Source organism: Prionailurus viverrinus, chromosome X, assembly GCF_022837055.1.
Source record: "Prionailurus viverrinus isolate Anna chromosome X, UM_Priviv_1.0, whole genome shotgun sequence".
NCBI classification, from domain to species: Eukaryota; Metazoa; Chordata; class Mammalia; order Carnivora; family Felidae; genus Prionailurus; species Prionailurus viverrinus.
The window spans coordinates 41,683,122-41,805,017 of NC_062579.1; the positions used below are offsets into that span (position 1 = coordinate 41,683,122).

The 121,896-nt window shown below is 39.1% G+C and overlaps 2 protein-coding genes and 2 long non-coding RNA genes across 9 annotated transcripts; 3 read left to right on the forward strand and 1 right to left on the reverse strand.

Annotated features, from left to right (window-relative positions):
• Window positions 1-39,743: 39,743 nt before the first annotated feature.
• On the reverse strand, window positions 39,744-44,110 carry LOC125157516 (uncharacterized). Its single transcript, XR_007148995.1, has 3 exons — window positions 43,985-44,110; window positions 43,249-43,421; window positions 39,744-40,454 (listed from the first exon to the last, which is right to left on the reverse strand). It is a non-coding gene; the product is annotated as an uncharacterized LOC125157516 (long non-coding RNA).
• Window positions 44,111-55,160: 11,050 nt separating this feature from the next.
• On the forward strand, window positions 55,161-59,009 carry GSPT2 (G1 to S phase transition 2). 3 transcript variants are annotated; one of them, XM_047844783.1, is made up of 2 exons: window positions 55,161-55,272; window positions 55,379-57,695. In XM_047844783.1, exon 2 carries the CDS (start codon window positions 55,390-55,392, stop codon window positions 57,271-57,273), a length of 1,884 nt encoding a protein of 627 aa, XP_047700739.1. In that variant the 5' UTR covers window positions 55,161-55,272; window positions 55,379-55,389; the 3' UTR covers window positions 57,274-57,695. The 3 variants fall into 3 exon arrangements, 2 of the variants coding, with proteins under 2 accessions (XP_047700739.1, XP_047700740.1); XR_007149067.1 differs by adding an exon at window positions 58,999-59,009 and having other exon boundaries at window positions 55,198-57,635; XM_047844784.1 differs by having other exon boundaries at window positions 55,198-55,690; window positions 55,976-57,695.
• Window positions 59,010-62,112: 3,103 nt separating this feature from the next.
• Window positions 62,113-95,854, forward strand: LOC125157785 (uncharacterized). Its single transcript, XR_007149068.1, has 4 exons — window positions 62,113-62,741; window positions 91,112-91,149; window positions 91,714-91,886; window positions 94,681-95,854. It is a non-coding gene; the product is annotated as an uncharacterized LOC125157785 (long non-coding RNA).
• A 17,322-nt stretch (window positions 95,855-113,176) lies between these two features.
• Window positions 113,177-121,241, forward strand: LOC125157623 (endogenous retrovirus group S71 member 1 Env polyprotein-like). Of its 4 annotated transcripts, none has more exons than XM_047844534.1 (2): window positions 113,177-114,622; window positions 118,791-121,241. In XM_047844534.1, the coding sequence occupies exon 2, from the start codon at window positions 119,299-119,301 to the stop codon at window positions 120,673-120,675; it is 1,377 nt and encodes a 458-aa protein (XP_047700490.1). In that variant the 5' UTR covers window positions 113,177-114,622; window positions 118,791-119,298; the 3' UTR covers window positions 120,676-121,241. The 4 variants fall into 3 exon arrangements, with proteins under 4 accessions (XP_047700490.1, XP_047700492.1, XP_047700491.1 ...); XM_047844535.1 differs by having other exon boundaries at window positions 113,177-113,450; XM_047844533.1 differs by lacking the exon at window positions 113,177-114,622 and adding an exon at window positions 117,634-117,713.
• The last annotated feature ends 655 nt before the right edge of the window (window positions 121,242-121,896 follow it).

Below are 121,896 nucleotides of genomic sequence, written 5' to 3' on the forward strand. Positions count from 1 at the left end.
TAAAGAGTCCTCTGGAAGGGGTTACGTTGACTAATTTCTTTCTCTTTGAGATGAAGATCCACTTCCTGGAACGTTGCCCTGTCCTAAAACAATAGGTAAAATCCCATAGCTTGGCTACATAATGAAGGTCAAAAGCTTCTGTATTAGTGAGTAGTGGATAGGCAGGAAAGGGGTTACAGTCTCTTAATGTCCCTCATTCATAAAGGGAAAAGTCATAAGAAGAGGCAACACAGTGGGAAAAACATACTGCTCTGTCAGGAGGCTTACCATATAGTGTTCATTTTCCCAGCTATGTCATGAGGATATATTAGAGCTAAAAACAGAAAACGCACTTGGCTAACATAGTAACATCACTGTTAGGAAGACATCTAGAAATTAACTCATAAATAGTGGCTATGTAACAGGATGAGACTAAGTGCCTGAGATACAGAGCTGGGTTATGGAGACTCTACAGGAAAGACAGGCTACAGAAAATAGCTGAGGTTAAACTGAGGTACCAAGGCTGAATATGAGGAAAGCCAGAGGGAAAATTTGCTCACCTGGAGTCTGATTTTCAGAAACTCAGCAGTCTTCGCCATTACCAGTGCTCCTTTCAGAAGGAAACTGGCGAGTAGGAAATACTGAGGTAGATAAAAATAGGCCATGGATGAAACCAGCCCTTCTCTAAAGTTCCATGGGAAGGAAAGCCAGGATGGACTCTTCTCTGTGCCTATGCTGAAGAGATATCACCAACAATGTTTGGACTTAGGTTTTCTATACTCCTCCTGCATTGAGTAATAATTTCTGATAGACATAAGTCCCACACAATCCTGAAACTCCTCTTTGTATGTGGGATACAGGAGGGGGTGGAGGCAGCATTCTTCATTTGGAAAAGCACCAGCCATGTCTGCCCCTTTTATCTTTAAAACCTTTTCTCATCCAAGGGTAATTTGTCCTCCACTGTTATCAAACTCTAGAATCATTTGAAAACAATTCATTCAACATATTTTGAATACCTATATAAGGTCAGACCATGAATAAAGACAAAAGACTCAGTCCTGCCTTCAAAAAAAGTCACAATCTAGTACAGAGATCTCAACTCCTTATGTACATCAGAAATGCTATGCCCCAATTCTAGAGATTGGAATTCAACTAGTCTGGGGTAGGGATTAGACATCCTCATATTTTAAAACTTTCATAGGTAATTCTGATTTTCAACCAAGACTGAAAACTATTGGTCGTATGCAGTGAATCTCAAAGTATGGTTCTCAGAGCAGCAGCAGCATAATATGGAACTTGATTTAAAAATGCCAATTCTCACCCCCCCCCAATGTACTGAATCAGAAACAATGAAATGGAGCCCAGAAATATGTATTTTAACTAGCCATCCAAGTGATTCTGATGCATGTTTAGCTTTGTATAATATAGCATTGTTATATTGGCTTTTTACATTGTTATATTGGCTTTTTAAAAATTAGGAACCACAGTAAAAAGTACATTTTACATTACAGAGCAATAATATACACATTTGGAATTAAAAACTTCATAAAACTGGGGCGCCTAGGTGGCTCAGTCAGTTAAGCATCCAACTTCGGCTCAGGTCATGGTCTCATGGTTCATGGATTTGAGCCCCACATCAGGGTCTGTGCTGACAGCTCAGGACCTGGAGCCTGCTTTGGATTCTGTGTCTCCCTCTCTTTCTGCCTTCTCCTGCTCACACTCAGTCTCTCTCTGTCTCTAAAAAATAAATAAAAATGTTAAAATTTTTTTTAAACTTCGTAAAACAATACCTAACTTTACTGAAAGCAATGCACCAATACTTACTATCCTATTTCATTATATTTTAATTTTTGTAAATATTTACTGATGCTAGATCAACATCCTTCATGGTAAAGTAAGGACCACGGTGAACCCATCCTTCCACATGAACAAAGAAATTCCTGGAAAAATAGCTAAAGTCAACCAATAATTTTAGAACTCTGGAAATTAGCCAATCCCTCAGAACAAACAAAATCATTTATCCAAAAGAAATTATTGAACCTCAGTAAGACAGCAGGAACTATGGTGTTTTAACAAGGCTATTCCTATATCCTCTCCTTTTGCACCTCAGGAAAGTAACTAAACAAATAAACAGCAGAAAGATAAAAATATTTTTAAAAAAAACCTGGAAAGCAGGTAACACCAGAGTTGTTACCATAGTGTCCAGTCTACAAGAATAAATTATATGAAAAGTAAAGAAACAAAAAAAGTATACCATATACACAGGGGAAAACAACAGAAAATCTCCCTGAGGGGGACCAGATGTTGAACTTAGTAGACAAAGACTTTATTTTTTTATACACTGTGCAGTAGTTTCAATGAACTAGACAAAGACTTTAAATAATTTATTATTAATATGTTCAACGAACACATGGTTAAAAATTCAAAGAAAGTATGACAACCATGTTTCACCAAAATATTGAATAATAATAAAAAGATAAAAATAATGTAAGATCCACATATGAGTGAAAACATACACTGTCTTTCTCTGCCTGACTTATTTCACTTAGACCATGGGGGAGGGGAAGGGAAAAAAAAGTTACAGAGAGGGATAGAGCCAAACCATAAGAGACTCTTAAGGACTGAGAACAAATTGAGGGTTGATGGGTGGTGAAGGGGAGAGGAGAAAGTGGGTGATGGGCATGGAGTAGGGCACTTGTTGGGATGAGCACAGGGTGTTGTATGGAAACCAATTTGACAATAAATTATATTAAAAATAATAAATAAATAAATACAATTTAAAAGGCTCAAATATAAATGCTGGAGGTGAAAAGTACAATAAATTAAACAAAATTCACTGAAAGGCTCAATACCAGATTTAAGATGGCAGAAGAAAGAATCAGCAAACTTGAGGATAGATCAATTGTGAGCCATCAGGAAGAGAAAAAAAAAATTAAGAATAGTAAATAGACACTCAGGAATCTGTGGGACATCATCAGCTATACCAACACATACATAATGGGAGTCCAAGAAACAGAGGAGAAAGAAGAGGGAAGAAAGAATATTTAAAGAAATAATTGTCAAAAACTCCTGAAATTTGATGTAAAACATTAATTTGCACATCTACAAAGCTCAATCAAATCAAAATAGGATAAAGTCGAAGAGATGCAAAACTATCCATATCATTTTCAAACTGTAGAATGCCAAGAAAAGTTGCAAAAGAAAGAAAAATGACTCATCACATATGAAAGATCCTCAAGATTAACAGCTGTCTCCTCATCAAGAACCATGGAGGCATAAGACAGTGGGGTGACATATTTAAAGTAGTTAAACAAAGACTATCAACCAAGAATTCTATGTCCAGCAAAACTATCTTTCATAAATGAATGACAAATTAAGAAACTCCCAGGTAAACAAAAACTGGGAATTTGTTGCTAGCAGATGAGTCCTACAAAAAATACTAAAGGGAGCCCATCAGTCTCAAATTAAAAAAAAAACAACAACAAAAACACTAGACACTAACTCAAATTCACATTAAGAAGTAAAGGGTGCCAGTGAAGGTAATGGCATAGGTAAATGTACAAGACAGTATAAATGTATTTTTGTTTATAATATTTTTATTCTATGAATGTAAAACACAACTGCATACAGCAATAATTATAATACTTGTTGATGGGCCTATAATGCATGAAAATGTAATTTGTTTGAAATAAAAACCCAAAGGAGAGGGTAGGAAACAGAGATATATTGAAGAAAAGATTTTATATACTATTGAAATTAAATTAATATTAATCTGAATAACATTGTTTTAATATAACTTTTTTGTCAAATTGGCTTCCATACAACACCCAGTGCTCATCCCAACAAGTGCCCTCCTCAATACCCATCACCCACTTTCAGTCATAGAAAGACAGATACCATAAGTTTTCACTCATATGTGGATCTTGAGAAACTTAACAGAAGACCATGGGGGAGGGGAAGGGGAAAAAAGTTACAAACAGAGAAAGAGGGAGGCCAACCATAAGATGGGTGAATAACATTGCTTTAAATTAAGATGCTAATTGTAATCAACACTGAAAACACTAGTAAAATAATTCAAAATCATAGTAAAAGAACAAACAAGAGAATTAATATGGTACACTAGAAAATATCCATTTAATATAGAACAGGATAAATGGAGGAATAGAGAAATAAAAAAAGACATAAGACATACACAGAAGAATAGCACACATAAATCCCATTTAAAAGTAATAACAGTAAGTGTAAATGGAGCACAAAAAGCAATCATAATGCAGAGACTGGCAAAATGGATTAAAAAAACATGATCTAATTTATCCTGTCAAGAGATGCACTTTGATTCAAAGACACAAAATGTGTGAAAGTAAATGGACAGAAAATTATATACTATGCAAACAGTAAAAAAAAATAATAACACAGAATTGTAGTGGTTATATTAAAATCAGACAAAATAGATTTTAAGGAGGGGTGCCCAGGCGCGTCAGTCAGATGAGCGTCCAGCTTCAGCTCAGGTCATGATCTCATGGTTCATGAGTTCAAGCCACATGCTGGGCTCTGTGCTGACAGCTCAGAGCCTGGAGCCTGCTTTGGTTTCTGTGTGTGTGTGTGTGTGTGTGTGTGTGTCCCTATCCCGCTTGTGTGTTTTCTCTCTCTCTCTCTCTCTCTATCTCTCTCTCTCTCTCTCTCTCTTTTTCTTTTCTTTTTAAAATATTGGTTAAAAAATGGGGAGCGCCTGGGTAGCTCAGTCAGTTAAGCATCCAACTTCTGCTCAGGTCATGATCTCACAGTTGGTGAGTTCAAGCCACACATTGGGCTAGCTGCTGTCAGTGCAGAGACCAATTTGGATCCTCTGCCTCCTCTCTCTCTGCCCTTCCCTTGTTCTCTCTCTCTCTCTCTCTCTCTCTCTTTCTCCAAGAAATAATTTATAAAATAGAATTTCAGGAAAAATTGTTACTAGAGGCAATGATAAAAGATTCAATTCATTATAAAGAATTAACAAATAGAATGTACATATGTCTATAGAAAAATCCCCAAAATACATGAAGCAAAAACTGACATAAATAAAGACAGAGAATGGTGACAGTAATATTTCAGACTTTAATACCCCAGTTTCAATAATGGCTGGAACAACTAGGCAGATAATTAACACAGATATAGAAGACTTGAACAACACTATAAATCAAATTGACCTAAAAGATATCCATAGAGCTCTCTCCCCGGTATCTCACCGCTGCGTCAGTGCAGTTAGGCATCAGCAAATTAACGAGAGGAGAGAGAAGGCCCCTGCTCTTGGGCACCCGCAGGAACTTACTCCAGCTCCAGACACACCGTAAACACTTTCATCTAATGGAAGATAAGCTGTGAAATCGAATTTCTGAACCACAAGACACTTGTGTAAAAACTGCATTCCATGCCAGGCCTGAAATGTTCCAAAGCTCAGTTCGCTATCACCATCCCAGGTGGTGCAATTAATAAAGAGCTAGCGTGGGGCCACTGGCACAAACAAGGCAGCTCCTTAGAACCTGAACTTCCTATTTGTTCCATTCCTTGGGTAGATAACGCCTGTTAATTACTCTGGAGGTTACACCTACACCGGCCTAAATAACCCAGAAAACCGCCAGAGGATTAGCAGAATGGAGTCTACTGAGCCAAGCTCAGACGAGAGGCCCACAGAAGAGGGTAGGAAGAGGTGGTGCGTGCTCCACGGACTGGTGGGAGGGCGCCGGGGCGGAGGGGCGGCTCGCCGGCCAAGCAGAGCTCCCGAGTCTGGCTGGCAAAAGCAGAGGGGCCTGATGGACTGTGTTCCCACAGCAAGCGCGACTTAGCGTCTGGGAGGTCATAAGTTAACAGCTCTGCTCAGAAAGCGGGAAGGCTGGAGGACAAAGGGAGGGAGAGCTGCTGATCCCCTGGATGACAGAGCTCAGTTTGGTGGGGGATAAAGGCGCTCACCAGCGCCATCTGCCCCGCCCATCCCCCAGCCAAAATCACAAAGGGAACCAGTTCCTGCCAGGGAACTTGCTCGCTCCGCACAAACACCCAACTCTGTGCTTCTGCGGAGCCAAACCTCCAGCAGCGGATCTGACTCCCTCCCGCTGCCACAGGGCCCCTCCTGAAGTGGATCACCTAAGGAGAAGCGAGCTAAGCCTGCCCCTCCTGCCCCCGTGCACCTTGCCTACCCACTCCAGCTAATACACCAGATCCCCAGCATCACAAGCCTGGCAGTGTGCAAGTAGCCCAGACGGGCCACGCCACCCCACAGTGAATCCCGCCCCTAGGAGAGGGGAAGAGAAGGCACACACCAGTCTGACTGTGGCCCCAGCGGTGGGCTGGGGGCACACATCAGGTCAGAATGCGGCCCCGCCCACCAACTCCAGTTATACACCACAGCACAGGGGAAGTGCCCTGCAGGTCCTCACCACTCCAGGGACTATCCAAATGACCAAACGGAAGAATTCCTTTCAGAAGAATCTCCAGGAAATAACAACAGCTAACGAACTGATCAAAAAGGATTTAAATAATATAACAGAAAGTGAATTTAGAATAATAGTCATAAAATTAATCGCTGGGCTTGAAAACAGTATAGAGGACAGCAGAGAATCTCTTGCTACAGAGATCAAGGGACTAAGGAACAGTCACGAGGAGTTGAAAAATGCTTTAAACGAAATGCAAAACAAAATGGAAACGACGACAGCTCGGATTGAAGAGGCAGAGGAGGGGCGCCTGGGTGGCGCAGTCGGTTAAGCTTCCGACTTCAGCCAGGTCACGATCTCGCGGTCCGTGAGTTCGAGCCCCGCGCCAGGCTCTGGGCTGATAGCTCAGAGCCTGGAGCCTGTTTCTGATTCTGTGTCTCCCTCTCTCTGGCCCTCCCCCGTTCATGCTCTGTCTCTCTCTGTCTCAAATATAAATAAACGTTGAAGAGGCAGAGGAGAGAATAGGTGAACTAGAAGATAAAGTTATGGAAAAAGAGGAAGCTGAGAGAAAGAGAGATAAAATCCAGGAGTATGAGGGGAAAATTAGAGAACTAAGTGATACACTAAAAAGAAATAATATACGCATAATTGGTATACCAGAGGAGGAAGAGAGAGGGAAAGGTGCTGAAGGGATACTTGAAGAAATTATAGCTGAGAACTTCCCGGATCTGGGGAAGGAAAAAGGCATTGAAATCCAAGAGGCACAGAGAACTCCCTTCAGACGTAACTTGAATCGATCTTCTGCACGACATATCATAGTGAAACTGGCAAAATACAAGGATAAAGAGAAAATTCTGAAAGCAGCTAGGGATAAACACGCTCTAACATATAAAGGGAGACTGATAAGACTAGTGACAGATCTATCTACTGAAACTTGGCAGGCCAGAAAGAATTGGCACGAGATCTTCAGTGTGCTAAACAGAAAAAATATGCAGTCGAGAATCCTTTATCCAGCAAATCTGTCTTTTAGAATAGAAGGAGAGATAAAGGTCTTCCCAAACAAACAAAAACTGAAGGGATTTGTCACCAGTAAACCAGCCCTACAAGAGATCCTAAGGGGGACCCTGTGAGACAAAGTCCCAGAGACATCACTACAAGCATAAAACATACAGACATCACAATGACTCTAAACCCGTATCTTTCTATAATAACACTGAATGTAAATGGACTAAATGCACCAACAAAAGACATAGGGTATCAGAATGGATAAAAAAACAAGACCCATCTATTTTCTGTCTACAAGAGACTCATTTTAGACCTGAGGACACCTTTAGATTGAGAGTGAGGGGATGGAGAACTATTTATCATGCTACTGGAAGCCAAAAGAAACCTGGAGTAGCCATACTTATATAAGACAAACTAGACTTTAAATTAAAGGCTGTAACAAGAGATGAAGAAGGGCATTATATAATAATTACAGGGTCTATCCATCAGGAAGAGCTAACAATTATAAATGTCTATGCACAGAATACCGGAGCCCCCAAATATATAAAACAATTACTCATAAACATAAGCAACCTTATTGATAAGAATGTGGTAATTGCAGGGGACTTTAACAGCCACTTATAGAAATGGATAGATCATCTAGACACACGGACAATAAAGAAACAAGGGCCCTGAATGATACATTGGATCAGATGGACTTGACAGATCTATTTAGAACTCTGCATCCCAAAGCAACAGAATATACTTTCTTCTCGAGTGCACATGGAACATTCTCCAAGATAGATCATATACTGGGTCACAAAACAGCCCTTCATAAGTTTACAAGAATTGAAATTACACCATGCATACTTTCAGACCACAATGCTATGAAGCTTGAAATCAACCACAGAAAAAAGTCTGGAAAACCTCCAAAAGCATGGAGGTTAAAGAACACCCTACTAACGAATGAGTGGGTCAACCAGGCAATTAGAGAAGAAATTAAAAAATATATGGAAACAAACGAAAATGAAAATACAACAATCCAAACACTTTGGGACGCAGCGAAGGCAGTCCTGAGCGGAAAATACATTGCAATCCAGGCCTATCTCAAGAAACAAGAAAAATCCCAAATACAAAATCTAACAGCACACCTAAAGGAAATAGAAGCAGAACAGCAAAGGCAGCCTAAACCCAGCAGAAGAAGAGAAATAATAAAGATCAGAGCAGAAATAAACAATATAGAATCTAAAAAAAACTGTAGAGCAGATCAACGAAACCAAGAGTTGGTTTTTTGAAAAAATAAACAAAATTGACAAACCTCTAGCCAGGCTTCTCAAAAAGAAAAGGGAGATGACCCAAATAGATAAAATCATGAATGAAAATGGAATTATTACAACCAATCCCTCAGAGATACAAACAATTATCAGGTAATACTATGAAAAATTATATGCCAACAAATTGGACAACCTGGAAGAAATGGACAAATTCCTAAACACCTATACTCTTCCAAAACTCAATCAGGAGGAAATAGAAAGCTTGAACAGACCCATAACCAGCGAAGAAATTGAATCGGTTATCAAAATTCTCCCAACAAATAAGAGTCCAGGACCACATGGCTTCCCAGGGGAGTTCTAGCAGACGTTTAAAGCAGAGATAATACCTATCCTTCTCAAGCTATTCCAAGAAATAGAAGGGGAAGGAAAACTTCCAGACTCATTCTATGAAGCCAGTATTACTTTGATTTCTAAACCAGACAGAGACCCAGTAAAAAAAGAGAACGACAGGCCAATATCCCTGATGAATATGGATGCAAAAATTCTCAATAAAATACTAGCAGATCGAATTCAATGGCATATAAAAAGAATTATTCACCATGACCAAGTGGGATTCATTCCTGGGATGCAGGGCTGGTTTGACATTCGCAAATCAATCAACGTGATACATCACATTAACAAAAAAAAAAAAAAAAGAGAAGAACCATATGATCCTGTCAATCGATGTAGAAAAGGCCTTTGACAAAATCCAGCACCCTTTCTTAATAAAAACCCTTGAGAAAGCCGGGATAGAAGGAACATACTTAAAGATCATAAAAGCCATTTATGAAAAGCCCACAGCTAACATCATCCTCAACGGGGAAAAACTGAGAGCTTTTTCCCTGAGATCAGGAACACGACAGGGATGTCCACTCTCACCGCTATTGTTTAACATAGTGCTGGAAGTTCTAGCATCAGCAATCAGACAACAAAAGGAAATCAAAGGCATCAAAATTGGCAAAGATGAAGTAAAGCTTTCGCTTTTTGCAGATGACATGATATTGTACATGGAAAATCCGATAGACTCCACCAAAAGTCTGCTAGAACTGATACAGGAATTCAGCAAAGTTGCAGGATACAAAATCAATGTACAGAAATCAGTTGCATTCTTATACACTAACAATGAAGCAACAGAAAGACAAAAAAAGAAACTGATCCCATTCACAATTGCACCAAGAAGCATAAAATATCTAGGAATGAATCTAACCAAAGATGTAAAAGATCCGTATGCTGAAAACGATAGAAAGCTTATGAAGGTAATTGAAGAAGATTTAAAGAAATGGAAAGACATTTCCTGCTCATGGATTGGAAGAATAAATATTGTCAAAATGTCAATACTACCCAAAGCTATCTACACATTCAATGCAATCCCAATCAAAATTGCACCAGCATTCTTCTCGAAACTAGAACAAGCAATCCTAAAATTCATATGGAACCACAAAAGGCCCCGAATAGCCAAAGGAATTTTGAAGAAGAAGACCAAAGCAGGAGGCATCACAATCCCAGACTTTAGCCTCTACTACAAAGCTGTCATCATCAAGACAGCATGGTATTGGCACAAACACAGACACACAGACCAATGGAATAGAATAGAAACCCCAGAACTAGACCCACAAACGTATGGCCAACTCATCTTTGACAAAGCAGGAAAGAATATCCAGTGGAAAAAAGACAGTCTCTTTAGCAAATGGTGCTGGGAGAACTGGACAGCAACATGCAGAAGGTTGAAACTAGACCACTTTCTCACACCATTCACAAAAATAAACTCAAAATGGATAAAGGACCTGAATGGGAGACAGGAAACCATCAAAACCTTAGAGGAGAAAGCAGGAAAAGACCTCTCTGACCTCAGCCATAGCAATCTCTTACTCGACACATCCCCAAAGGCAAGGGAATTAAAAGCAAAAGTGAATTACTGGGACCTTATGAAGATAAAAAGCTTCTTCACAGCAAAGGAAACAACCAACAAAACTAAAAGGCAACCAACGGAATGGGAAAACATTTTTGCAAATGACATATCAGACAAAGGGCTAGTGTCCAAAATCTATAAAGAGCTCACCAAACTCCACACCCGAGAAACAAATAATCCAGTGAAGAAATGGGCAGAAAACATGAATAGACACTTCTCTAAAGAAGACATCCAGATGGCCAACAGGCACATGAAAAGATGTTCAGCGTCGCTCCTTATCAGGGAAATACAAATCAAAACCACACTCAGGTATCACCTCACGCCAGTCAGAGTGACCAAAATGAACAAATCAGGAGACTATAGATGCTGGAGAGGATGTGGAGAAACGGGACCCTCTTGCACTGTTGGTGGGAATGCAAATTGGTGCAGCCGCTCTGGAAAGCAGTGTGGAGGTTCCTCAGAAAATTAAAAATAGACCTACCCTATGACCCAGCAATAGCACTGCTAGGAATTTATCCAAGGGATATAGGAGTACTGATGCATAGGGACACTTGTACCCCAATGTTCATAGCAGCACTCTCAACAACAGCCAAATTATGGAAAGAGCCTAAATGTCCATCAACTGATGAATGGATAAAGAAAATGTGGTTTATATACACAATGGAATACTACGTGGCAATGAGAAAGAATGATATATGGCCTTTTGTAGCAACGTGGATGGAACTGGAGAGTGTGATGCTAAGTGAAATAAGCCATACAGAGAAAGACAGATACCATATGGTTTCACTCTTATGTGGATCCTGAGAAACTTAACAGGAACCCATGGGGGAGGGGAAGGAAAAAAAAAAGAGGTTAGAGTGGGAGAGAGCCAAAGCATAAGAGACTGTTAAAAACTGAGAACAAACTGAGGGTTGATGGGGGGTGGGAGGGAGGGGAGGGTGGGTGATGGGTATTGAGGAGGGAACCTTTTAGGATGAGCACTGGGTTTTGTATGGAAACCAATTTGACAATAAATTGCATGTATTAAGAAAAGAAAAGTAAAGAAAAGAAAAGAAAAGAAAAGAAAAGAAAAGAAAAGAAAAGAAAAGAAAAGATATCCATAGAATATTCCACTCAAAAATAATAAATAATTCTTTTCAAGTGCACACAGAATATTATCCAAGAAAAATAATATACTAGGTAATAAAAAATCTGTGTATTTAAAAAACGTAAATAATATAAATTATCTTCTCCAAACACAATGTAATAGAAGTAGAAAAAATAAGAAACAGGAATTTAGAGAAATCACAAATATGTGGAAACTAAACAATGCTAATCCCAATAAATAGTGCAAAGAAAAAAATAACAAGGGAAATTAGAAAATATTTTGAGGTGAATGAAAATGAAAATACAACAAAATATACGGGATGCAGCTAACGCAATGCTCAGATGGAAATTTATAACTGCAAATGCCTATATTAAAAAAGAACAAGGATCTTAAAGTTCTCCCTTAAGAAACTAGAAAAAGAAGGCAAGTTTACTCAAAGCAAGCCAAAGGAAGGCTAGGTTACTATACAACTAGAGTGAAAACAAATGAAATAGAAAAAGAAAACCAATAGAAAAAAACCAATGACGGCCAAAGTTAATTCCTTGAAAAGGTAAAGAAAATGACAAATAGATTGACCAAGAAACAAAAGATAGAAGACACAAATTACTAAGATCAAGAATGAAATAGGGACCATCAGTAAACCTTACAGAAATTATACATGAAATACCATGAACAATCGTCTGCCATCAAATTACATAACCTATACGAAAAAAGCATATTCTTAGAAACACTCAAACTATCAAAGCTAACTCAAAAAAGAAATACAAAATATGAATAAACCTATAAGTGAAGAGATTGGATTAGTAGTCAAAACACTTCTGACAAAAAACAAAAACAAAAACAAAAACAAAACAGGATCAGGTGGCTTCACAAAGTTCCACTAAATTGATTAAAGATGAATTAATATTAATCCTTTACAAACTTTTCCAAAAAATAGAACAAGAAGGAACACTTTGCAATTAATTCTATAAGGCCAGTATTTCTCTGATACCAAAACCAGGGAAAGATATGCCAAGGAAATAATATAGACTAATATTACTTATCAATATAGATATAAATAGTTCCAACTAAAATAGTAATAAACTTAATCTGGAAACATACAAAAAGGATCATACACCATGGCCAAGTGGGATGAATCCCAGGAATACAAGGATGCTTTAACTTCCAAAATTTAATTAATATAATATACTGTATTAATGTAATAAAGGACAAAAACATTATCATCTCAATAGTTAAAGGAAAAGCACTTCTAAAACCCAACACCGTTTCATCATAAAAATTTTCAACACACTTGAAATGGAAACAAATTTACTCAACTGATAAAGGCATCTATGAAAACCCCACAGCTATCATCATACTTAATTGTGAAAGGCTGAATACTCTCCCTCTTTTATCAGAAAAAAAGACAAGGATGTCTGCTTTTATCACTTCTATACAACATTGTATTGACAGTTTTTGCCATGGAAATCAAGCAAGAAAAAGAAAGGCTGGAATCCAGATTGGAAGGAAGAACTAAAGCTATCTCCATTTGCAGATAGCATGATGCAATACATTAAAAATTCAACGGTATCAACAAAAACACTGTTAGAACTAATAAATGAGTTCAGCATAATTTCAGGATTCAAAATCAATACAAAACTCAATTGTATTTCTATAGGCTGTCAATGAGGAATCCAAACATGAAACTGAGAAAATAATTCCATCTGTAATATTATCAAAAAAGTATAAAATACTTGGAAATAATTTTTTAAAATAGTGTAAAATTCAGAATTCACCCTCCTTGCTATTTATCCAAATGAGTTGAAAACATATCCACACAAAAACTGCACAGGGTTTATAGCAGCTTTCTTGATGACTGCCAAAACTTGAAAGCAACAAATATGTCCTTCAGTAGGTGAAGAGACAAACAAACTATGGTATGGATAATGGAGTACTATTCAGCACCAAAACTAAATGAGCTCTTCAAGCCATTAAAAAACACAGAGAAACCTTGGATGCATATTACTAAGTGAAAGAAGCCAACATGAAAAAGCTGTATCCTGTATAATTCAACTATCTGGCATTCTGGAAAATCAAAACTATGGAGACAGTAAAAGAGTGTAAAAATGCCAAGGGTTGGGGGGAGGGAGGGTGGATATATGTCATTATACATTTGGGAAAACCCATATAGTGTACAACACCAAGAATGAGCCCTAATGTAAAATAGAGACTATGAGTAATAACGATGTGTCAATGTATGTTCATTAGTTGCAAAAATTGCACCTTTCTTTTGTGGGAGGTTGATAATGGGGGAGGCTGTGCATATGTGGGGACAGAAAGGTAAATGGGAACAAACTGAACTTTCTGCTAAATTTTGCTCTGAACCTAAACTGCTCTACAAACTAGTCTACTTTTTAAAAGTAATGCAATACTTGTACACTAACAACTAGAGAATACTATCAAAAGAAATTAAAGATTTAAATAAGTTAAAAGATATTGCATGTTCATATGCCAGAATACTTAATATTGCTAAGATGGATGCCAATACTTTTCAAATTGACATACAGGTTAAATGCAATTCCTATAAAAACTTATCTGGCTTTTTTTAAATATGAAATTAATTGTCAAATTTGTTTCTAGACACCACCCAGTGCTCATCCCAAAAGGTGCCCTCCTCAATAACCATCACCCACCCCCCCTCCCACCCCCTATCAACCCTTAGTTTGTTCTCAGTTTTTGAGAGTCTCTTAGTTTTTAGCTCCCTCCCTCTCTAACCTTTTTTTTCCATCCCCTCCCCCGTTGTCTTCTGTTAAGTTTCTCAAGATCCACATAAGAGTGAAAATAAATGTTATCTGTATTTCCCTGTATGACTTATTTCACTTAGCATCACACTCTCCAGTTCCATACACGTTGCTCCAAAAGGTCATATTTCATTCTTTCTCATTACCACATAGTATTGTACTGTGTATATAAGCCACAGTTTCCTTATCCATTCATCAGTTGATGGACATTTAGGCTCTTTCCATAATTTGGCTATTGTTGAAAGTGCTGCTATAAACATTGGGGTACAAGTGCCCCTATGCATCAGTACTCCTGTATCCCTTGGATAAATTCCTAGTAGTGCTATTGCTGGGTCATAGGGTAGGTCTATTTTTAATTTTTTGAGGAACCTCCACACCACTTTCCAGAGCGGCTGCACCAGTTTACATTCCCACTAATAGTGCAAGAGGGTTCCCGTTTCTCCACATCCTCGCCAGCATCTATAGTCTCCTGATTTGTTCATTTTAGCCACTCTGACTGGCGTGAGGTGGTATCTGAGTGTGGATTTGATTTGTATTTCCCTAATGAGGAGCGACGTTGAGCATCTTTTCATGTGCCTGTTGGCCATCTGGATGTCTTCTTTACGGAAGTGTCTATTCATGTTTTCTGCCCATTTCTTCACTGGATTATTTGTTTCTCGGGTGTGGAGTTTGGTGTGCTCTTTATAGATTTTGGGGACTAGCCCTTTGTCTGATATGTCATTTGCAAATATCTTTTTCCATTCCGTTGGTTGCCTTTTAGTTTTGTTGATTGTTTCCTTTGCAGTGCAGAAGCTTTTAATCTTGATGAGGTCGCAACAGTTCACTTTTGCTTTTAATTCCCTTGCCTTTGGGGATATGTAAAGTAAGAAATTGCTGTGGCTGATCTCAGAGAGGTTTTTTCCTGCATTCTCCTCTAGAGTTTTCATGGTTTCCTGTCTTACATTCAGGTTCTTCATCGATTTTGAGATTATTTTTTGTGAATGGTGTAAGACAGTGCTCTAGTTTCATTCTTCTGCATGTTGATGTCCAGTTCTCTCAGCACCATTTGTTAAAGAGACTCTTTTTTCCACTGGATATTCTTTCCTGCTTTGTCAAAGATTAGTTGGCCATACTTTTGTGGGTGTAGTTCCGGGGTTTCTATTCTATTCCTTTGGTCTATGTGTCTGTTTATGTGCCAATACCATGCTGTCTTGAGGATTACAACTTTGTACTAGAGGCTAAAGTCTGGGATTGTGGTGCCTCCTGCTTTGGTCTTCTTCTTCAAAATTACTTTGGCTATTCAGGGTCTTTTGTGGTTCCATACAAATTTTAGAATTGCTTGTTCTAGCTTTGAGAAGAATGCTGGTGCAATTTTGATTGGGATTGCATTGAATGTGTATATAGCTTTGGGTAGTATTGACTTTTTTTTTTTTTTTTTTCCCTTTCCAAAAGATTAATTTTATTTATTTTTTATTTTTTTTTTCCAGCTCTTTTTTTTTTCTGAAATTTATTGACAAATTGGTTTCCATACAACACCCAGTGCTCATCCCAAAAGGTGCCCTCCTCAATACCCATCACCCACCCTCTCCTCCCTCCCACCCCCCATCAACCCTCAGTTTGTTCTCAGTTTTTAACAGTCTCTTATGCTTTGGCTCTCTCCCATTCTAACCTCTTTTTTTTTTTTTCCTTCCCCTCCCCCATGGGTTCCTGTGAAGTTTCTCAGGATCCACATAAGAGTGAAACCATATGGTATCTGTCTTTCTCTGTATGGCTTATTTCACTTAGCATCACACTCTCCAGTTCCACCCACGTTGCTACAAAAGGCCATATTTCATTTTTTCTCATTGCCACGTAATATTCCATTGTGTATATAAACCACAATTTCTTTATCCATTCATCAGTTGATGGACATTTAGGCTCTTTCCATAATTTGGCTATTGTTGAGAGTGCTGCTATAAACATTGGGGTACAAGTGGCCCTATGCATCAGTGCTCCTGTATCCCTTGGGTAAATTCCTAGCAGTGCTATTGCTGGGTCATAGGGTAGGTCTATTTTTAATTTTCTGAGGAACCTCCACACTGCTTTCCAGAGCGGCTGCACCAATTTGCATTCCCACCAACAGTGCAAGAGGGTTCCTGTTTCTCCACATCCTCTCCAGCATCTATAGTCTCCTGATTTGTTCATTTTGGCCACTCTGACTGGCGTGAGGTGATACCTGAGTGTGGTTTTGATTTGTATTTCCCTGATAAGGAGCGACGCCGAACATCTTTTCATGTGCCTGTTGGCCATCCGGATGTCTTCTTTAGAGAAGTGTCTACCCATGTTTTCTGCCCATTTCTTCACTGGGTTATTTGTTTTTTGGGTGTGGAGTTTGGTGAGCTCTTTATAGATTTTGGATACTAGCCCTTTGTCCGATATGTCACTTGCGAATATCTTTTCCCATTCCGTTGGTTGCCTTTTAGTTTTGTTGGTTGTTTCCTTTGCTGTGCAGAAGCTTTTTATCTTCATAAGGTCCCAGTAATTCACTTTTGCTTTTAATTCCCTTGCGTTTGGGGATGTGTCGAGTAAGAGATTGCTACGGCTGAGGTCAGAGAGGTCTTTTCCTGCTTTCTCCTCTAAGGTTTTGATGGTTTCCTGTCTCACATTTAGGTCCTTTATCCATTTTGAGTTTATTTTTGTGAATGGTGTGAGAAAGTGGTCTAGTTTCAACCTTCTGCATGTTGCTGTCCAGTTCTCCCAGCACCATTTGTTAAAGAGGCTGTCTTTTTTCCATTGGATGTTCTTTCCTGCTTTGTCAAAGATGAGTTGGCCATACGTTTGTGGGTCTAGTTCTGGGGTTTCTATTCTATTCCATTGGTCTATGTGTCTGTTTTGGTGCCAATACCATGCTGTCTTGATGATGACAGCTTTGTAGTAGAGGCTAAAGTCTGGGATTGTGATGCCTCCTGCTTTGGTCTTCTTCTTCAAAATTCCTTTGGCTATTCGGGGCCTTTTGTGGTTCCATATGAATTTTAGGATTGCTTGTTCTAGTTTCGAGAAGAATGCTGGTGCAATTTTGATTGGGATTGCATTGAATGTGTAGATAGCTTTGGGTAGTATTGACATTTTGACAATATTTATTCTTCCAATCCACGAGCATGGAATTTTTTTCCATTTCTTTGTATCTTCTTCAATTTCCTTCATAAGCTTTGTATACTTTTCAGCACACAGATCTTTTACATCTTTGGTTAGGTTTATTCCTAGGTATTTTATGCTTCTTGGTGCAATTGTGAATGGGATCAGTTTCTTTATTTGTCTTTCTGTTGCTTCATTGTTACTGTATAAGAATGCAACTGATTTCTGTACATTGATTTTGTATCCTGCGACTTTGCTGAATTCAGGTATCAGTTCTAGCAAATTTTTGGTGGAGTCTATTGGGTTTTCCATGTATAATATCATGTCATCTGCAAAAAGTGAAAGCTTGACTTTATCTTAGCCAATTTTGATGCCTTGGATTTCCTTTTGTTGTCTGATGGCTGATGCTAGCACTTCCAATACTATGTGAAACAACAGTGGTGAGAGTGGACATCCCTGTCGTGTTCCTGATCTCAGGGAGAATGTTGTCAGTTTTTTCCCATTGAGGATGATATTAGCTGTGGGCTTTTCATAAATGGCTTTGATGATGTTTAAGTATGTTCCTTCTATCCCGACTTTCCTGACGGTTTTTGTTAAGAAAGATGCTGAATTTTGTCAAATGCTTTTTCTGCATTGATTAATAGGATAATATGGTCCTTTTCTTTTATTTTATTAATGTCATGTATCACATTGATTGATTTGCGAATATTGAACCAGCCCTGCATGCAAGGAATGAGTCCCACTTGATCATGGTGAATAATTCTTTTTATATGTTGTTGAATTCGATTTGCTAGTATCTTATTGAGGATTTTTGCATCCATATTCATCAGGGATATTGGCCTGTAGTTCTCTTTTTTTGCTGGGTCTCTGTCTGCTTTATGAATCAAAGTAATACTGGCTTCATAGAATGAGTCTGGAAGTTTTCCTTCCCTTTCTATTTTTTGGAACAGCCTGAGAAGGATAGGTATTATCTCTGCTTTAAACGTCTGGTAGAACTGCCCTGGGAAGCCATGTGGTCCTGGACTCTTATTTGTTGGGAGATTTTTTATAACTGATCCAATTTCCTCGCTGGTTATGGGTCTGTTCAAGTTTTCTGCTTCTTTCTGTTTGAGTTTTGGAAGTGAGTGGGTGTTTAGGAATTTGTCCATTTCTCCAGGTTGTCCAGTTTTTGGCATGTAATTTTTCATAGTATGCCCTGAAAATTGCTTGTATTTCTGAGGGATTGGTTGTCATAATTCCATTTTCATTCATGATTTTATCTATTTGGGTCATCTCCCTTTTCTTTTTGAGAAGCCTGGCTAGAGGTTTAACAATTTTGTTTATTTTTTCAAAAAACCAACTCTTGGTTTCATTGATCTGCTCTACAGTTTTTTTAGATTCTATGTTGTTTATTTCTACTCTGATCTTTATTATTTCTCTTCTTCTGCTGGGTTTGGGGTGTCTTTGCGGCTCTGATTCTATTTCCTTTAGGTGTGCTGTTAGATTTTGTATTTGGGATTTTTCTTGTTTCTTGAGATAGGCCTGGATTGCAATGTATTTTCCTCTCAGGACTGCCTTCGCTGCATCCCAAAGAGTATGGATTGTTGAATTTTCATCTGCATTTGTTTCAATATATTTTTTAATTTATTCTCTAATTGTCTGGTTGACTCATTCATTCTTTAGTAGGGCGTTCTTTAACCCCCATGATTTTGGAGGTTTTCCAGACGTTTTCCTGTGGTTGATTTCAAGGTTCATAGCATTGCGGTCTGAAAGTGTGCATCGTATGATCTCAATTCTTGTATACTTATGAAGGGCTGTTTTGTGACCCAGTATGTGATCTATCTTGGAGAATGTTCCATGTGTACTTGAGAAGAAAGTATATTCTGTTGTTTTGGGATGCAGAGTTCTAAATATATATGTCAAGTCCATCTGATCCAATGTATCATTCAGGGCCCTTGTTTCTTTATTGATCCTGTGTCTAGATGATCTATCCATTGTTGTAAGTTGGGTATTAAAGTCCCCTGCAATACCACATTCTTATCGATAAGGTTGCTTATGTTTGTGATTACTTGTTTTATTGATTTGGGGGCTTCTGTGTTCGGTTCATAGACATAATTGTTAGCTCTCCTTAAGGATAGACCCTGTAATTATTATATAATGCCCTTCTTCATCTCTTGTTACAACGTTTAGTTGAAAGTCTAGTTTGTCTGATAAAAGTATGGCTGCTCCAGCTTTTGTTTGACTTCCAGTAGCATGATAGATAGTTCTCCATCCCCTTACTTTCAATCTGAAGTTGTCCTCAGGTCTAAAATGAGTCTCTTGTAGACAGCAAATAGATGGGTCTTGTTTTTTACCCATTCTGATACCCTATGTCTTTTAGTTGGAGCATTTAGTCCATTTACATTCAGTGTTATTATAGAAAGATACGGGGTAGAGTAATTGTGATGTCTATAGGTTTCAAGCTTGTAGTGATGTCTCTGGTACTTTGTCGTCCTTGTAACATTTCACTCACAGAATCCCCCTTAGTATCTCTTGTAGGGATGGTTTAGTTGTGATGAATTCATTCAGTTTTTGTTTGTTTGGGAAGACCTTTATCTCTCCCTCTATTCTGAATGACATACTTGCTGGATAAAGGATTCTCGGCTGCATATTTTTCTGTTCATCACATTGAAGATTTCCTGCGGTTCCTCTCTGGCCTGCCAAGTTTCAGTAGATAGATCTGTCACTAGTCTTATCAGTCTCCCTTTATATGTTACAGCGTGTTTATCCCTAGCTGCTTTCAGAATTTTCTCTTTATCCTTGTATTTTGCCAATTTCACTGTGATATGTCATGCCAAAGATCACTTCAAGTGACGTCTCAAGGGAGTTCTTTGTGCCTCTTGGATTTCAATGCCTTTTTCCTTCCCCAGATCAGGGAAGTTCTCAGCTATGATTTGTTCAAGTACACCTGCAGCCCCTTTCTCTCTCTTATGGAAATCTCTCTTCCTCTTATGGAATTTCTATTATACGGATATTGTTGCATTTGATTGCATCACTTAGGTCTCTAATTTTCCCCGCATACTCCAGGATTATTTTATCTCTCTTTTTCTCAGCTTCCTCTTTTTCCATAATTTAATCTTGTAATTCACCTATTCTCTCCTCTGCCTCTTCAATCTGAGTTTTGGTCGCTTCCATTTTATTTTGCACCTCATTTATAGCATTTTTTAGATCCTCATGACTATTTATTAGTCCCTTAATCTCTGTAGCAATAGATTCTCTGCTGTCCTGTATACTTTCTTCAAGCCCAGGGATTAATTTTATGACTATTATTCTAAATTCTTGTTCCGTTATATTGCTTAAATCGTTTTTGATCAACTTGTTAGCTGCCACTACTTCCTGGAGTTTCTTTTGAGGAGAATTCTTCCATTTTGTCATTTTGGATAGTCCCTGGGGTGTTGCAGAACTGCAGGCACTTCCCATGTGCTGTCTGGAATAACTTGTGTTGGTGGGCTGGGCCAGAGACAGACCTGATGTCTGTCCCTTGCCCACTGCTGGGGCCACAGTCAGACTGGTGTGTAACTTATCTTTCCCTCTCCCAGAGGTAGGACTCAATGTGAAGTGGTGTGGTCCCTGTCTGGGCTACTTGCACACTGCCAGGCTTATGGTGCTGCTTTGAAGGGATCTGGTGTATTAGCCAGGGTGGATCTGCAAGGTGCACAGGGGAGGGAGGGTCAGGCTTAGCTTGCTTTGCCATTAATGGTCCACTGTGGGAGGGGCCCTGCAGCACCAGGAGGGAGGCAGGCAGACCCGTTGGAGGGATGGATCCACAGAAGCACAGTGTTGGGTGTTTGCACAGTGTAAACAAGTTCGGTGACAGAAACTGGTTCCCTTTGGGTTTTCAACTGGGGGATGGGTGAGGGAGATGGCGCTGGCCAGCACCTTTGTTCCCCCCTGAGCTGAGCTATGTCCTCCAGGGCTCAACACCTCTCCCTCCCAGTGTCCTCTCACCCTCCGGCTCTCAGAGTAAAGCTGTTGACTTATAACATTCCAGATGTTAAGTCCTGCTGGCTGTCAGAACTCACGCAGTCCTGCCCATCCACTTTTGCAAGCCAGACTTGGGGATTTCGCCTTGCAGGGCAGGTTGCCCCTCCATCGCCTGGCTCCCTCCCTCCAGTCCATGTAGCACACTGCCTCTCCGCCCTTCCTACCCTCATTCCTGGGCCTCTTGTCTATGCTTGGCTCCAGATAGTCCTTTCTGCTAAGTCTTCTGGTGGTTTTCTGGGTTATTTAGGCAGGTGTATGTGGAATCTAAGTGATCAGCAGGATGCAGCATCCTCCTTCACTGCCATCTTCTCTGGCAATCTTTGGCCTTTTCTTATAATAAGAAATGGATCCTAAAATTCACACATGAAAAACTGATCCTAAATTCATATAAAAGTTCAAGAGACAAAGAAAAAACACAATAATCTTGAAAAAAGGATAAAGTTGAAAAATTCATTCACCCTATCTGATTTCAAAACTTACAACAAAGCTATAGTAATCAAGACAATGTTGCAGTGGTGTAAGGATTGATATATAGATCAATGGAATAGAATTTAGAGTCCAGAAATGAATCCTTACATTTATGGCTAATTAATTTTTTAAAAGGGTATGAAGAAAAATCAACAGGGAAAGAATAGTCTTTCAACAAAGATAAGGGACAACTTGATATCCATATACAAAAGAATAAATTAGGCTCAAACCTCATACCATATATAAAAATAAACTGTAAATTGATCAAACACTGAAATGTAAGAACTAAAAGTATAAAATTCTTAGGGTTAGTCTAAGCCTTCTTATATGACACTAAACACAAGCAAGAAAAGAAAAAAAAATAGATAAATTGGACTTTATCAAAATTAAAAAAAAAAGAAACCTTTGTGTTTCAAAGGTAAAAACCAAGAAAGTGAAAAGACAACTCACAGAAAATATTTGAAAGTCATATGTCCAACAAAAGATGTACCCATAATATGTAATATACTCTTATAACTCAATAATAAAAATACAAGTAACCTAATTTTTAATTGGGCAAATAATCTGAACAGACACTTTGCCAAATAAGTTATAAACATAGGCAGTGAACACATAAAAGATGAATATCTACTAGGAGAAATATAATAAAGGCAGGCAATAACCATTGTCAACAAGGATGTGGAAAAATTAGAACCCACAGATACTAATAGTGGGAATATACAATAGTGCAGCCTCTTTTGAAACAGTTTGGCAGCTTCTCAAAACTTGAAATATAAGAGTTTCCATATGACCAACAAGTCCACTCTTAGGTATCTACCAAAGAGAAATGAAAACATATGTCTAAACAAAAACTTATACACAAATATTCTTAGCATCATTATTTATAGTTGCCACTGGTTGTAAGGGACCCAAGTGTCCATCAGTTGATGAATAGATGGTTAAAATATGGCATATTGATTCAGTGGAGTACTGTTCAGCAATAAAAAGGAATAAAGTACTGATACATACCACAATATGGATGAACTTTGAAACATTATGCTGGGTGAAAGAAGCCAATCACAGAGGAGCACATGTTATATGATTCCATTTGCATGTGATGTTCAGAAAAGGAAATCTATGAAATCAGAAATTTGATTTGTGTTTGCCTTTTGAAGTGTTGAAAGATGGAAAGTGACTGCTGATGGGCATGGGGTTTCTTCTGAGTGTGATTATAACATTCTAAAATTACATTGTAGTGATAATTGTACAACTCTGTGAATACTACTAAAAACATTGAATTGTATATTTTAAACGAGTGAAATTTATGGTATGTGGAGTATGCGTCTATGAAGTTGGATTTTTTAAAGTATCATCTATTGTCCATTAATTTGGAGAGACTCTGGAAAACACAGGTAAACTGGTCTTTTGGGGGGAAATTAAACAAATATATCAATGGTACTAAGGTATGGCAAGAGGTGTGACCACTGTGAATCTTGGTTTCCTCACTTTAAAGTAAATTTAATTAATTATACCTATTTTACCATAATGCGGTGAAAATTAAATCAAATAATGAATATGAAACATCCCGCTTAGTGTTTGGCATTAATAGTCATTACAGAAAAGGTGAACCTCATATTACTTGTCAGAATGAGGCGGGTTTTCATTAAAAGGGTAATTTTTTTTTTAATGTACTGAAGCTACTATGTCAACTTTTTTGTTCTAAGAGAGAGCAATATTCAAGGTGTTTGTGACATGATACCATGGTAAGTGCAGCCATTTTGGAATTATAACCAGATTCAAGTCCTGTATCGTTCTTACTAGCTGTGTGACCAGTGAAAAGTGACTGAAATTCTTCATTTCATTGCCTCATCTCTACAAAACAGGGATAACAGTCCATTCCCTGGAGGATTGTTCTGAGACTAAGAGATTAGAAGGATAAAAATTGTCTGACTCTCTCCTACATTTTCACTTTCTCCCTTTTTAATGCCTCCTTTTCATCATTCTAAAAAATGTATTCAAGTATTTCCCATCCTAAATAACCTTCCCTTGCATCCCCCTCTAACTACCAAACTCTCCTCCTCCTTTCCTTTCAAAGAAAATAGGCTTCCCCTCCTCACTCTCCAATTTAATCCAGTCTCACTTCATTCCCTAGAGGTCTCCACCTGCCACAACTGACACACTGCTCAATAAGGTCACAAGGATGTCCTAATTAAAGGACTCATTTCTCAGTTTCATCTGACTTTCCCTCTCTGTAGCATCACACACACACCCTTCCTTTGTGTCTGTGATTATTTTTTTTTTTTACTGGTTACTTTCCTATGATTCTGAAATTTCTTTCTCAATCTCTTAGTACTCCCAAGATCCCACTCTTGGCCATCAGCTATTTCTTACATCCTTGATGAATTAATTCAAAATCTGATATCAATAGTTGAGGTGAATCCTAAATATATATTTCTGGTCTGGAGCTCATTCCTGACCACCAGACTAAAATGTCCAATTGCCACCTGCTCATCCTGTATATTTCTACAAGCACCTCAACTTAGATCTCATCTAAATGCACTCCCCTTACCTGCAGATATGTGCACATATCTGTATTCAATTCTTCATTTAAGGACACTTGCATTACTCAGTTGCCCAACACAGAAACTTTCCCATATCAAAGTTTTGATGAACCCAGGCCTGCAGTCAAGAAGCAAGCAGGCTTCTGGTTAAAAATCAAATGAAGAGACGCCAGTACCATGTACAATCACAGACATCAACCTCAACCAAGCCCTAGATAGTGTCCAATAAATTTACTGTATTTTTTTCCAATCAGCTCTCCCTCCAATTACCAATAATGGCAATTTCAAAGTTAAAATCTCCTCAGACACCTGTTTTCCTTTCCTCTCACTCTCAGAAGCTGACCGTACCTCTTATTTTATTGAGAAAATAAAAATCTTCAGGAGGGACTATCTCAGCTTCCTACTACCAAATCTAAAATCATACCTGCATCTATATCCATAATTGTTGCCTTCCCTCAAAGTCAGCATAACATGATATTCACTGCCCCACTCCCAACCTGGTCTTCCTTGGTCTTAGCAGATGGTATCATCATCTATCCAGTTGTACAGGCCAGCCCTGGGAGTCATCTTTGACATTCTGTCCAACATTAAGTCCTGCTGACTGTAGCTTCTATATAGCTCTTAAATCTCTCCACTTTTCTCCATTTCTACTACTACTACTCTAATACAAGTGACTAAGCATGCCATACCTGAACTACTACAATATTCTCCTTATTGACCTACTCACATCTCTTCCATCTCTTATTTATTGTGTAGACAGTATTTTCTGCAAAACTGATATCATACTCTAATTTAAAATTCTTGATCACTCTTAGACAAAAACACCCAAACCCAACCACACATGCCTTTCAATCTCTCAACGCAGCCAAGTTCCCTCCCCTTCACAAAGGTTTTTTGTTGTTGTCGTTATTTCTAGAATGTTGTGCCTAGAATAATTTTCATCTCTGCTGCATTTTTTCAACCAAAGCCTACTCTTCCTTCAAATCTTAGTGCAAATGACCTTCCTTGGGAGGTCTTCCTTGGCCCCTCAAACTGGGTTAGGTCACCCTGTTATAGCACTGGGTGGCTTTCTTTCATATCACATACTACAATTAATTTATACATATAAAACACTTAGGACACTGCATGACACACAACAAGCACTCAATAAATTTTGGTATTATTATCATTTAAACATATAATTATGTCTTTTTTCCAACTATTATTTCATTAATTTAATAAAATTAGAATTGTTCTAGGTGTTAGCGATAGAGCAGTGAACAAAAGAGACCCAAATGTTATTTTTTTGATTAATGTGTGTGTCCCCTCCTTGCTGTAAGGTTATGTGAAGGCACAGACGACACTGATGACTTACTTCCTTACGGGTCCTCAGAGCCTATCAGAGGTGTAGGTAAATGCAGACTGAAAGGGCACTGAAAATACATTTTAGAAGCCGCTTTTTAAAACATAAACCCCATCTGCACAGGTGTCCGTACTTCTGTCCACAGCTCAAACAAGCCAGATTTCAGTGAGAATCCCTCCTTTCTCTGTTATTCTCCTTTGATGTGAGTGAACCCTGTGAAGGAATCTTCTTGTTTCATAGAAGACAGTGTGATTACGTCCTTGAGCTTGGCGACTATGCTTCAGAAGTTAGGTAGAGCAGACAGACAGACAAAACCTCCAAGCGTCTGTCCCCCACCCCCACCCCACCATCCTGAATCTCCGGACAAATCGCCATCCTCCATCCCTGGTGTTACAAAAAAACGTAGGCTGGAGAGAATGGCAGGTCACTGCCGCCCAAACTCACCAGCGGGAGAGAAATGTCGGAGACACCACCGGAAGTGCTGCCCCTTCACCTCCACTTCAAAGAAGTTTCACTATCCCTCTAGCATGATGGGAGGTCTGGTTTTCTCCGTGTTGCTCTGGTTACCTCAGATCTCTTAGACAGCTAAAGTAGAGGAAAGACACGCAGAACTGAAGGAATGGGGGAGACACAGCTGGAATTCAAGGATATGGATTACTGCAGGGGTTTAGTGCATAGGCTTTGGTGTCACACTAGCTCCAGCATCTTGCCTTGCCGCTTAGATACAGTGTGGTTTTAGGTAAGTCACTTAACCTCTTCAAGCCTCTGTTTTTTCATTTGTAGAATGGAGATAATAATCCCTCTACAGATTGCTCTGAATATTAAATGTCATAATATATGCAAAGAATTTAGCACAATGCCTGGCACCAGTAAGAAAAAAAAAACTCATAATAAAGTGTTGAAAATTTAAACCTGGCAAATTCTCTCTTTTTAAAAAAAAGTCACCCTTCCTTTAATATATGAATACTCCAGAAATTGTGCTATCTGCCTCCCATCACAACCAGATGTTTGAAAGAAATGGCTCTGTTGCCATTATCCTACCTACTTCTTACCTCGTAGCTTACATCTGACTTTCACTCCATCACTCCCTGCAATATTTCTCACTATTTAATATAACCAACGACCTCTGGATTGCTAAAGGCAATGAAAAATTTCCAATCTTCAATCCCTTGACCATCCTTCCTCCCCTGACCCCACAGAACATGAGTTTATCTTAGAAACACTCTTTTCTTTTCACTTCACTGTCACTAATTTCCTGGTGTTCTTGCCTTTCTGGCCATTTATTTATCTCCTTGATGTAAGGCCATCCTCCTCTATCTAGGCATTAAATATTTGAGTTTCTTGGGGCTTGATTCCAAGGCCTCTTCTTATCACTCCATGCTCTCCCTAAAGAAGTGCCACTAAGACCTTAATCTTTAATCACCATCTGTAAGCTACCAAGGACATTTATTTCTCAGTCCATACTGTCAACAGAACTCCAGACTAAAATAACCAACTTTCTATCCAATATATCCAATCAAGTATCTCAAAAGCACCTGAAACTCCACATGACAAAAGACAAATGTATGCTCTTTCTCCTAAATTTCTTCCAGTGTTATCATCTTTTCCAATGGTATCACGGTCATTTATTTATATACACCAGAAATCAAGGCAACATCCTTATTACCTTTTTCACCCTGCCTTTCACATGCTACTCACTGTCAAGTACTATGATATTTGTTCCTAGATATTTATCAAAATTGTCTATGTCCTTCTATGTCCACTGGCACCATTTTTGTCCAAGGTCTCATCATGTCATATGTTGACTATTTAAATTGCTTCCTAACTGGCCACTATCCACATTGATTCTGGCTTCCTTCTAATCCATATTTTTTTCCAAATAATATTTATAAAACAAACATTATGGCATGCCACATGCATACCCCATTCACTCCACCTGGTTAAAACTCTCAGACATCTTCCCTTGCTCATAGAAGAAAAATCAAAGTCTTTAATATGGTATGCATGGTCCTATCTCTCACTAAGAGCCAGGACTAGGATGGGAAAAGATAAGCACCTAAAATTCAAAAATGTAAGGGAATGCCCAGACTCCGAGTAGTCCAAATACAGGGTCAGCACCAAGAAGTAAGTGCCTTTTTAAATTTTGCATAGCTCTTATCTCATCCTAGTCCCAGCCCTGCCATCTTTGCCTAACCACCATAGTCCTAATAATAACAATTAACATTTAGTGAATGCCACTTGTAATCAGTTTTTATGGTCCTATAGGCTTTACAGGTATTATGTCACTGAATTCTCACAAACAACCCTATAAGGCAGTTTTTAATCATGCCATGGTACACAGATAAGGCACAAAGAGGTTCAGGAATTTGACCTCTGTTACAAAGCTAGTAAGTGAGAGAGTTGAGGGCCAAATATAGGCCAAATCAGCCATTATACTTCTTTGCCTCCCCATCTCACAATACTCTTCTACTTGTACCTTGCAATCCAGTCACATAAACCCCTTTCCATTCCTTGAACCTACGGTATTTACTCTGACCACAGGGCCTTTTCAACATGCTATTCCTGCAGTCAGGACTGACTGGCCATTAATTAATATCCCATTCATCCTTCAGACTTGACTTTAGTGCCACTCAATTGTCCCCCACCCTCAAGTCTAGACTAAATTCCTATTATTTTGAACTCACAAGAGTGTGATTCTTATTATCAAACTGATTAAGTCATTTTAGAATTCTATAAAGATGGTCCCTGACTTATGATGGCCAACTTATGATTTTTCAACTTTATGACGATACAAAAGTGATAGGCATTCAGTAGAAACAGAATTTTCAATCTTGAATTTTGATCTTTTCCTGGACTAGAGACATGGTAATATTCTCTCTTGTGATGCTGGGCAGTGGCAGTGAGACACAGCTCCTAGTCAGCCATGTGTTCATGAGGGTAAACAACCAATACACTTACAACCATTCTGTACATATATAATCATCTTGTTGTTAACTTTCAGTATAGTGTTCAATACATTACATGAAATATTGAACACTTTATGATAAAACAGGCTTTGTGTTAGATGATTTTCCCCACCTATATACTAATGTAAGCATTCTGAGCACATTTAAGGTAGGCTATGCTAAGCTGTGATGATTGGTAAATTAGTGTATTAAATGCATTTTTGGCATACAATGTTTCAAATTGCAATGGGTTTATCAGGGCATAGCCACATTGTAAATTGTTTTTTTAATTTATTTTTTTTAATTTTTTAATTTTTTTAATTTTTTTTAAATTTACATTCAAATTAGCATATAGTGCAACAATAGTTTCAGAAGTAGATTATTTAGTGCCCCCTTACCCATTTAGCCCATCCCCCTTCCCACAACGCCTCCAGTAGGCCTCAGTTTGTTTTCCATATTTATGAGTCTCTTCTGTTTTGTCCCCCTCCCTGTTTTTATATGCAATGGATTATTACTCAGCAATCAAAAAGAATCAAATCTTGCCACTTGCAACTACGTGGATGGAACTGGAGGGTATTGTGCTAAGTGAAATTAGTCAGTCAGGGAAAGACAAAAATCATATGACTTCACTCATATGAGGACTTTAAGACACAAAACAGATGAACATAAGAGAAAGGAAACAAAAATAACCACATTGTAAATTAAGGAAGATATATATGCACTATTGTGGTGTTGAATTATTTTTTATTTTACCTGCTTCACTGGAAGCAAAAGGAGATCTAGGAAAATGTCTGGTTTTGATCATCCTGCTATACAGTCCTCAAAACTAACACAGTGCTTAACACCAGGTAACTGTTTCACACTTATTTGTGGAATTAATTAATTACAGAGGGATTAGTGAGGTTAAGGAGGTTAGGAGAGCAGTGTTCTAGGCAGAGAGAACAGTATTTGCAAAATCCCTGTGGCAAGAAAGAAATTGGAATGCTTTGTATATATAAACCACATCTTCTTTATCCATTCATCAGTTGATAGACGTTTGGGCTCTTTCCATAATTTGGCTATTGTTGAAAGCACTGCCATAAACATTGGGGTACATGTGCCCCTATGAATCAGCACTCTTGTATCCTTTGGGTAAATTCCTGGTAGTGCTATTGCTGGATTGTAGGGTAATTCTACTTTTGATTTTTTTGAGGAACCTCCACTCTGTTTTCCAGAGTGGCTGCACCAGTTTGCATTCCCACCAACAGTGCAAGACACTTTTAAATACAGAAAACAAACTGAGGTTTGATAGGGGAGTGTGGGGTAGAGGGGAAAATGGGTGATGGGAGGACACTTGTTGGGATGAGCACTGAGTGTTGTATGTAAGGGATGAATCATGGAAATCTACTCCCGAAGCCAAGAGCACACTGTGTACACTGCATGTTAGCTAACTTTACAATAAATTGTATTTAAAAAATAAAAAAAAATTAAACTTATAAATAAAAAAAATTGTCATGCTTGATAAATTTGAAGAACAACTGATATTATATATGTCAACGCCCTACAACCAAAGTTGGGCGGAGTAGGAGGAGTACCGCTGTTTAATCTGTTGTGGTTTATGTTTCTATTTGTTGTAATGTTTGCATGTGTTCATTAACTATTTTAATAAAGCATTTAATCATTTCAAATTTCAATACAATAACTCATTTTAATTGATAATGTAATATAAATTATAGTTTCATTAATAATTTAATAATTATATTCAACTTATAATGATTTATTACAGTGTGCCAGGTACTATGCTAAGCACTTTACATATAAAATCCCATTGAAATCTCACGAAGACACCTATGAGGGTTTTTTTTTCTTCACTCTCCATTCTATTGGCGAAGAAACTGAAACCCCAGAGAAGTTAGCCAATGGCTCACAGGTAAGACATGGTAGCAGGGCCGACTTTAAGGACCTGCAACCAGTATAGTTGGTCCCACGGGGCTCATGCTGGTAATGGGTGCCTGGGCTTGTGGGTTAATGTTGATTCTTGAAATTCTTAACCTTTTTTCTTTGAATTTATATTTTGTAAATGATGTCTCATGGGATGATGCAGTATGTGCTGGGGCCTGGAGCTTCAGCTTTCCTATGGTTCAGTCCTACCAGCTACTGGCCTCACTGGGACCGGTTCTTTCACTCACCCAGACTCCCTCTCCCTCTCCTGCCCAAGTAGCTGCTACTACCTTCCTCCCTCTGGTGGGACTTGCGTGTGGGTGCAGGAAGGTTCAGGACGGAGACTGCCAGGTCTGGGGCAGGGCCCCCAGACACCTCTGAGGACCTTCACAACATTAAACTGCAAATACAAAACACAATGACAAGTCAAATGAAGGACAATGGAAGAAAGGGGAAAAACTATTTTCCCGATTTTTTAACAAGAAACCCCACATTTTCAGTTTACACATTAAACAGCTGTACGTGCATAGAGGTCACAAATTCAGATTGCATAGAACTTGGTCTGTGTTATTGCTTTTTATTTTCTGTTCTTGCCTTTAACAAAAAAGAAAAATGGACTACATGATACATGCCTTCATGGCATAAAATACAAAAGTTTCAAAACAGTCAGTTACAAGTATGCCTCTCACCCCAATTGTGGAAGCATCCAGTTCTTGTCCCCAAAGACAAGCACTCTTTTCCAATAGGTTCTTATATGTCCTTCCTTGCAGAAGTATATTACACATATATAAACATTTACATATTTTAACCACTCCCCTTTTTATACAAATGGTTCAATACCAAACAGCTTTTGGGACCTGCATTCTTTCATTTTTAATGTGTCTTGGAGATAGTTCTGGGTGATCATAATGTGGGCAAAAATTAGACAGTGCTTAATTAATTTAATCTCATCTTACCCACTGAAGTAATTATCCTCATTTCTTGATGAGGAAACTAAAGCACATAGAATTTAAATAAATTGCCAATGTTAATATGGCTAAAAGCAGAAAGAACCAGGATTGGATCCCTGCAATATAGTTTCAGAATGTACACTTAGCTATTCAGCTAAATAATATTATACTTTTTTAAAAAAATATAGGTGCATGGTGTCCTTTTACATTGACGTATTCTCTCTTATTTTTTTGTTTAACACGTCTGCTGCTGATTGACACTTATGGATTTACCAAACTAATGTTATTACAGACAATACTGCACTGAATAAGCTTATATGTAACTTCTTTACACACCTGTGCAAATATGTCCAATGGATAAATTCATGGAAGTAGGATTTCTGGATCAAAGTGTAAATGCACACATAATGTTGACAGATATTGCTTAATTGCCCTCTCTAGATGCTATATCAATTTAAATTCACACTAACAATGCTGTGACATTTCCCTTTCCCCACATCCTCACCAAAACAGTGTGCTTCAAATGATTGCATATTTGTCAATATGATAGAGAATGGATGGTATCTTACTATAATTAAAATACACGTTTCTTTCATTATGTGTGAGGCTGGGAATTTTGAAAATACACAGATAAATTTGTATATTCTGTCCTGTGAGCATATTTGTCATACCAATAGCACAGACTGACTAGCTGTTTTCCAAACTCCTTTTCTTTTCCTCCTGGAGTTTCCCAGGCCTCCAGAAGGTCACTGTGGCTGGTAGACTGAATCCTGTCAAGGGAAAGTGGGCCTAAGTGATGTACAACACTGACCAGCATGACTGCCAAAAGCCCCCTGTGAGATCTCCTTATTCTGTTTTTTCCTCAACCTGCTGACAAGAATGTTAACACCAAGAAAATGCAGAAATAAACCAACAAATATATGGTCAACTAATCTTTGACAAAGCAGGAAAGAATATCCAATGGGAAAAGGACAGTGTCTTCAACAAGTAGCGTTGGAAAAACTGGAAACAACATGCAAAAGAAAGAAACTGGACCACTTTATTACACCATATACAAAAATGCATTCAAAATGGATTAAAAACTTAAATGTGAGACCTGATATTATAAAAATCCTATAGAACACAGGCAGTTGCCTCTTTGACATCAGCCATAGCAACTTCTATATAGATATGTTTCCTAAAGCAAGGGAAACAAAAGCAAAAATAAACTGCTGGGACTACATCAAAATTAAAAGCTTATTCAAAGCAAAGGAAACAATCAACAAAACTAAAAGACAGCCTACAGACTAGGAAAAGACATTTGTAAATGACATATCCAATAAAGGATTAGTATCCAAAATATATAAAGAACTTATCAAGCTCACCCTCCCAAAATAATCCAATTTAAAAATGGGCAGAAGACATGAACAGATATGTCTCCAAAGAAGACATACATATGGCCATCAGACACATGAAAAGATGTTCATCATCAAATAGTATTAGGGAGATGCAAATCAAAACTACAATAAGCTATCACCTCACACCTGTCAGAATGGCTAAAAGCAATGACACAAGAAACAACATGTTGCTTACGAAGATGCAGAAAAAGGAGAACCCTATTGCACTGTTGGTGGGAATGCAAACTGGTGCAGGCACTCCAGAAAATAGCGTGGAGCATCCTCAAAGAGTTCAAAATAGAACCGCCCTATTATCCAGCAATCACACTACTGGGTATATACCCAAAGAATACAAAAATACTAAGTCAAAGGGATACATGCACCCCTATGTTTATAGCAGCATTATTTACAATAGCCAAATTATGGAAGCAGCACAAATGTCCATCAGTAGGTGAATGGACAAAGAAAATGTGGTATATATACACAATGGAGTATTATTCAGCCATAAAAAAGAAAGAAATATTGCCGTTTGCAACAGCATGGATGGAACTAGATAGTATAATGCTAAGTCAGATAAGTCAATCAGAGAAAGACACATAACACGATTTCACTCATATGTGGAACTTAAGGAACAAAACAAATGAGCAAAGGGGGAAAAAAGAAATACAAGTCAAGAAACAGACGCAATTATAGAGAACAAGCTGATGGTTACAAGAGGGGAGGGTGAGGGGATGGATTAAGTAGGTGATGGGGATTAAGGAGTGCACTTTCATGATAACCACCAGGTGATATATGGAATTCTGGAATCACTATATTGTACATCCTTACACTATAGTTTTGCACGAAGCTGCCTCCTTTCTGTCACATCCCCAAAGGATTCCAAGGGAGCATAAGGGCTGTGATGGTAGAAGAGCTCTTTATTTTTGTTTATTTATTTTTGTAAGTACTACTTTATTTTATTTATTTTTTAATGGTTTCAGGAGTAGAATTTAGTGATTCGTCACTTACATATAACACCCAGTGCTCATTCCAACAAGTGCCATCCTTAGTACCTATCACCCATTTATCCCATCCTCCTACCTGCCTCCTCTCCAGCAACCCCTTTGTATTTAAGGGTCTCTTATAGTTTACCTCCCTCTCTGTTTTTATCTTATTTTTTCCTTCCCCTCCACTGTGTTCATCTGTTTTGTTTCTGAAATTCCACATATGAGTGAAATCATATATTTGTCTTTCTCTGAGTGACTTATTTTGCTTAGCATAATACATTCTAGTTCTCTCCATGTTGTTGCAAATGGCAAGATTTCATTCATTTTGATCACTGAGTGATATTCCATTATGTGTACATGCCACATCTTCCTTATCTATTCATCAGTCTATGGACATTTGGGCTCTCTCCAAATTTGACTATTATTGATAGCGCTGCTATAAACATTGGGGTGCATGTGGCCTTCAAATCAGCATTTTTGCATCCTTTGGATGGATACCTAGTAGTTCAGTTGCTGAGTCATAGAATAGTTCTATTTTTAATTTTTTGAGGAACCTCCATACTGTTTTCCAGAGTGGCTACACCAGTTTGCATTCCCACAATAAGTGCAAAAAATGGCTCCTCTTTCTCTGCATCCTTGCCAACATGTTGTTTCCTGAGTTGTTAATTTTAGCCATTCTGACAGGTGTGAGTTGGTATCTCATTGCAGTTTTGATTTGTATTTCCCTGATGAGTGATACTGAGCATCTTTTCATGTGTCTGTTACCATCTGGATATCTTCTTTGGAAAGGTATCTATTCATATCTTTTGCCCATTATTTCACTGGATTATTTGTTTTTTGGGTGTTGAGTTTGATAAATTTTTTATAGATTTTGGATACTAACCCCTTATCTGATAGGTCATTTGCAAATGTCTTCTCTCATTCCGTTGGTTGCCTTTATTTTTTTTAAGTTTTTTTAACGTTTTATTTATTTTTGAGACAGAGAGAGACAGAGCATGAACGGGGGAGGGGCAGAGAGAGAGGGAGACACAGAATCGGAAGCAGGCTCCAGGCTCTGAGCCATCGATGCGGGGCTCGAACTCACGGACCGTGAGATCGTGACCTGAGCTGAAGTCGGGGGCTTAACCAACTGAGCCACCCAGGTGCCCCCCGTTGGTTGCCTTTAAATTTAGCTGATCATTTTCTTCTCTGTGCAGAAGCTTTTTATCTTGATGAGGTCCCAATAGCTCAACTTTGCTTTTGTTTTCCTTGCCTCCAGAGACATGTCTAGTAAGAAGTTGCTGCAGCCAAGGTCAAAGAGGTTGTTGCATGTTTTCTCCTCTAGTATTTTGATAATTCCCTGTCTTACATTTGGGTCTTTCATCCATTTTGTGTTTATTTTTCTGTATGGTGTAATAAAGTGGTCTAGGTTCATTCTTCTGCATGTCGCTATCCAGTTTTCTCAACACCATTTGATGAAGAGACTATCTTTTTTCCATTGGATATTCTTTCCTGCTTTGTCAAAGATTCGTTGGCCATACATTTGTGGGTTATTTTTGTGTTTACTATTCTGTAACATTGATCTATGTGTCTGTTTTTTGTTTTTTGTTTTTTGTTTTTGTTTTTTGTTTGTTTGTTTGTTTTGTTTTTTGTTTTTTGTTTTTGGCCAGTACCATATGTCTTGATGATTACAGCTCAGATTCGGCTTCATTTTTCTTCTTCAACATGGCTTTGGCTACTTAGGGTCTTTTCTGGTTCCCTACAACATCTAGGGTTGTTTGTTCTAGCTCTGTAAAGAATGCTGGTGTTATCTTGATAGGTATTGCATTGAATATGTAGATTGCTTTTGGTAGTATTGTCATTTTATCAATGTTCTTCAAATCAATGAGCATGGAAGGTTTTTCCATTTCTTGTGTCTTCTTTAATTTCTTTCATAAGATTTCTATATTGTACAGTATACAGATCTTTTACCATTTTGGTTAGATTTATTCCTAGGTATTTTATGATTTTTGGTACAATTTTAAATGGGGTGGATTTCTTGATTTCTCTTTCTGTTGCTTTAATTTTTGGTCTGTAGAGATGCAACTAATTTCTGTGCATTGATTGTATATCTGACTGATGAATTCATGTATCAATTTTAGTAGTTCCTTGGTGGAGTCATTTGGGTTTTCCACACAGAGTATCACGTCCTCAGTGAAGAGTGAAAATTTGACTTTTTCATTGCCAATTTGGGTGTCTTTGTTTCTTTTTGTTGTCTGACTGCAGAGGCTAGGACTTCCAGCACTATGATGAACAACAGTGATGAGAGATCACATCCCTTTCATGTTCCTGACCTTAGGGGGAAAGATCTCAGCTTTTCACCCATGGAGGATGATATTAGCTGTGGGTCTTTCATATATGGCATTTATGATGTTGAGGTATGTTTCTTCTATCCCTACTATCTTGAGGGTTTTTATCAAGAAAGGGTGCTGTGTTTTGTCAAATGCTTTTTGTCTGCATCTATTGACAGGATCATACGGTTCTTATCCTTTCTTTTATTAATGTGATGTATCACATTGTTTCATTTTCAGATGTTGAACCAGCCCTCCAGCCCAGGAATAAATCCCACTTAATCGTGGTGATTAATTTTTAATGTATTGTTGGATTATACTTGCTAGTATCTTGTTGAGATTTTTTGCATCCATGTTCATCAGGGATATTGGTCTATAGTTCTCCTTTTTAGCAGGGTCTTTGTCTGGTTTTGGAATCAAGGTAATACTAGCCTCAGAATGAGTTTGTAAGTTTTTTCTTCCATTTATATTTTTTGCAACAGACTCAAAAGAATAGGTATTAATTCTGTTTTAAATGTCTGATAGAATTCCCCTGGGAAGCCATCTGGCCCTGGACTCTTGTTTGCTGGGAGATTTTTGATTACTGATTCACTTTATTTACTGGCTATGGGTCTATTCAAATTTTCTATTTATTCCTGTTTCAGTTCGGTAGTTTATATGTTTCTAGGAATTTTTCCATTTGTTCCAGATTGCCTAATTTGTTGGCATATGATTGCTCATAATATTCTTTTATTATTGTTTGTATTTCTGAAGTGTTGGTTGTGATCTGTCCTCTTTAATTCATGATTTTATTTACTTGGGTCCTCTCCTTTTTCTTTTTGATAAATTCGTCTAGGGATTTCTCAATTTTGTTAATTCTTTCAAGAACCAGCTCCTAGTTTCATTGATCTCTTCTACTTTTTTCTTTTTTTTTTTCATTTCAATATCATTGATTTCTGCTCTAATCCTTATTATTTCCCTTCTTCTGCTGGTTTGGGCTATATTTGTTGTGCTTTTCCCAGATCCTTTAGGTGTGAGGTTTGGTTGTCTATTTGAGACCTTTCTTCCTTCTTTAGGAAGGCCTGGATTGCTATATACTTCCTTCTTATGACTGCCTTTGCTATATTCCAAAGGTTTTGGACTGTCATGTTTTCATTTTCATGGGCTTCCATGTACTTTATTATTTCTTCTTTAATTTCTTGGTTAACCCAGTCATTCTTTAGTGGGATATCCTTTAATCTCCCTGTATATGTGGTCTTTTAAAATTTTTTCTTGTGGCAGATTTCAAGTTTAATAGCATTCTGGTCTGAAAATTGGCATCATATGATATGAATCTTTTTGTACTTGTGGAGGGCTGATTTGTGACCCAGTATGTGATCTATTCTGGGGAATGTTCCATGTGTACTCGAGAAGAATATATTTTGCTGCTTTAGGATGAAATGTACTGAACATATCGGTTAAGTCCATCTGGTCCAGTGTGTCATTCGAAGCCATTGTTTCTTTGCTGATTTTCTGCTTAGAGGACTTGTCCATTTTTGTAACTGGGATTTTGAAGTCCCATACTATTATTGTATTATTATCAATGAGTTCCTTTATGTTTGTGATTAATTGATTCATGTATTTGGGTGCTTTCAATTGGGGGGGCATAAATATTTACCACTGTTAGATATTCTTATTGTGTATACCCCTTATTTATGATATAATGTATTTCTCCATCTCTTTTACAGTTTTTGTTTTAAAACCTAGTTTGTCTGATAGAAATATGGCTACTCTGGATTTCTTTTGATGTCCACTGGCATGATAGATGGTTGTCCATCCCCTTACCTTCAATCTATAGGTGTCTTTAGGCCTAAAATGAGTCTCTTGTAGGCAGCATACAGATGAGTCTTTATACATATATATATATATATATATATATATATATATATATATATATCAGAATATATATGTATTTTGATTCGGGCATTTAGTCCATTTACATCCAGAGTGATTATTGAAAGATATGAATTTAGTGCCTTTGTGTTACCTGTAGAATTGGAGCTTCTGGTGATGTTCCCTGGTCCTTTCTAATATGTTACTTTTGTTCCTTTTTTTTTCTCCACTCAAAGACCCCCTTAAAATTTCTTGCAAGGCTGGTTTAGAGGTCATAAACTCCTTTAGTTCTTTTTATTCTGAATGATAGCCTAACAGGATAAAGAATTTTTGGCAGCATATTTTCCAATTCAGCATGTTGAATATATCCTGTCACTCCTTTCTAGCCTGCCAAATTTTCTGTGGAAAGATTTGCTACAAACCTGATCTGTCTTCCCTTGTAGGTTAAGGATTTTTTTTAAGTTCTATTGCTGCTTTTATTATTCTTTCCTTGTCTATGTATTTTGTAAATTTGACTATGATATGCCTTAGTGATGGTCAGTTTTTGTTGAATCTAATGGAAGTTCTCTGTGCTTTTTGGATTTTGATGTATGTATTGTTCCACAGACTAGGAATGTTTTCAGCTATAATTTGCTCACTTATACCTTCTGCCACTTTTTCTCTCTTAGAAGAGCTCGGCAATTTCATGCACCCACAATTCAGCAGCTCAAAAACAGTTGGCTGCAGCCATGTTATGGGAATAAAGTTGAGTATAATTTTTTTAAAATTAAATTTCATGTCCTAACGTATATCTGTCCAGACAGCATCAAGATAGCTGCAACTACTGTAATATGGTAGCAATGTGCTTTTTGAAAATAAAATTTACATTTTATTTTAATTTATTTTTAAAATCTATTTCTTTATTTACTTTTAAAAATTTTTCATTTAAATTCTAGTTAGTTAACAGACAGTGCAATATTGGTTTCAGGAGTAGTTTTCAGTGATTCATCCCTTACATACAACACTCAGCTCACCACAATCATATTATTTCACTCATATATGGAATTTAAGAAAAAAACAGATGAACATATGGGAAGGGCGAAAAAAAGAGAGAGGGAAACAAACCATAAGAGAATCTTAAAAATAAATCTTATGTTATAAAACAGTTTCAGATTTACATAATTACTATGAAGAGAGTAAAGACAATTCCCATATACCCCAAAATCCCATTCCCCTATTATTATCATTTAATGTTAAGGAGGCACATTTATAACATTAATGAACTGGTATTGATACATTGTCATTAACTGAAGACTTTCTCAGCTTTTCCTTAATTTTCTTTTTTTTGTCCTAAGATCATATCCAGAATAAAAACTCATATTTACTAGTCGTATCTACTGAGGCTTCTTATGGTTTTGACAGTTCTGTCAATTTCTGTGAGTTTTATGCCCCTGACAGTATAAAATTAATATAAATTCTCTAGAGTTCCTTAGCTTACTGTTAGCATGGTGTGTCTTTCTCCATACCTTTACTTTAGCCTATCGGAATCACTGAATTGCAAATAGGTGCTTGAGGACAATATACACTTGTAATAAAATTCACTGTGAATTTTGATTGCTATTTATACACCATTCCTATTTAAAGTGCTTATTGAAACACTTGCATTGATATCAACCATGTTTGTAGCTGTTTTCTACTCATTACAAGAGGCTTACTTTCCTGCGTTCTCTGGTTTTAATTGAACATTTTATATAAAGCCAGTTTTTTTCACTTCTTAGTGCATCAATTACAGGTCTTTAAAAACATTTTAGAGCTTTCCTTAGAGGTGACACATAGATTTTAAACTAACGTAAGGCCACATTCAAATGACACCTGCAAATGACAAATTGGGCAGGTAAATGACACTATTCCTTCCCCTTTTTACATGAATGCCGTTCTTTTCACTTTTTCATATGCTATAATCACCATATACATTATAACTCATTATTTAAACATTTATTTGCCATTTATTAAGAAAAAGATAAATACATTTAATTATATAAACAAGTTACTTTTGATCTATTAAAAACGATAAAAATTAACTTTATTTACCTTTATGCATTTCTTCTCTGATGCACTTCCTTTTTTATATAAATCCACATTTTTGACCTGTATCATTTTTCTTATTTCCTCAATAAAATCTTTTCCATTTTTTGCAGGATAGGTCTAATGGTGATGATTCCATTTTTCTTTATCTGAGAGAAAAGACTTTATTTACCATCCCTTTTTACAAAATATTGTTTACTAGACACATAAATGATCATAGGTGGGTGAGTTATTTATCTTGTGGCACCTTAACAAGATCTCCTATACTCTCTTCCTGCTTGCATGGCTACTGACATGACTCCATTGTAATTTTCTTCTTGTTCCTCTATCAGTAAGCAGTTTTTGTTATTGTAGTTCTTTCTGTTCTTGGTGTGTGTGTGTGGGGGGGGTGCATTGGTCTGGCTTTCTTCAAGATCTCTTCTTTGTTTTGTCTCTTCTTTAATTCAAATTTATAGGCCACCAGGTAGCTTTTTTGTTTGCTCGTTTGTTTGCTTGTTTGTTGGTTTGTTTGTTTTGTTTTGATAGCTGTGAACATCTGGATGTATGATTCAGTGCCTATCAGTAATTTGGAAATTTCACAGTCGTCATTTTCCAAATATATTTTTCTGCTCTGACTTCCACTTTGGGTATTCCATTCATGCGTATGTCACATACTTTGAAATTGTTCCAGTTTTTGGATGTTCTACTCTGCGTTTTTTCATCTTCTCTCTACTTGTGTTTCACTTTGGGAAGCCCTCGTTGGCCTTTCTTCAAGGTCACAACTACTGATGACCCAAACAGAGACATTTTTCATAGCTATTGAACTAGCATGAATGCTGGTATTCTCCTTTTATTCTCTTTTACAGTTTCCATCTATCTACCTACATTATCTATCTATTGCTGCACATTGTCTATGCTTCCCATTAGAAATCAATTTATCGTAGAACATATTTATCATTATGGTTTATCTTCCCTGTCTGATTATTCCACAGCTTCTGTGTCATATCAGGATCGGATGTATATTGCTTCGACTATTTGTTCCTCCTGGAACTCAGATGATACAAATGTTAGCTCTTTAGCTTTAGTCCCACAGCTCCCACCTCCCTGCCCATGTTTGTTTGCTTGCCCCCTTTTTTTCCCCAAAGAGTATGTTCTGTTGATCTGTACTCAAATTCACTGCTTTCATCTTCTGTCATCTATATTCTACAATGGATGCCAGCCAGCAAGTTTTTATTTTTTACACTGTATTTTTTAATTTTTAATTTCCATTTGGTACTTTTTATATCATGTCTGTAACTTGACAGAGGTTTACTATGTTTCAATTTCACAGTAATCCATAATTACTCCTTCAAGAAATTTTATATTGGCTACGTTAAAATCATTGCAAACTAGTCCCAACATCTGAGTCTTCTCTGTTGTTGTCAGGGCATTGCCATTGCTCATTTAAGTTTTAACTTTCTTGGTTCTGCATATAAAGAATGATTTTTTCCCTGTCCTGCATATTTTGGATATTATACAAAAGGACTCTTCATTCTTCCCCAGTAAGTTGCCCAGTTTTAAGGTTTGGCCTGTCTGTTCTGATCTACTTTGGTGGACTGTTGTTCCATAGTCATTTAGTTTAATGGGCTTTTGCAAAGCTATGCTGAACTACATTGTTCTGAGTCCACCTGATTTTCTGATGGATGATCGCTGGAGATGTCTCTAGTAGCAGAAAAATGCTTCCATGGGCCATGGATGTCATTAGGTGGGGGTGTGGGATTCAGGACCTAAGGAACATAGAGCATTTCCCCCTTGCCTGTTCTTCAGTCACCCAGTACCACTGGCTTTCCTACTCTATATCTGCCAGTATGCCCAGGGGAGGGAGGCATCTACCACGGCACCAACTGCTGCTGTTGGGAGGACTAGGAGCCCTGGCTCTTAATTAAACCACCTGGCACAACAATGTCTGGCACTTAATTAAACCACCAGACATATCAAAAAACAGATTAAGAGAAAGAGGAAGAGAAAAACATCCTCAGAATATCCCAATAGCATAATTGTCAGGCATGGGCTGTGAAATAATTATCATTAATATGTTCAAGAATATGGCTGACAAAATTGAGATTTCGTCAGAAAACTAGAACTTCAAAATCAACCAAATGGATACACCAAGAAATGAAAAACAAAACAAAACAAAAAATACAATCGCTGACATTAAGAATCGTACATTGGAGTGTAAAAGCATATCAGAATCAGCAGAATGGAGGGGAGAAAAGGAGAAAAGTTCAGGGAAAGGCCAAGCAGAAGGCTGACAGGTGCATAGGTTTGTTCATGAGACCTCAGAGATACAACTTCTACCTGAAAAGAAAGGGACAGACAGTAGTTTAAGTAGCAGCTAATACCTATGGAACCCTTGCTGGATACTGGGCCCTCTGCCTGGCTCTGCAATTGTTATCCAGAGACAGACTTAGAATCCCCTTCTAGATGGCTGCCTCTGGCCCTTAAGAGAGATTTCTGCCTCCTGATCAAATGCCCTCAACATGTTTCATTGTGGTAAATATATATATATATATATATATATATATATATATATATAGTGTGAAATGGTCATTTGAATCATTTTACGTGTACAATTCAGTGGCATTAATTAGGTTCACAATATTGTGCAACTATCACCACTCCTGTCAAAGTTCTTATTAGTATGAACAGAAACTCTGTACACATTGAACAGTAGCTCCCCCCTCTACTCCTCCCACCCCATCCCTGATATCCTCTAATCTACTTTCAGTCTCTATCATTTTGCCTAGTATAGACTTTCCATATCTGTAAAATCATGTGATAGGTGTCCTTTTGTGTCTGGGTTATTTCACTTAAAAGTTTTCAAGGTTAACCACCCTTGTAGCATGTATCCTGAAGACACTTTAAAGGTTAGAAGTAACAAGGTTTCCATTTCTTTCAGTTTGGTAAGAAAAACTTGGAACTAACCTCTGGCATCCCACTGTCAGCATGTGCATGATTCCCCGCATGCCTCTTCAGGCACAGCTCTGAGAGTTTAGGGGAGAGTTTAGGCAAAGATCAAGTAAGATTCCCCTTCCTCGGCAAGGTGTCAGTAATAGATGTGTTGTTCCAATAAATGAGTGAGTGAAGTGTTCTCAATTCTGTAAGACAGAAAATAATTAAAAGGGTTCTTCACCACAGACCCTTTATTTTCTATTCAAGATTAAACTAAGTGAGGTAAGAAATTATCTACACTGGTTTCTCAGACCTCTCATGGTGAAGTTTCATTTCTTAGTGGATGAATTACTTCAAGATTACAGCAGAGAAATTGTACACTCTTTTCTAACTTTCAGCAAAGAAACTGAGCCATCTTATATGGGAATGAAAAACAAACAAAGAAACAAAAAAAAAATGTTTATTTTCCCAGGGTCAGTGTTTGTGGACACAACCTGTTCACTGTTTCTTTCACGTTAGATGACTCTTTTCTGGCACACACACGCAAGTATAATTGACAGAGATAGCACCCAGCCAGCACACTACTTCTCCTTTCTCATTTGGATACCTGAAGGGTTTGCTTCATCTATTGCAAAACAGATTTTATAACTAATTGGCAAGCATGGGACAATCAACAGGGTGATAATAGGATTAATAACGGCGGGGCATCCTGCTGTGTCCTCGCTCTTACTTGCCTACAGTATCTACTTTGAGCAGGTAGGTTTCATACCTTCAGTGCCTTGATTTTCCAGGAAGAGTTGAGTAAATCTACAATAAGTTTTCAAAGGAAAGAGGAAATGTCACATGTTAACAGGTGAGTCTTCAGGATTATGATGTCTCAATTGAGTTTCACATGACATATGAAAACACGATCGAAATTTTTTAAAAAGTTTTTAAAATGTCTATTTATTTTGAGAGTGAGAGAGACAGAGCATGAGCAGGGGAAGTGCAGAGAGAGAGGGAGACACAGAATCCAAAGCAAGATCCAGGCTCTGAGCTGTCAGCACAGTGCCTGATGCTGAGGCTCGAACTCACAAGCTGTGAGATCATGACCTGAGCCAAAGTCAGAGGATTAACTGACTGAGCCGCCCAGACACCCCAGATGGAATATTTTTCAATCATCCGAAGACTAGATCCTGAGGTGTTTACATAATGGGAATTTCCCTCTCCCTGGTACTCTTCAGAACAGACTCACACAAGAACCCATCAATCTACAAATGCTGTTGAGCCACATGCATCTATCTACCTAGCTAGAAAATAGTGAGCGTTCAGATGGCAGGATCTGCATCTCAGGAAACATGAGTCTTAAAGGATGGACATTAAGGACAGATGAGAATTGAGTCACAACCTTCTGGCATTGGGTAAAACATGGTAGGGGAGCAAAGTTGACATTAAAAAGAACATCTATTTTCCTTCCTGAATGGAAACCTATTATTAGCCCAAAATGGCACACGGGGTTTAAGAAAGGCCTTCTAGGAAGTTTCTTTGATTCTCTGGCAGGACATCAGCAGGCTTATGATGTTAATGTCATGGCAGGGGCTCATGGAACCAAACGCACATCAGACTCATTCTTTGTGATTATGGTCGGACGTGCTGGCAACACAACCAGTGTGGCAGCTACCTCTGAGTATGGTAAGATTGCTAAGACTCTAACACAGTTTCCCTAGTAGTTTGTTAGGTCTTCAACTCTGATGTCAGTGTGTGGCTGAGTTCATGTGATCCCACACATCACCTTTGATCAAGATGTGCAGATGCGTTGCAAGGAGAGCATGGGGTAGTGCATTAGTTTACAAGAGCTGCCATAACAAAATGTCACCCACTGGGTGGCTTTAAAAGTAAAAGTTTATTTTCTCACAGTTCCACAATTAGGAAGGCCAAGATTAAGGTACTGATATGGTTGGTTTCCCCTGAAACCACTCTCTTGGGCTTGCACATGGACAGCCTCTCGCTGCCTCTTCACATGCTGTCCCTCCGTGTTCACACACCTCTATTTTCTTACCGTGTGTCCTAATCTCCTCTTCTCACAAGGATACCAGTCAGATTGGAGTAGGGACCCGCCTAACAGCTTCATTTCAACCTAATGACATATTCAAGAGCCTGATCTTCAAATACAGCCGTATTCTGAGGTACTGGGGGTTAAAGTCTTAATATATGTATATTGAGGGTACACAACTCAGCCCATAAGAAGCAGGATCATCTCTGAGACACCCTGTCAGCCCCATTTGTGCCACCATCTCCCATCATCAGAGAAGTGGCCAGAGTTAAAAGTATGCCCCCTTCCTGACATGCAATATGCCTTGTGCTGTGCTGAGGAGATAGTGGACCTCTTTCTCTTCCCTCTGTTTATGTTTGCCATGCTAAATGTAGTAAGTCAGAGATGGAACAATGATCCATGACAGGGAAAATAATGTGTCATAGAGGGACTAGTCAGTACCCTGAACAAGCCACCTCAACCCTCCTCTAGGGGTCTGTGTTCCTTCATCATAACATGGAGATAATTCTGGCTACCTGTGTTATAGGACAGAACAAGGTGGCAGTTATGCAAGTGCCTGGAAATGGAATGTGGCTCAATCTTTATGAGTTTATCCCTTCCAGTGCATAGTCAATCCTTACCCTTGATTGTGTTTTTTGGTCCTAGGAGCCCTGCCTCTCCTTATCACTGGATTTGTTGATTTCTGATCCAAGAGTCTTTCTTACCAATACCCCCTATGGTAAGAAAAACTGATTTTGCTTTAAAAAAGTATATTCTCATAAAAGTCTTCCGCACAGGGAAGGAAACAATCAATAAAACTAAAAGGCAGACTATGGAATGGGAGAAGATATTTTCAAATGACATATCTGATAAAGGGTTAGCAATCAAAATCTGTAAAGAACTCATCGGGGCGCCTGGGTGGCTCAGTTGTTTAAGCACCTGCTTTGGCTCAGCTCATGATCTCATGGTTCGTGAGTTCAAGTCTTGCATTGGGTCAGCTCAAGCCCCACTTTGAGTGAGCATGAGCCCCACATCGGGTGAGCTTGAGCCCCACTTCAGGTGAGCAGGAGTCCTGCTTTGGGTGAACTCGAGCACCCTACTGGTGAGCCCCACTTCTCTCTCCCTCTCTCTCTGCCCCTTGCTCACCTACGTCCTGTCTCTCTCTCTCTCCCTCTCCCTCTCTCTCTCTCTCTCTCTCTCTCAAAAGAACTTATCAAACTCAACATGCAATAAAACAAACAACACAGTGAAGAAATGGGGAGAAGACATGAATAGACACTTTTGTAAAGAAGACATCCAGATGGTGAACAGACTCAGGTAAAGATGCTCTACATTACTCGTCATCAGAGAAACACAAATCAAAACCATGATGAAATATTCCCTCACACCTGTCATAATGGCTAAAATTAACAACAGAAGAAACAACGCATATTGGCGAGAATGCGGAGATATGACAACACTCTTGCACTGCTGGCGGGAATGCAAACTGGTGCAGCCATTCTGGAGAAGTTTGGGGGTTCCTCAAAAAACTAAAAAAAGAACTACCCAAATGATCCAGAAATTCCACTATTAGGTATTCACCCAAAGGATACAAAAATACAGATTTAAAGGAGTACATGCACCCCAATATTTATAGCTGCATTATCAACAATAGCCAAACTATGCAGAGCCCAAATGTCCATCGACTGATGAACGGATAAAGAAGAAGTATTATATGTATATACAAGGGAATATTACTCAGCCATCAAAATCAATGAAAGCTTGCCATTTGCAACAACATGGATGGAGCTAGAATGTATTAGGCTAAGCGAAATAAGTGTATCAATAAAAGACAAATATATGATTTCACTCATATGTGGAATTTAAGAAACAAAAGAGATAAAATTGTGGGAAGGGAGGGGAAGAGAAGAAAGGGAAACAAACCACAAGAGATTCTTAACAATAGAGAACAAACTGAGGGTTCATGGGAGCAGGTGGGTGGGTGATGCGCTAGATGGGTGATGGGTATTAAGAAAGGCACTTGTTGTGGTGAGCACTGGGTGTTGTATGTAAGTGATGAATCACTGAATTCTACTCCTGAAGCCACTATTGCACTGAATTATTAACTAATTGGAATTTAAATAAAAAAAAATTATACCTAATCCCAAAAATGGGACTCTGGACTTCTCCGATGCAGTCATGGCTCTCTCATTCTCCTCTGCCGGGTGATGGTATTTCCAGCCTCCCCTACACCTAACAGTGGCGGCCATGTGACCAAGTTCTGCCCACTAAAGTTGATGGGGCATATGTAGGGGTCCCCTGTGAAAGATTCTATTTGTTGATAAAAAGGACATATGTGCAGAGAAATGTTAATTCAGCCATGAGAAAGAAGGATATCCTGCCATCTGTGACAGGGAATTAGAGGTAGAGTCTTCTTCTGGGTCAGTCTTCATATTTTAGCAAAAAAGCCTCAGAGGAGTGTTGCATTATTCCCTGAGGAGGCACATACTGTATGGCTGTCCCTCTTTTTATATTGCCAGCATAGATCGCTGGCGTCCTTTGAAGCTTAAAGTTGGGATATTTTGGGGTGCCCAGGTGGCTCAGTCAGTTAAGCTTCTGACTTTGGCTCAGGTCATGATCTCACGGTTCATGGGTTCGAGTCCCACGTCAGGGTCTGTGCTGATAGCTCAGACCCTGGAGCCTGCTTTAGATTCTCTCTCTCTCTCTCTCACTCAAAACTAAATAAACATTAAAAAAATTAAAGTTGAGATATTTTACTTCTATTTACCCTTCTTTATTTATTGGATGGAATTCTTCTCTGATGAACAGCTTCCCTCATCCACTCTTTGGGAACCAATGTTACAGTTCATGTGCCAAACATGGCATGGGATAATTGTTTCATTATTTGTCTCTGCTCACCCAATTTCAAAATAACGAGTTTATTTCATAGCATTTCATAATGGTGACTAGGAAGTCTTTGTTTCTTTAGAGTCGCTATGGACTCGATATTTAACCACACCTGATGTGTTTAGGTCCATCTTAGTTATTATTCTCACCGACACTCAATTTGGCCCTAAGTGATGCAGACTCAATCTGAATCTGCCTACACAGGAGCGAACACAAGCAGGTGCTTAGTAAATGTGTGCTTTAAGTATGTCAAATAACTGAGTGAGGTGTATTGATATCATAACTTGATTGTTTTGTCATAACATTATATTTCTGTGCCCGCCCTGCCATCAGATGTTTGAAATTGACACTATGCCTTTGCCGTCTTTGGTGTTATTCAAGTATTACTACACTGGGATTCAGAAAATGTAACACTCACTCTCCTTCATTGGATACTTCTAGTTTCATGGGGGTGTGGTGGGAGACAAGTGACCTCAACTCATGAATTTCATTATCTTTTGGCTTCCAAAATTCATTCCCTCACATGACCATTAATCCTCACTCACGCTGTTTTCTCTGTGCCATCTGTGCCATCATCTGCTATTGCTCTACTTCCCAGAAACTTGCAGAGCCCAAATTTCCCTCTTTCCCTAACACAGCTCCTCCTTACCGCTGTCCCAGCACTCTTATGGAAGTACCTTGTCAGCACATCAACAAGTGTCTTTCTTTATTCTGCTTCTTCATCTCAGTGGTTTTTCCAATTATGTCTGTGCATCTTGGATGCTGAGTGTTTGGACTTGGTCACATCAAAGACCCTCTGGCGACCGGCCTCCTTTTCCTCAAACTTCAATTTTCTGATTTCAAACATGGGGCCAAGAGCTAGCTCTCCTATGTCGATGTGAAATGAGTTCCGCAAAAGATTGTTAGAACATTATAAATCATACAACATCCGGATGTGTAAATTTTTGTACCCACAATTACTTGAATACAGGCTGCTGTATAATAAATGTTGGATTAAGTGTAGGGGAATTAGATGACACCTTGAACTTATTCCATTACTCTTAGAAATGACAGTAATATTTACCATGGATCACTGGATTATATGCAGGAATTGGTTGGCCATCATGTTTACATATAAGGACCTTTTTTCACCTTTTTTTCCCCAATATAGGCTATTGTCTGAGAGGGGTTTCTTTAGCTATTGGCTATCAGGCAATTCAATTCTAGCTGAGGGTGATTCCCCAAACTTTATTTTATTTTTTGTTTCTAATTGAGATAATAGATGTATAATCTTGTGTAAATTTAAGATGGGTATGTTTATTTGATACATATGTATATGATTTATGTGTACATACACATATATGATTACAACCTATTGTAACTAACATCTACATGATGTCATGTAATTATAGTATTATTTGTACGCTTCACCAAATTTTACTGTAGCAGTTATTACTACCAGTGTAAAATGAGTAATACTGAGTGCATAATATCCTAGTTTTTGGAGTTCTTCAGATTCCCATAATTGTGTTCATATTATTCCAAAAGTAACAGGATTACCTCATTAGCTTTGGTTTTGTACTTCTGTTCTCACCTAGTATTTGAAACATTGGAGAAATAACTTCCCAGAGTGTGGTATGGACATGCAGGCAATAGAAACTGCCTTAGAATGGAGATATGTTTTTCCCAGTTTAACCTCAAAATTAGGCTATTTTCTCTGTGCATACTCCAAGGCCTGGCTAATAAGCATTTTAGCCCTGATTGATGTTGCTGTCCCATACTTTATTATAGTAGTGGTATGTGAGTAATAATGAATCTGCTGAAGTATTTTGTAATTTCATTCTCTGTGTTTCTTTGTACCCACAATGCATCCTTGCACTAGCATCCCACGGTGTACATATGAATGTGGATTCATCTCCACTTATCAAATAAGGAAACTGAGGCACAGAGCAGTTAAAGAAATTTAACAAAGAATTAGTTTGAAATGCTAGGACTTGAAATGAACCCCAGCTATTTGGCACTTCTACTATTCAGTGTTTGGTTGCTGTTAACAGAAAACAGTCTATGTTAATTAGGGCAGGGATAATTGGGGAGTTACGGGCTTTTAAATACTGTCCTTCTATAGGGCCTGGATATACAGGTCTATTCATGGCCTCCCAGAATTATTATTGCATACAGCAGAATTGGCTCCCAAGGGGATTTGTCACTGCTGCCACATTTTGGGAGCGGGGAAATGAGTATGTATTCAGTGCAACTGTTGGCTTTAGGTATATGGTACCTTAGTTGCCTACCTGAATACTGGAAAGTTTACCAAACTGTTAGCTCAATGAAGATACTTCTTCAGCTGGATTCACAACTTCAAATCAAGCCTGCCTTACCCCACATCTCTCTACATTTAAATGGGCTTTAAAATAAATCTGATCTGTGTGTGTCAGATTGGCAGAAGGTAAAGAGCATCTGAAATCTTAGTAGCAAAAACTTTAGGAAGTGGAGTGGCTTTCCATCTTCCTTAGAATAGAGAGTCAAATTTATGTACAGAGCTCAAAGACATCCTGAGAGAACAAATATGAGGCTTCCAACACAGTCTTCTTAACCCTGTGTTCACTAGCTCCTAGATATTTTTCTGTTCTTATTTTAGCCCATCTAATACTACTATTCCTCGACTGTAGATGAGTTTTAAGACTCTGTTTGTGCTCCGGTCTGCTCAGTTATGCTAAGCATATGTTGGGGGGAAAGGGGAATCTCAAAACCTGGAGTACTGTATTATGTTTTCCAGTCTAAACTGCTTTTGTTTAATTGATATTCTTTTTTATTTTTATTTATTTTTTATTTGAGAGAAAGAGAGAGTGAAAGAGAGCTCATGAGTGGGGGAGAGAGGCACAGAGAGAGAGAGAGAGAGAGAGAGAGAGAGAGAGAGTCCTGAGCAGACTCCATGCTGAGCTGATATGGGGCTGGACCCCACGACCCTGAGATCATGACCTGAGCTTAAATCAAGAGTCAGATGCTTAACTGACTGGGCCACCCAGGTGCCCTAATTGGAATTCTAAGAAAAAAAAAAGATGTTACCACTCCCAAGTTAGCCACCTTACCTATACCCCAAAAGTCTATTCTGTATCTTCCCCCATTCCCCATTTTTAATATTGGAATCTTATCAGAATCTCCACAGGATCATCTCTTACTTCAGGAAAAAAAACATAAGTCCTCATAAAAGAACTCAACTGCATTATCCTTTCTCTCAAGTTCATCCATATTTCCATTCTCTATAAATAACCTAAGACTTTATCCTCTTCTTCCATTTGTGACTTACACCCACCAAATCTCCCAATTCCTTTCTTAATATATAATAGATGCTACAAGTCAGTATGGCCTTAGCATCTTTTTGTCTGTGTTTGAACTCCAAGTCCACTATTTACTAGCTATGTGACCTTGGATAGTCCAATCAGCCCCTCTAAACATCCATTTCTTATCTGTAAAAGAGTTATAGATTACCTTCTTCACAGAATGGTAGGGAAAACAAAATGAGAGAATCCATAGAAAATAATTGAAATATGACCTGCTACTAAAAAACACTCAACAAAAGTGAATTATTATAAGATAGATGTAGTTTAACTATAATGTACTGGATGATAACATGGAGAACATATGAAAAAATCTGTTTTCTCTATCATATTAGTTCTGGTAGTACTGACACTACTATATGTATGGATAGTATAAGTCATATGAGTAATTATTTTATTTTCTAATTTTATTATCCCCTGTTCTCATTGAGAACCAGTATTCCTGGTTTAATAGAAATGTATAAAATTGAGCTGGTACATTTTGTCATACCAGATAATGAATAAACCATCAAGGACTACTAGCATAGTCTCAAAACGATTCAGAACTCATCTTGAAGTGGCTTCCACTGGCCAATGAAGGACCATCTTAACATCAATAAGTATAGTAAGGAAATGTTCAAAACACATCAAATATATATAAATCCAATAATTCATAATTATTCTCTTGGAATATCCTTATTTGTCATCTGTGAACAATTATAGGCAACCAAGTCATTGTTTTGAAAACTCAAATAAATAGAAATAATCAATCATTTCCATGTGTTTCTGTTACAATTCATACCTGAGAGTAACAAAATTGTTGATGAAGGAAAATTGTTTTAAAACTGCATTACAGTTAATAAAGAAAAAAGGCACCTGGGTGGCTCAGTTGGTTAAGCATCCGACTTGGGCTCAGGTCATGATCTCACAGCTCATGGGTTCGAGCCCAGGGTCGGGCTCTGTAGCTGAGAGCTCGGAGCCTGGAGCCTGCTTCAGATTCTGTGTCTCCTTCTCTCTGTCTCTGCCTCTCCCCCGTTTGCACTGTGTCTCTCTCAAAAATAATAAACATTAAAAAAAAGAAATGACAGAAGTACAGTATCACATTTTGCAACCTCTAATGACATGTTTCTACACAATCATAATTAATTCCTTCTAACTGTAAAACAACCTGATCTTATGTGAAATGTTTTGAAAATACTCAAAATGCGAAAAAAATTGCACCTATATCTGATCAAGCTCATAGATCCAATTATTGATATACAAGAAATAGAAAAATATTCTAAACTATACTGCAGAAATACAATCAGCAAACTCAAGAATGCAGAAAATTCCACAATTCACACCATTCATTTTCCCTTTAATGTTATAAAGCTATACAGGAAATCATGGCTAAACCATAAATGTCATGATAGTGGTTACATTTAAGGTTAGCGGGAGTAGGATGTGACTGGAGAGGGTACTGAAAAGTCTTTTGGGTTGACCAGCAAATTTCTAATTATTAATTTGTGTGGTGGTTACAAGTGTGTTTCCCTTATTTAAAACAAAAAAGTTTATTTATTTATTTTGAGAGCCAGGGAAGAGAGGCATTGAGGGAGGGAGAGAGAAAATTCTAAGCAGGTTCTGTGCTGTCAGCATGGAGCCCAACTCAGGGCTTGAACTCACTAACCATGAGATCATGACCTGAGTTGAAATCAAGAATTGAACCCTTAATCGACTGAGCCACACAGGTGCCCCACATGTGTTTTCCTTCTAAGTCAATAAACAATAATTTTTTGTTATGCAATTTTCTATATTTGTATTATATTTCACAAAAAAATTAAGAAGAAATGATTAGGCAATGGCCAAATATTGCCTACACTTAAAAAAAAAACTTTGGTGAAGACAATTCTCTCATTTATTGATACACTCTTTCAAAGTTCTAAGTAGATAATCTTGAGACATTCACCCCATCACACAAACTAAATGAATTTTGTCCAAAATTAGTTTCTGTCTATATAGCCCTGTCAATGTTTCTCTCTCTTGGGTGGACCTGCCTCCCCCTAAACCCCAAGGGTGTGGGCTTGTCAGGACATTCTCTCACTGTTTCTCATTTCTTCTTTAAGGTTTTAAAAGTGAAGCATCCTCTGTTCTAAGTAGCAGTCATATTAGCATTCTCATGATCAATGTAATTGACCTAGGCAAAGGAAACATCCCAGGTCTGTCCTGATTCCTTGCTAATACTAACCTTATGTGAACACAACTGCCTATCCCTTGATAAGCTCTCTCAGAGACATTTTAGAAAGTCTATCCTAGGTTTATAGTTTATCCTAGGTTTTAGAAAGTATATCCTAGGTTTATATGTATGCAGTATTGTCCAAGGGTTTCTGCACATTCAAACTCTCAATTCTTACTATTCATTGTGAATAAGCATGCACATTCTTTTTATGTGACAACAAATAATTAAGCCATTACCAGAGGCAAAAAACAATGAAGGGGTTTGATATCTAATGGCTTGGAAATAGCACAGAAGTAGTGAAATAGTGGCAGCCTCAGACTGAAACCATAAACGTCCAGGTCTATTAGACTTAGAACATTTTTTCTACTCCTAAAGTCTGGAGAACAAAATTGTTAAGTTATAAACCAATGACCAATTTTTCAAGTATTTTGACTTGTTGGATTTATTTAATATCCAACTTTATGACCTCATCTTGTACTAGCAAACTGTATCTTTTTTTCTATTTCAGTTTGATCTAAATTAAAATAATTTACAGACTAACTCTTCTAAGCTTTGGGTCAAATATTATAAAGTCTTTCTGAAGGTGAGATTCTATTGATTAGTATCTATGGACTTTGTTCATCTCAGAGGTCTTAATCAGTTTAAATAGGCTGACATCCACACACCCTGTCATTACCACTAACTGGGGAAGGTTCCAACATGACACTGATTTGTCCTTAGACAAACCCAGTGCCAGAAGTATGAGCAGTGAATAGGGTTCTAAGCCTCCAGAATGGGATAGGAAATACTGAGGACCCGGGGTGTATTCTGAGGAGGTGCTGGTGAGCGAGGCAGGAATACTCAGAATATAAGTTGGTTAGAAGAATACAAGTGATCTGGGGCCAGTGCCTGTCTATGTGATCCATCACAGCATTTTGGGCTAGCCATTGTTCAGGCACCAGCACAAATACTGTAAGTTGGGCAGGTTCAGTGGGACAACGTTCTCCTTGGCAATTCCTTTCATGGACACAGTCAGAGTACTTAACATGAAAACAAGTTATAACCCCATCCTTACACCACAGAAGTCATCAACAAAAGTTACAGGCTTATGGGGTCCTCTGGATGAGGGAAAATCAAAAAGCCTCTGGGTTTCAAATTAAATGAGTGATTTCAAGTTACATTTCCTGGGTTCAACTACATCTTCATGTATTTCATGAGTGCCTCTCTAGTCAGTAATTTCCTTTGGTTGCTGGGTTTCTGGGTAGTTAAACCATCTCCTGCCTCCATTTGTCCAATAGCAATTCTCATTTTTACTTGAATCTTTGAGTAGAATTGTAAATCAGCCGTGCCAATCTAGGTTTAATTATTACACTGGCAAATTGCTCTCCCAGATCCTGTGAACAAAAATGAATGGAAAATTTCGTTTTACAAATCCTACTTTCGGACTTAGTCCATGGCTGAGAACTAAGCAGGCCCAGCGTACGGATGGCAGCGAGGGGTCAATCCACGCCCCGCGTTGGGTCGGCTGTGGAGGAGTCGGAAGTGGTTGGGGTTTGGGGGAGGAGATCCGCTCACACACAAGAGGAGAGGGTTGAGCCGCCATATCTGCTGCTGCTGCCGCAGTTGCGAATGCAGTGTTGGGACTTAGCTGCTGCCGCGCTGCCGCTAAGGTTCGTGTCGCTCCCCCTTGCCCCTTCGCTCTTGCAGCCTTACCCCTGGCGGCGTAGCCCGCTCTTTCTGGCGTGTTAATCCCACTCCCTCCCCGCCACCCATCAGGTCCTCAGACCATGGATCTGGGCAGCAGCAGCAGCGATTCCGCGCCCGACTGCTGGGACCAGGTGGACATGGAAACCCCGGGTTTGGCCCCAAGCGGAGACGGAGCCTCCTCCGCGGTGGCCGAGGACCAACGGGAGCATCTCAGCTCGGCATTCAGCCGTCAGCTCAACGTCAACGCCAAACCCTTCGTGCCTAATGTACACGCCGCGGAGTTCGTGCCGTCCTTTCTGCGGGGCCCGGCCCAGCCGCAGACCCCCCTGGCCGACATCACCAGCATCGATGAAACCTGCACCGGCGCGGGCGACCCTCAAGGTAAAAGGCTGGGACGGGAGGCACCTGTGGAACATTCCAAAGAGGAACAGTTAGTGTGGCGTGAAGGTTCCAATTCAGCCATTACTATGGAACTTTCAGAACCTGTTGTAGAAAATGGAGAGGTGGAAATGGTTCTAGAAGAATCATGGGAGCACAATAAAGAAGTAAGTGAAGCTGAGCCAGGGGGTAGTTCCTTGGGAGATTCAGGGCCCCCAGAAGAGAGTGGCCAAGAAATGATGGAGAAAGAGGAAGTGAGAAAATCTAAATCTGTGGTTATGCCCTCAGGTGCTCCTAAAAAAGAACACGTAAATGTGGTATTCATTGGGCATGTAGATGCTGGAAAGTCAACCATTGGAGGACAAATTATGTTTTTGACAGGAATGGTTGACAAAAGGACACTTGAGAAATATGAGAGAGAAGCTAAAGAAAAAAACAGAGAAACTTGGTATTTGTCCTGGGCCTTAGATACAAATCAGGAAGAACGAGACAAGGGTAAAACAGTAGAAGTGGGTCGTGCTTATTTTGAAACAGAAAAGAAACATTTCACCATTTTAGATGCTCCTGGCCACAAGAGTTTTGTCCCAAATATGATTGGTGGTGCTTCTCAAGCTGATTTGGCTGTACTGGTAATCTCTGCCAGGAAAGGAGAATTTGAAACTGGATTTGAGAAAGGTGGACAGACAAGAGAACATGCGATGTTGGCAAAAACAGCAGGGGTAAAACATTTAGTAGTGCTTATCAATAAGATGGATGATCCCACAGTAAATTGGAGCAGTGAGAGATACGAAGAATGTAAAGAAAAACTGGTGCCCTTTTTGAAAAAAGTCGGCTTTAGTCCCAAAAAGGACATTCACTTTATGCCCTGCTCAGGGCTGACTGGGGCAAATATTAAAGAGCAATCAGATTTTTGCCCTTGGTACACTGGATTACCATTTATTCCATATTTGGATAATATGCCAAACTTCAACAGATCAATTGATGGACCAATTAGACTGCCAATTGTGGATAAGTACAAGGATATGGGTACTGTGGTCCTGGGAAAGCTGGAATCAGGATCCATTTTTAAAGGCCAGCAGCTTGTGATGATGCCGAACAAGCACAATGTGGAAGTTCTTGGAATTCTTTCTGATGATGCTGAAACTGATTATGTAGCCCCAGGTGAAAACCTTAAAATCAGACTGAAGGGAATTGAAGAAGAAGAGATTCTTCCTGGATTCATACTTTGTGACCCTAATAATCTGTGCCATTCTGGACGCACATTTGATGTTCAGATAGTGATTATTGAGCACAAGTCTATCATCTGCCCAGGCTATAATGCGGTGCTGCACATTCATACTTGTATTGAGGAAGTTGAGATAACAGCCTTAATCTCCTTGGTAGACAAAAAATCAGGAGAGAAAAGTAAGACACGACCCCGCTTTGTGAAACAAGATCAAGTGTGCATTGCCCGTTTAAGGACAGCAGGAACTATCTGCCTCGAAACATTCAAGGATTTTCCTCAGATGGGTCGTTTTACTTTAAGAGATGAGGGTAAGACCATTGCGATTGGAAAAGTTCTGAAACTGGTCCCAGAGAAGGACTGAGCAGTTTTCTTGATGCCCCTGCACAATACTGTGAGAATTGACTAAAGAAGTTCACCATCTTCTCTTATTTACTGCCCACTGACAGACTTTTCTTCATATTTTGCAAAGAAATTTCACAGCAAAAATTCATGTTTTGTCACCTTTCTCATGTTGAGATTTCAGTTATGTCACTATTGAATTACCCACAACTTTCCTCTTTTGCCATTTTGCTTCCTTGGACAGAACCAGTAATAGCTTTGTAGGTGATGTGGGTGTAATTGTCTATAACAATGAAAAATTAATATATTTTTTAATTTTTCATTTTCCCTTAGGATATTTAGTCAACCTTTGTTCCACACAGATCAATCAGAGTGTGTCAGTGTGTGTGTACATGTTAAAAAGACAACTAACATGTCAATAAAATATTCCATTTGAAACTCTTACTGGTATCCAAAATGCTTTTGAATATTTTTTAAAGTTTGTACATAATAGTTTTCAATTAGCTTTTTTACTTTCTCAGATAATTAAATACATTTTATTACTTGGGGTTTCAAAAACTGTCCTCCACTCACTGTTTTAAACGAGGCATTTGCAAACAATGCACAGTTTCATATTAAAGGAAACATTTTCACTTTGAAAAAATATCTCTTTGAGGGCTCTTCCCAGTGAACTTTGTTTTCTCCAATTTGAATCAATAATGGAGCTCTTGGGGCGCCTGGGTGGCGCAGTCGGTTAAGCGTCTGACTTCAGCCAGGTCACGACCTCGCGGTCCGTGAGTTCGAGCCCCGCATCGGGCTCTGGGCTGATGGCTCAGAGCCTGGAGCCTGTTTCCGATTCTGTGTCTCCCTCTCTCTCTGCCCCTCCCCCATTCATGCTCTGTCTCTCTTTGTCCCAAAAATAAATAAACGTTGGAAAAAAAAATAATTAAAAAAAAATAATGGAGCTCTTCTGTTTCCCCACTTGTAATTTGAAAAAGAAAGGCTCAGACCATCTTTCAGGTCCCATAATGTTGAGCATTGCCAAATTACAAATATACCTGGGGATGCAGATCATATGTTGACTAGACAGTTATCCATACCCCATCATCTTAATATACCCCTTTGCTTTGTTCACCACCAGACTTGTAATGGGGGACACAACACAGTAAGGGGCATGACTATCGACAAGATAAATGCTTATAATAGGGCTATAAGTCATTTAGTAAAAATTAAGGGTTAGTGTGGGTCCTGAGCTGGGAAATGAGACTATTCCACCCTTGTATCCTTCAGTTCTGGGGGTTAGTAGGAAAGCTACAGGGTCATTTTTACAATCAAATCAAAACACACTTTTGGGCCAGAGATACTGGACTTGTCTCTGAATAGTGTGTTGAAAAACACCCAACTCTCGATCCTGAGCTGGCTACTTTTATTGCCAGGATATTGACTTTATAACCTGCGTAGCTATCAACAGCTGAAAGAACCTTCAGTCCTGGTAAGTGGGTAGTGACCCAGTGTAAACACCTGCCCAATGGTGGGCAGGGCCAGTTTCTCACACTTGTGGGCTGGTTGGACAGGGGTGGAGACTGACTGCCAGAACGTCCTGTACCCATGCTTAAGCAGAGACCGTGTCCCCTTCTTCATGGTCCATTTATTTGTGTACCCATTTACCTCCAGGGTTTCTAACCTGTCAAAGATAGCCACTGGTCTTATCATAGCATCAACAGCATGGTTCTGTGAATCATTCATCATAGATCTTTTGGGAAACCAGGATTTTTATTTTGTCCTGTGTCAGCTAACCTAATCTACAGGGATACACCTGATGTCATCTTGGGCCCAGGCCTTTAATAATACAATGTCAGTAGCAAGATTTTCATCTTTATTTTAGAGTTCCTTCTCTTGCTTCTGTGCTTTGTATTTTGTACAAAATACAGGCCAATTCAGTGTTTGCCAGAAGTTTTGCCCTGCAGCCACTTAAAAAATATTTCTGATGTTGGGGCGCCTGGGTGGCTCAGCCGGTTGAGTGTCCGACTTCTGCTCAGGTCAAGATCTCACAGTTTGTAGGTTCAAGCCCTGCATTGGGCTCTGTGCTGACAGTTCAGGGCCTGGAACTTGCTTTGGATTCTGTGTCTTCTTCTCTCTCTGCCCCTCCCCCACTCACCCTCTGTCTCTCTCTCCCAAAAATAAACATTTAAATTAAAAAAAAATATTTCTGATGCTGAATCAGTGTCATTTTTTCCACAATTTTAGTAACTTACCAATAGGATTATTGTGGATCTCTTCCACTAATAGGCCAAAGCCACAAGGCCTTTGTGGACAGAATTCTTAAAGGCCAGCAGCTTGTGATGGATACTTGTGATGGATAATTTCCTATCAAAAACTGTCTCTTAAATGTCCTTCTCTTTTTTTTAATTAAAAAAGTTAAAGAGAGAAACAGAGTGTGATCAGGGTAGAGGCAGAGAGAGAGGGAGATACAGAATCCAAAACAGGCTCCAGGCTCTGAGCTGTCAGCATGGAGCCCCACATGAGGCTTGAACCCACAAACTGTGAGATCATTACCTGAGCCGAAGTCAGATGCTTCACCCACTGAGCCACTCAGGCACCCGCTAAATGTATTTCTCAATAGCCAGTTATATAGCAATTTCTCCATCAGGAGCTCTGGACTGTGTGTGTGTGAGTGTGTGTGTGTGTGTGTGTGTGTGTGTGTGTGCGTCTTCAGAGAGCAGGACATACATCTTTTGAAGTAGATTTTAGAAACTAATTCTTTTCATTTCAGTGAGAAACAGATGGAGTGATTGGAGGCACCAGACTCTGGCTCTTTAGGAAACTGGATGTAAACTCATGGTAACATTTCTTTTTAACTTCCTGAATACCTTCCTTTATAAGTCTTAATGTCTGATGGTGGTCTCCAATACTACAAACTTGGGATGTTCACAAACACAGTACTAGGTTTCGCTAGGGCACACAGAGCATTGTCCTTTCAGAAGTCCCATATTGCCTCCATTTCATGTCAGTTTAACCTAACAGTCTTCAGAGTTTTATCTGGCAACGAGAATAATGTAGAATCTCCCCATGTCAGGCTGAATGCTGTAAATACATTATGAAATTCCTGCTTAAGGCTTTCTCAATAAATGTCTACCCGTTGGCTCTTGGCAACTTTTCTCCCAAGCCTCTTCCTTTGTTTCTTTGGTCATTATGGGACAAATCTGAAATTCAGAGAAAGGGGCCAACTTATTCTGTATTTCAGCAAAGACCCTGAAAGGAAAGAAAATGGAAAGTTTGGACTGGGTCGAAGCTAGCAGACCTCCACTTGACTCACTTTGACCATCTTTCTCTGGTACCCAGAACAAACTGCCAGTGCTTTTAAAACCTACTACAGTTCCTGTTCCTGTCTTCAAAAGACAAATCCTTTTTCAAATTAGACATTCATTTCACAATATCCTGATTCTGGTTTACTACAATGCAAGAACCTCTCTGTATAAAGTTTACTTATAAACATTTTGCAGTAGAAATAGTCCATTTTAGTTAAAATAACCATTAAAAAGGAAACTCTCCAACAACCACAGAAGTTCTGCTAAAACCTGAGCCTTTGAACATGTTCACATTGATCCAGATTTTATGTTTAATAGGGTTATTTCTGTATTTTCTGTTGAGACTGGTAGCATATTTCCATTTGTTCTAGTTTTCAGTTACAATATTTATTCATGGTTGTCTGGTGGAGGATGGGGGAGGAAAATTTGATCCAAAGTTTCTCATCAGAACATCACTATTTCCACAGAGTGGAGAAAGTGGACTTGCCTTAGGATATAGGAGAGGCTTCAAATGTCCATCAACTGATGAATGGATAAAGAAGATGTGGTTTATATATACAATGGAATACTACTTGGCAATGAGAAAGAATGAAATCATGCCATTTGCAGCAACGCGGATGGAACTGGAAGGTATTATGCTGAGTGAAATAAGTCAGTCAGAGAAGGACATACATCATATGTTTTCACTCATATGTGGATCTTGAGAAACTTAACAGAAGTCCATGGCAGGAGGGAAGGGGAAAAAATAGTTACAAACAGAAAGGGAGGGAGGCAAACCACAAGAGACTCTTAAATACAGAGAACAAACTGAGGGTGGATGGGGGGTGGGGGAGGGGGAAAATAGGTGATGGGCATTGAGGAGGGCACTTGTTGGGATGATCACTGGGTGTTGTATGTAAGCCTATTTGACAATATATTGTATTAAAAAAATAAAAGGACACCTTCAAAAAAGATTTAGGAGAGGCTTTTTCAAAACACACTGTGTTTGTTAATGTTCAACAGATCACTTAAATCAGCAGGGGAAAGGGAAAAGAAGAAAGAACTTGCCATGTAACATGCCATGCACAAGGGAAAAAAAGAAAAAAAAATGTTTATATCCAAGAGGGCACAGTTTATAATTTGACACCATAGCCTGCAAAATATTCAATATTGGTTTTCCTCATAGTTACATCCTGCACTCAACAATGTCACATTGTTCCAGATGTAGTTTGTCTAAATTCTAGGGGATTCTCTTTTCCTTCACTTGGCGTCAAAAATATTGTATACTTTCTTTTTTTCTTTTTCTTTTCTTTTCTTTTTTATTTTCTTATTTAACTTATTTTTTAAATTTACATCCAAGTTAGCATATAGTGCAACAATGATTTCAAGAGTAGGTTCCTTAATGCCCCTTACCCATTTAGCCCATGCCCCCTCCCACAACCCCTCCAGCAACCCTGTGTTTGTTCTCCATATTTGAGTCTCTACTGTTTTGTCCTCCTCCCTGTTTTTGTATTCTTTTTGTTTCCCTTCCCTGATGTCCATCTGTTTTGTATCTTAAAGTCCTCATCTGAGTGAAGTCATATGATATTTGTCTTTCTCTGACTAATTTCGCTTAGCATAATACCCTCCAGTTCCATCCACATAGTTGTATAGTTTCTTTTATAAGTCAGTGGATGAAAGGTTCAAGCTCTAAGAATCAGACATCAATAAAAAGTTCAGCAAAGCCCTTTATTTTCTATAGATTAATATTAAACAACCAGAATTTACATACACAGATAATTTGCAGACATTTCTCAGCCATCCCATGAAGGTATCCATTTCTGATTGGTGAACTTCAAAAGCGTGAACAGAGAATATTAAGACCTGTCCCTCAGTTTTAACATGAGAGGACAAAAATAAGAAAAAGAGACCTGTCCATAGTCAGGCTGCTGTACACAATTGTGTCACTGTATCTCTCACTTGATGCAATATTTATCCAACATGTATCCAATTATAGCTCTTTTTTCACATTTGGAGCACTGAGTAAAAGGCTTCCTCAAGTCTCTGACATTAACTTAGATGAATCATCTCCTCTAGAGACTGCTCTTACTAGCTCTGCTACAATCTATCAGTGACCTTTTTCCACACCAATCAATTCCCAGAAGAATACATTGTCACATGACAAATGACGAAGAAAGTTCCCAAATGGCTTCTGCAGGTTTAACTGGCAGTCCCCGGATTAAAGGTTAGTGTTTGATTTCTACCTTTGTATTTCTTTTGGCACACTGCTTTAACTGATGTTCATGTAGCATATATTATTTAGCTTTCTAAACTGCTTTAGCCTCTTTTGCCAAGTTGGTAGGGTATAAGTCAATATGTGAAATAAAATGTATTAATACATTTTTTAAACATCTAAAGGCTTAGCTCTGAGTGGTGCTAATGACAGAATGCTCCATTCACACCCATGTTCCTCAGTGCATACTAAACCAAAAAGAACTGTGGTCTGAAATAGTAGACGAGCTGCGACTTTGACATATTTAAGAAGGGAATACAGAGGGTTTGAAGGGCAGGAGATATATCTAAGGAGGCCCTAGCTTTAAAGGATGGTGATTCAGGATGGATGAGAAGTGGCTTCATAAAATCCTGGTGGTGAGTAAAACATTGCATTTACCACAAATTAATGTAATTCAAGAACTGTTTGCCTCTATGGATAGCACACTATTTGAGGCCTGAAGAGAAGTAGGGGGCATGAGAAATCAGAAAATTCATAGCAGAATCTGAGCTGGGCCTGCAGGTATCTGGGGGATGAATGCACATCAGATTCATTCTGTAAGATGAAAAGGTCAAAACTGCCGGCAATACCGGCAGGAAGGAAGCCAACTCTGAGAATGGTAACATTGCCAAGACCCCCAGGTATAAGTGTTAGGCTCTATCTATCAATCTATCAATGAGTGGGATCCAAGATAACACATATGACCTAAGTGCGCAGACTGTAAACAGCTACAATGAAGGGCAAGTTCTGCTCTAGGTCACTCTAATGCTTCCACCTCTGTCAGAAGACTCCATCATCAGAGAAGTGGCCAACATCAAAATGTCTGCTTTTTGCCTAGGAAGTAGTGGACCTCATTTTCTTCCCCCTTTTATATTTCAGAAAGTGATCTTGGTAAGCCAGAGAAGGAACTATGACCTGTGGCAGAAGGATAAAGCAATGTGCTGTAGAGGCACCAATAAGACCCCCCAAACAAGCCACCTCATCCCTTTTATATGAGTCTCTGGTCCCCCATGCATAACATGGGGATAACACTGGCTCCCTGTGTTATGGGATTCTTGTGAGGCCTGAACAAGGTAGCTGTTATGAAAATGCCTGGAAATAGTACATGGCTCAATGCTTATGAGTTTATTCCCCTCGGGGCATATTCAATCCTTACCATTGACTGTGTTTTGACCCTAGTACCTCTGCTTCTCTTTTTCTTTTTTTTTTTAATATATGAAATTTATTGTCAAATTGGTTTCCATACAACACCCAGTGCTCATCCCAAAAGGTGCCCTCCTCAATACCCATCACCCACCCTCCCCTCCCTCCCACCCCCCGTCAACCCTCAGTTTGTTCTCAGTTTTTAAGAGTCTCTTATGCTTTGACTCTCTTCCACTCTAACCTCTTTTCCTCTCAACCTGATGTCCATCAGTTGATGGACATTTAGGCTCTTTCCACAATTTGAATATTGTTGAGAGTGCTGCTATAAACATTGGGGTACAAGTGCATCAGTACTCCTGTATCGCTTGGATGAATTCCTAGTAGTGCTACTGCTGGGTAATAGGGTAGGTCTATTTTTTTTAATTTTTTTAACATTTATTTATTTTTTAATTATTTTTTTTTTATTTTTTTATTTTTTTTCAATATATGAAGTTTATTGTCAAATTGGTTTCCATACAAAACCCAGTGCTCATCCCAAAAGGTGCCCTCCTCAATAACCATCACCCACCCTCCAATCCCTCCCACACCCCATCAACCCTCAGTTTGTTCTCAGTTTTCCACGTAGTACTCCATTGTGTATATAAACCACAATTTCTTTATCCATTCATCAGTTGATGGACATTTATGATCTTTCCATAATTTGGCTATTGTTGAGAGTGCTGCTATAAACATTGGGGTACAAGTGCCCCCATGCATCAGTACTTCTGTATCCCTTGGGTAAATACCTAGCAGTGCTATTGGGGGATCATAGGATAGGGGTATTTTTAATTTTTTGAGGAACCTCCACACTGCTTTCCAGAGCGGCTGCACCAATTTGCATTCCCACCAACAGTGCAAGAGGATTCCCATTTCTCCACATCCTCTCCAGCATCTATAGTCTCGTGATTTGTTCATTTTGGCGACTCTGACTGGCGTGAGGTGATATCTGAGTGTGGTTTTGATTTGTATGTCCCTGATGAGGAGCGACGTTGAGCATCTTTTCATGTGCCTGTTGGCCATCCAGATGTCTTCTTTAGAGAAGTGTCTATTCATGTTTTCTGCCCATTTCTTCACTGGGTTATTTGTTTTTCGGGTGTGGAGTTTGGTGAGCTCTTTATAGATTTTGGAGACTAGCCCTTTGTCCGATATGTCATTTGCAAATATCTTTTCCCATTCCATTGGTTGCCTTTTAGTTTTGTTGGTTGTTTCCTTTGCTGTGCAGAAGCTTTTTATCTTCATAAGGTCCCAGTAGTTCATTTTGCTTTTACTTCTCTTGCCTTTGGGGATGTGTCAAGTAAGAAATTGCTATGGCTGAGGTCAGAGAGGTCTTTTCCTGCTTTCTCCTCTAAGGTTTTGATGGTTTCCTGTCTCACATTCAGGTCCTTTATCCATTTTGAGTTTATTTTTGTGAATGGTGTGAGAAAGTGCTCTAAGTTTCAATCTTCTACATGTCGCTGTCCAGTTCTCCCAGCACCATTTGTTAAAGAGGCTGTCTTTTTTCCATTGGATGTTCTTTCCTGCTTTGTCAGAGATCAGTTGGCTATACATCTGTGGGTCTAGTTCTGGGGTTTCTATTCTATTCCATTGGTCTATGTGCCTGTTTTTGTGCCAATACCATGCTGTCTTAATGATTAAAGCTTTGTAGTAAAGGCTAAAGTCTGGGAGTGTGATGCCTCCTGCTTTGGTCTTCTTCTTCAAAATTACTTTGGCTATTCGGGGCCTTTTGTGGTTGCATATGAATTTTAGAATTGCTTGTTCTAGTTTCGAGAAGAATGCTGGTGCAATTTTGATTGGGATTGCATTGAATGTGTAGATAGCTTTGGGTAGTATTGACATTTTGACAATATTTATTCTTCCAATCCATGAGCATGGAATGTTTTTCCATTTCTTTATATCTTCTTCAATTTCCTTCATAAGCTTCCTATAGTTTTCAGCATACAGATCTTGTACATCTTTGGTTAGATTTATTCCTAAGTATTCTAGGCTTCTTGGTGCAATTGTGAATGGGATCAGTTTTTTTATTTGTCTTTCTGTTGCTTCATTGTTACTGTATAAGAATGCAACTGGTTTCTGTACATTGATTTTGAATCCTGCAACTTGGCTGAATTCATGTATCAGTTCTAGCAGACTTCTGGTGGAGTCTATCGGAGTTTCCATGTATAATATATTGTCACCTGCAAAAAGTGAAAGCTTGGCTTCATCTTTGCCAATTTTGATGCCTTTGATTTCCTTTTGTTGTCTGATTGCTGATGCTAGAACTTCCAACACTATGTTAAACAACAGCGGTGAGAGTGGACATCCCTGTCATGTTCCTGATCTCAGGGGGAAAGCTCTCAGTTATTCCCCATTGAGGATGATGTTAGCTGTGGGCTTTTCATAAATGGCTTTTATGATGTTTACGTATGTTCCTTCTATCCCAACTTTCTCGAGGGTTTTTATTAAGAAAGATGCTGAATTTTGTCAAATGCTTTTTCTGCATCGTTTGACAGGATCATATGGTTCTTATCATTTCTTTTATTAATGTGATGTATCACGTTGACTGATTTGAAAATGTTGAACCAGCCGTGCATCCCAGGAATGAATCCCACTTGATCATGGTGAATAATTCTTTTTATAAGCTGTTGAATTCAATTTGCTAGTATCTTATTGAGAATTTTTGCATCCATGTTCATCAGGGATATTGGCCTGTAGTTCTCTTTTTTTACTGGTCTCTGTCTGGTTTAGGAATAAAAGTAATACTGGCTTCATAGAATGAGTCTGGAAGTTTTCCTTCCCTTTCTATATTTTGGAATAGCTTGAGAAGGATAGGTATTATTTCTGCTTTAAATTTCTCGTAGAATTCCCCATGGGAGCCATGTGGTCCTGGACTCTTATTTGTTGGGAGATTTTTGATAACTGATTCAATTTCTTCGCTGTTTATGGGTCTGTTCAAGCTTTCTATTTCCTCCTGTTTGAGTTTTGGAAGTGTGTGGGTGTTTAGGAATTTGTCCATTTCTTCCAGGTTGTCCAGTTTGTTGGCATATAATTTTTCATAGTATGCCCTGATAATTGCTTGTATTTCTGAGGGATTGGTTGTCATAATTCCATTTTCATTCATGATTTTATCTATTTTATCCATCTCCCTTTTCATTTTGAGAAGCGTGGCTAGAGGTTTAACAATTTTGTTTATTTTTTCAAAAAATCAACTCTTGGTTTCATTGATCTGCTCTACAGTTTTTTTAGATTCTATGTTGTTTATTTCTGCTCTGGTCTTTATTGTGTCTCCTCTTCTGCTGGGTTTGGGGTATCTTTGCTGCTCTGCTTCTATTTCCTTTAGGTGTGCTGTTAGATTTTGTATTTGAGATTTTTCTTGTTTCTTGAGATAGGCCTGGATTGCAATGCATTTACCTCTCAGGACTGCCTTCGCTGCGTCCCAAAGCGTTTGGATTGTTGTATTTTCATTTTTGTTTGTTTCCATATATTTTTTAATTTCTTCTCTAATTGCCTGGTTGACCCACTCATTCGTTAGTAGGGTTTTCTTTAACCTCCATGCTTTTGGAGGTTTTCCAGACTTTTTTCTGTGCTTGATTTCAAGCTTCATAGCATTGTGGTCCAAAAGTGTGCACGGTATGATCTCAATTCTTGTATACTTATGAAGGGCTGTTTTGTGACCCAGTATGTGATCTATCTTGGAGAATGTTCCATGTATACTCGAGAAGAAAGTATATTCTGTTGCTTTGGGATGCAGAGTTCTAAATATATCTGTCAAGTCCATCTGATCCAATGTATCATTCAGGGCCCTTGTTTCTTTATTGACCCTGTGTCTAGATGATCTATCCATTGTTGTAAGTGGGGTATTAAAGTCCCTGCAATTACCACATTCTTGTCAATAAGGTTGCTTATGTTTGTGGTTAATTGTTTTATATATTTGAGGGCTCCTGTATTCGGCGCATAGACATTTATAATTGTTAGCTCTTCCTGATGGATAGACCCTGTAATTATTATATAATGCCCTTCTTCATCTCTTGTTACAGCCTTCAATTGAAAGTCTAGTTTGTCTGATATAAGTATGGCTACTCCAGCTTTTGTTTGACTTCCAGTAGCATGATAGATAGTTCTCCATCCCCTCACTTTCAATATGAAAGTGTGTTCAGGTCTAAAATGAGTCTCTTGTAGACACCAAATAGATGGGTCTTGTTTTTTATCCATTCTGATACCCTATGTCTTTTGGTTGACGCATTTAGTTCATTTACATTCAGTGTTATTATAGAAAGATATGGGTTTAGAGTCATTGTGATGTCTGTAGATTTCATGCTTGTAGTGATGTCTCTTGTACTTTGTCTCACAGGATCCCCCTTAGGATCTCTTGTAGGGCTGGTTTAGTGGCGATGAATTCCTTTAGTTTTTGTTTGTTTGGGAAGACCTTTATCTCTCCTTCTATTCTAAATGACAGATTTGGTGGATAGAGGATTCTTGGCTGCATATTTTTTATGTTCATCACATTGAAGATTTCCTGCCATTCCTTTCTGGCCTGCCACGTTCCAATAGAGAGATCCATGAATGGTCTTATCAGTCTCCCTTTATATGTTAGAGCACATTTATCCCTGGCTGCTTTCAGAATTTCCTCTTTATCCCTGTATTTTGCCAGTTTCACTATGATATGTTGTGCAGAAGATTGATTCAAGTGATGTCTGAAGGGAGTTCTCTGTGCCTCTTGGATTTCAATGCCTTTTTTCTTCCCCAGATCCGGGAAGTTCTCAGCTATTATTTCTTCAAGTACACCTTCAGCACCTTTCCCTCTCTCTTCCTCCTCTGGAATACCAATTATGCGTATATTATTTCTCTTTAATGCATCACTTAGTTCTCTAATTTTCCCCTCATACTCCTGTATTTTTTTACCTCTCTTTTTCTCAGCCTCTTCTTTTTCCATAATTTTATCTTCTAGTTCACCTATTCTCTCTTCTGCCTCTTCAATCTGAGATGTGTTTGTCTCCATTTTATTTTGCAGCTCATCAGTAGCATTCTTTAGCTCCTCCTGGCTGTTCCTTAGTCCATTGATCTCTGTAACATTAGATTCTCTGGTGTCCTTTATACTGTTTTCAAGCCCAGTGATTAATTTTATGACTATTATTCTAAATTCACTTTCTGTTATATTGTTTAAATCATTTTTGATCAGTTCATTAGCTGGCGTTATTTCGTCGAGGTTTTTTTGAGGGGAATCCTTCCGTTTCATCATTTTGGATAGTCCCTGGTGGTGCGGAACGGCAGGGAACTTCCCCTGTGCTGTCTTGAATAACTTGTGTTGGTGGGCAGAGCCACATTCAGACCTGATGTCTGCCCCCAGCCCACCGCTGGGGCCAAAATCAGACTGGTGTGTATCTTCTCTTCCCCTCTCCTAGGGGCAGGATTCACTGTGGGGTGGCGTGGCCCATCTGAGCTACTTGCACATTGCCAGGCTTGTGATGCTGGGGATCTGGCGTATTAGCTGGGGTGGATCGCAAGGTGCACAGGGGTGGGAAGGGCAGGCTCAGCTCGCTTTTCCTTCAGAGATCCGCTTCGGGAGGGGCCCTGAGGCACAGGGAGGGAGTGAGACCCGCTGGAGGGATGGATTTGAAGAAGCACAGCATTCGTGTTTGCGCAGTGCTAACCCTAACCCTGATAGGAACTGGTTCCCTTTGGGATTTTGGCTGGGGGATGGGTGAGGGAGATAGCGCTGGCGAGCGCCTTTGTTCCCCGCCAAGCTGCGCTCTGTTGTCCAGGGCTCAACAACTCTCCCTCCCGTTGTCCTCCAGCCCTCCTGCTCTCTGAGCAGAGCTGTTAACTTATAACTTTCCAGATGTTAAGTCCCGTTTGCTGTCAGAATACACTCCATCTGGCCCCTCTGCTTTTGCAAGCCAGACTCGGGGCTCTGCTTTGCCAGCAGGCTGCCCCTTCGCCCTGGCTCCCTCCTGCCAGCCTGTGTAGTGGGCACCACCTCTCTGCCCTTCCACCCTCCTCTGTGGGCCTCTCGTCTGCGCTTGGCTCTGGAGACCCCGTTCTGCTAGTCTTCTGGTGGTTTTCTGGGTTATTTTAGGCAGGTGTGAGTGGAATCTAAGTGATCCGCAGGACACAGTGAACCCAGCGTCCTCCTACACCACCATCTTCCTGGGAATTCTCTGTTGCTTCTCCTTTTCACTGGAGTTGTTGATTGACCTAATAGCTTTTCCTACTAATGCCCTGTGGTAAAAAAAAAAAAAAAAAAACTGATTTTTTGTTTTTACAAATTTTCATGTTTGTTTATTTTTGAGAGAGAGAGAGAGAGACCACACAAGCAGGGGAGGGGCAGAGAGAGAGGGAGAGGGAGAGGGGGAGGGAGAGGGAGACACAGAATCTGAAGCAGTCTGCAGGCTCTGAGCTGTCAGCACAGAGCCTAATGCAGGGTTCGAACTCACAAACCGCAAGATCATGACCTGAGCAGAAGTTGGCCACTTAACTGACTGAGCCACTTAGTCACCCCAAAAACTCATTAAAAAAAAGGAAGTAATATGTCCAGTCCAGCAAGGTGGGGGGAGGCTCAGAATTTCTCCAATCCAATCATGGCTATCCCATTCCCCTTTGTCAGATGATAGGTTTTTTTCACCCTCCCTTGTACATAAGGGTGGCCACATGGCCCAGTTCTGCACAATGAAGTGTATGGGGATTTATATAGATAAGACTGTGTCTTAATAAAAAGGATAGATGTGAGAAAAGAGGATGACAGTGCTTGGAATGTGATAGAGATACCTGGAGTTGTTGCAGACATGTTGTGACAAGCATGTTGTTATAGAGTCAACCTGCTGAAAATTGTTGAGTAGGAGGTTGGAAGCTTTGGTATACTTGTGGCATCTTTGAGTAGCTGAACCAATGAAAGTGTAGTTCCATACTTCTTATTCCAGGGAAGGTGAGGTAAGGCCCTATTTATTTGTCCTATTGTCCCTAAACTTTAGCTGCATAGTAGACTCATTGAAAGTAGTTTTTAAAAATACCAGTGCCCTGGCTCCATATCCAGAAATGCTGATTTATTAGTCTATGTTGTGTCTTTGGATATTTAAAAAAAGCTTTTTGTTATAAGTAGTGTGAGATACATGACAAGAAGTAATATTATAAAGAAATCAGGTAGGTCTCACACAGCTTCAACAATTAAGAATTCTTGGTTAGTCTTATTTCATCTATACTCCCTCATACTTCTCTCCACTCACAGTTTATTTTGAAGCTAATTCTAAACATCATATAACTTAAAAGATTATTTCAGTGTGTATCTCTAAAAGATATAGACACTTAAAAAATATAAGCACAATAGCATTATTGTATTTTAAAAATGAATTATAATTCCTAAATATCTTCAAATATTCATTCCTAGCTTAAAATTTTCCAATTGTTTGATAGTTTTTCTTGTTTAATTTTTAATTGAAGTATAGTTGTTATACAATGTTATATTAGTTTCAGGTGTATAGCACAGCAATTCAGCATCTCTATACATTACTCAATGCTTACCATGATAAGTGTAGCCACCATCTGTCACCATACAACGTTATTACAATATTATTGACTGCATTCCTTATGCTGTGCTTTTCATCTCCATGACTTATTTTGTAACTGGAATTTTGTATCTCTTAGTCCCCTTCATTTATGTTTCCCATCTTTCAACTCTCTCCCCTCTGGCAACCAGTTTGTTCTCTGTATTTATGCTTCTGTTTTTGTATTTTAGATTCCACATACAATTAAATTATATGGTAGTCATATTTCTCTGTCTGACTCTGTCTATTTTTCACTTAGCATTATACCCTCTAGATCCATCCATGTTGTTGCAAATGGCAAGATCTCAAACTTTTTTTATGGCTGAGTAATATTCCTGTGTGTGTGTGTATGTATTTGTATATACAAATATATCTCACATCTTTATCCATTCATCCATCAACAGACACTTATGTATTTCCAAATAAAATCACACAGCACTACCTGTGAGGTATACTTTCCAAAAAGGAGGAGGAAGTGGAGGAGGAGGAACAAGAAGAAGAAAAATCTAACTTGAATCTAATAAAGGCTATGTCTCTGATTTGAAAATCAGATTTCATAAGTCACTCGGAGAAGGACAAATACCGCACGATTTAGCTCACATGTGAAATTTAAGAAACAAAACAAATGAACAAAGGGAAAAAAAGAGAGAGACAAACCAAGAAACAAACTCTTAACTGTTGACAACAAACTGATAGTTATCAGAGGGGATGTAGGGGAGCATCTGTGGAATAGATGATGGGGATTTAAGAGTACATTTATCTTTTTTTTAAAGTTTTTTAATGTTTATTTATTTTTGAGAGAGACAGAAACAGAATGTGAGTGGCTTAGGGGCAGAGAGAGAGGGAGACACAGAATCCGAAGCAGGCTCCAGGCTCTGAGCTGTCAGCACAGAGCCTGATGCGGAGCTCGAACTCACAAGCTATGAGATCATGACTTGAGCCGAAGTCGGTCGCTCAACTGACTGAGCCACCCAGGCGCCCCAAGAGTACATTTATCTTGATGAGCACTGAGTAATGTATAGAATTGTTGAATCATTATATTGTATACCTGAAACTAATATGACACTGTATGTTAACTATACTGGAATTAAAATTTAAAAACTTGATAAAAAAAGAAAATCAGATTTCAAATATTTATTTAAAAATAAATATTTATTTCAACTCGGGATCCAGTTTACTATCATGCATTATAATTTCTTAATATGCTTATTAGGTTTATTTCAATCTATGAGTTCTTCTTCTTTTCTTTTGCCTTTCTTGCAATTTATGAATTGAATAATTTGGGTCTTTTACTCTCTAGAGGTTCATAGATTTACTGATGTCTTCCCTTTATCATTGTTAACATGTCCATCTGTCTCCTGGATTATCTATAATTTGATTGTTAGAGACAGAGCCTTTATTAGATCCAAGTTCTTTTTTTCTTCTTCCTTTTTTTTTCTTTTAGCAAGAATGCCTCACAGGTAGTACTGTATGTTTCCATCTGGAGACACACAATGTCTAGTTGTCTCATTTTTTATGATGTGAGCAGACAATGATGATTAACACTTAGATCTAATATTTCATTACAGATTATAGAATAAAGATATTTTATTTATCCTTCTCATTTATTGGCTAGAATATTTTCTAAAGAGAATTTTCCCCACTTTACTTATGTAGTAGCACAGTAGGTATACAAATGGAAGGATCATTATTTGATCTTTTCCTTCTATTTATCAGTTTAAAATTATGAATTTATACCCTAGTGCTTTTATTTTTTTATTTTTTTTATTTTTTTTATTTTATTTATTTATTTTTTTTATATATGAAATTTATTGACAAATTGGTTTCCATACAACACCCAGTGCTCATCCCAAAAGGTGCCCTCCTCAATACCCATCACCCACCCTCTCCTCCCTCCCACCCCCCATCAACCCTCAGTTTGTTCTCAGTTTTTAACAGTCTCTTATGCTTTGGCTCTCTCCAACTCTAACCTCTTTTTTTTTTCCTTCCCCTCCCCCATGGGTTCCTGTTAAGTCTCTCAGGATCCACATAAGAGTGAAACCATATGGTATCTGTCTTTCTCTGTATGGCTTATTTCACTTAGCATCACACTCTCCAGTTCCGTCCACATTGCTACAAAAGGCCACATTTCATTTTTTCTCATTGCCATGTAGTATTCCATTGTGTATATAAACCACAATTTCTTTATCCATTCATCAGTTGATGGACATTTAGGCTCTTTCCATAATTTGGCTATTGTTGAGAGTCCTGCTATAAACATTGCGGTACAAGTGACCCTATGCATCAGTACTCCTATATCCCTTGGATAAATTCCTAGCAGTGCTATTGCTGGGTCATAGGGTAGGTCTATTTTTAATTTTCTGAGGAACCTCCACACTGCTTTCCAGAGCGGCTGCACCAATTTGCATTCCCACCAACAGTGCAAGAGGGTTCCCTTTTCTCCACATCTTCTCCAGCATCTACAGTCTCCTGATTTGTTCATTTTGGCCACTCTGACTGGCGTGAGGTTATATCTGAGTGTGGTTTTGATTTGTATTTCCCTGATAAGGAGCGACGCTGAACATCTTTTCATGTGCCTGTTGGCCATCTGGATGTCTTCTTTAGAGAAGTGTCTATTCATGTTTTCTGCCCATTTCTTCACTGGGTTATTTGTTTTCGGGTGTGGAGTTTGGTGAGCTCTTTATAGATTTTAGATACTAGCCCTTTGTCTGATATGTCATTTGCAAAAATGTTTTCCCATTCCGTTGGTTGCCTTTTAGTTTTGTTGGTTGTTTCCCTTGCTGTGCAGAAGCTTTTTATCTTCATAAGGTCCCAGTAATTCACTTTTGCTTTTAATTTCCTTGCCTTTGGGGATGTGTCGAGTAAGAGATTGCTTCGGCTGAGGTCAGAGAGGTCTTTTCCTGCTTTCTCCTCTAAGGTTTTGATGGTTTCCTGTCTCACATTCAGGTCCTTTATCCATTTTGAGTTTATTTTTGTGAATGGTGTGAGAAAGTGGTCTAGTTTCAACCTTCTGCATGTTGCTGTCCAGTTCTCCCAGCACCATTTGTTAAAGAGGCTGTCTTTTTTCCATTGGATGTTCTTTCCTGTTTTGTCAAAGATGAGTTGGCCATACGTTTGTGGGTCTAGTTCTGGAGTTTCTATTCTATTCCATTGCTCTATGTGTCTGTTTTTGTGCCAATACCATGCTGTCTTCATGATGACAGCTTTGTAGTAGAGGCTAAAGTCTGGGATTGTGATGCCTCCTGCTTTGGTCTTCTTCTTCAAAATTCCTTTGGCTATTCGGGGCCTTTTGTGGTTCCATATGAATTTTAGGATTGCTTGTTCTAGTTTCAAGAAGAATGCTGGTGCAATTTTGATTGGGATTGCATTGAATGTGTAGATAGCTTTGGGTAGTATTGACATTTTGACAGTATTTGTTTTTCCAATCCATGAGCAGGGAATGTCTTTCCATTTCTTTAAATCTTCTTCCATTACCTTCATAAGCTTTCTATAGTTTTCAGCATACTGATCCTTTACATCTTTGGTTAGATTTATTCCTAGGTATGTTATGCTTCTTGGTGCAATTGTGAATGGGATCAGTTTCTTTATTTGTGTTTCTGTTGCTTCATTGTTAGTGTATAAGAATGCAACTGATTTCTGTACATTGATTTTGTATCCTGCAACTTTGCTGAATTCATGTATCAGTTCTAGCAGACTTTTGGTGGAGTCTATCGGATTTTCCATGTATAATATCATGTCATCTGCAAAAAGCAAAAGCTTTACTTCATCTTTGCCAATTTTGATGCCTTTGATTTCCTTTTGTTTTCTTATTGCTGATGCTAGCACTTCCAGCACTATGTTAAACAACAGCGGTGAGAGTGGGCATCCCTGTCGTGTTCCTGATCTCAGGGAAAAAGCTCTCAGTTTTTCCCCGTTGAGGATGATGTTAGCTGTGGGCTTTTCATAAATGGCTTTTATGATCTTTAAGTATGTTCCTTCTATCCGGACTTTCTCAAGGATTCTTATTAAGAAAGGGTGCTGGATTTTGTCAAAGGCCTTTTCTGCATCGATTGACAGGATCATATGGTTCTTCTCTTTTTTTTGTTAATGTGATGTATCACGTTGATTGATTTGCGAATGTTGAACCAGCCCTGCATCCCAGGAATGAATGCCACTTCATCATGGTGAATAATTCTTTTTATATGCCGTTGAATTCGATTTGCTAGTATCTTATTGAGAATTTTTGCATCCATATTCATCAGGGATATTGGCCTGTCGTTCTCTTTTTTTACTGGGTCTCTGTCTGGTTTAGGAATCAAAGTAATACTGGCTTCATAGAATGAGTCTGGAAGTTTTCCTTCCCTTTCTATTTCTTGAAATAGCTTGAGAAGGATAGGTATTATCTCTGCTTTAAACGTCTGGTAGAACTCCCCTGGGAAGCCATCTGGTCCTGGACTCTTATTTGTTGGGAGATTTTTGATAACCGATTCAATTTCTTCACTGGTTATGGGTCTTTTCAAGCTTTCTATTTCCTCCTGATTGCGTTTTGGAAGAGTGTGGGTGTTCAGGAATTTGTCCATTTCTTCCAGGTTGTCCAATTTGTTGGCATATAATTTTTCATAGAATTCCCTGATAATTGTTTGTATCTCTGAGGGATTGGTTGTAACAATTCCATTTTCATTCATGATTTTATCTATTTGGGTCATCTCCCTTTTCTTTTTGAGAAGCCTGGCTAGAGCTTTAACAATTTGGTTCATTTTTTCAAAAAACCAACTCTTGGTTTCATTGATCTGCTCTACAGTTTTTTTAGATTCTATATTGTTTATTTCTGCTCTGATCTTTATGATTTCTCTTCTTCTGCTGGGTTTAGGCTGCCTTTGCTGTTCTGCTTCTAGTTCCTTTAGGTGTGCTGTTAGATTTTGTATTGGGATTTTTCTTGTTTCTTGAGATAGGCCTGGATTGCAATGTATTTTCCTCTCAGGACTGCCTTCGCTGCATCCCAAAGCGTTTGGATTGTTGTATTTTCATTTTTGTTTGTTTCCATATATTTTTTAATTTCTTCTCTAATTGCCTGGTTGACCCACTCATTCGTTAGTAGGGTGTTCTTTAACCTCCATGCTTTTGGAGGTTTTCCAGACTTTTTCCTGTGGTTGATTTCAAGCTTCATAGCATTGTGGTCTGAAAGTATGCGTGGTATAATTTCAATCTTGTAAACTTATGAAGGGCTGTTTTGTGACCCAGTATATGATCTATCTTGGAGAATGTTCCATGTGCACTCGAGAAGAAAGTATATTCTGTTGCTTTGGGATGCAGAGTTCTAAATAGATCTGTCAAGTCCATCTGATCCAATGTCTCATTCAGGGCCCTTGTTTCTTTATTGACTGTGTGTCTAGATGAGCTATCCATTTCTGTAAGTGGGGTGTTAAAGTTCCCTGCAATTACCACATTCTTATCAATAAGGTTGCTTATGTTTATGAGTAATTGTTTTATATGTTTGGGGGCTCCGATATTCGGCGCATAGACATTTATAATTGTTAGCTCTTCCTGATGGATAGACCCTGTAACTATTATATAATGTCCTTCTTCATCTCTTGTTACAGCCTTTAATTTAAAGTCTAGTTTGTCTGATATAAGTATGGCTACTCCAGCTTTCTTTTGGCTTCCAGTTGCATGATAGATAGTTCTCCATCCCCTCACTCTCAATCTAAAGGTGTCCTCAGGTCTAACATGAGTCTCTTGTAGACAGCAAATAGATGGGTCTTGTTTTTGTATCCATTCTGATACCCTATGTCTTTTGGTTTGCACATTTAATCCATTTACATTCAGTGTTATTATAGAAAGATACGGGTTTAGAGTCATTGTGATGTCTGTATGTTTTATGCTTGTAGTGATGTCTCTGGGACTTTGTCTCACAGGGTCCCCTTAGGATCTCTTGTAGGGCTGGTTTAGTGGTGGCAAATTCCTTCAGTTTTTGTTTGTTTGGGAAGACCTTTATCTCTCCTTCTATTCTAAATGACAGACTTGCTGGATAAAGGATTCTCGGCCGCATATTTTTTCTGTCTAGCACACTGAATATCTCGTGCCAATTCTTTCTGGCCTGCCAAGTTTCAAAAGAAATCAGTCACGAGTCTTATAGGTCTCCCTTTATATGTGAGGGCACGTTTACCCCTTGCTGCTTTCAGAATTTTCTCTTTATCCTTGTATTTTGCCAGTTTCACTATGATATGTCGTGCAGAAGATCGATTCAAGTTATGTCTGAAGGGAGTTCTCTGTGCCTCTTGGATTTCAATGCCTTTTTCCTTTCCCAGTTCAGGGAAGTTCTCAGCTATTATTTCTTCAAGTACCCCTTCAGCACCTTTCCCTCTCTCTTCCTCCTCTGGGATACCAATCATGCGTATATTATTTCTTTTTAGTGTATCACTTAGTTCTCTAATTTTCCCCTCATACTCCTGGATTTTTTTATCTCTCTTTTTCTCAGCTTCCTCTTTTTCCATAACTTTATCTTCTAGTTCACCTATTCTCTCCTCTGCCTCTTCAAGCCAAGCTGTGGTGGTTTCCATTTTGTTTTGCATTTCACTTAAAGCGTTTTTCAGCTCCTCGTGACTGTTCCTTAGTCCCTTGATCTCTGTAGCAAGAGATTCTCTGCTGTCCTGTATACTGTTTTCAAGCCCAGCGATTAATTTTATGACTATTATTCTAAATTCACTTTCTGTTATATTATTTAAATCCTTTTTGATCAGCTCATTAGCTGTTGTTATTTCCTGGAGATTCTTCTGAGGGGAATTCTTCCGCTTGGTCATTTTGGATAGTCCCTGGCGTGGTGAGGACCTGCAGGGCACTTGCCCTGTGCTGTGGTGTATAACTGGAGTTGGTGGGCGCGCCGCAGTCAGACCTGATGTCTGCCCCCAGACCACCGCTGGGGCCACAGTCAGACTGGTGTGTGCCTTCTCTTCCCCTCTCCTAGGGGCGGGATTCACTGTGGGGTGGCGTGGCCCATCTGGGCTACTTGCACACTGCCCGGCTTGTGATGCTGGGGATCTGGCGTATTAGCTGGGGTGGGTAGGCAAGGTGCACAGGGGCAGGAGGGGCAGGATTAGCTCGCTTCTCCTTAGGTGATCCACTTCAGGATGGGCCCCTCTCCTGTGGGCCTCTCATCTGCGCTTGGCTCCAGCGACTCCGTTCTGCTAATCCTCTGCCAGTTTTCTGGGTTTTTTAGGCAGGTGTAGGTGGAATCTAAGTGATCAGCAGGACGCGCAGTGAGCCCAGCATCCTCCTACGCCGCCATCTTCCTCCCTAGTGCTTTTAAAGGTTATCACACAGTATATTTTCAGAATCACTATGAATATAATATTTAAGGGCACTTAATGTGTTTAAATATATTTAATAACTATTCTTATAAATGCTCAGATTGTTTCATTTTTAGGCAGCTAGGCTCTTCAGTTTAGCTCTTGAATCCTTTTTACATGATGACAGTAGTCCTTCCTTCTTTCTGGTACATCAAATTGTTCTATTGTTACCTTATACATTTCCTGAAATTAGCTAATTCACCATGTAATCTTGATGTATTTTTGAGTGGAAAGTGCTTTGTAGAGAGCTAAATCATGATGTTTGGCTTCATGCTACCAGGTTCATCACAGTTTCTAGTGTTTTGTAGGGGGCAGAACTAAGAAATATGTATTTTTGAAGTAAAATATAACACAACTTTGTATTGATATCTCCCACTCAGATTCAGGGCTCCAGTGTATATACTTTATGTCATTGAACTTTCATCAGTGCATCCTTTCTCTGAAGACACAAATCCTGACTCCCAGTGACACCAACAAAATTATTCATTACTGTTATTCTGTAATTCACAACCTTATATATATATATAACCAAATATATATATATATATATGTATATATATATATATATATATATAAAATGTGCGAACAATACCAATCACAATACTGAATCTGAAAATAGTTTAAAATTTTCATCTGATTCTTTTGATTCTCAGGTTGTATTCCACTGGGAATTTATGGGACCAATGACTATATTTTATAATCATTCAAAATAGTTTCTGTGTTGTAATGCCACCAACTGGTTGCACGATAAAGTCTATTAGATTCATTTTTCTTTTCATTGCTTTTATCTTATTTAATTAGATTTTTTAAAATTTTTTTCAATATTTATTTTTGAGAGACAGAGACAGAGTGAGAGTGGGCAAGGGGCAGAGAGAAAAGGAGACACAGAATCCGAAGCAGGATCCAGGCTCTGAGCTGTCAGCACAGAGCCCGACGTGGGGCTTGAACTCACGAACCATGAGATCATGACCTGAGCCGAAGTCAGACACTTAACCAACAGTTGCCCCATTATTTAATTAGTTTTTATAAACATGTAGAAAGTTTGCATAATGCCGAAGTCAAACCTACTAAAGAACATATTTTAGCAAAGTCTAGCTTGTCTTCTTGTCCCTCCCAGTCTGCACCTTCTGTGCCATGTGTACATTTTTATAGTTTGTTGATTATAATTCCACATGTATTCATACTCATCATGTGTTATAAGTGATAATGCAATGTACAACTTTCCTCATCTTGATTTTTTCACTCATTCATATATCCTGGAGAGCATTCCAAATCAATGTGTAGAAATAGTCATCATTCCTTTATGTAGCTGCATAATATTCAATTATTTTATTTTTGAGTCCTCTATTCATGGATATTTAATTATTCCAGTTCTTGTTATAACACATATTGTTACAATCAACAATACTTTCATATTTTCCAAGTGTTTCTTTGATTTTGAGAACTGGGATTTATGGCACAACAGGTATATGCTAAATATTGCTAAATTCTCCTCCATAAAAATTTTACCATTTTGCACAGACTTTGTCTTTTTTTTTTTAATTTTTTTTTCAACATTTATTTATTTTTGGGACAGAGAGAGACAGAGCATGAACGGGGGTGGGGCAGAGAGAGAGGGAGACACAGAATCAGAAACAGGCTCCAGGCTCTGAGCCATCAGCCCAGAGCCTGACGCGGGGCTCGAACTCACAGACCGCGAGATCGTGACCTGGCTGAAGTCGGACGCTTAACCGACTGCACCACCCAGGTGCCCCCAGACTTTGTCTTTTTAGAAAATGTCCCAATTGATTCTGAGGTTCTGGATGGATTGAGAATCACTGGCTTATGTTGTTGTTGTATTTTATTCTCGTTGTGGTTTGATTGTTGTTGTTGTTGTTGTTGTTATCATTATGGAGCTGCTAAGTGCATAACAACCTAATGCACAATTTATCATTGGATGTTCCTACTGGATTTGATACTAGTGGAGATCAAGGACTGTGCTGAATTCCCTTCTACATTCATAGTGGTTAGCACAGGGGCAAGAACAAAGCAGGTGCTTATATATATGCGTGTTGGATATTAAGTGAGGTAGTGAAGTATAGTGACATCATATAGGATTGCTTTCTTATAAAAATATATTACTGTCCCTGCCCCTATATCAGATGTTTCATTCTCTGAAGGCATGGAGGTTTTATTATCCATACATCATGGAGCAAACACTTAGAGTGTACCATGTGACCAGCAGTGTTCTGGGTGATGTAGACAGAATAGAAAACTAAACAAGTAAATGTCTGTGCCCCTGTGGAGTTTATATTTTAGTGGGGAGAGAGGTATTAAACAAAATAAAATCGAGTGTCAGCAGAGGAGGGCTAAGCGTTAAGAAAATTAAAGCAGTGTAACAATGAAACTGACAGAGATTTTTGCTGTGGTTAGATATGCCTGTGCCTTTTAATCAGAAACTGGAACTAAGTGAAAGATGGCTTGTCATAGAGAGCAGTTTTGAATATTTATTGACTAAATGAATGCTTATGATTGCCAAGAAAATCTTAGATCTCTGGCTATGTTTCAGTCCTCAGATCAGTGCACCCTTCCTTATTCCTGTGTGCTAAACTCCTCCCTTTCCATCCCTCTAAGATGGCCTACAAAGTCTGCCTGGGAGACACAACCTGATTCCACATAATCAATGAAGATATATTGGATATATATCAAACTTTACAACGAGACAATAGAAAAATACCATCTCAAGCATACAAGGAGATTCATCAAATTTTACTATATGTCAAATCACAAAGAAAGTATCATCAAATTCAATAAAGTAGAAATACAACCAGTATTCTTTTATCATAATAAAATCAAGGTAATTTTTAAAAAAGTTTTTCCATCAAAAGACTTTAAAAATCTATTAGGGACAGCAGAGTTGTACAGCAAAAGCACAGTGGGCCCATATAACTCTCTATTAAAAGCTCTTGAGTGAAAGGGGAAAGACAAACCAAAATTGCAGCATTAAAAAAAACAATAATAATGGAAACCCTACATGTTATGTGGGAAATATATAAGCAGTTATAGAGGAAATGTAATTTTTTAAATTTAAACTTAATTTAATACATAAATTTAAATTTAACTTAATATGTAAATTTAATATTTAAGTTAAAAATAAATTTAATATTTAATTTTAAATTAAATTAAATTTAAATTTGTATCAGTAAAATTTAAAATAAAATTGGGGTTCCTGGGTGGCTCAGTAGGTTAAGCATCTGACTCTTGATATCAGCTCAGGTCATGATCTTGAGTTTGTGAGATCAACCTTAGGTTAGCATGTCAAGTTCCATGCTGACAGCACAGAGCCTGTTTAGGATTCACTCTCTCTCTCATTCTCTCTCTCTCTCTCTGCCCCTTTCCTGCTCATGCTCTCTCTCTCCAAATAAATAAACAAGCATTAAAAAATAAAAAAATATAATAAAATTAATGAATTGATTCCAAGTCCTAAATTCCAAATTAATTCTAACTCCTAAAGTTAGGCAAAGAAAAAAACAAAGTAAATCAAAAGAAAACACAAAAAACAATGATGAAGATTACAAAAAACATTAAAAATATAGGAAACAAAAATAGTGGAACTAAATAAATCAAAATACTGATTTTTAAAATAAATTAATAATAATAAATCAACCACTAGTTAATGTAATAAATAAATAGATAGAACACACAGATACACAAAATAAGAAATGAATACAGAAAATAACCAGTAAAAGAGAAAATTTTAAAAATAATAACAAAATAATTCTTTGCACAATAAATTGAAAACCTAGATAAATATAGTTTGTCAAAAATATACTCCAATTGAGATGGACATCTTAAACCAATTTCCATAGAAGACACGGGGAGACTTATTAAAGAAATTTTTCACAGAAAAACACCAGGCCTTTGGTTTTTCACAGAAGAATTTTACTAAAAACTTAATCACCAACTAATCACAATGCTACATAATTTATTAACCCTAATGCTACACAATATATTCTAAAACATAGAAGATAAATAGAAATTCAAATTATTGTTATGAAATGAGAATAATATTGATACCAAAACCTAATAAAAATAGTATAAGTTATAAAACAATTTCAATTATGCATATTGATGCAAATCTCCTAGATATAAAGTCAGTAGACAGACTCTAACACCCCATTAAGAAAATAATATACCATGGGGGCGCCTGGGTGGCTCAGTCGGTTGAGTGTCTGACTTCAGCTCAGGTCATGATCTCACGGTCTGGAGTTCGAGCCCCGCGTCAGGCTCTGTGCTGACAGCTCAGAGCCTGGAGCCTGCTTCAGATTCTGTGTCTCCCTGTCTCTCTGCCCCTCCCCCACCCATGCTATCTCTCTCTCTGTCAAAAATAAACATTAAAAAATTTAAAAAAAGAAAATCATATACCATTAACAAGTGGGATTTATTGTAGGCAATCAGGAATTATGCAATAGTGAGGAAATATATTAGTATTATTTACCTTATGATAGGCCTACGGAGAAAAATCATATACAAATCTCCAGAAATTCTGAAAAACATTCCAATGCAAACCAACACTTACTCTAAAAAATTCAAAACAAAACAAAATTTTGAAAGCTCAACAAAATATCATGGAAACTTCCCATATATATATATATATATATATATATATATATATAAAAGAGTATATATTTGTGTGTGTATCTAGAGATCCAGATACCCAAACACACACACAAAAGAAGTGTCTATTTTGTATCAATACTAAAGTAAATACTAAAATTCATAATGAGAATCACAAATGACCTTCCTGCTAAGGTCAAGAACAAGGAAAAAGTTGTCCATATTCTTTCAACTATTTCAACTTTCACTGTTCAAACTTGTAGTGGAGCTATTAGCCAACACAATTAAAAAACTAACACTAAAAAAGAAACCCAAAAAACAATTTATAGGCATATGAATTACAAAGATAATGGAATTATATGATAGATTATATGATATTTGGACAAGTTGAGAAATATAGTGCTAGAACTACACAAATAATAACATATTTGGTAAATTTAGAAGGATATAAATTAATATATAAAACTCAATGACTTTTTATACATATAAACAATAATCAGAAATAAGATGTAATGGAAGATTAAAATCTCATTTATAATAGCATCAAATGAGATAACATTGTTAGGAATAAACTTGATAAGAAATGTGGAAAAGCTATATGAGGAAAAGTTTAAAGACTCCTGAAAGCTATAAAAGTTGAAAAAATATATTTTGTTTTTGAATGGGAAGGCTCAAAATCAGTAAAATATAATTAGTTTACAAAGTTAATGCTTTCTCAATATAAATATACTAGCAAGTTGTTTCCTAAAGACAAGTTGATTCTAAAGGTTCTCTGGAGGAAAAAAAAAAAACGTTCAAGAATAGCTACAACACACTGTGAAAAAAAAGTAATGAGGGAAGACTAACAAAAAGACAAGCAAGGGATGCCTAGGTGGCTCAGTTGGTTAAGTGTCTGGCTCTTGGTTTTGGCTCAGGTCATGATCTTGAGATGCGTGGTATCAGGCCCCATGTCAGGCTCTGCAGAGCCTGCTTGGGATTCTCTCTCTGACTCTCTGCCCCTCACCCATTCATGCTCTTGCACTCTCTCTCTTTCAAAATAAATAAATAAAGACACTTTTTAAAAGATAATCAAATAGAAATTGAGTAATCAACTGGGAGAAAATATTTTCCCTCAAATATATAAAAGATAACTTAATATTCGAAATAAATGTACTTTTTAAAGTCAAGTAAAAAAGACCATAAATCCATTACAAAATGGCAAAAGACCACAACAAATAGTTTAGAAAGAGAAGTACAAATGGCCTTTAAATATATGAAAAGATGTCAAATCTACTGATAGTAACAGAAATGTAAATTAAAATTACTTTGAAAAACCATTTCTCATCTATCGGGTTGTTCTCTTCCTATCTGTTGTGATTCATGTACCATTATGCATATATTATTTTAGGTTTATTACACATTGAATACAAAGCCAATGTTAATCAAGCTACATTTAGAGGATAAGGAGTTGAGCTTCGTAGATAGATAATACTCAATAAGCACTAACTAACTTTGTTTCAATTCATTACAATCATAAATAATATAAGAGCTGGGTGCCCCTCCAACACTTTGGAAAGCAATTGGTTTGCTTTATCCAGGATTTCACCTTCTACAAATGAGCTATATGTACATACACCTGCTTACAATAATAAAAATTATAAAAGCAATCCTGTCCCAATCAATTATGCAACCAAATTACTTATGTGCCAGTGAATTCATTGGGAAAGTAATTCTGTTGATTCTATTTCCTCATTCTGAACTGACAAAGGAGATGGTTCTGGCAGCTGAGGAAAAGCTAACTTTGGTGTGTCAGGTCTGAACAAGACTGGGTCAAGTGCATGGTTACCATGGCGACAACACAATCAGGATGCATCATCTCCCATAGCAACAGCATTGAGGGGGCCTAATGTCTGAGTAAAAGCTTTCTCTCCATGTCAGGCCCTGTTTGAATCCATATCTATACCTAAACCCTGGGGTGCTAGTTGCAAGGATAGAGAGAGGTCACAAAGAGCCACAGAGGCTATAATTATAAGGCATTTCATCAGCTTAATCGATTTGCAGACACCACTGCCCACCACTATTGCAGTAAGGTATGGGAGAGCCAAGCATGGGAATAGTCCACTCAGAAAAAAGCCATTTTTTTTTCAGGTTAAAACAGAAAAAAAGTATATCTACATTTTAAAGCAGTCCCCATTACCTGCAATTTGTTAATTAAGTTAAAAATTCACACTCTCAGAAGGTAATCATCCAATGTGTCCAAGGTTAAGTGAGGAGAGAACTAAAAAACCAAAATTGACACTATAATACTGTTGCCTTCAAATTTGCACACAATTAAGGAATACGAAAACTCCCCAAAACTAAGAGCATTTAACCCAGCCTTCATAATTTCCTACCAGCACCCACAACTTCTACCAAAAAATATGTGAAGCATGCTCAGCTAGAATTGAATTCCCTGATAGTCAATTGCCATAGTAGCCCTCCCCCGCCCCCGCCTTGAAAAGAGCCCACCATGGGGGTAAAAGGGATAAAAAAAAGGTTCCATATATGTAAACATGATGGCCAACCAATTCCTGCATATAATCCAGTGATCCATGGTAAATATTACTGTCATTTCTAAGAGTAATGGAATAAGTTCAAGGTGTCATCTAATTCCCCTACACTTAATCCAACATTTATTATACAGCAGCCTGTATTCAAGTAATTGTGGGTACAAAAATTTACACATCCGGATGTTGTATGATTTATAATGTTCTAACAATCTTTTGCGGAACTCATTTCACATCGACATAGGAGAGCTAGCTCTTGGCCCCATGTTTGAAATCAGAAAATTGAAGTTTGAGGAAAAGGAGGCCGGTCGCCAGAGGGTCTTTGATGTGACCAAGTCCAAACACTCAGCATCCAAGATGCACAGACATAATTGGAAAAACCACTGAGATGAAGAAGCAGAATAAAGAAAGACACTTGTTGATGTGCTGACAAGGTACTTCCATAAGAGTGCTGGGACAGCGGTAAGGAGGAGCTGTGTTAGGGAAAGAGGGAAATTTGGGCTCTGCAAGTTTCTGGGAAGTAGAGCAATAGCAGATGATGGCACAGATGGCACAGAGAAAACAGCGTGAGTGAGGATTAATGGTCATGTGAGGGAATGAATTTTGGAAGCCAAAAGATAATGAAATTCATGAGTTGAGGTCACTTGTCTCCCACCACACCCCCATGAAACTAGAAGTATCCAATGAAGGAGAGTGAGTGTTACATTTTCTGAATCCCAGTGTAGTAATACTTGAATAACACCAAAGACGGCAAAGGCATAGTGTCAATTTCAAACATCTGATGGCAGGGCGGGCACAGAAATATAATGTTATGACAAAACAATCAAGTTATGATATCAATACACCTCACTCAGTTATTTGACATACTTAAAGCACACATTTACTAAGCACCTGCTTGTGTTCGCTCCTGTGTAGGCAGATTCAGATTGAGTCTGCATCACTTAGGGCCAAATTGAGTGTCGGTGAGAATAATAACTAAGATGGACCTAAACACATCAGGTGTGGTTAAATATCGAGTCCATAGCGACTCTAAAGAAACAAAGACTTCCTAGTCACCATTATGAAATGCTATGAAATAAACTCGTTATTTTGAAATTGGGTGAGCAGAGACAAATAATGAAACAATTATCCCATGCCATGTTTGGCACATGAACTGTAACATTGGTTCCCAAAGAGTGGATGAGGGAAGCTGTTCATCAGAGAAGAATTCCATCCAATAAATAAAGAAGGGTAAATAGAAGTAAAATATCTCAACTTTAATTTTTTTAATGTTTATTTAGTTTTGAGTGAGAGAGAGAGAGAGAGAATCTAAAGCAGGCTCCAGGGTCTGAGCTATCAGCACAGACCCTGACGTGGGACTCGAACCCATGAACCGTGAGATCATGACCTGAGCCAAAGTCAGAAGCTTAACTGACTGAGCCACCTGGGCACCCCAAAATATCCCAACTTTAAGCTTCAAAGGACGCCAGCGATCTATGCTGGCAATATAAAAAGAGGGACAGCCATACAGTATGTGCCTCCTCAGGGAATAATGCAACACTCCTCTGAGGCTTTTTTGCTAAAATATGAAGACTGACCCAGAAGAAGACTCTACCTCTAATTCCCTGTCACAGATGGCAGGATATCCTTCTTTCTCATGGCTGAATTAACATTTCTCTGCACATATGTCCTTTTTATCAACAAATAGAATCTTTCACAGGGGACCCCTACATATGCCCCATCAACTTTAGTGGGCAGAACTTGGTCACATGGCCGCCACTGTTAGGTGTAGGGGAGGCTGGAAATACCATCACCCGGCAGAGGAGAATGAGAGAGCCATGACTGCATCGGAGAAGTCCAGAGTCCCATTTTTGGGATTAGGTATAATTTTTTTTTATTTAAATTCCAATTAGTTAATAATTCAGTGCAATAGTGGCTTCAGGAGTAGAATTCAGTGATTCATCACTTACATACAACACCCAGTGCTCACCACAACAAGTGCCTTTCTTAATACCCATCACCCATCTAGCGCATCACCCACCCACCTGCTCCCATGAACCCTCAGTTTGTTCTCTATTGTTAAGAATCTCTTGTGGTTTGTTTCCCTTTCTTCTCTTCCCCTCCCTTCCCACAATTTTATCTCTTTTGTTTCTTAAATTCCACATATGAGTGAAATCATATATTTGTCTTTTATTGATACACTTATTTCGCTTAGCCTAATACATTCTAGCTCCATCCATGTTGTTGCAAATGGCAAGCTTTCATTGATTTTGATGGCTGAGTAATATTCCCTTGTATATACATATAATACTTCTTCTTTATCCGTTCATCAGTCGATGGACATTTGGGCTCTGCATAGTTTGGCTATTGTTGATAATGCAGCTATAAATATTGGGGTGCATGTACTCCTTTAAATCTGTATTTTTGTATCCTTTGGGTGAATACCTAATAGTGGAATTTCTGGATCATTTGGGTAGTTCTTTTTTTAGTTTTTTGAGGAACCCCCAAACTTCTCCAGAATGGCTGCACCAGTTTGCATTCCCGCCAGCAGTGCAAGAGTGTTGTCATATCTCCGCATTCTCGCCAATATGCGTTGTTTCTTCTGTTGTTAATTTTAGCCATTATGACAGGTGTGAGGGAATATTTCATCATGGTTTTGATTTGTGTTTCTCTGATGACGAGTAATGTAGAGCATCTTTACCTGAGTCTGTTCACCATCTGGATGTCTTCTTTACAAAAGTGTCTATTCATGTCTTCTCCCCATTTCTTCACTGTGTTGTTTGTTTTATTGCATGTTGAGTTTGATAAGTTCTTTTGAGAGAGAGAGAGAGAGAGAGAGAGGGAGAGGGAGAGAGAGAGAGACAGGACGTAGGTGAGCAAGGGGCAGAGAGAGAGGGAGAGAGAAGTGGGGCTCACCAGTAGGGTGCTCGAGTTCACCCAAAGCAGGACTCCTGCTCACCTGAAGTGGGGCTCAAGCTCACCCGATGTGGGGCTCATGCTCACTCAAAGTGGGGCTTGAGCTGACCCAATGCAAGACTTGAACTCACGAACCATGAGATCATGAGCTGAGCCAAAGCAGGTGCTTAAACAACTGAGCCACCCAGGCGCCCCGATGAGTTCTTTACAGATTTTGATTGCTAACCCTTTATCAGATATGTCATTTGAAAATATCTTCTCCCATTCCATAGTCTGCCTTTTAGTTTTATTGATTGTTTCCTTCCCTGTGCGGAAGACTTTTATGAGAATATACTTTTTTAAAGCAAAATCAGTTTTTCTTACCATAGGGGGTATTGGTAAGAAAGACTCTTGGATCAGAAATCAACAAATCCAGTGATAAGGAGAGGCAGGGCTCCTAGGACCAAAAAACACAATCAAGGGTAAGGATTGACTATGCACTGGAAGGGATAAACTCATAAAGATTGAGCCACATTCCATTTCCAGGCACTTGCATAACTGCCACCTTGTTCTGTCCTATAACACAGGTAGCCAGAATTATCTCCATGTTATGATGAAGGAACACAGACCCCTAGAGGAGGGTTGAGGTGGCTTGTTCAGGGTACTGACTAGTCCCTCTATGACACATTATTTTCCCTGTCATGGATCATTGTTCCATCTCTGACTTACTACATTTAGCATGGCAAACATAAACAGAGGGAAGAGAAAGAGGTCCACTATCTCCTCAGCACAGCACAAGGCATATTGCATGTCAGGAAGGGGGCATACTTTTAACTCTGGCCACTTCTCTGATGATGGGAGATGGTGGCACAAATGGGGCTGACAGGGTGTCTCAGAGATGATCCTGCTTCTTATGGGCTGAGTTGTGTACCCTCAATATACATATATTAAGACTTTAACCCCCAGTACCTCAGAATACGGCTGTATTTGAAGATCAGGCTCTTGAATATGTCATTAGGTTGAAATGAAGCTGTTAGGCGGGTCCCTACTCCAATCTGACTGGTATCCTTGTGAGAAGAGGAGATTAGGACACACGGTAAGAAAATAGAGGTGTGTGAACACGGAGGGACAGCATGTGAAGAGGCAGCGAGAGGCTGTCCATGTGCAAGCCCAAGAGAGTGGTTTCAGGGGAAACCAACCATATCAGTACCTTAATCTTGGCCTTCCTAATTGTGGAACTGTGAGAAAATAAACTTTTACTTTTAAAGCCACCCAGTGGGTGACATTTTGTTATGGCAGCTCTTGTAAACTAATGCACTACCCCATGCTCTCCTTGCAACGCATCTGCACATCTTGATCAAAGGTGATGTGTGGGATCACATGAACTCAGCCACACACTGACATCAGAGTTGAAGACCTAACAAACTACTAGGGAAACTGTGTTAGAGTCTTAGCAATCTTACCATACTCAGAGGTAGCTGCCACACTGGTTGTGTTGCCAGCACGTCCGACCATAATCACAAAGAATGAGTCTGATGTGCGTTTGGTTCCATGAGCCCCTGCCATGACATTAACATCATAAGCCTGCTGATGTCCTGCCAGAGAATCAAAGAAACTTCCTAGAAGGCCTTTCTTAAACCCCGTGTGCCATTTTGGGCTAATAATAGGTTTCCATTCAGGAAGGAAAATAGATGTTCTTTTTAATGTCAACTTTGCTCCCCTACCATGTTTTACCCAATGCCAGAAGGTTGTGACTCAATTCTCATCTGTCCTTAATGTCCATCCTTTAAGACTCATGTTTCCTGAGATGCAGATCCTGCCATCTGAACGCTCACTATTTTCTAGCTAGGTAGATAGATGCATGTGGCTCAACAGCATTTGTAGATTGATGGGTTCTTGTGTGAGTCTGTTCTGAAGAGTACCAGGGAGAGGGAAATTCCCATTATGTAAACACCTCAGGATCTAGTCTTCGGATGATTGAAAAATATTCCATCTGGGGTGTCTGGGCGGCTCAGTCAGTTAATCCTCTGACTTTGGCTCAGGTCATGATCTCACAGCTTGTGAGTTCGAGCCTCAGCATCAGGCACTGTGCTGACAGCTCAGAGCCTGGATCTTGCTTTGGATTCTGTGTCTCCCTCTCTCTCTGCACTTCCCCTGCTCATGCTCTGTCTCTCTCACTCTCAAAATAAATAGACATTTTAAAAACTTTTTAAAAAATTTCGATCGTGTTTTCATATGTCATGTGAAACTCAATTGAGACATCATAATCCTGAAGACTCACCTGTTAACATGTGACATTTCCTCTTTCCTTTGAAAACTTATTGTAGATTTACTCAACTCTTCCTGGAAAATCAAGGCACTGAAGGTATGAAACCTACCTGCTCAAAGTAGATACTGTAGGCAAGTAAGAGCGAGGACACAGCAGGATGCCCCGCCGTTATTAATCCTATTATCACCCTGTTGATTGTCCCATGCTTGCCAATTAGTTATAAAATCTGTTTTGCAATAGATGAAGCAAACCCTTCAGGTATCCAAATGAGAAAGGAGAAGTAGTGTGCTGGCTGGGTGCTATCTCTGTCAATTATACTTGCGTGTGTGTGCCAGAAAAGAGTCATCTAACGTGAAAGAAACAGTGAACAGGTTGTGTCCACAAACACTGACCCTGGGAAAATAAACATTTTTTTTTTTGTTTCTTTGTTTGTTTTTCATTCCCATATAAGATGGCTCAGTTTCTTTGCTGAAAGTTAGAAAAGAGTGTACAATTTCTCTGCTGTAATCTTGAAGTAATTCATCCACTAAGAAATGAAACTTCACCATGAGAGGTCTGAGAAACCAGTGTAGATAATTTCTTACCTCACTTAGTTTAATCTTGAATAGAAAATAAAGGGTCTGTGGTGAAGAACCCTTTTAATTATTTTCTGTCTTACAGAATTGAGAACACTTCACTCACTCATTTATTGGAACAACACATCTATTACTGACACCTTGCCGAGGAAGGGGAATCTTACTTGATCTTTGCCTAAACTCTCCCCTAAACTCTCAGAGCTGTGCCTGAAGAGGCATGCGGGGAATCATGCACATGCTGACAGTGGGATGCCAGAGGTTAGTTCCAAGTTTTTCTTACCAAACTGAAAGAAATGGAAACCTTGTTACTTCTAACCTTTAAAGTGTCTTCAGGATACATGCTACAAGGGTGGTTAACCTTGAAAACTTTTAAGTGAAATAACCCAGACACAAAAGGACACCTATCACATGATTTTACAGATATGGAAAGTCTATACTAGGCAAAATGATAGAGACTGAAAGTAGATTAGAGGATATCAGGGATGGGGTGGGAGGAGTAGAGGGGGGAGCTACTGTTCAATGTGTACAGAGTTTCTGTTCATACTAATAAGAACTTTGACAGGAGTGGTGATAGTTGCACAATATTGTGAACCTAATTAATGCCACTGAATTGTACACGTAAAATGATTCAAATGACCATTTCACACTATATATATATATATATATATATATATATATATATATATTTACCACAATGAAACATGTTGAGGGCATTTGATCAGGAGGCAGAAATCTCTCTTAAGGGCCAGAGGCAGCCATCTAGAAGGGGATTCTAAGTCTGTCTCTGGATAACAATTGCAGAGCCAGGCAGAGGGCCCAGTATCCAGCAAGGGTTCCATAGGTATTAGCTGCTACTTAAACTACTGTCTGTCCCTTTCTTTTCAGGTAGAAGTTGTATCTCTGAGGTCTCATGAACAAACCTATGCACCTGTCAGCCTTCTGCTTGGCCTTTCCCTGAACTTTTCTCCTTTTCTCCCCTCCATTCTGCTGATTCTGATATGCTTTTACACTCCAATGTACGATTCTTAATGTCAGCGATTGTATTTTTTGTTTTGTTTTGTTTTTCATTTCTTGGTGTATCCATTTGGTTGATTTTGAAGTTCTAGTTTTCTGACGAAATCTCAATTTTGTCAGCCATATTCTTGAACATATTAATGATAATTATTTCACAGCCCATGCCTGACAATTATGCTATTGGGATATTCTGAGGATGTTTTTCTCTTCCTCTTTCTCTTAATCTGTTTTTTGATATGTCTGGTGGTTTAATTAAGTGCCAGACATTGTTGTGCCAGGTGGTTTAATTAAGAGCCAGGGCTCCTAGTCCTCCCAACAGCAGCAGTTGGTGCCGTGGTAGATGCCTCCCTCCCCTGGGCATACTGGCAGATATAGAGTAGGAAAGCCAGTGGTACTGGGTGACTGAAGAACAGGCAAGGGGGAAATGCTCTATGTTCCTTAGGTCCTGAATCCCACACCCCCACCTAATGACATCCATGGCCCATGGAAGCATTTTTCTGCTACTAGAGACATCTCCAGCGATCATCCATCAGAAAATCAGGTGGACTCAGAACAATGTAGTTCAGAATAGCTTTGCAAAAGCCCATTAAACTAAATGACTATGGAACAACAGTCCACCAAAGTAGATCAGAACAGACAGGCCAAACCTTAAAACTGGGCAACTTACTGGGGAAGAATGAAGAGTCCTTTTGTATAATATCCAAAATATGCAGGACAGGGAAAAAATCATTCTTTATATGCAGAACCAAGAAAGTTAAAACTTAAATGAGCAATGGCAATGCCCTGACAACAACAGAGAAGACTCAGATGTTGGGACTAGTTTGCAATGATTTTAACGTAGCCAATATAAAATTTCTTGAAGGAGTAATTATGGATTACTGTGAAATTGAAACATAGTAAACCTCTGTCAAGTTACAGACATGATATAAAAAGTACCAAATGGAAATTAAAAATTAAAAAATACAGTGTAAAAAATAAAAACTTGCTGGCTGGCATCCATTGTAGAATATAGATGACAGAAGATGAAAGCAGTGAATTTGAGTACAGATCAACAGAACATACTCTTTGGGGAAAAAAAGGGGGCAAGCAAACAAACATGGGCAGGGAGGTGGGAGCTGTGGGACTAAAGCTAAAGAGCTAACATTTGTATCATCTGAGTTCCAGGAGGAACAAATAGTCGAAGCAATATACATCCGATCCTGATATGACACAGAAGCTGTGGAATAATCAGACAGGGAAGATAAACCATAATGATAAATATGTTCTACGATAAATTGATTTCTAATGGGAAGCATAGACAATGTGCAGCAATAGATAGATAATGTAGGTAGATAGATGGAAACTGTAAAAGAGAATAAAAGGAGAATACCAGCATTCATGCTAGTTCAATAGCTATGAAAAATGTCTCTGTTTGGGTCATCAGTAGTTGTGACCTTGAAGAAAGGCCAACGAGGGCTTCCCAAAGTGAAACACAAGTAGAGAGAAGATGAAAAAACGCAGAGTAGAACATCCAAAAACTGGAACAATTTCAAAGTATGTGACATACGCATGAATGGAATACCCAAAGTGGAAGTCAGAGCAGAAAAATATATTTGGAAAATGACGACTGTGAAATTTCCAAATTACTGATAGGCACTGAATCATACATCCAGATGTTCACAGCTATCAAAACAAAACAAACAAACCAACAAACAAGCAAACAAACGAGCAAACAAAAAAGCTACCTGGTGGCCTATAAATTTGAATTAAAGAAGAGACAAAACAAAGAAGAGATCTTGAAGAAAGCCAGACCAATGCACCCCCCCCACACACACACACCAAGAACAGAAAGAACTACAATAACAAAAACTGCTTACTGATAGAGGAACAAGAAGAAAATTACAATGGAGTCATGTCAGTAGCCATGCAAGCAGGAAGAGAGTATAGGAGATCTTGTTAAGGTGCCACAAGATAAATAACTCACCCACCTATGATCATTTATGTGTCTAGTAAACAATATTTTGTAAAAAGGGATGGTAAATAAAGTCTTTTCTCTCAGATAAAGAAAAATGGAATCATCACCATTAGACCTATCCTGCAAAAAATGGAAAAGATTTTATTGAGGAAATAAGAAAAATGATACAGGTCAAAAATGTGGATTTATATAAAAAAGGAAGTGCATCAGAGAAGAAATGCATAAAGGTAAATAAAGTTAATTTTTATCGTTTTTAATAGATCAAAAGTAACTTGTTTATATAATTAAATGTATTTATCTTTTTCTTAATAAATGGCAAATAAATGTTTAAATAATGAGTTATAATGTATATGGTGATTATAGCATATGAAAAAGTGAAAAGAACGGCATTCATGTAAAAAGGGGAAGGAATAGTGTCATTTACCTGCCCAATTTGTCATTTGCAGGTGTCATTTGAATGTGGCCTTACGTTAGTTTAAAATCTATGTGTCACCTCTAAGGAAAGCTCTAAAATGTTTTTAAAGACCTGTAATTGATGCACTAAGAAGTGAAAAAAACTGGCTTTATATAAAATGTTCAATTAAAACCAGAGAACGCAGGAAAGTAAGCTTCTTGTAATGAGTAGAAAACAGCTACAAACATGGTTGATATCAATGCAAGTGTTTCAATAAGCACTTTAAATAGGAATGGTGTATAAATAGCAATCAAAATTCACAGTGAATTTTATTACAAGTGTATATTGTCCTCAAGCACCTATTTGCAATTCAGTGATTCCGATAGGCTAAAGTAAAGGTATGGAGAAAGACACACCATGCTAACAGTAAGCTAAGGAACTCTAGAGAATTTATATTAATTTTATACTGTCAGGGGCATAAAACTCACAGAAATTGGCAGAACTGTCACAACCACAAGAAGTCTAAGATGGTACAACTACTAAATATGAGTTAGTATCCTTGATGGGATCTTAGAACACAAAAAGAACATTAGCAAAAACCTGAGAAAGTCTGAATGAAGTATAGTCTTTGGTTAATGATAATGTATCAATATCAGTTTTGTTAATGTTGTAAATGTGCCTCGCTAACATAAAATCATAGTAATAGGGAAATGAGATTTTGGGGTATATGGGAATTGTCTTTACTCTCTTCATAGTAATTATGCAAATGTGAAAGTTTTAAAATGTAAGATTTATTTTTAAGATTCTCCTATGATTTGTTTCCCTCTCTCTCTTTTTCCCCCTCCTGTATAGTCATCTGTTTGGTTTCTTAAATTCCGCATATGAGTGAAATAATATGATTGTGGTGAACACTGGGTGTTGTATGTATGGAATGAATCACTTAAATCTACTCCTGAAACCAATATTGCACTATATGTTAACTAACTACAATTAAATAAAAATTTAAATAAATATTAAAAATAAATAAAAGTAAAATGTGACGTTTATTTTCAAAAAGCACATTGGTATCATATTGCAGTAGTTGCAGCTATCTTGATGATCTCTGGACAGATTTAAGACATAAAATGTCACTTTTTTAAAAAGTATACCGAACCCTACTACTGCAACAAGTCTGCGGCCAACAGTGTTTGAGCAGCTGAATTGTAAATGGATGAATCTAAAGAGGTCTACTACCATTACAATCTCTTTTGTTCCCGCTTGGAACCCTTTGGGGATGTGACAGAGAGGAGGCAGCTGTGTGTAAAGCTTCAGTGTAAGGACTTCAAGTGTTTCTTGGGCACTTTCTTGTGTACCCAGAATTGCATGTGCCTAAAGATGAACCTGGCTTCTTTGGGGTGTTCCAGATCAAAGGACTGGCATATTATTGCTTTGACTATAACCTTCCCAGTGAATCTGGGACACTAGGACCTTCTGTACCTCTGTCATGGAGTGGGTGAGAACCAGTTTTTCAAGTACATGTCCCAGAATGAAATAGGCTATAACACCCACCAGCCAATTGATTTGTAAATGTTGAAAGATTAACACTTAAAAGAACAAACTACACCAAGTATTGACATTTGTATTATTACACAAAATATTCACTGCCACACCCTGATGTGACTTTCCCTAGTGGAAGTATTGTACATCCCTGATGAACACATGCATGTCCACGTGACTTAGCCTGGTTTATGGCATATCTAATCCAAGTGGAATGTCTTTTTTGTGTATGTGTATGGTATATTTATTTAATTTTTAGCATACAGTGTTTTATTAGTTTCAAGTGTACAACATAGTGACTCAAGAATGCCATACATCACCTAGTGCTCATCTCGGTAAGTGCACTACTTAATCCACAGCACCTATTTAACCCATTCCCTCACCCTCCTCCCTCTGGTAACCATCAGTTTGTTCTCTATAATTAAGAGTCTTTTTCTTGATATGTCTTTATTTTTCTCCTTTGCTCATCTGTTTTATTTCTTAAGTTCCACGTATGAGTGAAATCATATATTATGTGTCTTTCTGTGATTGATTTATTTGGTTTGGCATTATACTCTCTAGCTTCATCTATTGTCATTGCAAATGGCAAGATTTCATTCTTTTTAGGTCTGAATAATATTCCATTGTATATATACACTACTGCTTCTTTATTGATTCATCTATTGTTGGGCACTTGAACTGCTTCCATAATTTGACTTTGTAAATAATGCTGATATAAACATAGGGGTGCATGTGTCCCTTTGAATTAGTGTTTCGGTATTCCTTGGGTAAATACCCAATAGTGTGATTGCTGGATCTATGGTAGTCTATTTTGAACTTTTTGAAGATCCTCCATGCTATTTTGCAGAGAGGCTGCTCCAGTTTGCATTTCCACCAACAGTGTAAGACGTTTCTCCTTCCTCTGCATCCTCACCAACACCTGTTGTTTCTTGTGGTGTTGAGTTTAGCCATTGTAACAGGTGTGAGCTGATAGCTCATTGTAGTTTTGATTTGCATCTCCCTAATGCTACATGATGATGAACATCTTTTCATGTGTCTGTTGGCCATGTGTATATCTTATTTGGAGAAATGTGTGTTCATATCTTCTGCCCATTTTTAATTGGATTATTCGTGTTTTGTGGTGTTGAGTTTTATAAGTTCATTATATATTTTAGATACTAACTCCTTATCAGATATGTCATTTGCAAATATATTCACCCATCCCATAAGTTTTGCCGTTTAGTTTTGATTGTTTCCTAAGCTGTGCAGAAGCTTTCCATTTTGATGAAGCCCCAGTTTTTATTTTTGCTTTTGTTTCCCTTGCCTCAGGAGACATTCTAGAAAGAAGTTGCCAAGACCAGTGTCAAAGTGAGTACTACCCATGTACTCCTCTAGGATTTTTATGGTTTCAGGTCTCACATTTAAGTCTTTCATCCACTTTGAATGTATTTTTGTGAATGCTTTAATAAACTTGTCCAGTTTCGTTCTTCTTCATGTTGCTGTTCCATTTCCCCAACACCATTTCTTGAAGAGGCTGTCTTTTTCCCATTGGATATTCTTTCCTGCTTTGTTGAATATTAATTTACCATACAGTTGTAAGTTCATTTCTGGGTTTTCTATTTTATTCCATTGATCTATGTATCTTTTTTGTGCCAGGACCATACTGTCTTGATCACTACAGCTTTGTAATATAACTTGAAGTCTGGAATCGTGATGGCTCCAGCTTTTCTTTTCTTTTTCAAGGTTTCTTTGGCTATTTGGGGTCTTTTGTGGTTCCATATAAACTTTAGGATTGCTTGTTCTAGCTCTGTGAAAATTTCTGGTGGTATTTTCACAGGAATTGTATTAAATGTGTAGATTGCTTCAGGTAGTATAGACATTTTAACAAGATTTGTTCTTCCAATCCATAACATGGAATGTCTTTTCATTTCTTTGTATCCTCTTCAAGTTCTTTCATCAGTGTTTTATAGTTTTCAGAATACAGGCCTTTCATGTGTTTTGTTACGTTTATTCCTAGGTGTCTTATGGTTTTTGATGCAATTTTTAAAGAAATTTTTATGTTTATTTATTTTTGAGAGAGAGAGAGAGAGTGCGAGCAGGGGCAGGGCAGAGAGAGAGGGAGATACAGGAACTGAAGCAGGCTCCAGGCTCTAAGCTGTTGGCACAGAGCCAGATGTGGAGCCTGAACCCACAAACCATCAGATCATGACCTGAGCTGAAGTCTGGCACTTAACCGACTGAGCCACCCAGGTGCCCCTGGTGCAATTTTAAATGGGGTTGCTTCCTTAATTTCTTTTTCTGCTATTTCCTTATTGATGTATAGAAATGCAACAGATTTCTGTACATTGCTTTTGTACTCTGTGACTTTACTGAATTCATGTATCAGTTCTAGCAATTTTTTGGTGTAACTTTTGGGTTTTCTATATCATGCCATCTACAAATAGTGAAAGTTTTACTTCTTTCTTGTTGATTTGGATGCTTTTATATCTTTTTGTTGTCTTATTGCTGTGGCTAGGATTTCCAGTACTATGTTAAATAACAGTGGTGAGAGTAGACATCTCTGCATTGTTCCTGACCATAGAAAGAAAAGCTCTCTGTTTTCCCCATTTATAATGATATTAGCTGTGGATTTTTTGTATATGACCTTTATTATGTTGAAGTATGTTCTTTCTAACCACACTTTTTTGAGGATTTTTATCATGAATGGATGTTACACTTTGTCAAATGCTTTTTCTGCATCTATTAAAAGGATCATATGGTTCTTACCATTACTTTTATTAATGTAGTGTATCACATTGATTGATTTGTGAATATTGAACCAGTCCTGCAGCCTAGGAAAGAGCCCAACCACCATTGCAATCCAGGAGTAAATCCCACTTGATTGTGGTAAGTGATTCTTTGAATGTACTATTGGATTTGCTTTGCTAGTATTGTATTGAGAATGTTTGCATTCATGTTCCTCAGATATATTGGCTTGTAGTTCTCTTTTTTAGTGGAGTCTTTATCCGGTTTTAGAATCAGAGTGATGCTAGCCTCATAGAATGAGTTTGGAAGTTTTCCTTCTTTTTCTATTTTTTTTTAATAATTTGAGAAGAATAGGTATAATCTCTTCTTTAAATGTTTGGTATAATTTACCTGTGAAGCCATCTCTTCCTGGACTTTTGTTTGTTGGGAAAATTTTCTTAACCAATTCAATTTCTTTCCTAGTTATCAGTCTGTTCAAGTTTTCTATTTTTCCTGTTTCAATTTTGGTGGTTTATATGTTTCTAAAATTTATCCATTTCTTCTAGGTTGTCTAATTTGTTGGCATATAGTTTTTCATAATATTCTCTTAGAATTGTATTTCTGTTGTGCTGGTTGTTATTTCTTCTCTCTCATTTGTCATTTTATTTATGTGGGTTCTTTCTCTTTTCTTGTTGATAAGTCTGGCTAGAAGTTTATCAATTTTATTAATTTTTTCTAAGAACCATTTTGTGGTTTCTTTGATCTATTGATTTTTTTTTAGTTTCTATATCACTTATTTCTGCTCTGATCTTTATTATTTCCTTCCTTCTGCTGGCTTTAGGCTTCATTTGTTGTTCTTTTTCTAGCTTCTTTAGGTGGAAGCTTGGCTGTTTATTTGAAATTTCACTTGCTTCAGGTAGGCCTCTATTTCTGTATATTTCCCTCCCAGTACAACTTTTGCTGCATCCCAAAGGCTTTGGACCACTGTGTTTTAATTTGTCTCCATGTATTTTTTATTTTTTATTTGATTTCATATTTGGCCCATTCATCCTTTAGTAGCATGTTATTTAACCTGCATATATTTGTGTTCTTTCTAGATATTTTTTCTTGTGGTTGACCAAGTTTCAAAGCATGGTGGTAAGAAAATATGCATGGTATGATCAATCTTTTTGTGTTTTTTGAGACCTGTTTTGTAACCTGTTTGTGATCTATTCTGGAGAATATCCTTGTGCATTGAAAAGAATGTGTAGTCTGCTGTTGTAGTATAGAATGTTCAGAATATATCTATTAAGTCCATCTGGTCCACTATGTCATGCAAAGCCATTGTTTCCTTCCTTATTTTTCTGTTTAGATGATCTATCCTTTGCTGTGAGTGGAGTGTTAAAGCCCCCTACTACTATTGTATTATATCAATTAGTTCCTTCATGTTTGTCATTAATTGTTTTATATATTTGGATGCTGTCATGTTGGATGCATTAGTATTCACAATTGTTATATCTTGTTGTGTTTTCTCCTTTATTATGATATAGTGCCCTAATCATCTCTTGTTACAGTCTTTGTTTTAAAGTCTAGTTTTTCTTATGTAAGTATTGCAACTCCACCTTTATTTTGGTGTCCAGTTGCATGATAAATGTTTCCCCATCCCCTCACTTTCAATCTGCAGGTTTCTTTAGGTCTAAAATGAGTCTTTTCTGGCAGCATATAGATGGGTCTTGTTTTTTTCATCCATTCTGACATCCTATGTCTTTTGAGTGGAACATTTAGTCCATTTACATTTAAAGTAATTATTGAATTATTTGTCATTATTTCTGGAGATATTCTCTGTTCCTTCCTTGTCTTTGTCACTTTTGGTCTGTCCCTTCCACTCAGAGGCCTCTTAATATTTCTTGCATTGCTGGTTTAGTGGTCACGAATTCATTCTGTTTTTGTTTGTCTGGGAAACTCTGTCTCTCCTTCTATTCTGAATGATAGCCTTCCTGGATAGAGTGTTCTTGGCTGCAGATTCTTCCTGATTCAGCACCTTGAGAATATTATGCCACTCCTTTCTGGCTTGCCAAGTTTCTGTTGAGATATCTCTAGCTAGACTTATTGGTCTTTTTTTGTAAGTTAAGGACTTCTTTTGTATGGCTGCTTTTATGATTTTTTAAATTTATCGCTATATTTTGCAATTTTAATTACAATATGTCTTGGTGTTGTGCTGCTTTTGTTGATTTTTATGGAGTTCTCTGTGCCTCCTGGATCTGGATGTCTATTTCATTCCCCAAATTAGGGAAATTTTCAGCTATTATTTCCTCAAAAATATTATCTGCCCCTCTTTTCTCTCTTCTTCTTCTGGGACTCTTATAACATGAATGTTATTATGTTTGATGGATTCAATGAGTTCTGTAAGTCTATTCGTATGGTCCATAATTCCTCTTTCTCTCTTTTGTTCAGCTTCATTATTTTGTCTTCTATATCACTTATTTTTTTCTCTGCTTCTTCCAGATGTGTGTTCGTTTCATCAAGCTTGTTTCTAATCTCAGTTATTGCATTCTTCATTTCTGACTGATTCTTTTTTTAACTCATTTATCTCTATAGTAGGGGTCTCCCTGATGTCTTCCATTCTTTTCTCAAGTCCAGAGAGTATTCTTATGATCATGGCTTTTAAATCCCCTATCAGTTATGTTACTTATATCTGTTTCACTTAGATTTCTGACCCAGCCTTATCTTGGTCTTTCATTTGGGATTAATGCCTCCATCTTGGTATTTTGTCTAAGTCTCTGCCTTCTTTGGTGTGTTAAAAAAGCCACTTATGTCCTGCTCCTGAGAATAATGGATTTATAAAGAGGAAGTCATGTTTGTCCAGAGCCTGGCACTTCACAGAGTGTCTCTGGTATGTGCTGTATGCACACTCTTCTGTTGTGCTTCAGCTGCTCTATCCTTTAAGCCAGTCATCCACAGAGCCTCTCTTTGCCTGCAGTGGCAGTGTTTGGTCCTTCACCAGAGTGTGATGAGTTTTAAGTAGCTGTGCTCTGGTCTGCTTGTTAAATGAGACCTGATACTACTTCCACTAGAACTGAAGCCCTGCTGAACTCTCTGGTCGGGAGACATAGTGTGTGCCAGAGTCTCTGCTGGTTTTCTGGGAAACATGCCCGTTGCTCTGGGACTGAGGCAAGCTTGAATGAAAATGGCAGTCCCACCAGAGCATGAGGTTGCTGATCTTGGTGTAAGCATGTTAGGCAGCCAGTGTGGGCACTGCACTGCTTTCCACTGGTGTCTCTGTGTTTATGCTGAGGGTCAGGGGAGGGAAATGGTGCCAGTCAGCTCTTTTGTTCCCAGAAAGGCATCTTCATGAATGCTGCACTCCAAGAGGAGTGAATAGTCTCCCCACTGTGTGTCCCACTGTTTTTTCAGATCGTTTTTTCTGTACTGTCTACCTTCAGCTTGTTTGCCTGTCTTCTCTCCAGGAGCAGCGCAGTTGCTTCCAGGCTCTATCCCAGCCAAGCATGCTGACTTTTAAAACTCTAGGGTTTAGGGACATGGTGTGGGAAGGGATTTGTGCCTGTCTTCTGGATGAGGGGCCTGCTGTACTGGAACTGGGACAAGCTTGAGCAAGAAGGGAAGTTGGGTCAGAGTGCTGGGGTGTGGGTCTTGGTATAAGCAAGTTAGGCAGCCAGTGTCGGTGAGCCAATTCCTTTTAAGAAATCTCTGGTTCTGTTACTTGGAGAGCAGTTACAAATATACTCTGCAATGTAATTTTTGCACTCCTAACTTTATCTTAGCATCTGTTTTCTGAAATCTCATCTGTGACAGAGATTAATATTGCAGGAGATGAGAAGTGGACAGATTCAGGATACAGTTTGAAGGTAGAGTTGACAGAGTTTGCTGATGGATCACATATGTCATATAAGGCAAATACTTATTAATATTTATTTTAATTAAATATACAGTAAATATTACTACTATTCACTAACTTCAAATCTGAGAAATGCTATTCAATGGGGTGTGTCACATTTCCTTGCCCTCTTGAAATTAGGCATAGCTATGTTCCTTTCTCTGATAAATGAAATATAAAAGGAAATAAAAAGTGTCACTTATTTTGGAGGCAATTAAGAATTGATGAATGTTTTTCATGGTTTCTTCTTTCTGCTGCTGTAACTGGTGAGGATTCAGAGGTTGTAGCCTCCATTATCTTATGTCCCCGAATAGGGATAATATAGAGAAAATATCCCATCTGATCCATGAAAAACATGTACAATGAGCAAGAAATAAATGTTAAGCCATTGAGATTTTTGTGTATTTTATTACAACAATCTAATATTGCTCAGCCTGACTAAAATAGCTACTAGTACTGGAAGTGGATTGCCACAGAAACAAAACTCACAAAACCCTAAATATATGGCATTGACTTCACAGTCAGATGGTAGATGGTGAGAAAAAGTTGTTTGGAAGCTCAGAGGAGTTAAAAAAAATTGTTTCTGTTCACACATTTGATAAATAGCAAAGCTGAATTTGAAGGTAATTTTATTTGACTACAAAATTTATGTCACTTACCAATATGTATAGCCTTTCATTTGAGGCTCAGGTGGTCGGATAGTGATGGCTTGTCTTTAATTGATGCATTTATCCTTTCAGCAAATATTGTATGCAGTAATACTGAGTAAGTACCAGTCATTGTGCAGAATGGGAATAGGAATACATAAATTAATAAGTCAATTTTTAGTTATGTTGCATTTAAGCTAACTTTAGTACTATGGAGTGGAATGGTCCAATAAAAAATAATTAATTAATCCATTCATTCATCCCACAAATCAGTGTCAAACACTTGCAATGGGCCAAAAACTCTGTTATATGTTGGGAATGCAATGATGAGTTGCATAATTCTTTTTTTGCATTTTTTATTTTATTTTCAATAGTTTGTTGTTTTATTTCATTTATGTTCATGAGAAATAATGCTCTGTAGTTTCCTTTTTTTGTACTGTTTTTGTCTTGTTTTGGAATTAGAGTAATAGATAAATCATAAAATGATTATAGGTAGTCCCCTCTTTTTTATTTTCTGGAAGAGATTATGTAAATTGGTGTTAACTACTGTTTAAGTGTTTGGTAGACCTGTCTGGTGAAACCATCTTGGTGGAGAGATTCCTTTTTCTGGAACTTTTTCATTACAAATTCAAAATCATTCATGGTTATAGGACTAATCAAATGATCAGATTATGTATATTATCTTGGGTTGAGTTTTGGCAAGTTGTAATTTTTAAGGAATATGTCTTTTTCTTTTAAGTTGTCAAATTTAATATTCTTTGTTATGTCTTTAATTATGTAGGATCTGTAATGAGATCCCCTATTTCATTCCTGGTATTGGTGATTTGTGAGTTCTCTCATTTTGTTTTTGCTCTTACACTGAAAGGTTTATCAATGTTGTTGATTTTTTTTTCAAATAACTTCCTTTCATTAACACTTGTGTATTTTTTCTATGCTCTCACCTTAATGTACCTATGTCACTGATTTGGAAGTTTATTGTAAATAGTAGCATGTAGTCATATCTTTTGGTTATTGTGTCATAGATTCTTTAGGCTCTGGCTTATTTGTTTTTACTCTATCTCTATATCTGCATTGGATAAATTCTATTGATATGTCCTCAATTCATTGACTCTATGCTTTGTATTCTCCATTCTACTATTGAGCCTTCCCAGGCAGAGTTTTCTTAATTCAGTCATTTTATTTTATTATTTATTACTGAGAATTTCTATTTTTTCATTTAAAAGAATTTTAAATTGCTTGTTGAAGCATTTTTATAATGGCTGCTTTAAAATTCTTGTCATGGATGTCTCAGGCCCCAGTGATGAAGAAGATTCCTGGGTAAAGCTCCTTTTTGTCCTTTATCTCTGGCAAAGGAGGGTAGCCTAGCACGGAAGAAAAGCACTTCTCCTGGCTGCTTATTAGCAACAGGTTTCCTGAAAGATCCTCCTGACCATTGCCTCCAGGCCTCATTGGTGTTGGCGATGGTACTTCTATTCAATTCAATGGAGCTTTCTGCTGTTGATAAGTTGGGCTTTGGGAAATGCCAGGCCTGAGTTGCTTTAATCTGTTGAGTTGGGGGGGGGGTCACAAGACATTCTCCCCACCTTACAGGGTCTTCTTATATATTTTTTTATGTATCATGTGTAGAGTTTTTAGTTGTCCTTGGTAGGAATAATAGGGGAAAGTGTGTTTATCTTGTCCCAGAACCATAAAACAATAGGTGATTCTTTTTCTTTTCAATATATGAAATTTGTTGTCAAATTGGTTTCCATACAACACCCAGTGCTCAACCCAAAAGGTGCCCTCCTCAATACCCATCACCCACCCTCCACTCCCTCCCACCCCCCATCAACCCTCAGTTTGTTCTCAGTTTTTAACAGTCTTTTATGCTTTGGCTCTCGCCCACTCTAACCTCTTTTTTTTTTGCCTTCCCCTCCCCCATGGGTTTCTGTTAAGTTTCTCAAGATCCACATAAGAGTGAAAACATATGGTATCTGTCTTTCTCTATATGGCTTATTTCACTGAGCATCACACTCTCCAGTTCCATCCACGTTGCTACAAAGGGGCATATTTCGTTCTTTCTCATTGCCACGTAGTACTCCATTGTGTATATAAACCACAATTTCTTTATCCATTCATCAGTTGATGGACATTTAGGCTCTTTCCATAATTTGGCTATTGTTGAAAGTGCTGCTATAAACACTGAAGTACAAGTGCCCCTATGCATCAGCACTCCTTCATCCCTTGGGTAAATTCCTAGCAGTGCTATTGCTGGGTCATAGGGTAGGTCTATTTTTAATTTTCTGAGGAATCTCCACACTGCTTTCCAGAGCGGCTGCACCAATTTGCATTCCCACCAACAGTGCAAGAGGGTTCCCGTTTCTCCACATCTTCTCCAGCATCTATCGTCTCCTGATTTGTTCATTTTGGCCACTCTGACTGGCGTGAGGTAATATCTGAGTGTGGTTCTGATTTGTATGTCCCTGATGAGGAGCGACGTTGAGCATCTTTTCATGTACCTGTTGGCCATCCGGATGTCTTCTTTAGAGAAGTGTCTATTCATATTTTCTGCCCATTTCTTCACTGGGTTATTTGTGTTCGGGTGTGGAGTTTGGTGAGATCTTTATAGATTTTGGAGACTAGCCCTTTGTCTGATATGTCATTTGCAAATATCTTTTCCCATTCTGTTGGTTGCCTTTTAGTTTTGTTGGTTGCTTCCCTTGCTGTGCAGAAGCTTTTTATCTTCATAAGGTCCCAGTAATTCATTTTTGCTTTTAATTCCCTTGCCTTTGGGGATGTGTCGAGGAAGAGATTGCTATGGCTGAGGTCAGAGAGGTCTTTTCCTGCTTTCTCCTCTAGGGTTTTGATGGTTTCCTGTCTTACATTCAGGCCCTTTATCCATTTTGAGTTTATTTTTGTGAATGGTGTGAGAAAGTGGTCTAGTTTCAACCTTCTGCATGTTGCTGTCCAGTTCTCCCAGCACCATTTGTTAAAGAGACTGTCTTTTTTCCATTGGATGTTCTTTCCTGCTTTGTCAAAGATGAGTTGGCCATACGTTTGTGGGTCTAGTTCTGGGGTTTCTATTCTATTCCATTGGCCTATGTGTCTGTTTTTGTGCCAATACCATGCTGTCTTGATGATTACAGCGTTGTAGTAGAGGCTAAAGTCTGGGAGTGTGATGCCTCCTGCTTTGGTCTTCTTCTTCAAAATTCCTTTGGCGATTCGGGGCCTTTTGTCATTCCATATGAATTTTAGAGTTGCTTGTTCTAGTTTCGAGAAGAATGCTGGTGCAATTTTGATTGGGATTGCATTGAATGTGTAGATAGCTTTGGGTAGTATTGACATTTTGACAATATTTATTCTTCCAATCCATGAGCAGGGAATGTCTTTCCATTTCTTTATATCTTCTTCAATTACCTTCATAAGCTTTCTATAGTTTTCAGCATACAGATCTTTTACATCTTTGGTTAGATTTATTCCTAGGTATTTTATGCTTCTTGGTGCAATTGTGAATGGGATCAGTTTCTTTATTTGTCTTTCTGTTGCTTCATTGTTAGTGTATAAAAATGCAACTGATTTCTGTACATTGATTTTGTATCCTGCAACTTTGCTGAATTCATGTATCAGTCTAGCAGACTTTTGGTGGAGTTTATCGGCGTTTCCATATATAATATCATGTCATCTGCAAAAAGTGAAAGCTTGACTTCATCTTTGCCAATTTTGATGCCTTTGATTTCCTTTTGTTGTCTGATTGCTGATGCTAGAACTTCCAACACTATGTCAAACAACAGCGGTGAGAGTGGGCATCCCTGTCGTGTTTCTGATCTCAGGGAAAAAGCTCTCAGTTTTTCCCCCATTGAGGATGATGTTAGCTGTGGGCTTTTCATAAATGGCTTTTATGATGTTTAAATATGTTCCTTCTATCCGGACTTTCTCAAGGGTTTTTATTAAGAAAGGGTGCTGGATTTTGTCAAAGGCCTTTTCTGCATCGATTGACAGGATCATATGGTTCTTATCTTTTCTTTTGTTAATGTGATGTATCACGGTGATTGATTTGCGAATGTTGAACCAGCCCTGCATCCCAGGAATGAATCCCACTTGATCATGGTGAATAATTCTTTTTATATGCTGTTGCATTCGATTTGATAGTATCTTATTGAGAATTTTTGCATCCATGTTCATCAGGGATATTGGCCTGTCGTTCTCTTTTTTTACTGGGTCTCTGTCTGGTTTAGGAATCAAAGTAATACTGGCTTCATAGAATGAGTCTGGAAGTTTTCCTTCCCTTTCTATTTCTTGGAATAGCTTGAGAAGAATAGGTATTATCTCTGCTTTAAATGTCTGGTAGAACTCCCCTGGGAAGCCATCTGGTCCTGGACTCTTATTTGTTGGGAGATTTTTGATAACCGATTCAATTTCTTCGCTGGTTATGGGTCCGTTCAAGCTTTCTATTTCCTCCTGATTGAGTTTTGGAAGAGTGTGGGTGTTCAGGAATTTGTCCATTTCTTCCAGGTTGTCCAATTTGTTGGCATATAATTTTTCATAGAATTCCCTGATAATTGTTTGTATCTCTGAGGGATTGGTTGTAATAATTCCATTTTCATTTATGATTTTATCTATTTGGGTCATCTCCCTTTTCTTTTTGAGAAGCCTGGCTAGAGGTTTAACAATTTGGTTCATTTTTTCAAAAAAACAACTCTTGGTTTTGTTGATCTGCTCTACAGTTTTTTTAGATTCTATATTGTTTATTTCTGCTCTGATCTCTATTATTTTTCTTCTGCTGCTCGGTTTAGGCTGCCTTTCCTGTTTTGCTTCTATTTCCTTTAAGTGTGCTGTTAGATTTTGTATTTGGGATTTCTCTTGTTTCTTGAGATAGGCCTGGATTGCGATGTATTTTCCTCTTAGGACTGCCTTCGCTGCATCCCAAAGCGTTTGGATTGTTGTCTTTTCACTTTCGATTGTTTCCATATATTTTTTAATTTCTTCTCTAATTGCCTGGTTGACCCACTCATTCTTTAGTAGGGTGTTCTTTAACCTCCATGCTTTTGGAGGTTTTCCAGACTTTTTCCTGTGGTTGATTTCAAGCTTCATAGCATTGTGGTCTGAAAGTATGCATGGTATAATTTCAATTCTTGTAAATTTATGAAGGGCTGTTTTGTGACCCAGTATATGATCTATCTTGGAGAATGTTCCATGTGTACTCGAGAAGAAAGTATATTCTGTTGCTTTGGGATGCAGAGTTCTAAATAGATCTGTCAAGTCCATCTGATCCAATGTATCCTTCAGGGACCTTATTTCTTCATTGACTGTGTGTCTAGATGATCTATCCATTTCTGTAAGTGGGTGTTAAAGTCCCCTGCAATTACCACATTCTTATCAATAAGGTTGATTATGTTTATGAGTAATTGTTTTATATATTTGGGGGCTCCCGTATTCAGCGCATAGACATTTATCATTGTTAGCTCTTCCTGATGGATAGACCCTGTAATTTTTATATAATTCCCTTCTTCATCTCTTGTTACAGCCTTTAATTGAAAGTCTAGTTTGTCTGATATAAGTATGGCTACTCCAGCTTTCTTTTGGCTTCCAGTCGCATGATAGATAGTTCTCCATCCCCTCACTCTCAATCTAAAGGTGTCCTCAGGTCTAAAATGAGTCTCTTGTAGACAGAAAATAGATGGGTATTGTTTTTTATCCATTCTGATACCCTATGTCTTTTGGTTGGCGCATTTAATCCATTTACATTCAGTGTTATTATAGAAAGATACGGGTTTAGAGTCATTGTGATGTCTGTATGTTTTATGCTTGTAGCAATGTCTCTGGTACTTTGTCTCACAGGATCCCCCTTAGGATCTCTTGTAGGGCTGGTTTAGTGGTGACAAATTCCTTCAGTTTTTGTTTGTTTGGGAAGACCTTTATCTCTCCTTCTATTCTAAATGACAGACTTGCTGGATAAAGGATTCTCGGCTGCATATTTTTTCTGTTCAACACATTGAAGATTTCCTGCCATTCCTTTCTGGCCTGCCAATTTTCAAAAGAGAGATCAGTCACGAGTCTTATAGGTCTCCCTTTATATGTTAGGGCATGTTTATCCCTTGTTGCTTCAGAATTTTCTCTTTATCCTTGTATTTTACCAGTTTCACTATGATATGTTGTGCAGAAGATCAATTCAAGTTATGTCTGAAGGGAGTTCTCTGTGCCTCTTGGATTTCAATGCCTTTTTCCTTCCCCAGATCCGGGAAGTTCTCAGCTATTATTTCTTCAAGTACCCCTTCAGCACTTTTCCCTCTCTCTTCCTCCTCTGGAATACCAATTATGCATATATTATTTCTTTTTAGCGTATCACTTAGTTCTTCAATTTTCCCCTCATACTCCTGGATTTTTTTTTATCTCTCTTTTTCTCAGCTTCCTCTTTTTCCATAACTTTATCTTCTAATTCACCTATTCTCTCCTCTGCCTCTTCAATCCGAGCCGTGGTCGTTTCCATTTTGTTTTGCATTTCGTTTAAAGCGTTTTTCAGCTCCTTGTGACTGTTCCTTAGTCCCTTGATCTCTGTAGCAAGAGACTCTCTGCTGTTCTCTATACTGTTTTCAAGCGCAGCGATTAATTTTATGACTATTATTCTAAATTCACTTTCTGTTATATTATTTAAATCCTTTTTGATCAGTTCATTAGCTGTTGTTATTTCCTGGAGATTCTTTTGAGGGTAATTCTTCTGTTTGGTCATTTTGGATAGTCCCTGGGTGGGTGCGGACCTGCAGGACACTTCCCCTGTGCTGTGGTGTATAACTGGAGTTGGTGGGCAGGGCCGCAGTCAGACCTGATGTCTGCCCCCAGCCCACCACTGGGGCCACAGTCAGACTGGTGTGTGCCTTCTCTTCCCCTCTCCTAGGGGCGGGATTCACTGTGGGGTGGCGTGGCCCTTCTGGGCTACTTGCACACTTCCAGGCTTGTGGTGCTGGGGATCTGGCGTATTAGCTGGGGTGGGTAGGCAAGGTGCATGGGGGCAGGAGGGGCAGGCTTAGCTCGCTTCTCCTTAGGTGATCTACTTCAGGAGGGGCCCTGTGGCAGCGGGAGGGAGTCAGACCCGATTCCTGTGGGTTGGCTCCGCAGAAGCACAGCGTTGGGTGTTTGAGCAAAGGGAGCAAGTTCCCTGGCAGGAACTGGTTCCCTTTGGGATTTTGGCTGGAGGATGGGCGAGGGAGATGGTGCTGGCGAGCGCCTTTTTTCCCCACCAAACTGATCTCTGTCTTCTGGGGGCTCAGCAACTCTCTCTCCCTTTGTCTTCCAGCCTTCCCGCCTTTGGAGCAGAGCTGTTAACTTATGACCTCCCAGATGCTAATTCGCGCTTGCTGTCAGAACACACTCCGTCGGGCCCCTCTGCTTTTGCAAGCCAAACTCAGGTGCTCTGCTTGGCCGGCAAGCTGCCCCTCTGCCCCGGCTCCCTCCCACCAGTCCGTGCAGTGCACACCGCCTCTCCCCCCTTCCTACCCTCTTCCGTGGGCCTCTCGTCTTCGCTTGGCTCTGGAGACTCTGTTCTGCTAGTCTTCTGGTGGTTTTCTGGGTTATTTAGGCAGGTGTAGGTGGAATCTAAGTGATCAGCAGGACGTGCGGTGAGCCCAGCGTCCTCCTACGCTGCCATCTTCCCTCCCTCTCTCCAATAGGTGATTCTTAATGAAAATTTTAGTTTACAAGTGGACTAATGATATGTATCTTTGTGTCTGCATGTTCTCTCCCTATATAGACTGGAAAAATCCTAATGATAAGGTTCCTTGCTGCACAGTAAGCCATAGCTCTTATAAGTTATGATTCTTACGGGTTATGTCAATGACCCTAACATACTCATCACTCCTACCAAAAGTAATTAAATGCTTAAATTTTCTTCTTAATGCACCACTTTCTGGGCTGTATACTGTCAGTCCACTCCCTCTTTGTTTACTAATTTTTCTATAGTCTATGCCCAATATAGTTTTTTTAAGTTTCAAGTTTCTTGGATTCCATTCTACTCCTTAAACATTTCGCTCTTGTCATTTATATAGACCTATGTATTGCTAAGTTACCTCAGATACAAATTTCTAAACATGAGTGCAAATATAGTGTACATTGTAAACCATGGTATGCTATATAATAGCATCTTATATCTAAATAATTCATGATAAAATTGTTAAACTGAACTTAACATATGTTAGGGGCATTATAAAATGACTTTATAAGTTTAGAAAGAGATAGAACTAAATTATCTAAGTTCTTATGGTCACTAATTTAAAAATATTATAATATGTTAAAGACATAAAGAATATATACAGAGGGCTTGCTGTCCAGTACCAGCTGCATCCATAGCCCTGGCTCCACCAGCACTAAGAAATAGACCAATTTTGACAAGATGTAGTGCTGTAGTGTGCCTGATGGGATACGTTCAGTCATGACATCTGAATTTTCCAAAATGCCTTGCTCAGAAGCTTCCAAACCTTGTGGAAGTGTATTTTCATTCAAATAACATAGTGGTGGTTCCAGAAGCCACTGGGTCCCCTGTAAAGCTCCAATGTTTGGATCTTAGTGACAATGCCTTAAACATTACTTGCCCAAAATTTTGTCATAGAGCTTTGTGTCATTTTTGATTAGCTAATAACCAACTGCAACACCTACCTCTAGTACTCACTGTGAACCCAAATCATCTGCGGTGTGTGCCTCACCATCTCTTCCAGTTGCCTAGTCTCAATGAGCTCTTTATGGCTGGAAGCCATCTTGCATGTTTGCCACTTGGCAGGGACAACAAGAACAAAAATAAGCAAATGGGACTACATCAAACTAAACAGCTTCTGCGCAGTTAAGGAAAAAAACGAAACCAAAAAGCAACCTACTGAGTGGGAGAAGATATTTGCAAATGATGTATCCAATAAGAGGCTAACATCCAAAATATATAAAGAACTCATAAAACTCAAATCAAATTAGTCAGTCAGAGAAAGACGAATATATGACTTCACTCATATGAGGACTTTAAGAGACAAAACAGATGAACATAACAGAAGGGAAACAAAACTAATATAAAAACAAGGAGGGGGACAAAACATAAGGGACTCATAAATATGGAGAACAAACAGAGGGTGTAAGGGTTAAATTGTAGTGTAGGGCTAATGCTTAGCTTGAAAAATAACAGCTTTGTGTTGACATTGAAGGTTAAGAGATAACAGCCTTGCTTTACTCTTATAAATTATGCCTCATACTCTTGTAAATTAGACTTCACCAATTAAGGAAACAAAAGTTCAAAGAAAAGAGCATCAGAGGCAGGGTCAAGGAGATCCACTGGTTGCAACTTAGAGGCAGAAAGTCTAAAGTAAACACTTCATTAGGCAACTGTTTCTAACTCATCTGGAAACTGTTTCTTTGTTCTGTTCTCAGGTGATGATAAAACGATGTGATCGGTTATAAAAACTCTGTACCCCGGCTGTTTGAGGCCGCACTCTTATCAAGAGTGTTGGTCCCGATCGGTCGGCCTTGCCTCTCATTGTAATAAACTTTGTTGTGACTGTCACTGGTGCCCGTAGCATTCTGTTTCAGGAGTCGTGTGGGTGCAACATTTGGTGCATTGGCCGGGAAAGTTAAAGGTCTGAAACAGGGCCCTTTCCTTGGATTGTTCCGTGGGAAAGTTAAAGGTCTGAAACAGGGCCCTTTCTGCGGATTGCTCTGCCGACCCCTGGGAAGAAGCTCGGGATTGGGAGAGGTAAGGAATTCTTGGGGCGCGCCATTTGGATGACTCAGGAGGGTCTGCTGGATGCGGCTATAGACCCAGAGTCAGGGATCCTACCGGGACGCTGGTGGACCCCATTTGGTTTGGTTTTTGTCAAGAAGGATCCTATTTTCAGGTGGCTGCCACGGCCTACTGGCCTAGAGATCTCAAACTTGTGTTTTCTTCGTGTCTTAATTGTCTTCTTCCTGTTGACTGTCTGTGCGTCCTTGTCAGTTCTGCCTATCTTTGTCATGGGTCAAAATCAGAGTACCCCCACCCCTCTGAGTCTCATACTAACCCATTTCCAGGACTATAGGAGAGCTGCCTCAGTTTTCGGCCTCCACGTTAAGAAGTCAGTCCTTTGAACTCTCTGCGAGGTGGAATGGACCAGCTTTCAGGTGGAATGGCCTCCACAGGGGACCTTTGACCTTACATTGATATATAAGGTTCATGATATTGTCTTTTCTAGGCACGAAGACCAAATCCCATATATTGGAGCATGGAGGACCCTCATCGAAAACCCTCCAGATTGGTTAAAACTTCTCCTTCCCCTTTCCCCTTGCCTCCCTAAAGTACAGGCTTTACCACTCAAAGGCAGCCCATCTGGAGTTCAAAATAAGAATCTTGACGGGACTAAGCGGCTGCCCCCTCTATCACCTGCACCAGAGGAAGAAGAAGAAACTTACCGCCCGCTGCCCTATGGTTCTCGCTCAAAAAATACAAGTCAGGATGCTTCAGCCCGAGTCAGGACACTCCTCTGAGCCCATCTCATACCCAGTCAGGGACTCCCTTTCATCCCCCTCCCACTGCCCTACCCCTTCGTCCAGGGCCACCCCTGCAGGGTGAAGTCCTACCCTTTATGACTTATGTACCCTTCTCCACTAGCAACCTTTATAATTGGAAGCTTCAAAACCCCTCATTCTCAGAGAAACCCCAAGCATTAATTTCTCTTTTTGAAACCATATTGGTGACCCATCAGCCAACCTGGGATGACTGCCAGCAGCTCTTGCAGGTTCTCTTCACCACTGAGGAGCGAGATAAGATCCGTCGTGAGGCCCAGAAATTAGTGATGGGGCCAAACGGGCAACCCACCATGGATCCTGCTGTGCTGGAGGAAGTTTTTCCTTCCTCACATCCTGAGAATTGGGACCCAAACACTCCTCACGGTAGGCAGTCATTAACCCTATTTCGCCAGACTCTACTGGGAGGTCTCCGAGCGGCCGCCCGCCGGCCCACAAACATGTCTAAGGTAACAGAAGTAATTCAGGGAGCTGAGGAAAGCCCCTCAGCCTTCTTAGAAAGGCTCATGGAGGCGTACCGCACCTTTACCCCTATTGACCCTGAGGCACCTGAAAACAGAAGGGCATTAAATCTGGCTTTTGTCTCACAGGCAGCCCCAGACATTCGGAAAAAGTTACAAAAATTAGATGGGTTTGAAGGAAAAAATTTATCTGAGTTAGTTGAAATAGCCCAAAAGGTTTTCAACAATAGGGATTCTCAGGAAGAAAGACAGACAAAAAAATTAAGCAGGGTGGTGGCAGCCGTCCTGGATGCCCGTGAGGGAAGAGGACCCGGAACGCCCAAAGAATTCTGGTCTGAACAAAAGAAAAAAGATAAACAAAAGGTTAAAGTGTCACTAGGAAAAAATCAGTGTGCATGTTGCAAACAAGAGGGACACTGGAAAAAGGATTGCCCCAACTTAGCCCAACGCAAAACTCGGCCACCCCAGGTATCTGTGATGGGAGTCAATTTTGACTGACGGGCCGTGGCTCGGTGGCCCCTTCTGAGCCGTTGGTTACTGTTAATATAGGGGGCCAACCTAAGACCTTCTTGGTGGACACTGGGGCAACCTTTTCAGTTTTAAAACAAGATCCTGGCCCCACCAGGCAAGGGGCAACCCTGGTGCAAGGAGCAACTGGGTCCCAGACTTGTAAATGGACCACTGAACGACAAGTAGATTTAGGCCGTAAAACTGTTACACATTCTTTCCTAATCATGCCTGAATGCCTCTACCCTGGATTACTAGGTAGAGACCTACTGCATAAACTAACGGCTTCTTTGAAATTCACTGAAGGGGGTATGCATATTTAAAGTCGGCCAGGATGGCCCAACAACAGTAATGGTGACTGTGCCACTTGGGGAAGAGGGCCAGCTCACTCCAGTGCCTAATGAAAATGTCCATGCAGTCGATCCCCTCCTTAAAAGCCTCCAGGCGGATTTTCCCCAGGTATGGGCTGAAACCAATCCACCTGGGCTGGCAATTCATCAAGCTCCCATAATAGTGGAACTTAAGGCATCTGCACTTCCGGTAAGACTAAAACAATATCCCATGTCCCGGGAGGCTAGGCAGGGAATCACTATTCACATCAAGCGTTTGTGCGACTCTGGCATTTTGATCCCATGCAAGTTGCCATGGAATACTCCGCTTCTTCCTGTCCGGAAGCCTAATTCATCTGATTTCCGGCCAGTTCAAGACCTAAGAGCAGTAAACGCCAGGGTAATGGACATTCATCCCACTGTACCCAACCCTTATACTCTCCTTAGTCTGCTTCCCCCTTCTCAGGTGTATTATACAGTTCTGGACTTAAAAGATGCCTTCTTTGCCATCCCGCTGGCCCCACAAAGCCAGCCACTATTTGCATTTGAATGGACTGATCCTGAAGAGGGAAAAGCCGGGCAGCTCACCTGGACGTGACTCCCCCAGGGATTTAAAAATTCTCCTACTCTTTTTAATGAAACCCTGCACCAAGATTTAGAGCCATTTCGGATCTCCAACCCACAGGTAACTCTATTACAATATGATGATATCTTGTTGGCGGCCCCTTCTCATTTAGAATGCCTGAATGCCACCAAAGGACTCTTGAGTCTTCTACAAAAACTGGGGTACCGAGTGTCAGCCAGAAAAGCACAGGTCTGTCATACTGCAGTGACCTATCTAGGTTACAACCTTAAAAAAGGTAAGCGCTATCTTGGTGAACAAAGAATTCGGGCTATACTCGATATTCCTCAGCCTAAAACTCGCAAACAAGTCCGCGAGTTCCTTGGGGCGGCAGGCTACTGCAGACTATGGATACCTGGCTTTGCTGAACTGGCAGCCCCTTTGTATGCCACCCTCAAAGGGTCTCCAGAATCCTTCATGTGGGGAGAGACTCAAACTAAAGCCTTCCAAGCCTTACGAGATGCTCTCATGACCCCACCAGCCTTGGCCCTGCCAGATCCCACGAAGCCATTCCATTTGTTTGCAGCCAAAAAAGGGGGGGGTAGCCAAGGGAGTTCTGACTCAGCCCCTAGGACCTTGGCGCCGACCAGTGGCTTATTTATCAAAACGGCTGGATCCAGTCGCTTCCGGGTGGCCCCCATGCATTCGACAAATTGCCGCCACTGCGCTTCTAGTTAAAGATGCAAACTAACCTTGGGGCAAGCATTGTCTGTCACGGGGCCCCATGAAGTGGAAACTTTACTGCGGGCTCCCCCAGAGCGATGGCTGTCAAATGCTCGGATTACCCAATATCAAGCATTGCTACTCGACCAGCCCCGAATACATTTTTGTGCTCCCACAACCTTAAACCCAGCCACTTTGCTGCCTGAAGGGCAGAATCCCCCTCTACACTCTTGCCCAGAAACCTTGGCAACGATCTCGTCCCTCCGCTCTGATCTTACGGACATTCCTTTACATGACCCTGATATCAGCATGTTTTCAGACGGCAGTAGTTTTGTGTTTCAAGGGCAAAGGTATGCCGGTGCTGCGGTGACGACAGACCGTGAAGTTTTATAACAACAGACCCCCCAGGAACTTCAGCCCAACGCGCAGAGCTCATCGCACTAACAAAAGCCCTAAAACTTGGAAGAAACAAGTCAGTTAACATTTATACGGACAGCCGCTATGCTTTTGCAACCGCGCATGTACACGGATCCATTTATCAAGAGCGTGGTCTCCTCACAGCAGAAGGCAAGGCCATCAAAATAAAGCTGAAATTTTAGATCTTCTAGCAGCCATCTGGGAACCTGCAAGGCTGGCAATCATTCACTGCCCAGGACATCAAAAAGGCAACTCCCTAGAGGCAGTCGGAAACCGCCTGGCTGATGCAGCAGCCCGAGAAGCTGCCCTAACTAAAAGTGAAAGTGCCTTGGAGCTACCGATCTTGACAGAGCCCCTGCTTCCACTGGAGCCCAGTTACACTCCTAAAGATTTGGAGTGGATTTCCAGAAAAGGGGGAAGTAAGATGCTGGGACAAATGTGGTTTCAGGATCCTGAAGGTAAGAAACTCTTACCCGCGGCACTTGGGCGGCGCATGGTGGGTCAGCTCCACCAAGGGACTCATCTGGGAAAAACGAAGATGGCGGAATTAGTGCGGAAGAAGTTCAGGGCACAAGGGCTGGGAAAAGAGATTGAAGAGGTGGTTGAAAGGTGTGTAAGTTGCGCCCAAGTGAATCAGGGTGCAAATAGGAAGGTTTCAGAAGCTAAAAGAGATAGAGGAATTGAGCCAGGCCGCTTTTGGGAAGTAGATTTTACTGAGATTAAACCAGGGAAATACGGCTATAAATATTTGCTTGTTTTTGTAGACACCTTCTCCGGTGGGTCGAGGCATTCCCCACTAAATCAGAAACGGCTCAGGCGACAGTTAAGAAATTATTAAATGAGGGGCGCCTGGGTGGCGCAGTCGGTTAAGCGTCCGACTTCAGCCAGGTCATGATCTCTCTGTCCGTGAGTTCGAGCCCCGCGTCAGGCTCTGGGCTGATGGCTCGGAGCCTGGAGCCTGTTTCCGATTCTGTGTCTCCCTCTCTCTCTGCCCCTCTCCCGTTCATGCTCTGTCTCTCTCTGTCCCAAAAATAAATAAAAAAAAAAAAGAAAGAAATTATTAAATGAAATAATCCCTAGATTCGGGCTGCCTCTGAGCATAGGATCGGACAATGGCCCGGCCTTCATGGCGCAGGTGTCCCAGGGTCTAGCCCAGGCATTGGGAATAGATTGGAAATCACGTTGTGCATATAGACCCCAGAGCTCGGGTCAAGTAGAAAGGATGAATCGGACCCTAAAAGAGACCTTAACCAAATTGTCCCTTGAGACAGGCGAAAATTGGGTTGATGTCCTGCCTTTTGCCCTTTTGCGAGCACATTGTACTCCATTTGTCAAGGGATTTTCCCCTTATGAAATTTTATTTGGCAGACCTCCACCTATCCTGCCGAGGCTAGGAGACGATGTAATGGAACAGTTGGAACAGGACCATTTGCTGGCTTCGCTCATGGCCCTGCAACATGTACAGAAGGAAATAACCAGGGCCTTGAGAGAAGCCTTCACTCATCCTCCTGTTCTTCCCCACCCCTTTCAACCAGGAGACTTAGTCTGGGTCAAAAGGCACGAGCCTAAAACCCTGGAGCCGCGCTGGAAAGGACCACACACCGTGATTCTGACTATGCCCACGGCCGTGAAGGTAGATGGTGTCCGAACCTGGATTCATCACTCTCAGGTTAAGAAAAACTGCGTGAAGGCGGGAACAACCCAGACTTATACAGAACCAGATAACAAACAGCAATGGAAGGTTCAAAGGCATCCAGAAGATCCTTTAAAGCTAAGACTGATGCGGGAATAATAATAATTTTCTGGGTTTGTATGGTGATAAGTGTGGGGGACTGTATGGAATTGCATCTCCTATCTTTTTGGCCATAACAATGGGAACTCAGGGACACTGTCACGGGAAAGGTGATAGCATCTAATACCTCTTCCACTGTGCCTTGTTTTTTGTTTGATTTATGCGACTTGGTGGGGGACTCATGGGGGACTTTAGTTACTAATTATAAACAGTCAACGGGCTTCGCTCCTCTGGTCCCCGAAAACCCCTATATGGTTACCTATGGATGTGGACACAGGGATCAAGAACAAAAATTGGCTAACATACCAGGGTTATACAGTTGCCCTGCAGATAGAAAGGTCGAATGTGAAGGAAGAGGCCAATACCATTGTGCAAAATGGGGTTGTGAAACGCTGGCCCCCTGGCTGGCAGGACAGGGCCATGATCCCTTAATCACCCTCCTTAGAACTCCAGACCCCAAATGTAAGACTCAAGGAAAATGTAACCCAACAAAAATATGTTTAAAAAAGGTTTCTAGTTCCAGTACCTTTTCCTCTTCCTGGGACACTGGACACACTTGGGGTCTCAGGATGTATGCTCCAGGAGTTGACAAGGGCATTTCCTTTACTATACAACGGGTTAAAAGAAAAACTCCACCCAATCCGGTAGGGCCAAACAAGGATATAATTTTACACCCCCCACTCTTTCCGACTGTCCCTTCCCAACCTACCTCACAATTGGGTGCCCCCACAAAGTTGGAATTACCAACTACAGGTCATATCCAGAACCCGTTCTCCCCTGAGACGCATTGGCTAGATGCAGTAGATTCTATGTATGCTTGGCTAAATTCATCTCACACTGAGATTGTACAAGATTGTTGGCTGTGTTTAAACCCTAAACCCCCATATTATGTGGGAGTGGCTACAAATGCTAGCATTGGACAAGACATAGAAAAGCATGTCGTGAAATTGCTAAATCCAAGCACGACATTGTGCCCTTGGGGTTCACGACCAATTTTAACCCTAGGAGACCTCCAAGGGCAGGGTTGGTGTATAGTGTCCCAAGAATATAATTGGCAGAACTCCCCTTACAAAAACTCTTGTGCAGAAGTGTATATTCCAAGTAGTTCAGATACTGATAGCGCCCAAAGTATAGCATACCGAGCCCTTACTGGAGCCTGGTTTGCTTGCTCATCAGGAATTACCCCCTGCATTGCAGCCGCATACTTTGGGGTCGGCACCCAAGAGATTTGTATCCTAGTTCATATTCTCCCACAAATATACCTATATAGCGGAGAAGCGGGGAGAGAACATCTACGTCTATTTGAAGGACATTCCAGGGTAAAAAGGGCAGCACCAGTCCTCATTCCACTCCTAGTGGGACTGGGAATTGCGGGATCCACAGCTATTGGAACTGCTGGACTCATTGTGGGGGACCAAAATTTCAAAACTGTAAGCAAGCAAGTGGACCGAGACATAGGCTACTTGGAAACTTCAATTTCTCGGCTAGAACACCAAGTAGACTCTTTAGCCGAGGTTGTATTACAAAACAGAAGAGGGCTTGATTTACTCTTCATGAAGGAAGGGGGCCTCTGCGTGGCCCTCGGAGAAACGTGCTGTTTTTATGCGAACAATTCCGGAGTAATCTGAGACACTCTCAGTTTGGTCAGGGATAATCTTAGGGCCAGGGAACGTGCCAGGGAAGCCAGCAATAATTGGTATCAGAGTTTATTCTCTTGGTCCCCCTGGCTCACATCACTGCTTACAGCCGTAGCTGCGCCACTGCTATTGTTACTTCTCGGGTTAACTATTGGCCCGTGCATTATCAATTGGTTAGTACAATATGTCAAGAAGCGAGTTAGTGAAATAAAAATTATGATGATCAGGTCCAATTATATCCCCTTAGTTCCTAATGATGAATCAAGGGATTGATTCACTGACAAGAAAAGGGGGAAATGTAAGGGTTAAATTGTAGTGTAGGGCTAATGCTTAGCTTGAAAAATAACAGCTTTGTGTTGACATTGAAGGTTAAGAGATAACAGCCTTGCTTTACTCTTATAAATTATGCCTCATACTCTTGTAAATTAGACTTCACCAATTAAGGAAACAAAGGTTCAAAGAAAAGAGCATCAGAGGCAGGGTCAAGGAGATCCACTGGTTGCAACTTAGAGGCAGAAAGTCTAAAGTAAACACCTCATTAGGCAACTGTTTCTAACTCATCTGGAAACTGTTTCTTTGTTCTGTTCTCAGGTGATGATAAAACGATGTGATCGGTTATAAAAACTCTGTACCCCGGCTGTTTGAGGCCGCACTCTTATCAAGAGTGTTGGTCCCGATCGGTCGGCCTTGCCTCTCATTGTAATAAACTTTGTTGTGACTGTCACTGGTGCCCGTAGCATTCTGTTTCAGGAGTCGTGTGGATGCAACAAGGGTTACTGGAGGGGGTGTGGGAGGAGGGATGGGCTAAATGGGTAAGGGGAATTAAAGAATCTACTCCTGAAATCATCGTTGCACTACATACTAATTTGGAGTAAATTAAAAAATAAAATTAAACAAAAGACAGTAAAATTAATTAATTAATTAATTAATTAAAAAATGGACAGAGGACCTGAATAGACTTTTCCAAGGAAGACATACACATGGTCAACAGACACATGAAAAGATGTTCAACATTACTAACCATCAGGGAAATACAAGTCAAAACCACAATTTGATATATTACCTCACCTATCAGAATGGCGAGGATGTGGAGAAAAAAGATCCTTCATATACTGTTGGTGGGAATACAAATTGGTGCAATCACTATGGAAGACAGTATGGAGGTTTCTCAAAAAATTAAAAATAGAACTATATTACGACCCAGCAACTCCA

What these genes read in the sequence shown, in the direction of transcription:
- GSPT2 (XM_047844783.1), top strand. Translation starts at nt 55,390, where the DNA reads ATGGATCTGGGCAGCAGCAGCAGCGATTCCGCGCCCGACTGCTGGGAC.
- LOC125157623 (XM_047844534.1), top strand. Translation starts at nt 119,299, where the DNA reads ATGGTTACCTATGGATGTGGACACAGGGATCAAGAACAAAAATTGGCT.